The sequence below is a fragment of the Tachypleus tridentatus genome, chromosome 3 (assembly GCF_004210375.1).
Source record: "Tachypleus tridentatus isolate NWPU-2018 chromosome 3, ASM421037v1, whole genome shotgun sequence".
NCBI classification, from domain to species: Eukaryota; Metazoa; Arthropoda; class Merostomata; order Xiphosura; family Limulidae; genus Tachypleus; species Tachypleus tridentatus.
The window spans coordinates 71,577,531-71,698,409 of record NC_134827.1 but is presented as its reverse complement, the minus strand read 5'-3'; the positions used below and the strand labels follow the sequence as shown (position 1 = coordinate 71,698,409).

The window sequence follows — 120,879 nt, the reverse complement described above, 5'->3', positions numbered from 1 at the left end:
GACAGTGTTGTAGTTCTGTATGATACACAGTTCATTCACGAAGATAAGTTACATCTTCCTGACAGTGTTGTAGTTCTGTATCATACACAGTTCATTCACGAAGATAAGTTACATCTTCCTGACAGTGTTGTAGTTCTGTATGATACACAGTTCATTCACGAAGATAAGTTACATCTTCCTGACAGTGCTGTAGTTTTTTAATTGCTTTTATAAGTTCGTCATTGGTATGTTCTTATCCTTAAAAGTAAGTTAAGCTTTACCTTCGCCTTAATTGTTTAGTTGATTAGAAACCTCTGTGAAAATGTACTGAGGTGTAGTAATTACACTAACGTTTTGATTGTTTGTTTTACTTTATGAATTTCGCGCAAAGCTACACGAGGGCGATCTGCGCTAGCCATCTCTAATTTAGCAGTGTAAGACTAGAGGGAAGGCAGCTAGTCATAACCACCCACTGCCAACTCTTGGACTACTCTTTTACCAACGAATAGTGGAATTGGCCGTAACATTATAACACCCCCACGGCTGAAAGGGCGAGCATGTTTGATGCGATCAGGATTCGAATCCGCGACCCTCAGATTATGAATCGAACGCCTTAACCCACCTGCCCATGCTGGGGCTATCACTTTGAGTAATGAATTATTTTGATTGTCGTCACCTTTGTTTATTAATACTGCTACCATTCCAAAGTTGACATTAACATAGAAACGTCTGTTTTTAAAGGTGTGTGCATTGTCGAAATTCTGGGAGTTTGTCCATGAGCATATAAATCGCCGGAACCAATACGAATTCGAGAGGTGGTCACCGATTGAAGCAACTTACTTGCTCCTTTAACAGTGACCATCGAATTCACAGTGTTACGTATTATAATTTATCTCGGACGAGCGTCCAATTTATTATGTTTTTAAATAGCATTAAGTGTGTTAAACTTGAGATGAAGTTTACAAGTTAAATATGTGTCAAATTTATGATATTTGTTAACAACATTGATACACACAGTTAAATGGTTTGCAATGTTCGAAATCTTTAAACATTCCTGGTCAAACATCTGTAGTTTCCCGATTAATAAGCGTTACTCACAGTTATATCTTTCGAAGTTTATAGTACATCAATTGTAGCAAACCAAAAATTCCTACGGTCTCTCCGTGTGTTGCTATGGCTACTTTCTGTAATGAGTACAGATACTAGAAATTTCAACTACACAACAATACTAGCAATCACTAGTATTTACATATACACTTAGTGCATTGTTGATTCTTACACTCGAGAATCTTCCACAAATCTAGTGAAGAGTAGGGAATTTCGTGGTGTACATTTAACGGTATACATTACATGCATTTCTAAATATATATTTAAATGAAGCAAACATCAATATTAAAATAAATAAATTATAGTAGATCCGTCACGATAGTTAAAACAGAGACCAGTCCTGATAGTTATACACAACTCTATTCCCTATTCAAAGGGGCACTTTGTTACTGAGTCAAAACTTTGAACATATGTCCACCTCTTCACGGTTAAAATCCACTAACCACTTAGAACTATATTTAAAGCATAGTAACGACTTTGCTTTCTTTCTCTCTCTTTGTTTTGTTTACTTTTTCTGTGACTGGTAATCGCTGTATCTTATAGATCTATTTATATTATACATATAAACTCGTCTTTTTAAATTGACAGAAAGTAGAATAGTTTATTGTTCACTATTCTGTCTTTTCGCTTTAGAAATGATTTATTAATCAGGCAATGTTATTAAATTGACCACTTAAATTCTGGAATTGAATTGGGTATTGACACGGCTGGAACCGTCGAACAAGATTCTGTCATAACAGATAGCATAGCAGTAGTTGTAATAAGAGTAAACCATATATATTCTTTTATTCCATATTTTGTAGTAAATGGCATTTTAGTTTGGAGTTATTGTGCATATGCAGAAATAGGTGCGGATACTTTAATCCTTGCTTTTACAATTTCATTTCTCTAATATTCTCTTCTATCACTTCTATCTTTTTTATACTTCTTTGATTTCATTGTTACAACTTCCTTACTGATATCCTTTTGTACTTTTATTTTATTGTTGTAGCCACTGGATGTCTTCAATAACTTCAGTAATCTTGTACTGAATCATACATAATTTCATTTTTAATTCTTCTTTGAATAAAATATCTTCCTTTTAATTTTTTCTTAAGTTTCAGTCTCTTAGCTCTTGGTCTTCTTTTAATATTTTATAATGTTTTTTTGTTTTTATTTTAATGATCTGTTTCTTTCTTATGGCCTTAAATAATTTAAGTGTTTCAATATTTCTAGTGATCAGATTGTCATCATTTTGAAGTTGAAACTAGTCAAAGTTTTATTTTATTTTATCAAAATTATCTGGCTTCTTTCATTGAGTGTGTTTGTTTTTTAATTATTTGGAGAAAATAATGTCAAGTCCAGTCCACATAACGATAACAAAATTACTTTAAATGTTTTCTGAAGACAACTGGCACGGGTATTAAAAACATTAATTAGAATAAAATACAAAAGAACGTTTCATGATGAACAAATTAGTTTGTTTCCTTTATATCTTTGACCTGGTTATGATCTCCTTTGATGCAAGTTATAAACCTAAGTTTACAAAGATTTTTTTTCAACTAAAATACTTCACTAATGTTACTACGACTAATGTTCAAATAAACTTGTAAAATTCCACGGTCTAATTTATATAACTAACATTAATCTTGTTACATATAGTAAATTATCTCGAACGAGCCCTCTGTTTATTATGTAACATATTGTAATTTATCTTGGAAGAGTCTCAGATTTCAAGTAACAAGAAATTTGAATTTGAATTTAGAAGTTAATTGAATGTCCATATGTATCAAATTTATAATATTTGCCAAAAAGATTGATATACACAATATTCTTTCTTACCAAAAATATATTTTGCTATACAAATAATAATACAATTGATAATAAAGGCTATTACAAATAGTTTTTTTTTAATAATGATTAATATACAAGAGGTTTATAAACTTGCAAACGATTCTGAGTCTTCTATCTGGTCTGGAAGCGAATCTTTTATCGACTCTTTACAGAGAACAAGCCCCTCAGTGGCACAGTGGTATGTCTGCGGACTTACACACTAAAAACCGGGTTTCAATACCCGTGGTGGACAAAGCACAGATAACCCATTGTATAGCTTTGTGCTTAATTCAAAATAAACAAGCAAACAGAGAACGAATTACTCCTATGTTGATACATATGTACAATTCACTTGACAGCGAAACTAGCGAGCTACTTCATAGGCGCAAGTAAGTTTTAGACCCCCGAAGTTATAAAATATCTTCATAGAAATACTAACGTCCAAAGTTAATTCTCTGAAGTTGAACAATTCGTAATATTCGAAATCTATAAATATTCCTGTTCAAATATCTGTACTTTGCCGATTCACAAGCGTTTATCACTATAATAGCTTCCAAGGTTTATAGTACACTGATTGTAGCGACCCAACAATTTTAAACTGTTTCTTGACGCGTCGTTTTATAAGTTTTTAGGGTGAAGTTCTCGAAAGTTCAGTTAGCCCAACAATATTCGAAGATATACTAGTGCTTTCGTAAAAAATATATTATTCATTCATACTGTCAATAATCTTCCACAAATTTAGAGAACAGGTGGAACTTGCACAATACACATTTAACAATACAAGTTATATACATTTATAAATATATGTTAAACTTGTTACGCTTTATAATTTATCCCGAACGAGTTTCTGATTTATAATGTTACGTATGTTACGTATCACGATTTCAAATAACTGGATATATGAATTAGAATTTAAAAGTTAATTGAATTCAATGTGTATCAAATTTATGATATTTGACAACAAGATTGATACACACAATTTTTTTTATTAACACAGATATATTTTAATATACAATTTACAATAACGATTATTACAAATAGTTAACACAACTAATTATTTATATACAAAAATGTTACAAACTCATAAACAATATTGAGTCTTGTTTCTGGTCTTGAACTTAATATTTTATCGACTGTCCAGGTCTATGAGGCGCAAAGTACTTTTATCTTGATATACAGATACACTTCTCTCGACGGGAGTGCTAGATAGCTCTACTTTTGTTTGGCCTAACGCGATTCAAAAGCTAACTTTTCACAGAGGAAGATAGATATCTAATGTCCTCGTAAAAGCACTAACGTCCGAAGTTAATTTATTGAAGCTAAACTGTTTCTAATGTTCGAAATCTATAAACATTCCGGGTCAAATTCGGTAGTTTTCCGATTAATAAGTATTAATCATAATTATAGCTTCCGAGGCTTATAGAATACTGACTATAGCTCGCCAATAACATTATACAATCTCTTGGTGCGTCGGTTTATAAACATATTAGGAGAGATTCTCGAATGTTCAACAATATTCGAAGACACACTTGTATTTTCGGAAAAGTATATTGTTGATTCTTACTCTCGAGAATCTTCTACAAATTTGGAGAAAAGGAGTAACTTACACAATACACATCCAACAATATACGTCACACGCATTAAATAAATATATAGAACTAAATCTGTTACAAACTTTAAAAAAAATCATAGATATTAAAATAAATGTATAATAGTAAATCATTTACAATCTGAATACTTCATTAATGTCTCTGTCAGAGTTTTATGTGTATGAGGGCTGAGGAGTTTACTAAAATATGTATCTGATGACTTGTTTGGAATAAATTTGAAGAATAAATGGACAACACCCAAACTAATTGTTTTAAAATAATATATTCAAAACAAGTCAAACATATGTACAAATATTCTTTACACTATAGAACGTCACAGTTGTATCTAAAACTAAAGAATTCTCTTTTCTTGTCAAAAGTCTAATCAGGCTGATTCAGCTACTATAGAATCGAAATGGAAATATGTTTTGTGTGTGTTCCTTTTATCAGTCCCCCGCTGGTACAGCGGTAAATCTACGGATTTACAACGCTAAAATTAGGGGGTCCAATTCCCTTCGGTAGATTTAGCAGATAACCTGATGTGGCTTCTATAAAAAAAACAACACACACACTCACATACTTTTGTCAATGATTAATTTACTTATGTTGCCTAATTAGTTATCACATTCGTAGTTCTAGCTGTACATTAGTGCCTTCTTTTTGTCAAAATCCACATAGATAGGTTAATTTATTTTTTAACACCTTTTAACAAGACAAATTATTTACCTTATCTCTCTCTCTCTCTCTCGGGAGTTTAGTAATCATATGTACCCTGGAGGGACAGGTGCGCTTTGACCTCTTCTCCTCTGTGAAACTCATTTTAAAAGGTTGCCCGTTACAGCTAATCACTCACATGCATGTTAACTTCACGTTTTATAACAATTTTTCACCACTTTGCTTTACTAGACTTAATGCTGGCTTGGTCGGCTACAGGGGCGTAGATTCTGGGGGGATTGGTTGGATACATCCCCCCTTCATTTTAGGTGGGGGTATGGTGCATACAATCATTCCCCCCTACAGTTTGGTCTGTTGAATTGTTTTATTGCATCACAGGTCTACAAATTATGTGTTTGTTCTTGTGATTCTCGTGTTCTTACCAATCGAATTACATAATTAGGCCTAGATGTAGGCTTTTTCAGTAGCCGAAATGTATATCTTTAATATAGGCGTGCTTCTAAGCTTTTCGATCTAAGTGGCCCGGCATGGCCTAGCGCGTAAGGCGTGCGACTCGTAATCCGAGGGTCGCGGGTTCGTGCCCGCGTCGCGCTAAACATGCTCGCCCTCCCAGCCGTGGGGGTGTATAATGTGACGGTCAATCCCACTATTCGTTGGTAAAGAGTAGCCCAAGAGTTGGCGGTGGGTGGTGATGACTAGCTGCCTTCCCTCTAGTCTTACACTGCTAAATTAGGGACGGCTAGCACAGATAGCCCTCGAGTAGCTTTGTGCGAAATTTCCAAACAAACAAACTAAGCGATAGTTCGTATCAGTCAGTAGGCCTAAGTATACATGCAAGGCTTGCAAGCACTATCACGAAATCTACCTACGTCTTGTACGTAGTGTAAGATTAAATAAAATTTTCATCACAACAGATTGAACAGAGCATGAAATTCGAAAATAACTCCTGTTATCTAGATCTGTCAGGCCATTTGTAACTTGTAGCTGCATCAATCTTATGTGTATATTGTGCGGTTTTCCTACGCCATTTGCTCTTATGCATGTCTAGCCTGTTTTATCGTCGAACGCCTTACTCTCCTTAGCTGCCGTACACTACCATAGGGTACGTTTAGTGTACAGTTAACAACAGGTTCGGGCTGCTGGGATCCAGACGCGCCCTACATCACCCCCTTTCGCTCCCTTTAGTTTGAGCCTCGATTTTATAACAGGGCTCATTAGACCTGTGTTTGTGGCCCTCATTAATACATGAAATTTCAGATTATCACCGCCCTCTAATAAAGTGCTGGTGCTTTATGGTAAAAGAACAATATATTCTCTTATCATAGATAGTAAAAATATTGTATTTTCTTGTATAATTAGAATACAAAAGGAGCGATTTCAACGGTCTGAAGCCTCTACTCGAATTGTATTACTAGTTTTTGTTTAGGTATTTTTATTTAATAGGCGTGCTTATAGGCATTATATCACAACATGTTTGCCTTTTGATGAGCTTTGACAGGAATATAATATATTTGTGATTGTTTAAGTATTTTTCGAGAAACTTACAATTACTTGGGTTGTAACTAATACACATTATTGTCCCAGCGATGTCCAGGCGGTGAGTCGGCTCGGTAGTCACTGTGAGGTTCGCGCGTTCGACTTAAATACATTGTACAGTTCAGTCCTACTTCCATTCTGTTCTATCTTCGTTCGTTGTAAGTTGGAGTTTTTCAATAAAGACTGTATTTTAGCCTGTTGAGTCATCTGAGAAACAAATTCCAATTATTACAAGCAAGCGTCTGAAACTTTCCGATATTAGACAGTTCTGCAAGCCAGTTACTAGTACTACAAGTGACAATGCAGATGCAGATAATCCAACAACCTCAAGCAAAGGAATAGAAACTTGCCATACAGAGGAAATACCATGTTCATCAGAGGACGAGTCTGAAAATGCTTGTGCAACTATTGCACATCATGAACCACCAGATAGTTGTGAAACAAGTTTGTGCAGCAATGAAAAATCTGACACTCCACAGATACAGTGTGGAAAGCCATATCATCCAGACGCTAATACCACGACAGAAAGCAAAATCTCAAAATATCAACTTCCAGGACAAGTGGTTTGATGAGTTCCCATGGCTGCACTTCGACAATCAGACTCAAAAAGTCATATGCTTTCATTGTGCCAAGGCGGAAAATAGAGGCCTTTTAACAGGGAAATTGGAGAGGCCAGTAGAGTCATATTCACCGGCTTTTGCAACTGGAAAGAGGCAAAACAGAAATTCAACAAACACCAATCCTCCTCTCAGCACAGATTCGCTATATCTCCAAAAGATTCACTTGATGTAACTCCAGTGACTGTCCAGCTACATGATAGAAAAAAGAAGCAGCAGGAAGAATGCAAAAGAAGTCTAGCCAAAATATTTAGAAGTTTACATTTCTTACTGCGTCAAGGTTTAGCATTACGTGGACATACTGATACGGAGGGGAATTTCCTGCAGTTAATGAAGCTCCTGGAAGAGGAAGATCCTGAGTTGACGGCCTACTTGTCAAAGAAAATCACATTCACATCCTCCCAGGCTCAGAATAAAATAATAGAGATGATCAGCCATCAAACAATGAGGAACATGGCACACGAAGTGCAGCAAAGTAAAATCTTTGCATTAATGGTTGATGGCACTCAAGATGTCACAGGTGCCGAACAGGAAGCAATATGTGTACGATACGTAGATGAGAACCTTGACGTCCATGAGACATTTCTTGGTTTGTACAGTGTTTCCAATACAACTGGTGAAACAATATCCTCGACTGTACTTGATGTACTGACCAGACTCAATTTATCACCGTCAGGTTTAAGAGCACAAACTTATGAACGGGGCCGCTAACATGAATGGTGCGTACAGTGGATGCCAGGCAAAAATAAAAGAGAAGCAACCGTCAGCTTTATTTTTTCACTGCGGAGCACACAAGGCTAATTTAATAATGCAACATGCAGTCGAAGCTTGTAAATGTGTTCGAGATTCTATTCAGTGGGTACATGAACTTAGTGTCTTCCTTCAGAGGTCAGGCAAATACAAGATAATCTTTGAAAATATTGTATCGTCAGACAGCCACAATGGTCCAGTTAAATACATCCGCCCACTGTGTCCAACACGCTTATTGTACCCCCTATCTGCAATTACATGATCAATACAGTGACATTGTTGATTCTTTGTCTGAATTAGCAAATGAAAAATCAGATGTAGCAGTGAAAGCACGAGGTCTGCTGGACAGATTTGACAAAGGAAAGACAGTTTTAGGATTGTTGATGATTCAGCATCCATTAGCTGCATTAGAGGAACTAAACCGTGCATTCCAAGCAAAATCAGCAACCGTATCTGGCATGATTGAAACATCTGCAATGACAGTTGAGCAATTGCGGGTATTGCGAACAGGGGAAAATTACAAGAAAATATTTGATGAAACTGAGAGAAAGGTAACTTCCCTAGATTTGGTTCCTATTGAACTGCCACGCATTCGCAAACCCCCCAGAAGGATCACAGGTGATGGCTCAGCACACCATTCTGCAACAGCTAGAGATTACTACAGAAGCTAATATTCTGAATTTGTGGACACAGTCATAGAACATCTGACCTCTAGATTCAATGCAGACAACAATGACTTGAGGTAATATCTGTCACTTGAAAACATGATCACATCTGGCAAGATTGACAACTCGGTTATAAACTTCTATCCAGAAATCTCTGCACAACGGCTCGAGTTCCAGTTGCCCATGTTCATAGGAACAACAAAAGTAGTACCTCTGGAAGGTGCAAAGGATGCTTACTGTAAAATGCATGAAACAAGCCAGCAGATGTTTAGTAAAGTGTTTCTTCTCATGAAAATTTTGCTTGTATGTCCAGTATCCAGCTGCGAATGTGAACGCAGCTTTTCTGCATTAAGACGGTTGAAGACGTGGTTAAGGTCAACTATATCTCAGTGCCGCCTCAACCATGTGGCAGTTTGTCACACTCACAAAGATGAGGTCGACAAGATAAATATAGAAGAGCTTATGAAAGAATTCATAAACAGATCACAAAGGAGGTCTACGTTTGGGAACATATAGACTAGAGGACTAAATGAATCTTACTTCAATGAAAAGTGTGAATAATTATGTGCTACATTGTATTGATGTGTAATTTTTAAGAGTTCACAAAAACATTTTAATTATTTTTATCAAACAACATGAACAGTTTTTCAGTAGATATAAACTTATCAAGGGTAATTACTAATTTTATTAATATTTGAAAACGTAATTCATGCAATGAAGTTATTAGTAACCTTGTCAAGTATAATGGCCATCTTTTATACTGTGCAGTGTGCAGGAATAAATTCATGTGGCAGTTAATTTGTGATACATTTGTCTTTGTTCTATTAACATTTTGAAAACTGTTCACTACACTTCACTTATACAAACCTACATGGAAACCTTGAAGTAACGTGGCAACAAGATTACTCTGTGACTGCATGTTTACAGCTTTCAGGTTCATGTAATCAGAGATTACCAATTTGCAAATTGAACAGTCCACATAAGTTGTTGCAAAAATCATCCCCCCCCCATCGGGTGTAAAAAATCTACGCCCCTGGTCGGCTACATTTATATTTTTTCACCGAGGTCTCGAATTCTTTTCTAAGTTATGTGAGTTGCACTGTAAGGTAACAATATTCACTTAAGGTAACGAGAAGAATACCTAAGATTCGAGTAATGTGACACCAGCAATTTTAGTAAAGCTTAGACAAAAGTGTAGTTGAAAACATAGCGTATGATTGGTACAGAGTTCCAAAACGAAATTTGTCGTAACTAACAATTTAAAACAATCCATCTTCAACACTCCTGTCGTTGAAAGTAAACAATCACTAGATATTAAATCACAAATAAAGGAGATAATAACTAGGCCCGGCATGGCCAAGCGTGTTAAGGCGTGCGACTTGTAATCTGAGGGTCGCGGGTTCGCATCCCGTTCGCGCCAAACATGCTCGCCCTCCCAGCCGTGGGGACGTTATAATGTGATGGTCAATCCCACTTTTCGTTGGTAAAAGAGTAGCCCAAGAGTTGGCGGTGGGTGGTGATGACTAGCTGCCTTCCCTCTAGTCTTACACTGCTAGATTAGGGACGGCTAGCACAGATAGCCCTCGAGTAGCTTTGTGCGAAATTCCAAAACAAACAAACAAAAAGATAATAACTATTAGATTAAAATATTTGTATCACCAGCATTTTCATTAAATACTTCTTTAACTAACTCGTCTTTATAACTAATTTACCAATGTCTAGATTTCAGTCTAAATTTATCGACCACGTGTTGCACCTTGTACTAACAACTACATTAAACAATGAAAATATTGCCAACATCAATAGGTATATAAAGTGTATGTTCTCCCTCTTGAAAAATATTATAACATAAATTCCAGAGCATTCAATGTTATTGTCGTTATGTACCCATATATCAGAAGTATGAAATGATTATGTGTTACATTTTCTTACATTTAATAATATGTGTAAGTTAAATGTTTAGTTCTTTAAAATGGTTGCTAAGTAAACAATAGCTTGATAAACAAGTAAATAATTGTTAGTTTTGAAGTTTGGAAACGAGGGCTTTCTGCACTAGCCGTCCATAAATTAGTATTGTAAGTCTAGAGGGATTGTTTGTTTTGGAATTTCGCACAAAGCTACTTGAGGGCTATCTGTGCTAGCCGTCCATAATTTAGCAGTGTAAGACTAGAGGGAAGGCAGCTAGTCATCACCACCCACCGCCAACTCTTGGGCTACTCTTTTACCAACGAAAAGTGGGATTGACCATCACATTATAACGTCCCCACGGCTGGGAGGGCGAGCATGTTTGGCGCGACGCGGGCGCGCACCCGCGACCCTCGGATTACGAGTCGCACGTCTTACGCGCTTGGCCATGTCGGGCCAGTCTAGAAGGAAGGCAACTAGATAGTCGTCACCATTCACCGCCAACTCTTCAGCTACTATTTTACCAATGAATAATTGGATTGACCATACATTATAGCCTCCCCACAGCTGAAAGGGCAAGCATGTTTGGTGCGACCGGGATTCTAACCTGTGATCCTCAGATTACATGTCGAATGACTTAACCCACCTGGCCACGTAAATAATTGTTAAAACGGGGGTCATTTCTATGAAAGACGGGTAACAGGCTTATTTTTTCTATTAAAACTTGAGCTAAATAAACTAAAGCCGTGTTTGTGAATTAAAGTGAAATACAATATTTTTCATTTATCATTTTGAAAATTCATACAAACCACACAAAGACTATTCACTCTAATCGTCTTTAAATATGAGCTGAATGACTAGAGAAGAGGCATCTAAACAACCATCGCCAATTTAACTGTTACTCTTTACAATATACACGTTTCCAAAGCGGTGAGCGGAATTTTGCGGCAAATGGATGCTAATAATGAATTATTGAATCCACATCGTGGCACATTAACCACTAGAAAACAGCTCAATATAAAATTAAGTAAGCGAATATGAATATAAACTTGTAATTACAGCAAAGTACCCGCTTAAAGCAACACTAAAAAACAAAGTTATAATATGTATAACTAATAAAAATATACTTTTCTCACGTTATTACTTTTAAAATTTTAATGCATTATTTCAGATTTAAATGGATTAGGGAACTTGTAGCATATTGATAGCCCCTTACGAAAATGTGATGGTGAAATACTAAGCTACTAAATTTACTTCTTGGAGATATAAGTCGTGATTTTATTTATGCACCATTGCAGTTAGTGGTATTTTCGGTTGTGATTATAATTTTTAGGACATTGTTGGCGCTTTGTTATAAAATTAACATTATAAATGTCCAGTTTAAAAATATTTTATTTCGTAATTTTATATATACCAATATACTTTATATTTGTTTTTCTCATGCTTCCTCTCTTACAGAAATATAATCTTAATGTCGAAATCAAGTCGGTTTTGTTTGTTTTTTTACTTCCGTTTTAGTTCTTGGTATTCCTCACAGAGGTAGGCACTAGTACTATTACAGAGGTGAAGTGTTGTAGGAAGATTTTCAGTAAGATCTGTTTGGCAGTATTGGAAGAAAGTAAGTGAAAAATTCTTAAATCAGCTGACGAGTGCTCAGTTAATATACAATATGCGTTACTTTCGAAGAACAATAATTGTATCTTATCACTTTTTAATCAAGTTTTGAAACGTTTTAAGCTATCACGTTTTTTGTGTGTTTGTGTTACGCTTCTGTACTTTTACTCAGGTCTTAAGGCTATAAAGTAAAGTATAAACTACTTATTATTGTTACGTTAATATGAACAGTTTTTGGTATCTTCGTATATAATTCATAACATTTTATGTCAAGTGCTTAAAAATTAACGGTTAAATATTGAAAAAATAAATTATAAAAGACTGAAATGTAGACTGGAACTTGGCTGTATGTTTCTCCTTTCTAGACTGTGAACTAAATTCAACAAGTACAATGTACATATTAATTTTAGTGTAAAGTTAGTTAATTTCAGAAACCTTTTCATTTTTGTTTGTTATGCACAAATGGATATCTGTGATCTGCCTACCACTGCTATCAAAACCCAGTTTCTAGCAGTGTAAGTCATGCAGACACGTTACTGGGGGTATTTCAGAAACCATTGTTTTCATGTGTTTGTATACCAACATCTTTGTTTAACTCTGTTCTAATTTATATGCCTACATGAAAGTTTGAATTTATTCACTGAAAAATTCACCTCATTTCCTTGATTTTATAACCTGCCCTAAAAATGTTTTCAATGGAAGTTTTGACCATAATTTTTTTTTCAATATTTTTCAATATTCAATCTAATGTAGTATAAAATATTTTAATGTAAACCTTATTTTGAGGTAGAAAGTATTTGGTTGTAAGTTTAACTAAACAACCCAACCGTACATAAATGATAATTACCTAGATGGAGAGGTATTTTATTTCTCCTATGTAGCTTTATATGGAAATACTTGTTATTGCATTAATAAAACAAAATAAATAAAAAAAATTTGCATTATGTTTTTGAATGTATAGCTTCTCTTGTGTGATTTGAAGTTGATTTTGATTATAAATGATACTTTTTAGAAGTTGTAGCTCACATTTTGTTCTGTTTTTTTACATTTATTGTGTATGATATTGTTGCAAGATGAGTACTATGCATGATATAACTATACATGTAAAGCTTCTTGTAGTGTACTAATAACACTAGTATAATTAAAATTGATGTGTTCGATGTATGTAGTTTCTGGTGCTTTTTCATTTATATATAATCAGCATACTTCTCTCCTTTGTGGGTATATTATTATCCCTTGTAACTATTGGAATATATATACATAATGTGTGAGGGAGAAACTACATTAGAATAGTTAAATTACACTAAATGTCAATTCTTCAAACTTATTTCTAAACTATTCTGGTACAGGCCATACTTGTACCTATGTGTAACTCAACAAGACCTTGTATCTGTGGTATTAACAACTATATAATCTGACAAACTTGCTGCTTTTTGTTCTCTTTACTTTGAATTTTAATGACCTCTAGAAGAGAATAAAAATCCAATAAGGTCCACCTTTTGAAAATACTCAGGTTATATGTTTTTTACTCATTCTTATCAAGACTTCTTGAACCTACATTTTTTTTCTAACATCATGAATGACCTTTAGAAGTGGATGAATGATGTCAGTGTATCTTACTTTAACTTCTTTATAATAATGATATATTAATATTAACTTATGATAAGAACAAACTATTACAACTTAAGATCAAACCTAGACTTCATGGTACAAGGTGTGAAAAGAGTGAAAATAACAAGAGGTGAAGAGTAGTGCAAACTATGAAATTGGTTCTTTAAAGATCAAGTAATTTTAGATAGCTGAAACGGTTAAAAGAAATAATAAGACAAGTTATTATATGAAATATACCTGTTTTGACATTTCATTAATGTCTTCAAAGCAAATGACATATTTTTCATCCCTGTTGATGCCAGAGTGAAGACTAAAGGTATTTCAAGTGATTTCTTATTTGCTTATTTGGTAAGAGAAAATAGTTTTGTCTTTCTTTTTCCTAAATTGAACATAAAGCTTTTTAATTTACATAAGTTTACATTTTTGAAAATGGGACTAATTCTTTTTCATATGACTCTTCAATGAAAATTTTGTTAGCATTATTAAAACATTAATTTTTTAGTATAAATATATAATCTAATGTACTTCAGTGTTAGGTATCACTTTTTGATTATGCCACACTGTGTGTAATTTATTATTAAAGTATTCAATAGGCAGGTTTCTTTTCCAAATATCCATTGTATATGTATATAGTGAAACTAAATTAAGTTTGGCCTTTAGTATTTGTTTGAAGGTGAGTAGCATGCCTTTGTTTATTTTATCAATGTGTATGTCAGTGTAATTCATGTACATCTCTATCATGCTGCCTGTCTTCAGACTTCTACATTTAATTATAGGTGAGTTTAATTACTGTACATGAGAATTTGAAATTGTTGAATCTATCTTTTGACATGTTGTTAAACATTTACATCTTCGCTTTGATTTATTGTAAATAATTAACATATAGTGAATTTTAATAAATGAAAAAGGGAAATAACTTGGTACATTTTTCACCTTGCTATAGCAGTTGTTTTCTATAACACAGTATGTACAAAAAATTAAAAAATAAACTCACCTTTAAACACACCTTTTATTTTTTAGGAAATCATCATTAGTTCTCCTTTTGTGCCACCATCATCTCATTCCATAAGTTAACTACCCTATTAGGGAAGGTAAACGGTCTTCACTGTAGCTTAGCTTGTCTTTTCGAGATATTAAAGTTGTTTCTTCTCTTTGAACAAAGGTCACATTCTGTGGTCATCAGGATAGACCACAATGAAATATTGGGTCTTTATGATGTCAGTCTCCTGTAATACCTGAACTTCAGTAAGATTACCTCTCTTAATTATTTATCAGTTTTATTTGTTTTCCAGAATCATCCTATTAGTCCTCCTCTTAAATCCTCTCAAGTAAGTCAGTATTCTTTTTTAAGTAGAGACAATCTATAGTATTTCAAGTATGGCATCACCAGCAATTTGTATATAAATTTGTTGCTTTGTCGTATAGTCATTATTACATAGCATAATGTTTAGAGACAACAAGGGATCTATTGGTCCATCTAGATTGTTTCATCCTCTTAAACTAAGCTTATACTATCATAAGATAAATAAGTAAAAAAACTCGAAATCCAGCCCTTATCGTTCATGTTGCTACCAAGCTTTCTTTTTAACTGAGTTAAATTTACTCCTTCCACAATATCTGAAGGTAACCTGTTTCAAAGGTCAACCACCCTTCTACCCTGCCAAAATTTATATTTGTCTCCTAGTCCTACTGTTCTCCCCATTTAGGATAAAAAAAGAAAGAGACACTGCATCCTCACCATTAATTTCCTTAACATTTATTTATTTTAACACCTCAGTCATATCCCCTTTAACATATCTTTTTCAAGAGAAAATTTCAGAGATCTTGACCCCTCCTTGTATAACAACCCCTCTATCCCAAGCATCATTTTGGTAGTTCTCTGAACTTTCTCAAACAATTCAGTGTTCCTCCTAAGGTAAAAAGCTCAAGACTGAACACAATATTTCAAATGTAATGTAACCAGTGACCTATACAATGAAATTATAACCTATTTAGAATTGTATTCAGTATGTGTAGAAACAGTTTAAACTCCTATTTGCCCTACCACTAGCAACAGCATACTGCTTTGATGACTTATGAGACTGATTAACTTCTACACTAGGATCCATTTCTTTCATAACGCTGTTAAGATTACTTAATAGTAAAACAAAAAACAAACATGATAATAGGAATCATTCATTAATTTTTTTCGGAATCATCAAAATTCCATTGTCAATAATCTAGAGGCTCGTAACAAAAAAGATTTTTAACTACAACAGAAATATGATACACGTAAGAAATAAACAGTTTGAACGTACAACTTCTAAGAAGAGAAAAAGAAAGAATGTACCTCAAAATAAGTAGTGAAAATGTTTAACTCAGGTGAAGAATGTGTATTATTTAAGGACAGAAGAAGAGTTTTTGTGTAATAATGTGTCTTATATTAGGTGTTCAGTATCATGCTTCATCATTGAGAGAATTTTAAAGTTGGAGAGGGAAATCAGATGTCCTGTTTCAGGATTGTGCTGATAGTGGAGTGTGGAGGGTTTGTAACCTTTTTCCTAGTTTTTATAAACATGTTCTTACTTTAAGGTGGCATTTGGTTTCATCAGTATAGAGGATCTTAGAGTCATTGTATATGTAGGTGAGATGTGAACAGTGGGTAGTCAGCTTTGTCTCCCAAGGTGTGTAAGGGAAGTTTGAATTTGATGAGTATCTTAAGTGGTTTGACAAACAAATTGGTGAAGAATGAGAAAGTCACAGGTTAAAGGCCATATCATCATGTTTGTTGACTTGAAATCAAAGTTTTATTGAACTATTTTAAGTTTGGAATCAAATTGTAGATTATAATTCAAACTTTAATATTATATATGATTCAATTTCTTAATTTAATACTAAATGAACATACCAAAATATAGAATTTAGTGAGTCATGTGGTGTGTTGAATGCAGCACTGCTTAAAATTAGATGTTTATAATGTCAAGGTACAAAGTCTGTTGTTTCATTTAAACAAGGAACTCAAATTACCAATATTAATAAGTTGTAATATAAAATAAGAACCTCATATCTTTTTATTTTCCTCAGTTTTCGCTTATGTACAAAACCAAACACAGTAGCCCATTTCACCTCTTTCTGTTTTTGGAAATGGTCCCTTATATACACTTAATTCAATGTATGGCATATGAATAAATAATTCACAGCTTAAAATGTCCCCCTAGTGGTTTTCTCAGCCATTTTAATCTGATCTGTGAAAAGACTACCACATTCTTTTGAACCAAGTTTTCAAGAAGGTAGGTTGCATCTTTAATCATCTTGAAGTTTCAATTTTTTAAACATAAATACATCTTAGTGACTAAGCTTAATAAATTAATGTAATTCTATGGTATCACTATAGTTACTTATGATTTTTGGGTTATATAACTAAACACACACACACACAAAACCTTAAAACAAATTTTGTTTGATATCCTCCACTTGTGAAGTTTTAAAAGGCTTAGCAACCTGTGTCCAGGAACAACCAAGTTCAAAGGTCATAACTGGAAGAGATAATTGTTTGCTTTACTTCTTTATTTATTGTTCTGTATTTTAAAAAAAAATAAGTTTAACTTATTTCTAAATATTAATAAGCTATATACGTATATAATAATTGAAATGTGGCTATATATTACAAAATACTAGTCCAATAAACCCAGCCAAGACAAGAAGACTAAAGGCCAGTTATATAAGATATGTAATAAGAGTGCACATGCACTGCATCAGTGAAAGTTATGTAATGTTAGCTAGGCATGACAGGAAGATCAATGTAATAAATAATATATAAATATATAGCATCATGAGACTTGTGCTATGTAGACTAAACATTTGTTTTTTCATGTTTTTAGTATGTTGTCATTCTGGCACAGAAAAGGATAATTTATATTTATTTCGTTTTTTTATGATGAAACGAAGTTCATCAGTTTACAGACCTCACATAATTAGAATATAGAAAATAACAAAATATAATGTCTTACTGAAAACAAACATTTGAAATGTATTTAAGAGGTTTTAGAGATTATACAAATAATATTTGAGGTTTTAGGGATAAAGAATAGTATGTTAATCCTGACATGAAATCACCTTGCACTCAGATAAGTAACTAAACAGATTCAATAAAATACAAACAAATGTGTAGACCAACTTGTGTATATTATACTGAGCTCATTGCGAAAGGGTTAATCCAGTTTGACTGAACTCTGTTTATAACAGTCCTCTTCTTTGTTCTGTCAAATTAGATTACTTATCTTGCATGCCTATAGCAATAATTTACAAACTTTATATGTGGCCCACTTGTTAAATGCTATCTAAAAATCTACATGCATGAAATCTGCATTCTTCTCCCATTTAAACAAGTAGTAATGTTTTCAAAAAATGTAAAAATATTCCTAAGGCATAAATTTCTCATAGTGAAACCGTGTTGACAATCCAATAACATTCTAAACTTTGTTAATTTACTTTACAAAACATCTTTTATTAGACTTTCCAAAATTTATTTCTAACCTGGTCATTCCATTAATGATGTTACTTTTATCAGCATTGAAACAGGACTCAAAACTAAATAAAGCTGATAGAGAGATAAAAGAAACTTGTTGGATCACAATTTTAAATGCAGTACAAGCTTGGTAAATCAGTGATCTCCAGTCATTTGTTTTCTCCGTCAGGAAAATATTTTTTTTCTTGTTTTTTCATGCAGTGTGACTCCTAATTTGCTAAAAATTACAATTTATATAAGGTAACTTTCTATATCCATTTGTAGCTATTAATTAGTTTAACATTTCTTTTTCAGTCTCCAGGCATCATCTTTTATTTTACTTAAATACTTAAGTATAGTTTTAGATACACATTTAACCAGTTCTAAAGTAGCATACCTCACACTTCTTTAGTTAATGCTCTTGCCAGCTACATTGTACCAAAAATGAGACATAACAGTACATGAAAGATGCATTAAATATTTTTTTGGAAAACTTGATGTCACTAAACTCCCTTTATGTATCATTCATTCAATTACTCCACCATTGCTTGTTTGCCCCTGAAGATGAAAGGTCCACCTTTTAGAAAGTGCTCAAGTTATAAGGTTTTTATTTTGTATAAACACTTCTTCAACCAATGTTTTTCTGACATCATGAATGTATCTAAGTGTACATTCAAAATAACATATGTTTAATATATAGTACTTATTTGTCTGTGTACTGGTGGTTAGATAGCAAATCAGTTCACCTTTTTGTCTTCATTGAGGTTGATGAATATAAATTATAAACCACAGAAATATATAGTCTAATAATGACATCATCAATGTTAACTCTTGGTCAAAGCAAGTTTCCAACAAAATCAGAACAAAAAACCAAACCAGTGATATACATAGCTAGCTGAATATTCTAATATTATGTTATTACTTATGTAGCTCAATTTAAAGCGATCAATAATGCTAATATCAATGAAAAAAAGTTCATTGTGCTTAGTTGTCTGTACATGTTTTACATTATGATCAAATAGATATTTTTGATAGAGCTCAATGCTAAGAATAATTTTGTCCTAAGAAGTTTTTAGAAAGAATAACCATAAGAAAAGTCTAGCAACAAATGTTTAAGTACATATCTTTTTCTAATCTTCATGAAGGTAACAAGTTTTGCCCACCATGACTCCAGGAATAAGTAACTATGAAACCACACAAGAAGGGCCTGGATTTGTTGGCATTCAGTTTTGTCAGGAATGGTATGTCAGAAAATAAATTCTATGAGAATTACTATTGTGTCAGGAATGCTGAATGGGAAAAAACAATTTTTTTTTAAATTTCCATATACTTCATCCATCACAGAGTATGTGACTTTTTTAGAGAAATTAAACAAATGATGACAGAGGATATCTTTTAAGACAAAATACACTGAGGATGATTTTTGTAGAAGAAATAGTAAATAATAGGTTATTCTGTAAGATATTTTCTGATAAGAATCTGTCAGTTGTGTTTATTGTGTGATGGCTGATTTGTGGGAATGGTTTTTAACACTCTTGTTTCACATTAATCTTTGATTGCTTAAGTTTATCTGTTAGCTGACTTGATCATGTACGAAATTTATTGGCTAGTTCACTTGTTCATGTACAACATTTGTAGTGTTTCAGTTAGGTTTATTGGCTAGTTCACTTTCTATAAACCATATTTATTTCTTAATTTTTATATTTATATACCACATTTATAGTATTTTACAATTTGGTTTATTATCAGTCAGTCTGGTCCATAGCAAAAGGATATCATTTATTTATATACCTTCATTGTCTTGTATCTTATATTGAGAATCCTAGTTTAAATAGCATGAAACATAAAACTTAAGTACTTTATAGTTTTGCTTTAAACATTCATATAGATTAAGTGTTTTTAATTTTTATGTTGTGAGATTTCAATATTTTGAGACACTGTTTTGAAAAAGTATTCATTTCATTTTAAAATTTAAGTTTTTAAATGTTAATAAGTGTATAATGTAAGTTTGCTGTATTTTGTTTTGAAGTAGCTCATTGTCCCCTTTATACAGCTTTGTATATTACTTAGAGTAACTCATTCTTCATTACATGAAGTTTTTTATCGCAATGATTCATTGTTTCTGTGTAAAGTTTGTATTGTGTATTTTTACTGTGCTGTTCACTCTACAAATTTTGTATTATAATTTTTCTTAAAGTAGCTTTTTAAAATTATTTAATCTAATTATATAAGGGCAGGAAAAATTTGTGATCTATGCTTGTCTTCCTAGATTTCCTCTATCTGCAATATAGGTGTCATGGAGTATGTAACCAGAAGCTTTAAAATACCATTGTAGAATAATTTTATTTTGCCATTTTACACTTCAATAGATATGACTTAATTTATGAAAAGTTTATCAGGATTATATAAGCCATGCCATTAACTTCTCTTCAGTAAAAAAGGGAATGACCAGTCTATGTCAACGTGTTCAGTATTATCTCATAGTTTTTATAGTTTATACATTTTTTTTCTCATCCACTTTTTTCAGTTCTGTTTATGAGTTCACTGACTCATGAAAGGTGTTTCACTGTTAGACTGCTCAAATTTTTTTGATGTGTTTGTTGTATGTTTAAAGTACATTTACTACAGTTTCTGCATGAACTAAACTTTTTCTCTGAGGTATAAACAAGTTAATAAATTGGAAAACAAATATTACAAACTTTTTACTTTGAAGTTATCTTTTATGAACATCTTGTCAGTATTTTGTATTTGTGTTTTGTACACCTCTTCTCACTTAATGTTTGATTTTATATACATTTTATTCATTATAACCTTTTAGTTAAAATATATGGTTACTACAAAAAAGCTTCACTGTTACTTTATGAATTTTTCTTTCCTTACAAACAAATTAGTCCAAGCTAGATACATAAATACCTGGCTCTTGAAGCACTGATGCTACAGTACATAATGTTTTAATGGTTATGTTTTCCCATGTAGTAACAACATGTTGTATCCAAAGGAAGATAAAGAAAACAAAGTTCTCCTTTATGCAGTAAGTTTTGCTTTGTAATTTTTAGACTGTTTTAAACAGAAAAAAACAAAATTCTTACTTTGCATACCTGCATCCATTTTCAAAAACTAATTTCAATTGATCAAACCAAAATGTTCCGAGAAATATTTAATTTTGGTTACTGTGTTAATTATTTGTGAAATGTAAAAGAGTTGTCTTGGAAATATGTAATAAAAAATTTCTCTTAATGTGTAGTGAGATCTGCTTTTTTATAGAACAAAATTTTGCAATACTAAAAAATCCACAAATTTTGTTAATTGAACATTTTATTGATTTTGAGTTCTTTTGTTGTAAAGTTATATTGTAGTATGCTATCACATGTATTGAATAATCATTATTTTGTCTTTGAATAAAAACATTAACTATAATTATAATTTTGTGTAATTTTAGTGTCGGAACTGTGACTACCAGCAAGTGGCTGATAATAACTGCATATACGTGAATAAAATTACTCATGAAGTTGAGTGAGTAAAATATAATCATTTTTATTTGTGATTTAATGAGCTAATACTGTGAAAAGGCAGTTCACATTTTCATGTATATCTATAGAAATGTATTTTAGTGAAGTTTGTATAAGAATCCCATTTCTCTTCCATCCTAATATTTATGGAGTCAAGTAGTCATACTAGGTCTTATCCATCTTAGTTGAATATGAAATATGTTATATCTATAAAATCTTCTGAGGTTGATTGTATCATCAAAAGTATTTAAAAAATCATGTTCCTTGCATGAAAACTGAAACAGATAATAGAGTATAATCTTGCTTTTTGAATTAATTTTATTTTAAAATTAATCTTTTAATGGATGTTCAAAGAAAGCTTCTAGTTCTAATAGTTTGATTTCTAGTAATTTTTTAAGCTAGTTATTGAAAACATAACAGAATAATTCATAGCAACATTTGATGGTTTTATTTAGTGAACTGACCCAGATTGTATCTGATGTAATTCATGATCCCACCTTGCCAAGAACAGAAGACCATCCTTGTCCTCGTTGTGGTCATAGAGAAGGTGTGTTCTTTCAGGCTCAGTCACGACGAGCAGAGGTAAGTAGATTGCTGTGTCAGATTTCATAGATTAATACTTCTTATGTTATAAATGTACAAAAATATGTTCTTTGAGGTTTAGACCTAGATAAGCTGGATTGAGTATGACTTGTTGATAAGGATGTGAAACTGGACCTAAGTATTCATGATTTGGTCATGGGAGAATTATAAGAGCGACAGCCAAATTTCACTACTGTTGAAATATTGTAAAACTTCGCATTGGTGCAATTTAATTTAACACGAGAAACTGAGTTTCAATACCTGTAGTGGACAGAGCACAGATAGCCATCCCATTGTGTCGTTTTGCTTATATCCAAACAAACAAAGCTGTTTAATTGCTGTTTTTTAACCTAGATTTTCATTTGAAAATTAGAGAATGGCTGTCACAAATATTTTTTTCTGTACATTTATGTGAATATACATGAACAAAATAAAAACAAATGATGATAAATTTATTACTTTCATTGTTTTAGCAATCTCATCTCACCAATTGGTAAATAATCTTTCTATCCCTTGATGGTGGATTGTTGCACATTCTAGCAGTATTCTGTCTTCTACTCCTTTGATGATGACTCCTGGTACACATCCCAAAACTCTTTTATGTGGTGAGGGGACCTTCCAAAAAAGATTTATTTTAGTTTACCTCCTCTGGGATCTAAACATCCACCCACATGTTTGCTGTGTGAGGCAACCTGTGAAGGGGAGAAGAGGATTCTGGAGGTTGAAGGGTCCAACCTGAACACATCACTTTAGCCTTGAAATCCTGTAAATGGGCAGCCTTTGGATGGCCCCTTCAGGGTCAGTCGACTGGTCCACTTGTACCAGTATTGGTGTTCTCGACAGGTGCATCTGATGCTGGTGTTTGGGTATAGTGCTCACGAAACCCTGACATTGCTGCAGTGTCCTTATTTGGCATTGTAGTATGTCCCCTTTTGGTGAGTGATGTTAGTGTGCACTAAAGCATTCTTTCTTTATTTTGGATCCCCCAAATAAAAACTTCAATAAAATAATGAAAAAACAGACCATAGGTAAATGACCACATCTTGAAGGTTCTGAGCAGCAATCTTCAACATCCGCAACACCTGTATCTCATTTTTTTATATTACATTATCTTTTAGACAATCCTTTAGGAAATATGTCTCCCTTTTTTATTCAGGAGGGACTAGAAGGACTTGCTGGCTATCCAAAGCCAGTGGAAAAAGCTTTGCTTTGGTGACATATTCGTGGAAGCATCTGCATCTAAACATAGTGAACTTCTCTTACATTCAAAAGTGATTGGGGATATTCCCATGCACCCTCGATGTGGATTCCTGTATGTGGTGAGGGGACCACCCACAGAAGGTTATGTTCTTACAGTTTACCTCCTCTGGGATCTAAACATCCACCTGTGTGTTTGCTGTACATGGTAACCCATGAAGGGGAAGAGAGAATCCTAGTGGTTGAGAGATCCAACACACCACTTTGGCCTTGAATTCCTGTAAATGGGTGGTCTTGGGATGGCCTCCCAGGATCAATCAGCTAGTCCATTTGGGCCAGGGTCAACTGAGTACCAACCAGCATAGGATGTCTACAACGGGTGTTGTGGACATTCTGTCTGGCATTGGTCTGACATGTGGTCTGCTCACAAAACCCTGGCATGACTGCAGTGCCCTTAAGGCACTGTAGTGCATCCCCTTGTAGGGCTTCATGGTGGGTGGGGTCAGTGGGCACCGAAAAATTTTCTTTTATCATGGACACTCTTAAAACAAAAAATAACACAACTTGAAACCATCGAGAAAAACCCGACTACTGGAAAACGACCACGCATTAATGAATTTGTACAGCCTAACTCACCACTTGAATCTGTCTCGCAATTCTTTATTTTGCATTCCTTAAGTGACAAACCTCTAGGGCAGATGTCTTCCATTTTTTATTCAGAAGGGCTTGCTGGCTCCCCCAAATCAGTAAAAAAGCTACATTTGGGAGACATCTTAGTGGAAACATCTTCATAACAACATTCCAAACTCCTTCTGACATCAAAGGCCTTGGGGGACATACCCATTAAGGTTACTCCTCATTCCACTTTGAATACTTCCAGAGGAATCATTGTTGAAAGAGATTTAAGGACTGTCCCAGAATCAGAGATCCTTGCAGGTCTCACCAGCCAAGGTGTCACCTTCAGTACTCTGAATCTTCACTCAAAAAGATGGAATTTTGGAACAAACAAATGTTCTAATACTAACATTTACAGTACCATGTCCTTCCACCACAATAAAAGCAGGATATAAGCGACCTTATATTCCAAATCCTATACGATGTTTCCATTATCAATGATTTGGTCATTCAAAACAATCTTGCCATTGTTCCTTGACCTGTGCCTGTTGTGGTGGTAAAGACCATCATGCCACTGAATGTCAACTCGAACACATTGTATAAACTGTAATGGTACGCATCCTTCTTATTTTACTTCTTGCCCTAAATGGGTAGAAGAAAAAGAAGTACAAAGTCTCAAGACAGTTAACAATCTCACTTACACAGTGGCTCGAAAATTATTATTACCTATTCCATCTAGAACTTATGCTGCTGTAACCCATTCTACTGCTACAGAAGGAGTCCAAACAGACCTTACCCTATCCCATACACAATCTTCACCAGCAAATCTTAATGAAACACTTTCCAAAATCAACACAGTTCACAAATCAATGTCTCCTTTCACCTTTGTCTTGACCACACCTTCCAGTCATTGCCAAACTTCGCCTTTCTCAAGTCAAGATGTTTCCATGGGATCTACCTCTCTTGATACCCCAAAAATTAAACAAACCACTCGTCCATGCCCTCAATCATTAGTACGTGTACCAATAAATTCAGACCCGACCATTTGAGCTAGAGCAGGATCCATAGAGGGCAATAGACCCACATCCAATAAATAAAAAAAACGCAGTCATAAGCAGAAGGACTCTTTACCGTCTTCTCCTCTGAAATAATTGCACATGGCCACACTAATCCAGTGGAGCTGTCGAGGTTTCCAATCAAATGTTATAAACAGAAGTACTCTCTACCGTCTTCTCCTCTGAAATAATAACACATGGCCACACTAATCCAATGGAACTGTCGAGGTTTCCATTCAAATGTGACTAACATCAAAAATCTGATTGACTTTTATCATCCCATATGTCTTTCTTTGCAGGAAATATTTCTACAGCCTACAAGTTCAGTTACTATCTGACACTATTCATTATACCAAAATGACAGGCTATGTGTAGGACTGGGACATGGGGGAGTTGCATTGTTGGTTGATCAGCATGTGTCCACACGATCCCTGGCATTGACCACACTTTTGGAGGCTGTAGCCATCCGTGTCTCCTTAGGTTGTACCATCACTATTTGCTCTCCATACCTTACACCTGAAACACATTATAATCAATCAGACCTCGATACCCTTATTGAGCAACTGCCAACCCCTTTTATAATCTTGGGAGATTTCAGTGGGCATAATCCCCTATGGGGTGGCTCTTGTATTGATATGAGAGGGGGTGCCATAGAGCATATGCTCCTGAACTATAACCTGGCTCTATTCAATACTAACACATATTTTCATGCACCCAGTCAGTCATTTACAGCTATAGATCTTTCTGTCTGTTCCCCTTTGCTACCCCCTCGATGTGGATTCCTGTACGTGGTGAGGAGACCTCCCAGGGAAGGTTCTGTTCTTTCTGGTTATCTCCTCTGGGTTCTAAACATCCACCCACATGTTTGTTGTGCGGAGTGACCCATAAAGGGGAGGAGAGGATCCTGGTGTTTGAGGGGTCCAACCCTAACACATCACTTTGGCCTTGAATTCCTGTAGACAGGTAGCCTTTGGATCAATCGGCTGGTCCACTTCGGCTAGAGTCAACCAAGTACCAGTGTTGGAAGTTCTTGCATGACATTGTAGTGCATCCCCTCGTAGGGCTCCATGGTGGGTGAGGTCAGTGGGTACTGAAATTTTCCTTTTTTCTTATGGATCCTCCTACAAAAAATTTAAATAAAATAGTGAAAAAACAGTCATCAGGTAAACGACCACGTCTTGAAGACTGATCAGCAATCTTCAACATCTGTAACACATGTATCTCATTTTCTTATATTACATTCTCTTTCAGAAAAACCTTTATGGCAAATGTCTGCCTTTTTTTATTCAGAAGGGACTAGAGGGACTTGCTGGCTCTTCAAAGTCAGTAAAGAAGCTTCAATCTGGAGATACATTGGTTGAAACATCCACACCATAACACAGTGAACTCCTCTTGAATTCAAAGGCACTTGGGGATTTACCCATTGAGGTTACCCCTCATGCTACCTTGAATTCATCACGAGGAGTTATTGTTGAGAGGGATTTGAAGAACATCCCCGAGTCAGAGATTCTCACTGGTTTCTCCATTCAAGGAGTTTCTGCAGTAAAGCGCATCTACACTCGCAAAGATGGAGTTACACTGCCGATATATATCCTCGTTTTGACATTTACATCACTACATGCATCTGCCACCATCAAGGCAAGTTATCTAAATTGCAGGGTACGGCCGTACATTCCAAACCCACTCCGATGTTTCCAATGTCAGAGGTTCAGCCACTCAAAGACATCATGTCGTGGTTCCTTGACATACGCTCATTGTGGTGGCAAGGACTACGATGCCTATGAGTGTGACACGGACCCACATTGTGTCAACTGCAATGGTTCTCACCCTTCTTACTTTTGTTCTTGCCCAAAATGGTTGGAGGAAAAAGAGATGCAGCATTTGAAAATGACTCATAACATTAGCTATCCTGAGGCTCGGACATATGCTGCTGCACTTCGTTTCACAACTACAGTGGGAGTGCAGACTGATCTCTGTGCCTCCAAGAGAATCGTTCTCAAAACAAATGAAAAGTCTTTTGACTTCCATGGTTAAAAAGGTTGATGAATCAACTTCTACACCCATTTCTGTTCCTCCCATACATTCCAACAAACCCCAAGATCCACATCCTTTGGTTTCAAATACAGGCATTTCTTCAGATTCATTTTTTTCTCCCAACCCAAGATGCAAAACAATCATTCATTTGCATCCTCAGTCACTGGAATCCCCTTCCAACAACAAAGACGTGCCCAGTCGACCCAGGGCAGGATCCATGGAGGTCGTTTGACCTCCTTCGAATAAGGACAGTAAGGAAAAAAAACGTGGCCATACACAGAAGGGTTCTCTAGCCACTTTGCCTACGCATGATTAAAAATGGCCACCTTGATACAATGGAACTGCCAAGGTTTATGTTCTAATCTGGATGACATCAAAACACTGATTGCTTCCTACCATCCTGTATGGTATCTTAATCTGAAGATGACCTAGGAAGGTTAAAATGTTTTACTTTTCTTATCAATAAAAGTGTTAATACTCATACCAGCCATTCTGAGATACATATTTTTATAATCTTTAGCTGTACCTGTGCTCTAGTAGTTTCACTTTTAGTTATATTTAACCTAGTACATTCTTCTTCCATACAGGATGAGATGAGGCTCTACTATGTTTGTACCAGTCCAAACTGTACGCATCGCTGGACAGAATAGGTTTCTATTTACTAAACTCTGTTTCTGTATAGTATTTAGTTTTTACTTTATTTTAGGAATGTGTTTACTTATGAAGTTTTCTCCATCTATTTTAACAATATTTGTATATCGGTTTCTTTAAAAAAAAAGTTTCATAAATAATTTTTTTGTGATTTTGTTTTTGTTCACCAAATTGTAACTTAATTATTATGACTATCACATATATACAATATCACAGATGAAAATGAGGGGGACAGTTGCCTCTCATCTGGTAATTCTGCTTATGGTCTATTAGACAGATTCCGATTTCAGAATGCTATTGGTGAAACAGTTTGTTCCTCTTGTATTTACTAGTTAGAATTTTCTTATGTTCTGGGGATTATGTGTAAGCCTAATCAGAAAATAAAGTAGTTCTGCCATATTTCACTGTGTTGTATTTAATAGTTAAAATCCATAGGAAGCTTCTCAGGTGGAAATTGTGAGATTTGATATAGTGAGGAAGTAATTGTCCAATGGGCAGCAAGAGGTCTGAAGCATCTTATTTGTGAAGTGTGATTCTATTAATGTCATGTGGATGTAGATGATAATTCATAAAAATTGAATATTTTATTACTCAACTGGTGTTGTGTCAAGTCCTTTGCTAAGATGTCCACACCTGTAATATTGTTCTTCAGTTTTCAGGTTTCTTGTTTTGTGTGGTTATTAATGATTGTCTCATAATTTTATTTTGAGAGAAAATGTTGTTAATTTTAAGATAGTAAATGAAATATTGTGAAAAACAAGAAATAATTTTAAACACTTTGCTTTTAACATATTGATCTCCAACACCAGAAATAACAGCTATTGAATATGTAATCAACAACAGACCATTAGGAACAAGTTATTTTATCAGTTTCTAGTTCAGAGGAATTATGATAAGTAAATAACCTTAACAACTCCCCTCAATAACTTGGTGCAGAAGAAGTATGATGATCACTGTCAAATGATGCTTATTTCATATTACATGCTTGAAAAGATGAAATTAAGATAAAAATCAAACACGTCTAAAATAAAAAATTACAAAATGATAAAGCATAATAAGAATAGCCTAAAAAGAAAAAATTAACAAAAATGCATCTTGTATGACCTTGGTGCTATAGAAATAATGTGCCTTGCAAGATTATGACCCTTCATGATGCATCAGTACTTGAGAAATAGTGGTTATGTACATTATAAGGTTACATTCATTTGTGTTATGTATCAGTAACATAAAGATAATAAGGTACATTATAATGATATAACTATTATGATTGTCAGTACCACAGAGATAACTGATGTATATGGCTCTAAACAGGGATTAAATTGGGGTGGAATAGTTTGTAATGGTTCCACCTCCTGAAGATTCAAGTCATTAGCATTCCTAGTCTTCTCATGTAATTATTCATAGTGAATTGGAAAAGGGAGTTCCACTTCTTTCAAAATTCCAATTTATTCCCTGGTTTTAATCTCTGAATGACACATCAGTACCACAGAGATGGTAATGATGTACATTGTAGTTATACATAGTGTTACCAGAAGTCCAAGTAAAACTGGAATCATCATAACTTTAAGTTGTTGTTTTTTTTCTCTGTACCTCAGTGTGAGGTTTATATGTACATTTTTTTATGATACATGGCTTTTTTACATTTTACTTTGAGTAAAATCATCATCAATTTGTCATCAAGCAAACTCATGTAATTCTAGATAAGTTTCAAGAACACCTTGCCTTTCAGAAAGTCTGTTTCTGTGGTTAATTAATTTCAACCAAGTGTTGGAGTAGAATAAAAAGCTGATAGAAGTAGATGTAGCAGTAAGACAAAATCAAAATTCACATATCTAAACTGATGTCAGCTATTAACTTCAGATGCAGGTACTTCTAGATTTTACAATAGTATTCATGGTTTTCTATGATATAAGAGGATTTCTCAGGCTTAGTTTCCTTGGATGATCCACCAGTGTTGCAGGTAAGGCCCTAGAGCATAAGAGGTGGCCTGCATGTATGCAATAGATACAGGAGGGTTACACATATCTGTTTAAAATTAATAAAGCCTGAATTGGGACTCTGGTCACTAACTTAGATTGGTGAAATATCATGCACCCATATGTGTATATATACATAGTGGCTATTTCAATTAATGATGGACATAGGATATGATGTTTGAAGAAATGACAAATCATTTATCAATAGTGAAATGGGTGAGAGATGTAACTTGTGATTAGAAAAAATCTAAGTCATATAATAGGTGTGAAGATATATGCATTACACTTTGTATAATAAATTACTCCCTCCCCCCTTTCATTGAATCACAGACCCTTGGTGTATTCTGCAAAGAATCTATTAAATCATTGGCTTTCACAATAAAATTTGTACAAGATATTTTATGTTTGTTTGTACTAGTGCTGATGGCCCTTGTGTAGCTTTGCATGAAATTCAGAGCTATACAAGGGCTATCAGCACTAGCCATCCATAATTTAATAGTGCAAAACTAGAGGGAAAGCAGCTAGTCACCACCACCCACTTCCAACTCTTAGGTTACTCTTTCACCAACAAAGAGCAAGATTGCCTGGTACATTATAGTGCCTCCACAGCTGAAAGGGCAAGCATGTTTGTTGTGACTGGGATTCGAACCTGTGACCCTCAGTTTGAGTCAAGTTCCATGACAGGCCATTTTGTGTTACTCATGTAATTACAGTAGTTAACTGTAATTGGAAGAGCTACAGCAGAAGGTCAGCTGAAAGTATACTACTAAATATGTGACAGCTATGGTCAAAGGGTTAGACTTTAATAAGGTCAACAAATGAAAGAAGTAAAGATAAAGCTTTTTAATCCTTGCTTTCTAAGTAATATTTAAGATTTGTGGCAGATGTTGATCTGAGAACGTTTCTGAAAGGTTTATCATGCTTGTATGTATAAATTTGTGTTACATAAACATGTAAAATTACACCTTCAGGCATCATAGGCTCGTACCAGTCTTCCTAGTATGTGTAACAATGGCAGGCCGAGTAGTAGTTCAATTTAACTGTCGAAACTTTGACTGATGCTATCTGTTACACTGCTATTTAAGTGAGGATGCAGTGGGTTAATGGAGCACACAGGCACTAACTCGAGGCTTTACAGTTAAAGCAAAGAAGTCTGAGACCGAGAATGTAAGAATACTTCTCAGTTACTTACAATATTAATTTTATAGTACAGGGTGTTCGGAAAGTCACTGTGCTGTTTTGTAATCATATTTTATTCAGTCTATTTCGAGCCAGCAACTGATAGTGGTGTTTAGAAACAAAATAAGAAGGATCCAGGCCTGTATTGATGCCTACGGGGGTCACTTTCAACATTGTTTATAATTGTCATTCATATTTACCTATTGAAACATGTCTGTTAATAAATATATGAGTGCACAATGACTTTTCGAACACCCTGTACTTAGATATACTAACTGATGTTTAGGAATAATGGCAATAAAATACTTATAAAGAGTTAAGACAAGAAACAATTGTTTGGCTCATAATTGTGGTGATCATGTTGAAGTTGTGGGCTTAGCTGATACTAAAAGCTACTTTTCTGCAGGAGAGAGCTGACTTTTTCTCATTACTTAAGGTTTTATTCAATTTTTCCTTAGTAAAATCCTTAGTATCCTCATGATCTGCCAAATAGTATGCACAACTACCTGCAAGTAGTTCTGATACTTAATTAGTCAATTCTCTTATGATCTTGTGCAGCATCTAACAACAACAAAAATTGTCCATTGGTTGCAGACAGAGACAGTGAATAACCAGCCTCTTCTTTTGTATCTGTATTCACATTCTTGTTACCAATACTTCATCAAAGTGCTGTCTAGTTTTTTTTAGGAAGTTTTAAGCTTGATAATTATCAATAAACTGCAGTTTTAGCCCATACTGCAGCGTCTTCAAGCTGTCAAAGATTCTTGCTGGTTCCGCTTATTAATGCAACGTCCATAGCTTGCACACCTCAATAAAGACTGATCTGGATAGTGTCAGCTTGTTAAAGTATAAATATACAGCAGAAAGTTTCTCAACATGTTTTTCCTCTTGAATCATTATCGTTATAATCATTTTTTAATACTTCTGTGCCTATAGTTCACTATCACACTTCTCATTATTACATATAATTAACTGAGGCATTTAACATATCCAACGATGCCTCATATGTAATGGAACTTTTTTGTCAGTGTAAACAATTCTGCCTTCAAATAACTCTCTGTGCTTTTATCTAGTTTGATCATACACATTTGCCATCTGCTGACTGCACTTTTACTGTATCATAAGTACAGTATCATAGTTGGAATGGGGCAGGTACAAAATACATGCACTACAAACTATTGACTGATATACAACTTTACAAACCAAATAATAAATCTTCAAAAGTATTTGAGAGACAACCTTAGGTGATAACTAAACCACGTACGGAGTTATAATTTATAACTACTAAAAGTCAGGAGAGCAATTTAAAAAAAAATCACAAAGCAACAAATTTCTCGGTTTTACTAACTGGCTGACAATGTTGAATGCTTCTAACTGTGTAACAAACACAATACTTATAAGTGAACCAAATGAAACATTAGCAGAGGGTTTACGAACTAGTCCTAACATTTTTTATAAAACATGAAATGAATTAACTAATTTATGAACTATTGTGTATGCACACAACCACAACTTACACTACATCACTATATAATGTCTCCCAGCAGATGTACAGCACATATCCATGCTCACAATATGTACACACAACAAATGTGATGAGAATATACATCACATACACGCTGTTTTTTCTGCATACCATAATATTGTAGTGCACCCCACACTGTTGATATACATACAGTATATTAACATAAATGAATGAATAGTACATTGTGCCATGTCACATTGTATGAAAAATCCACGAATGAATGGAAAAAATATATTAAAAAATTGAAAGCAGAGGAATGGGTGCACATGAAGTGAAGATACAAGGTAGGAATAGTCATGGCGTAATAAAACTCTGTAGAACATCATAAGTGTGTGTTTTCAACATTCGATCAGTGCCTACTTCGTTTTTTTGTGCTTAGGATATTATACAAGTTATGGGTATATGCAAAAGTGAGTATACGATTCCTTTACTTCTTTTGTATAGACAGTAACGAATCTATGAGGTTGATATACAGGAATATCTTAGGAGATTTTATCTTTGTATTTTAATCTATCTCTATAGTTAATGTGCAAAATACTGTTGCCTTCTCATGCAAATACGAAAGGAGAGACAAGTTACAAAGAAAAACAAAAAACATTAAAGTTATGGGTCCATACGAGTATCTAATTATTCTAGTATCGTATAAACAAACTTTACAGTCTTTGTATTGCCTCTGATCATTGTATGATAAGCATAACTCGGTTTGATAAGTTTAGTCCACCTGGTTTATTGTATACAGGATAAAAATAATAAATAAAATAGGCATGGACAGAAAGAATGCTTGATACGCTCCTTTGTAAGAATGTATCTCAAGATGGCTGGTATGGGTTTTAAAACTTTCATTAAAATAAAGTAGAGAACCATGTATCGACCTTCTTAAGTCATCTTCAGATTAATAGAGTTAGTTTGCAAATGACCGTTGCCGGGCAAGTTGTTCTCTACTTAATCTCTACAAGCATCGGTACTTGTTTCATGTGTGATGTATTTTTTATTGGGTTTTTCTAGTATAGTAAGATGATTACAAGTCAACTAAATACACGTGATTACAGTTTGGGACAGATAAAAAGCTCTTGTCACCTACTTTGTCTTTTTTTTAATTTCGCGCGAAGCTACACGAGGGCTATCTGTGCTAGCCATCCCTAATTTTGCAGTGTAAGGCTAGAGGGAAGGCAGCTAGTCATCACCACCTACCGCCAACTCTTCGGCTACTCTTTTACTAACGAATAGTGGGACTGATCGTAACGTTATAACGCCCCCACGGCTGAAAGGGCAAGCATGTTTGGTGTGACGGGGATTCGAACCCGCGACCCTCGGATTACGAGTCGAGTGCCTTAACCACTTGGCCATGCCAGGCCTCTTACAAGAGAGAAAGCTATTAAAGAAGATATTTGCTTAATAATTTCAACTTTATTACAGAATTTTCTAAAAAAAATGGCAGTAAACAAAAGGTAAATATTTTGGTTACAAATATTCAACTAAAGAGTGTCTCTAACTTCTAAGCGTAATGGTGGACACGTTGGTTATACAGCTTCTTCTAGAGACTCACTAGCAGTAGCTTTTAAAACATTCAGTGAACGCGTTGATCAATAGTTTAGAGGAACAGCTTTCTGCTTTTCCTTACATTCTTTCCAAAGTAACTTTTGTAATGTGCCCTGCATGGCCATGTGGTTAAGGCATTCCACTCGTAATCTGAGGACCAAACATGCTCACCCTTCCAGTTGTGGAGACATTATAATGTGAAGGTCATTCTCACTATTCATTGGTTAAAGAGTAACCTAAGAGTTGGGGGGGGGTGATAACTAGCTGCCTTCCTTCTAGTCTTATACTGCTAAATTAGAGACGGCTAGCACAGATAGCCCTCTTGTACTCTTGCTCGAAATTCGAAAACAAAAAACAAAGGGCCTTTTGGTACGTGTAGGCTATCTTATCCACTAAATTGAAATAGGCTCTAAGAAAAACAATTTCAAATCCAGCTCGCTCTTATCATTGAAATATTTATCGAGCTTTAAATTATATTATATTCACTGCATTAACCACATCTCACCGTCACACCAAACATGCTCGCCATTTCAGTTGTGTGAGCGTTATAATGTGACGCTCAATCTCACTATTCATTAAGATTTACCCAAGAGTTTGCGGTGGGTGGTGTTACACTGCAAGATTAGAGACGGCTAGCGCAGATAGCCCTTGTGTAGCTTTGCGCGAAATTCAAAACAAACAAACAAACTTCACCACATCCAAAGGCAATCTGTTCTTGAAGATAAACACCGTGTTATAAAAATAAGCTGTCTTAGTTGAAAATGACTTCCTCCTTGCAAAAATTAATATTTGTGTACCCTAGTCTTACCATTAAATATCTTTCAAAAATGATTCATCAACACTTTAACTTCTCTAAACAACTTTAAGCAACTCAATCAAATCTCTTCTAACTAAACCAAATTTATAAATCTTAATCTATTTTTGTACGATAATAAATCCATCCCAAATACCATCTTAGTAGCCCTCCTAGATAAGATAACTGAGCGAGTTTTTCATTTTTTTTTCAGAAAATTACTTCTCTGATGCTATACTTTGCTTTATAAATTTCTTTTTGGTGTAGGTGTAGTACTGTTTCATAAGGTAAGATGCATAGCTACTAATGTTGTGTTGATGATAAAGTTGTCTCTTAGAAATATCTTATTGTTATTAACGCTGATTCATTTGTTCTTTTTAATTGGGTAAAAAATTGATCAGTTAGCTGATCATTATTTCGTCTATTTACTTTGTAAATTATTTCATGTTGCACCAAAATTATTCTTATAGTACTTTTCGATCATAATTTATTGGCTTCTTGATTTGATTATGTTGTTGAACTTCTCTGCTAAATTTTACAACTTGATAAGATAGTTGGAAAATTATAAGGAAGTCATGCATTAATAGATGGCATAACATCATTGATAACACTATGTAACAAAATTTTTAATTTTTCTTGTTCCTGGACAGAAAATGTTATTTCCCAATTGCTTATGCCTGAAGTAAACGAAAAAGACCTATTTTTCTCTTCAAACTTTGCTTTTGTGACGTGGGTAGTGAAATTTTCAAATTTACCTATTTTCCAGAACATTCCAGGTTGATTCACTACCGAGTAACTGATAGAGAATTTTCTAGAACTTACGAGAATTTTCTAGAACTTTCCATAGTAATATATATACAGAAACTCACCACACACCACTTCAGTTTAGTTCCAGCTGCCTAAGTGAACACACAGACCTATCTGATTTTATCAGAGATGGTATCAAGAAGTTGCAAGCATTCTCCAGATGCATTCTTTATGTATGTGGCCAAATTATTAAAATACGAGGATACAAGTACTCTGTGACAGCATCTGCTAAAATGTGTGAAGATTACAAGGCATACTTCGGCATGTCTGTCAGGGATTAAGACGTCTACCCTGGGCATCTCGTTTTACTTGCGAGCACTGCAAAAAACTCTAAAAGGTAAGACGGAGTATTATACAAATTTTAGATCTTTTAAAATTTAAATATCTTTTAATTTATTTATTTGTTTAAATTTCCAATAGTATAGAAAAAATATCATATATATTTTGAATGAACCTCTTACACATTAGTTGTGGATGAAATAAATTTATTCTTCATAATAACAATTTTATCTTGCTCTTTTGCAGGATGGTACAGAGGGGAAAAGAGAGCCATGAAGTTCGCTATTCCAAGAATTTGGCGTGAACCCACTGACCACTCAAGCAATTGCTACTTCTGCATGGTGGACCTTTCCAAACGCCGGGCTGTCAAGAATGCATCTGCTATCATGTATCCGGACCTTCCATCATCCATCGCCTCAATGCCACACTGCCCTGAGCTCCCTGAATCCAATCCGCCAGAGAGAAAGCAGCCATCCTCAGAAGAGGTGGTAGACGTTGAAGTTATGAAAAAGTTTAAATAACAAAAGAGCTAAAAAGATGAAGAGTTGGTTTCTTGTCAATTGAATGAATCATTGAATGCATTTATTTTTGGACATCTGTTTAGGTATATCAAATATTGAGTTACTTTGCTCAAACAAGTTGATTTTTACGTTAGTGTTGTGCAGTCAGAGTTATTTATAAACATAACTTAAAAGTTACCACAATGCTTAAGTATATAAAATAGTGAAAGGAGAAATAAACTATTTTATTATCGTCAAGCAAATTAGCCTTAACCTTGTTTTCAACAAATTATCTAATAGACCCTATCTAATGAAAAAATGTCATTACAACAATAGGATAAAGTGCCTGTAAGCTATTTTTGCTGTATTTTGAACATAATAGAACAAGAGGACATGTATTTACGATTTTAAAAAGACAGGCCAGAGCTAGGAACCAGTTAAGATAGGTTTATTTTTCTAATGATTGTATTATGGAATGAGTTGCGTTGTTCAGTTATGGGATTCGACACTTTAGATAAAAAGGGGAATTGTTAATTTAAGAAAAAATAAAAATAAAGTGTGGATGAGCCAAATGGCCTGTTTTTGTCCGTATGTTATGTTAATAACTGGATATAATTAAATTATCTCATAAAACGAAATCTGTATTCTTTAAAAAGTTTTTATGAGATACAACTATTAAAGCACAGTTAAAGACCGTCATATTTTTTGACGAATATTAATTTTTTGCCTTCCTGTAATCGATATTGCTACACGATAAACAAACAATATCTAGTTCAAAAGTGTCTTTTATTATTATTATTTTGCCCACAAAACTCCTTGTTTGTATATTGCTATATACAGTATTTATGTGAATATCTTAATACACGAGGTGGCAAAATTTCACAAACGGCGGCGATTGTCCTTTTTTTGTGTTGTTGCGGTATAAGAGTCACTGTCATTTGGTCTATGGAAGTTGGTAAGCTATTTTACGCAATAAATTCACGTTTGATATTATACTTTAATAGATAATGATATGAATATTTTAAGAAATAACTAATGAAATAAGAAATACGTTAACTCTACATGTAGAAAGAGAACTACCTACTTCTTTTTATAGTTTCATGTATCTTCGTGCTTGAGCTCGAAGTTAAGCCTAAAGTAACGAGTAATTTTATTTAGCCAACGTGATTGTTAAGATACGCTTATTTTTCAGTTGTTGGAGTTACAGTCTGCACAAGTTACATTTATGTATTACGTAGCACACTGAAAATTTTCCATTATGTAATATTTGCTGCTCACATGTTATGTAAATTTCATAGTCAAGCTTAACAAATAATAAAACGTTTTGGAACAACATAGGACCAATTAGTCAATATCGAATGACACACACTCAAAATAAATTGAGTTAGAAAGTACAAAAGTGGCTTAAAGTTAACCCTTATCATTCATATATTTCTAATGCTTCTTTTCACTAATTTAAATTTACTGTCTCTGCAACATCCAAAGCCAACCCATACCAAAAAACAACTATCCTGTTAGAAAAATAATACTGTTAGCTGAAGATGATTTGGACCCTCAGAATTTACGTATGTGTCCCATAATCCTACTGTTCTCACTGTTAAAAAGAAAAAAGAGATGATGTATCAACACCAACAAAGTGCTTTACAGTCTTAAACACCTCAATTAAATCCACTCCAACTTTTTTTTTTCCAAGATTAAACATTTTCATTATTTCTGTAGGTACAATTTGAAATTTCCGGATAGCTTTAGAAACTGATTAGCTCTTACACCAAGATTTATTTCTAACATTAAGGTTTTTTCCCATCCAAATTATAATTGAAATTATGATAACCCACATGCATTATCTTGTACTTAATAAAATTAAAACCTGTCTGCAATTTATTTGCCCAACTTAATAAATGATCTAAATCCTTTTATGAATTAGCAGCATTCTCTTCATAGCTAGCAACTTCTAAGACCTTAATATCATCTGCAAGTTTAAGTAATTTATTGCCTGTTCCTTCAGTTATTTCATCAATGTAAATCAAAAAAGAGCAAACATCCTGAAACTGAGTCCAGAGGTACTGCACTTGTGACATTAATAAGTTTGACTGAACTGCAATTGTAACAACCCTCTGCTTTCTCCCATCTACCCATTATTCTATCCAATGTGCAAACATATCCCCAATACCTATAAAGACTTTTTTTCTTCTTTTTTTTTTTTTTATACAGTGGCATGTTGTCAGTTGCTTTCTGAAAATCCAGATTACCTTAAGCAGTAACCTTTTGAAAAATATGTAAGGAGACTTTTCTTTGGTGAAACCATGTTGACTATCTGATAAAATTCTAAACTTTATTAAATGACTTTGAAAAGCATCTTTTCATAACAGATAATTAATTTCACATCCCTTCCAAATTTGTTTTTTGAAATTTGTGACTAAACTGTTTTTCCCTAATATAGCAATGATGACATGCACCCAGATGTTCCCCAGTTTTCACCCTCTTGATCATTTTTATATTTGAAGTTAACAATAAATCTAAAATAGCATTATTTCTGACATGTTCCTTGATTAATTGGTGAAGAAAATCCATCCTTAACAGTATCTAAAAATCTTTCATCTTTATGGTTTGATTATAGCATTTCTTGAACTGTATGCCTGAAATTAAACTCACTCATAATTATGACTTAATTAACAGATGAAATTGTAATTTCACTATAAAGTTTCTCATTAATTTCATCAGTATTGTTTGGTGGTTTCCAAAAAAATTCTCACTAAAGAAAAAAAGCTGTCTACTTATTTAAGTAAGTCAAGATACCTTAATGAGTTTTGAATTTATTATATTAATGGAAAATAAAAAAGTATTCAAGAGTATGGAAGAAAGAAAATTGCAATAAATAGCAAAAAAAACTGCTCAAGATAGGGAAAGAATAGTTGGAAGAACACAGGTGATACCTGATAATGTTACAAGACAAACTCAAGATATGGAAGTGGTAGCTAGAAAGAAAACACCAGAAATAGCTTATAATGTTGCAAGAGAAGCTTAAGATAGGGAAAAGATAGCTGGAAGAAAAGAACAAAAAACAGTTGGTGAAACTTTTATCACATAAGAATAATAAAAGAATCAGTTGCAGAAATTGCTGCTAGAATAAAGATCTAGAATTTTTAAAACAGATTATGATCTTAATCATCATTTAAAATCAGAGTCTGCATATAATGTTGGAAAAAGAATATGATTTTTGCAGGCCAAAAGAGTATTCCATTCAAAAGTCAGAACTGTTGTAATAAGGATGAAGTTAAATTGCAGCCTTTGAGAAAATCACTACCACCTGATAATGTATTCCTTCAAGGAAATACTGAATAATACAAAAGAAATCTTGACCTATAGATAGATATTGGTATCTATGTATGCTTAAATTATAAGAATATTCATGTTTGTCTGTTTTTCTGTCAATTTTCTAACTATTATTGCTAAACTAACCTCAACCAAACTTTTGGAGAGGATAGTTTGAAATGAAGGAAATGTCATTGTGAGCTTAGGGTTTTTGTGTTATTTATCATAACATATATCCTACATCTGTTTCAGTTCATAACTCAGAGGACAGATACTGCAGCTTTTGTATTCAAAATTAACTAAATTTTTAATGTAACTGTGGTGTGCACTTGGACCTACCCAAATTATTGTTTTGAAACCAAAGATCTGAATAAAGGTGTAAACTTTCAAGTCAAAACATGGTCTATGATCTTGTCAAATATTCACTAAAAGTGGTAATATTTGATGCAAATTTTAAACTGTAAAATAAATCCATGGTGGCTTCTAAACAGTTAAAGTAATTTTAATCTCATCTGTTCATCATTGAGATTTAGTAGCTGTTTAACTCCAGTTCATGCTATAATAACATCAAATGCTAAATTGTTTTTAGAAATGACAGTTTTCTGACTGGACTTGAGACCTACATCCAGATTGCATTGCTCATGGAACTTAATATAACTTGAAGAACTGTCAGAATTTATAAAAATCCAGAAAGAAAATAAGTTTTATTGGCTAATTTATCAAATATAGTTAATGTCAGAACATCAGTCTTATGTGAAAAAAAATGTATGAAGTTGTGCACATCCTCCCAGGTATTGTATATGTTTAAGATGACCATACATTCTCATTTTGTTAGATTGTGTCCCATTGTTCTGAAAAAATTTCTCATGATGTACAAAGTGTCCTAGTTTTATGATAAAGACATCAAACTGTCAGTCATTAAATCATTAATGTATAGGTGCCTACTTTACATGTTCTTTGTAGTAACTGTTTTACTACTGCTGACATTAAGTGTTAGCTGTGTCTGGAAAAGTTCCCATGTCTGTGCAGATGTGAATGTTGTGATGTGTAGTTGGCATCATAAAAATTCACTTTGCACAATCATGCACTACATTTTATGACTACTTAATGAAACATTTAACTTGTATGTTTTATTCATTCTTCACAAAATGTTTAGAAAGTTTCTAAGCAATGCTAAAACCTAAAATAAGTATATTTGAAAATATTATGGATTCTTAAATAAATCCAGATATGAAATGGCCTGTTCTAAGATGACATGCATAAAGTGAATAATTAAAAGTTTCTCGGATGTATAATTTGACTGTTTTTTGCTCTTTTATGTTGTGTCTGACTTAGTACCTGAAATTATTTCTGAAGCAATACTAATATTAATATATTTGGAAATATTGTGGAAAAGTTCAATAAATTTTATGTAAATTAAGGTTAAATTATATCAAATTTGTAATGATCATATTGAAATCATGGGTAAAGGTTGGGCTTTTCCAGTTTGTGACTTGAAAATCTTGTCACTCTATCTGTCTTGTTTCAGGAAATGGTTTGTACACTCATTTGTTACTTTCTGCAACACTGTTGCACATATAAAGTAATCCTAACTGATCTGTTGCCTCTTTATAACATCTGTATACTGTGATTTAACTTATCTCCAGTTCTACTGATTGTGTGGGTTAAACATAATTTCATCATATTGTTTGCTTTTAAGAGATGCTGTGTCCTGAATGATGCATGAAGTAGTGATGAGCGACTAGAAACAAGAAGATAAATTTGTACCTGCAACTTTGAGAGTAAAAAAATTGAATTAAGTAATATATGGGTTAATTGTTTGGAGAAAGGTAAACTACCATAATTTTCATTTTGGTGTGAGATAGCCACATAGGGTTCCTTGTTCCTCAAACATTAAGGTGGATTTTATTTTTGCATTTTATGTTAGTTAAAAAGAAGCTAGCAATGGGAGAAAGATTTAGAGAAAAATTAGTCTCAATAAATAAACTTCTTTGATTTTGATAGTTTTGTTTATAAATTATAGATTGACTAATATAGGATTATGTTTTCTACTCCAGGTTCTCAAGTTAGTGACTCAGAGCAAATGGCACCAGTAAGTATAGTATTTTTCCAATTACAAGTTGCTATTAAATTTCATCTTAAGTGTACAAGAGACTAAATTGGTGACTAACATTTTCTGTATGGAATAATTTTGTGTTGCTGGAGTTTTTTCTATTTGTTTTCACATTAGCATTTCTTGTTTTGTAAGAGGAGAACTAGCAAATACTTTTATAGGCAAATATATTCAAGTGTGTAAAGCAGGTTATTACCAAGTAATGGTCAAGGCAAAGGATATTCCAAAATGTCTTATTGTATTTGATATACAGATATTTTGTTTTAAACATTTACCATTTGTCCAGTTTTCTGTTTTAGAAGAAGCATAATGTTTTCCATTCATCATCATGCTAATAGCTAAAACAGTGATGAAATTAATATAGTGGAGAGTAGAAATTTGCAAATCATTTTCATGCACTTTTCAACCTTGTCGTAACTATCACTATGCTACATTATATCAGTGCCATACAAAACAGGAAAGAGACAATAACAAACATTCTTGGTATACAAACCAAGATTCATACCAGAATCTCCTATTGTGAACTAAATAACAGTGTCTAAAATAGCATTAAACACAATTTTGAGGTATAACCAACCAATCAGTCAGGCTCAACATTACCAGGGTCAAGCCAGACTCTCATAATAGAGTAAAATTGCTTTTCCCTCCAGGTGCCAATGGGAAGTTTTTAGGAATAGGGAGTTATATATCAAACATATCCACAAGTTGAAAACGATGTTTAATAAATGAAATGTGGTTTATTTAAAATTATTTTCATTACATAGTTAAAATAATTAGGAAACTAATTAAAATAAGTTGATTATTTTCATGAATCATGACTTATTATGCTGAACAAAATTAAATTGATTAAAATCATACTGACAATATATCAAATACGTGCATAGTTGGAATAACCAAAAACTGTAATTATGAAATGCACTGATTTTGATTAGCTATTATTTTATGTTACATTAATCAATGAATCAACTGTCACAAGTAAATAAGTTAATTATCAAGCTTTAGTAATAATTTGGCAGTAGTTGAGGCTGGCACCTTATAAGAAAATAGAGTTGGTAATTTAGGCCGGCACCTTACAAAAGTTTAACAGGGCAGTAGCTTAGGCTGGGATCTTAGTAAAGGTTAACACAACAATAGTCAAGTCAGATACCTTAGAAGAATTTCAAATAGGGCAGTAGTTGAGTCAAACATCTCAAGAATTTAAGAGGACAGCAGTAAAGTCAGAAACTGTGTAAAAGTTAACAGGGGGATGTTCTTGCATGTAGAGGGAAACTATTTTGTAGCTGTGGGGTACATTCGCATTTTGTATTCAGTTGGTATAAGTGCTTATTTGGATATTTCTGAACTATGAAGCAAAAGGGTTAATGACAACTCAAGTGAGCCATACTATCAATAGTGAAGTGAAAATTATTTCTTACTGTTTGATATCTAGTAATCACTTCACTATTATTCTTAAATCTCTAGAGTTTTTGGGATGTAGAATGATGACTAGTTATAGTTATTTTGTGCAGAGAATGTTTATTAAATGACAGCAACTTGCAACTTTTGAGGCTCTCTGTTCTACAGACTAACTGGTTAACAGTACAACTATAGCCTTCTCCTTGAGGATATGGAGTGATATACTTCTTGTTTCTTTGTGTATCTAGTTTTGTACATTTTAACATTTCTGTCAGAAACTTTTGCCTACCTTCAGAGGACAATAATGCCATAAAATGTTTGAAAAGTAATAACATAAACTAAATGTGATCAACAAATGATAATCTTTGAAATGAGAACACTGTCTTTTCATGATAGCCTGTGCAAAATATACTACCGTAAACAACATGAAGTGTATACATTAATATGTTTGTCACATAGTTTCTGAAAACCTATAGTTTTATAGAACTATACACAGATGCCTACTGTGCAAAAAAGACCACAGTAAACATGAAATTTATACGTGGATATTAGTATGTTGATTTTTGTAATTATGGTTTGATATAATTATCCAGACTGTTTTACATTTGCATTATGGTTCTTTGTATTTATATATAATAAACTGTTTTACTGATAGTTTTGGATTTGTGAAGTACTAAATACTGTAAAAGGACTTACCAAATGTTAATGGATCATCCACATAAAAAGGGTATCTAAGTTTCATAAATGGATATTTAATTACAATTTTGCTATTATGCATTTTAAACAAATTTTTCTACATAGAATGTTAAAAGCATTATTAAAATCTTTTTCAGAGAACAAAAATTTTTGTTGGTCGTTTACCTGATGACTGCAACTCAACTGAACTCCAAGGATTATTTGAAAAATATGGGACTGTCACAGAATGTGATGTCATCAGGAAATATGGATTTGTGGTATGTTGAAGCAAGTACTCCATTGTTGAGCAACAATTACTATGTTTTTGTATAGCTTGATGTTTAGGTTAGAAAAGAAAATCTTGTTAACTGATCTACGTTACTCGACCAAATTTGCTTAACTTTTTACTCTGTTTTGACCAGTATGTACTTTTCAACTGTTGAATGCTCATCTGTATATCAAATGTTGAAGTTGTAAGTTGAAATATGATTCCAACTCCTTCAGTAGGTTTTACTTGTTTACCAGAAACTATATTATTATGTGATATTTAGTGTATTTTATAAAGAACAATAAAAGAAAAAAGAAGCAACTTCAGTTTTCGGTGAAGCTTCGAGGAGTCTTGTAAACAATGTATTTACTGATATTTGTAGAACTTGTATGCTGCCTTAAAGTGTAATTTGACAGGCAACTATAATCCTTTAGAAATATAATGAATGATGTCTTATTTTTTCATACAAAATATCTGTTTCATTGGTTTTGTTGCTACAGTATGGGGTCTGAACAATTTCTGAGGAAGCCTAGCTCTAAAAATGGTGAGAACAGTTTAGTAGAAGAAATATTAACTACCTGCAGCTCCTATAAGGATGGATGATGGGGTATTTATGCACATAGGAACAAATATTGCATTAGGAATCTTTTATACTCTAATTTTATGTTCCTTGTGTTCCTGAAGATATTTGTTTTACATTACTTATAAGAATATTCTTATAAAATTAAACATTAGGCAGATTGCAAGTTTATGGAGAGTGTAAGCCAAGGCAAACTATTTGGATGGCATAAATATTCTTCAATAGAGTATATTGAGTTCATCATAATTTAACAACAGAGAAAACTAAGATAACTTGCAATTTATTGAAAACAAATTATATTTATTAGATAAAAATTTGTCTCAATCAATAATATTTTTGTAAGAATATATCATCTTTGCCAGAATATAATGAGCACCCAATTTTGAAAGGTTACATTCAAGAAAATGTCTCTTTACACATCAATTGTACAAAATGTATCGATCAGTTTGTAAATGTGGTAAACATCTGTCAATGTATTAGACATTTTCAGAAATCTTTAATTGAAATTTTTTTCATGTATCAATTTTACAAAATTTATTGAAAAGTTATGAACTAGAAATTCAGACACTTGCCATGCCCGTTTGTCACAAATTGATAGCTGTTTTCTCCAATGCTTTATTCTATATCATTTATAACTAATAAAGTTTAATCAGTCAATTTGCATCTAATGTTATGTTATTTTCAGTAGAGTATTATCAGTTTCTTCAGTTTGAAAGTTTATTACATGGTGTTCAGACTGAGTAGCTACAGGAACTAATTTAAGCTGTCTTAGATAGAAAGCCAGTTAAAGTATAATAGTTATTATTTGATTTATGCTTGTTATTATTCTGTGTTTTTAAATGCATTACTTAAGATATAAATTTAGTGTACTATCACCATTATTTAAAAAAAAAAAAAAAAGTAGGCTTACATTTCACCTGCAACCAATAATAAAAAACAAAAAGTCAAACCTAAGTGCTATATTTATTGTTTTTCATGTATCTTTTTTATTTATTGTTACAAAAGTAAAATATAAAAGTTAACTTTTACTAGGTCAGATAAAGTAAGATAATGAAAATAATTATTTATTAGGTATTCTCATGAACAGCTTTTGCATTGTCATTCAGTACAATAATATGAGTTATGCATTTGCTGAGTGATTTGCATCTTATATGATGGGATTATTAATTCAGTTGCTAGTTCAATGTGCAAGAAAACAAGAGAAATAGAAACAGATCTGTACTATTATGAGCCTTAAGCTGTTTAGAATAAACAGCTATAGTTATTTTATTACAATTTACAGTCATTACAGAAAGGGGGTAATTCAGATTTGTTCATGAACAAATTATTATTTAGAGTAAGTAATTAATAAAACTGATTTTTTGTATACAAAAGACATAAATTTTAATAAAAGCGTGACAGATTTCATAATGCTAAAGTACTTGCTTATTTGTAGTATTTATATCTTTATGTTTTCATGGTGATTGCAAGGTTATGTAATGTGCATGCACTTGAGCCTATGCTTCAACTAAAATTCCATCAGAAATGTATATTAATGAATGTTAAAGAAGTTGAAATTAACTGGACATCAAAGTAAACTTCCTGACCAGTAATAAGAACTTTACAAGCAAAGATGAAATATTTTTGTGATTTAGAATTGTGTCTTCTAAAACATTTTGGAAATTTTGCATCTGAAAAAATGATTGGAATGTTAAATCAGACTTATGGATTTTTTTAACCAGAATTTAGATTCATTTCAGGAAGTTCACTAAGTTTTATGGAATTTAATTATTTCCACTGTTAGAATGGAAAGAATCATGATGTCTGTGATCTACAAACAATTAAATTTCTGTATGGCACGTAGAATAAATACTTAATCGTCTGTTAGTGATTAACTTTTTTTTTTATACTAAATTAAATTGTACTTTTATAAAGTTTTCATGTACTGGCTTTAGCTACTGCTTGATATGCAAGTTTTAAATGTTTAATTCTGTAAGGCAATATGAAAAAAAAATGAATTTCCCCAAATGTGACACACATTTTCTCTTAGCATATCATCTTCTCTATTTTATTCCACACCCCTCAAAAATGTACAAAATTAAATATAAATTACACTATAAAATGCATTGCTGAGACAGACCATATTTTTATAGTCTTTAAATTTATTTGGTTACAGAGCTGTGATTATGAAACTAAGATCGCTCCTGTCACATCTTCTCTTACAGAATTCATTAACAGTTCTCTCTATATTAAATTATACAGTACCTTGTCCAATAAAAAGTCAAAGTTTTCATTTATCAAATTATGTATTGTATAACGTTATGTTATGAACAATTAAATGTCAGTTTCACTCAGAGTTCCAATATTGTTTCCATGAGAAAGTTAATGACTAGCTTGGATGAATTTGAAACAACTTTTGTCTCATAGTTAGAAATCCACAGAACTTAAAAATGTATTTGTTCACTTTTTGCATGTCATTAGTCTATATTGTTTGGTGCATTATTTTAATTAAATAAAAATTAAGTGCATTATCATTAGTGTAAAAAATTAGGGTTAACTTTTCAAGAATAGAGAGGAAAAAGAAAGAAGATTGAGTTAGTATTATATTTGCTGTTTATTCTTTATATATATAATTATAAAAGTGAGTAAAATATAAAAATAGGGATTCTTAAACAGTTTTATGGCTGTGTTTATTTGGTTACTTAGTATGTTGAGTTTTTGTTTTGTTTCATGTGCTGAGTCCCAAGGAATGTATAGTCTAGTATGGGTGATTTTTCGGTGGATTTCTGTTTTGAATTGTGTATCGGTTCTTGTAATTTTGAGGTTAAGAAATATTTGATTGCTTTCTTCCTGTTCACATAAAACTATGCTCACCAGATAAAATTAACGATGAATTAGACAAAATAAAACAATACTTCATCAACATCAATAAGTTTCCTCCACAAACCGTAGAAAACATTATACACACACACCTAGACAAAAAGCAAAATCAACCAACTAAAGTAAATACAGCTCACGAATCAAAAAACCATGAAACCATATACTGCTGTATACCATATATTCCTGACATCAGCAAACAAATAACCAACATTTTGCAAAAAATTAGTAACAAAATATGACATTCCAGTTAATACCAAATTTATTCAAAAACCAGGCACAAAACTAAGGTCTATACTATGCAAAAACTACACTAACAAACACCACACCAACATTATTTATAAAATACAATGTGATAACTGCCACGACTTCTATATTGGAGAAACAAGTAGAAAAATGGAAACCAGATTCAAAGAACATAAGTCACCTTCACACGTTTTCGAACACTGCAAGTCAAATAAACACAACATAACCATAGAAAACACTCAAATACTAAATAAAGAAACAAACATAAACAAACGCAAAATTAAAGAAGCCTTACTTATACAACAACTTAAACCCAAAATAAACCAATATAAAGGAACGCCTTTATACCTTTATTAATATAATAAAATAAATAAAATTATATATTCAAACATCTAATACTGCCCTCTACATTTCGACACATAGTTACACAACCCCTTTCAAACATGTGGTCAGCTTCCGGTCAGTTACCTCTTTCTTTGTGAACCTGACGATGACCGAAGAAGGTCGAAACGTTGTTCGCTCTTCTATGTAAAATATTTTCTCAACCCAAACGAGCCGTTTTTGCATATAAAAGAAATTGAACTATAAACAGATGAATAATGTTACAAACTTAGAGCTACATAGGATAAATGAATGTAATTTCACATTAAAATTTGAAGTAATTCTAGCTTTAATAAAGGGGTAAATTAGGTTTATCTAAATTTTGGAGGGGGGTACAAATTCTGTCATTTTAACAAATTTCATTTTGAAATAGGATAGAGAAAATAACAGATAAAATGTAAAGGTTCACTGAAAAAACCATTAGAAATGCACTTGGGAGATTTAGATTCTAGGTATTATAAAAAAAGAAAATTTGAGACTGTTGAAATGAGGAAAAGTACCTTTACATTTTAATATGAATATTACTTTGCACATAAGTTATTCAAAACATATGCTCAATATTTTTTTAACCAAATCTTTATTTTATTAAAAATTACTTCATTACAAAATTGACCAAGCCAAGTGTGCTGTCCCTTCTGGATGGGATTTAATATTTCTAATTCCTCTACCAGGAAGGTGCTTTACTGTCTGAATATGGTTTTATACTTTTTTTCACTGGTTCTGTTAAAACATAAATTATGTTTACTTCATTTCTGTTACCTAAAGTTTTTTCATTCAAATATGAAGTTTGTTTTGTTTTTTCCTTTAGAGCTTGGTAATATGCTATTGTTATTTAAATAGAATTAAAATTATCCTAAATAAGAAGTTAAAAGATTGAATAATGTTTTTAAGATTGGGTTCAGTTTTGGGTTGTTTTAAATGCATTTGTGTAATTGAACCACTTTAATTATAAATTATTCCAAAGGAAGTAGCAAAACAAAACTGATTACATGAAGGTGTTATTGCCAAATGTCTAGCATCTTTGCCTCCTTAAAATAATTGTTACATACCTCAGTTGAAAAAGAGCTAAAATTTTAAGTTGTCTGTTTCTGTGCATCATAACACAGTAATGATGCTCTCTTTCTACATTTAGTTCATATTCTTAAACTTTTTTAAACATTGAAATTATTGTTACGCAAATATGATGTAAAATATGACCATACAAGTGGTGATTGGTAAAAGAACAAATCATGGTTGACTTTTTCGTAGATGTACAAGTTAGTAATCAACTAATCTGTTGAAGTATCAAATAATATAAAAAATTACTTTCTTTCAATATAGAATTTTTTTTTTAATGATTAGAAATTTCATTTTGTACATCCAGTCACTCCTAAAATAAATTAATGAAACTGTATGCTGTAGTATGTTTTTATAGAATGGAGATAATGAATAAAACTGTATTATGGTATGTTTCATTGAATGATAATTATGTGTGAAGCTGCATGCTCTGCTGCACAGTGTGGAAATTGTGAAAAAAACTATACTAAAGTGCATTTTCACAGATTGATAATTATGAATAAATCTATGCTGTGTTTTCACAGAGATGTAATTACGTGTACCTGTACTTTTGTTAATATGAAAATTTGTTTTATCTGTTTAAATAGAAGATCATTATGATATATGGCTGAACATGAAACTTAGCTATAAAAAAGTGGTTTGTGTATTTTCTAGCATATGAGCTCACCAGAAGAGGCAGATACAGCTATTAAAGAATTGAACAATTACAACTTAAGAGGGTCAACAATAAGTGTAGAGGTAACTTTTCAAAATATTTTGCAATTTTTAGTTTTGATTTCTTTACATATAATTTGTTTTAATAAAATTATTTGATTGTTTCTCTAGAGTTTTTTGTTTGGATAAAGACCTATGGTAAATAACTGGAAATACTGTTAAGTTTGTGATTTACTAGAACAGTGGTTCCAACCTTTTTTATGCCCTGCACCCCTAAAAAATTTTACTATGTTCTCGCACCCCTCAAAGTAATTTTTGAATGTATAGGAGAGTACCCTTAATATAAACAACAACAAAAAAAAACTGAAATGTTATCTCGCACCCCCTGGAACACTATCTTGCATCCCTGGTTGGGAACCACTGTACTAGAAGTATGGTCTTTCTCTGTGTATACTTGGTTATTATTATGAATATTGACAATATCACATTAGTTTTTGACTGAAAATACAAAAATATATTTCTTTTCTCAAGTTGAAGATCATTATCTTACGGGCTTGTTGTTTGTAACGTACAATTACTTTACATAGCTTGTGTCAAAATAGAAGATTTGCTAACATAACGCATTTTGAGAACTTGGCATTGAACAGTAAGTGTTACAGATACAAGGAATATGGTATACATTTTTGGATTCAAAGCTAATTAACAATAGCAATTTCATTAATTAATTATGAATATGTTTTTATACTCTTTTTAAGAGAGTAGTAGAAGATATACATCATGCACCCAGCAGTTTTTTTTATTAATCACTAGTTGATGTATCCAGTCAACTTAAAAGAAAGGCATGGGAGCCCTAGGAATAACAGGGTGTCAGAATAATGTCACCGGCCTAGGGGCTTTTAACTGTACATGGAAAGTGTGACATAAATTGGTCTAATGATTCTCCAGTAATAAACAGATACAACACACAGGGAAAATACAATGGCCTCAGGATTAATATAGGCTAGTCAGATTTAAAAAAAAAAACAGTCAGTCTGTTGATTTTAGTTTGATGACAATTAGTTAAGCAGCTTGCAAGTTTTAAGCAGACACACACAAACTTTTGCCAAATAATGTTTTAGGTAATAATTCCACCTGAGAATGTTATAAAACTCGTAAGATTTGTAGTTTTTATATGAGAGTTTTCGAATAAAAGAGTTTAAATCTGAAAATTTTTTTGTTTTCTTAGCTCTCACCAGAGAGAAATTCATTAAATAAGATATTTACATAATAATTTCAACTTTATTACAGAATTATCTTTACAAAATTGCAATAAACAAAAGGTATATATTTTGGTTACAAATCTTCAACTAAAGAGTACCTCTAATTTCTAAAGATAGCAGTGGACACATTGGTTATACAGCTTCTCCTATAGAGACTCACTAGCAATAGCTTCTAAAACAATTGGTGAACATCTAGTCAGCAGTTTAGAAGGACAGCTTTCTGCTTTTCCTTACATTCTTTCCAAAGTAACTTTTGTAATGGGCCTGGTATGGTTATGTGGTTAAAGCACTCAACTAGTAATCTAAGGGTCACGGGTTTAAATCCCTGTCACACCAAACATGCTCGCCATTTCAGTTGTGGAGGTATTATAATGTGGTGGTCAATCCCACTATTCACTGGTAAAGAAGTAGCCCAAGAGTTTGTGGTAGGTGATGATGACCTCTAGTCTTACATTGCCAAATTAGGGATGGCTAGTGCAGATAGCCCTCATATAGCTTTGCACAAAATTCAAAAACAAACTTTTGTAATGATATTCTCAGCAGCCAAACATAGTGCTTATTATAAAACATTGCTGTTCCAGGTCTGTGTACAGAATCCAAATGAAATTTGATATGTTATGTTTGGAAGCACTTCAAGAATGTGGACATATATTAAATAAGCCTCTCCCTCTATGCGTAAATTATTTTCACAAGCAGGTCATTTATTTGGTTGATTTGGTAGTTCTTTCTATTCCTATGGAGGTATTTTTCAAAGACCCATAATATACTCTTCAAAACAAGAAACGCAAAAGGGATATTTTTGTTATTTTAAAGAGAAATATATGTAATAATGTTACAAGCTCAAAGTATGCGATGTTACATGTGTTAAGGCACTGATTGTCAGACCAAAATGACAATAAAGTTGTGCACTATGAAAACGGAGGAAAACATCGGATTTTTTGCCAAAACGCATGCGTGTCCAATAAATTTCTTTGAGAGATCTGCATGTTCTGCAAGTGCAACATGTGCAAAATCCCTATAAAAGTGACAGGTTCTTGGTTTCCATAGCTCAGTGTTAAGTCACTGACACGCAATACAGTTACGCCAAGACTGACTGAAGCACAACGCAACAACGTCATTGGTCGCTTGGAAGCAGGCGAATCTCGATCACATGTTGCCAGAGATGTGAATGTCCACCCAAGCACCATCACAAGGCTATGGAATCATCACCAACAACATGGATCAACTCGTGACCGTCCACGATCTGGCAGACCTAGTGTGACCACGCCCGCACAAGATTGCAACATCCGGTTACGTCACCTTCGGGATAGGACCACCACTGCGACATCTACTGCCTCCACCATACCAGGGCTGAGTAGGATTTCCGATCAGACCATACGCAACCGTCTATAAGATGCAGGAATCCGACCTCGACGTCCAATCAGAGGCGTCATCCTCACCCAGCAACATCGTCAAGCACGACTGCAGTGGACTCGAGCACATCGGGTATGGCCTCATCGACGATGAAGGCATGTTTGGTTCAGCGATGAATCACGTTTTATGCTTCGTAGGCAGGTTGGAAGGACCCGTGTTTACCGTCGCCGAGGTGAACATTTTGCAGCAAACTGTGTGCATGATGTTGACAGATTTGGTGGTGGCAGCGTCATGATGTGGGCTGCCTACAATGCCAGAACAGACCTTTTGCACATTCGAGGGAATCTTATGGCTCAACGATACGTCGACAAGATTCTTGGGCCCCACGTGCAAACCATCGTGATGAACGTCAACGACGTTTTTCAACATGACAACGCCCGTCTTCACACAGCCTGACTCACCACTGTCTTCTTGAGACACCACAACATCAACGTTCTTCCCTGGCCCTCCAGATCACCAGATTTAAACCCCATCAAACATCTTTGGGACGAGTTGGACTGACATCTGCGACGGCAACAACCTCAACCACAGACTCTACCTCAGCTTGTAGTAGCTTTGCAGGCTGAGTGGACAGCCATTCCACAGGATGTGATTCGTCATCTCATTGCTTCCATGGGCAGGAGATGCCAAGCAGTTATTGATGCTCACGGGGGGCATACTCGTTATTGACGTTGAGTGAGGTTAAACTTCAACTAGTGAGCGTGGACTTCGCCTTTGCAGACTTTGGATGTTCAGCAGTGAATGTGCAAAGTTTCACACATGTCATACAGAACTACCCGGAATAAACTTGTTAACAATTTGTCTCATATTTTGCATTTCTTTTTTTGAAGAGTATATTATTGGTAAACATTTTAGTACCATAGCTCTCATTCAAGAGCATCTTTAGCGAAAGTTTTAAAAATTATAGTGAACATATTAGTCCCCATAACTATTACAAATATGTTGCACACATAAGCACATACAATTAGTGATGAACATATTAATAACATGCACTCATCAAGAGCAATGAAAACACACACAAAAAGTTTCTACCTTGGTTGTCTTTTTTTTTTGCTGTTTACTCATGAAATTTAACTCTACTTTTCTAAAGTAACGATACAACTTACTAAAATCATGTTAAATTAAATTAAATAATGTACAGAAGAACACAGAATAATAACACAAAAAGCAGACAATGTTCTATAGCTACCATTTTTTTCTGGCTTTCCAAATATGCCACAATAGCTGTTAAAAATTCAGTTAAGGTTGTAATTGTTCTTGTGTATGAATAAAGTTTGAGCTGGAAGCAAAATAGTTCTCTATTCAGAAGGCAATGGAATATAATACACCATTTAATAGATTAAAACTTCAGCTTTCTTGTGGTTATAAATAATAGTTTTAAAAGTGAGAGAGAACTGTTGGGAATTTATAAAAAAAAACAAAAAACAATGTGGCAGGTAGGTATTGCAAGAGGGGCTTGATTTTTTAGTTTATGACTAACCAAATAAGGTGAAGTCTACAGAAATTGTGCTTGCTAGTGAGTAATTTACATAAAAATGTTATACTTCTTGATAAATAAACTAGAAAAGAACTAATGAGAAAAATTTCACAGTTCTCATACTAGGGGAAATTAAGGATTTTTTTTTATTAAGATTTCCTTATAAAATTAAAATCTTATGTTAAAGTTCAGTTACTAGCTGCATTTTGATTCCAATTTATTATTATTCAGGCAAGGTTTAATTTTTACAACCTTCAGAACCATAAACTTAAAATTTAGACCCCTTTTGCCATGCTCACCTCTCTCATCTTGTCTTTCACAAATTGCCAATATTTTTCTCTTACCTATAATAATATATTGTTTATAACCAATAGGAAGTTAAAATTGTAATCTGTCAAGAATATATTTGTTTGTCTTCTGTACAGAGAACTGTTTATTTTGCTTCCAGTTCAGGCATAATTCCTATGGAAAACACATTGATGATCTTAGCTGAATTTTTTACAGCTTTTAACACACAGAAAGCCAGAAAATTTGTGATTGTTACAGGGCATTTTGTATCTTATTATCCTATATTCTTAGGTGCATTATTTAATTGGATAAAAAAATATTTATTGCAGTAGTATCATTAGTATAAAAAAAGAAAACCCTAGTAAGCACCATATGTATTTTTTATTTTTTGTGTGTATACTTTGTTATTTTAAAAGTAATTAAAATGTTAAAATACAAACTTTTTAGGTAAGATTTAGGTAAGTTAATGTTCGTGAGTAGCCTGTATATTAAGTAATTCAATAAGAGTAATATGAGCTATGTACTTCCCAAGTGATTTACAAGATGTGTAACTGTATTATTAGTTATAAGCAGGTGTATATTGTTATTAGTTTTAAGCTATTTAGGATAAACAAAGGTAGTTCCATGTTACAAATTGAAATTATTCTAAAAAGACTGTATAAGACAGTATAAGTTTATGAGGTCAGTCAAGTTAATAAATGTTATCCCCCTTTCCTTTTTGTAAGGCATATATTACACTGAATGTTGAACTTAAGGATGTTAGGATTTGATGCAGCCTAAATGCAAATAAAAATATTTCTTTAGTCATTATTTCTTTTCTGACCTGCAACTGTTGATTTCTTTAACCCAGCTGTCCTTTACTGAGCATGTCACAAGATTTTAGACTTAAATTTAAATTAAACTGCTGTTTGTTTGTTATACCAATTATTATAGGATAATATCATAACTAATGATTCATATTTTAATAGTATATAACAATTATATTACCCATAAGTTTCTAAAACCAACACATGCATGCCTTGAGACACGTTTTTATAATGTTGCTACTATTATTTATTTTAACTAATCTTATATTAAATAACCTAAAAATATCCCTATTTTTACATTTTTTTATAATAATAAATGAAAAAATCAACATGAAAAGCAAGCAGTAAAGTACTTAGCTGGGTCTTATTTGTTTTGTTGTTGACTAACAATGACACTTAACTTATTCATGATAGCAAGAAACCCACTTGAAGTAAAAATGTATTCTAAATATGGCTGGAATGGATATTAGAACTTTAATTGAAATAAAGTACAGAACAACATACCAGGAGGTCTTAGAGATCACACAAACGACATTTTATATGATGAAAAGTATTGTAAATCATAATGTGAATATCACTTTTCATGCAGACAAGTGAGAAATACTCTATTTATGGACAGGTTTGTTTGTTTTTTTTGTTTTAGTTTATTAAAAATACTTCACTGAAAAATGTTTTTCTGTGTGAATGATTTAGTGTTTAGTGTCCTCCACTAGTACAGCAGTAAGTCGACAGATTTACAACACTAAAATCAGGGGTTTGATTTCTCTTAGTAGACACAGCAGATAGCCCAGTGTGGCTTTGCTATAAGAAAAGCACATACGTTGTTTACTGAAAGTACAAAGAGGTCGTGGTCTGTCAAATTGTGTTGAGAGAGTTAATGGAACGTAGTTTCTTGCACAAAATACTTGGTAGATCCTATGAAAATATTGTTGTGTTTATAGTTTGTCCTGTGTATTACCTGCTATAAAGAAAATAAAACATTAGAGATTCATCTGTGATGGTTATATTTTAACTACAATTGTTTTAAAGTATAGTTACTAATTTTTCTGTGCTTTTACATCATGGTATTTTAACTGTCATTAACAGTTTTGTATAAATACAGAATTTTATGTATATCTTTGTTGTTCCTTAATAAAATATTAAATTTGCATGCATTTAATGTTAGACTTTTATATTTTATCTGTAGCCCTCCACAAGCAAGCTACACCCAGAGCCTGGTGCCCCAGGAAGAGCCAGAACTGAAGGTGGTGGACCTCTGAGGTTAGTGCTATTATACTTACAACTGTGTTATCTACTAATTTTTTCTTTATGGATTTACTTTTGCTATTGACTTGGTGTTTGAGATGATGCCACTATTCAAATGTGAAGAGTATTTGCTTGGAGTTCATATGTCTGTCCTTTAAGATGGTTTCAGTGGTTTCCTGTAGAAACTTAAAGGTGCAGTTTTGTCAATTATTGTTTTTATACTCTTCACTGATATGTTTCTGGGAGAGGATATACCAATGGTTGTGTATGTCAGGCTGTAGACTTTCTTCACATTAAGTAGAGTTCTGAAAAGCAGATTTTAATCAGTCTTCTCAAGTCACTTCCCTTGAGGCAATTTATTTGAAGATATAAGTCAAAGTTCAAGGTTACCATTACAAAAAATAGAAAATTGGTGTGTGTGTGTGCAACAGAAAACTTAACTGAAAAATACACATGTACAAATTTACATATTTCTTCAATGCACTAAACCAAAATAAACATGAAGCTAATTGTTAAAGAGAACATTCATTCTTCTAATGGCCATATTTTAACATCTTATTATCTGTGGCTTAGTAATAATAATATTACTGTTATAGTAATAACAGAATTATATCAGAATTTCTATATTTACTTGAAAAACTTTAAAATATTTGCAATTTAATGCTTAAGTTTTTTTTAAATGTTTTTGAAAATAGTGACTTCTGGTAAAAGTAGACATATTAGGAACAATGGACAATCTCTTGTATAAAAATAATCTTTCATCATACAGCTTAAGTATAGATAAGCATTGTAGTCTGAGAGATTTTGATGTCAGATATTATGTTTATTACATTATAATGCTGTTAGTTTTTGATGTTTAAACTGTAATTCTGAAGTCCTATAGCTCACATTGAAATAGCATTTTGACTGATTTTTGTTTTTCTTTCTCTCTCACTCTTTGATAGTTGAGCCTTGCTAATGGATTCTAATATTGAATGAAATGCTTCCTGATTATTGACTTGTGGATGAAAAATAAAGATTGAGATAAAATGCAATTTTTAAAAACATCTGATTTGAAATCTATAAATAAAGAATGTGTTTGAAACTGCCTAAGTGATTTTTGCTGTAAATACAAGGTCTGTTGAGCTCCTTTGCTTACCTTCTTTACACAGAACTTTTTATAACTTGACAGTCAAAAAAATTAAATGTGATATTCGAAATATGGCCCTCAGCAATGTTGACGTAGTACCTCAAGACTTGTGTGGAGGTTGGAATAGTTGATGCTGTATAATATAAATAAGAGAATGTGTACAAGTTAGAACCATAATTCAATGATACTAGTTTTATTTGTACCAGGAGATTGCTATCTAACATTTGCATCTGAAACAACTGCAAGAATTAAGGTTTCAGCTTAGTTTCTTATTGTTCTTTTAAGTGCATGTGGTGAAACTTTTTTTACAAACTGCATATAATTATGGTCACTCAGAAGATCCAAACTTATTTTTTTTATTTGTTTTCACTACCAATTACAGTCTCTAGAGAAAGGATATGCATTTGGAATCTTGAATCACATTAAAAAAATATTCCCCAAATTGACCAGTTTAAAGCTAGAAATCAGTGATGAAATATTCAGATTTGTTTCTGCTTTCATTGTGTACCAAAACATAAACCTTGCAGTAAGAGGTTGGAAGTAAAGGAGTTAATATATTGTTATTGATGTACACCAGACAATATCACAAAAACATGTATATATTTGCAACTTGATTTTCAAGTAACATCAGCCTGTGAAGCTGTGTTCTTCAACTGATCTAACATTTTTTAATATTTCGTTCTAATTACGTTTTTATAAAATTCAAACATTTACTGTAAATTCTTATACAGGCGTGGAGGGCCAAGAAATGGCTATGGGCTAAGAGATTATTACATGGACAGATACTACGATTACAGATACTATGATGATTATGGGCGAGATCTTTACTACAGGCCCAGACCCTATCCATACGTATATGACAGACGTCCTCCGTCACCACCTACCATGTCCTACAGAGATGAAGCCTACCGGCGGACCATGACTTCACCTCGAGATAGTCCATACAGGAGAGCTCTGCCGCCACCACCGCCGCCACCACCACCACCTAGGGATGACCCATATCACAGAAGGCTACCTCCACCACCACCACCTCCTCCTCTTGATGAAGATGACATGTATGACAGACATATGAGAGACAGATCATCGGACTATCTGTATTCAAGACGTTCTCCGACAACAATGTCGTCGTCTTCTTATAGGTAAGTTTGGGAACTTGTACTAAAGATAGATTAATGTTGTGTGTTCTGAAATTACAGTGTTTACTGTTTGTGTTCATGTTTTGTTGTTTCAGAAAATCCTGTTTGCCAGGTTCATTGTTGAAACATTTGCAGTTTAAAAACAAGAATGCTTTCCAAACATTGATAACTTATCATGTTATTGTGTTGAAACTCATTGATTCTATTTCAAAGTTAATGACTAGTAAATCAAAGAATGAGAAAAATACATTATTTTACTTTTTTACTCTATTATCTATAATTAATGTGGTTTTGTTTTACAAACATTTAAAGTATGAAATATAAAGTCTTTAAGATAAGAAAGTTGAAGTGTCTTGGAATCTTAGAAATTGAACATTTATATCTTAATAAGGGTTTCTCACCTGTATGTAAAACAAAGCTATAATATATTAAAACACAAGGAGTATGTGGTAGTAAATTAACAGTTATTCCAGTGAACATCTACATACAGTATGTTGTTCAGACTTTAACTACTGATCCTTTAAATTAGAAATTACCAGTTCTTGGTTTACTTCAAAATATCAAAGGAATTAAAATAACCATAGCTTCAGTTCAGAAAAGTAGGAAAATGATACTTTTATTAGAAGGAAAGCTTATGAATTTTAGAGATAAATGAGCTTTATAAGTTATATACATGCACAGGTATCTGTCTTTTTTATATTAAGTTGAAATAATCTAAAGGATCAATTATATGTATATTCATAATCTTAAAAGTCAAAAGTGATTGTAGGTCTCAGTTTTTCAAAACTTGTTTTTTATTTTATTCTTAATCCTAATGTATTAGTATTGAATGTATACTTAATTCCCTGGTTGTTTGGGTCTTATTTGTGAATTGAGGTAGCTTATCATTGTTTATAAGTTTTATTAGAACAAAATTGTTTAGGTTTTTTTTCTGTAGTTTGTTTAAAGTTCATACCAACACTTTAAATATAAAAATAAATGATTATGTGTAGATTTATTTATAAAACATTCATTTAGTCTCACTTTTGTGCTCACTGTATGATGTTTTAATGTGATACTGTTCTTATGCTTACTGTATATTGTTTTAATGTGATACTGTTCTTATGCTTACTGTATATTGTTTTAATGTGATATTGAACTTGTGCTAAATATACTGTTTTAACCCTTTCTTAAAATTTTATTTGGTATACCAATTAGTATAGCATATTCTGTTACTGTATGTTTTAAGTTCTTAATTTTATAAGAAAATATTTTAAAAAATTTTGAATTTCCTCTAGTGTGAGAAGTATGACAAATTTACACAAGGCATCCTCTCTTCTCTATTTTATTCAACACCCTTCCAATAAGTATCAAATTTAATGTAAATTCCTCACTATAAAAATATCATTAAGACAAACCAAAATATTTATAGTCTTTAATTTTGTTTGGTTACTGAGCTGTGAAATAAAAAATCAGACCCCTCATGCCACACCCATCTATCACATCCTCTCTTCCAGGATTTGTTTACAGTTCTCTTTAATACTTAATACTATAGTATGTGTAGCCAATAGGAAGCCAAGATTGTCATCTATCAAAGGACTTATATTGTTTTCTAAACAGTGTGAATTTCTCATTCAATTTAAACTTTATTCCTATGGAAAGGATAATGATTAGCTTGGATGAACTTTGTGATGGTTAAAGTAAATTGCATTTCTTAGGTGTTATTGTTCTGTGTTCTTTGATGCATTATTTAATTAAATAAAAATCATTTAGTGTATTAGTATAAGAAAAGTAGTTTGAATGTCGTTGATAGTCAACAACAAAATAATATCCGACTACATATTCTTGTTTTTCATATTTTTTTCTTTATTTATCGTTATAAAAAGTTATTAAAATGTAAAAATATGGATCTCTTTAGGCTTGTTAATATTAGATTAGGTAAAATAAATAATAATAACAATATAACAATCTTTCTTAAGGTACACACACATGTACAGTTCACTGTAGCTCATAGGTAATGTAATTTGATAGAATAATGATGCTCTACATTCCCTAAATGATTTACAACTTATAACTACATGAATTTTAGTAATTATTGGTTTAAAGGGCAATCACAGAACAATAAAATAATAAAATTTAAATATAAATATACTGCTACAACTTTAAAGCTATTTAGGATAAACAAATGTAGTTTCATGTTACAATTGGAAGTCACTCAAGAAGGAGGGAAAAGTCTAATTTAGATTTAATATTATTTTTTTTTTTTATTGGTGATTACAAGGCCATTCAAATTGACAAACCTTGTTTGATGTTAGAGTAGAGAAAATAACAAATAAAATATAAAGTTTTATTTTACTGAAAACAATCATTTGAAGTGTATTTAAGGGTGTTTAGAATTACACAAATGATATTGGAAATTTTTGGCACATTTTTTTTTTTAATTATGTGAAAATCATTTCTCATCTGAACTATTAATAAAACAAACATGATATATTGACAAACAAATCTTCAGTAAAATGCTTTATTAAAAATTAGATATTTCTGTGTAAAAGACTTGCAATGTTTATTAAACACCTGCCAAATATTTTGAAGATTCACATAGTGCATTATATTATACTACGAGTGCTTAGCATTTGCAAATGTGTATACAGTAGCTATTTTATACTGAGCCCATTACAGTTGGGTTAATGTGATGTTGAATTTATTGTACTTACTGCATGTTATTTTACATGATGTTTAACTTATTGTTTTGCTCACTTTATGAAGATTTGTTATGTTCAAGCTATTGTGCTCACTGTAAAATATTTTAATGTGATGCTGAGCTTGTTCTCGCTGCATGCTGTTTTATTCTCAACATGGGCTTGGTCAATTTGACCAACCACGTGACCTCTTTGTATTTATATTGAGTCTTCATAGTTTTGATACCACTAATGTTTAAGCCTTTCAGAACTGCCTGTTTAAGTATTAAATATGTTTTGTCATAAAATCTGATTTTCATAGGCAAAAGCCTTGTAATGTTTACTAATGTCTACCAAATTTTGTGATTTTCACTTAATATATTAGAAATTAGTAATATGTAAACCATAATGAGTATAAATGGTTACATTTGGCATATGGACCTATGCAGTGTTCAAAGGGTTACCACTGTATATATATCTTCACAAAACATGGCAGTCTTTCAGTAAACATTGTCTTTCACATACAAAAAGTCATTTTTAGTGAAGTATTTTAATTATTCATCTTTGAACACATCAAATATTTGTTTTTAATAGTCCATGTGCAAAGTGGTTTTCATGTTAATGTTAAAAATACTTTTCTTCATCTCAAAAATCTCAGTTTTGATTTATATAATATCTACATCATCCTAAACACATTTCAAATGTTTGTTTTTGGTAAAACTTTATATTTAAACTGTTATATTCTCTGACCTAACTCTATATAAGGTTGGCCAACATGACTGACCTCATAACCACCAGAACAAAAAAAAGACCTAAATAAATCTGAATTACCTATTTGTTCTTTCTAAAATGATCTCTCATTGTAACATGAAACTACATTTGCTTGTCGTAAGTAACTTTAAACTTGTAACAATATACATCTATTTATACTTAAATTTTATTGTTGTAAATGACATTGGAAATGTGAAGTTCATGTTAAGCTATTGAATTACATTACCCATGAGCTGCTTCCATGTGTACCTCATAAAGATTTTCATTGTTCTTATACATTTTAGTTACTTTTATAACACAAAATAAAGAACTTACCCAAGTTTTCTTTTTTCTTGCTGTTAGTTGTTGATGACACAACCCTACTTTTTATACTAATGGAGTAGTTCATTAAGTAATTTTTATTTAATCACATAATGCCCCAGAGAATAAAGCATAATAACATGCAAAAAACAGACAGTTTTTCTTAACTATTAGAAAATTTTCAGGTTTTCTAACTTTGCAACAAAAATCATTCAAGCTAGTTGTTATCCTTTCCATGAGAATAAGACTTGTACTAACAGTGAAATAGACAATTCTCTGATCAGAAAACAACATTATATAATACATCATTTGATAGATGAAAACCTTGGCTTTCTATTTGTTATAGATAATATAGAAGTAAACATAAGAGAAAACTATTAACAAGTCCTAAAAGAGAGGATTTGACAGGTGGATGTGGTATGAGGGGTCTTAATGAAATTTGTAGAATGGATGGCAACTGCCTGTTGTGTAGACACAAGTGTAGAGAACAACATTTCGAAAGTCTTCTGCGTTTTGTCTTTTTTCTTTGGTTACAGTGCAATCAAACAGAAAATAATATTCCTCTTTGATAGATTGTTTAAGCAGAGTATTCATAATGAAACTTTGTAGAATGGGCATCAACTGCCTGTTGTGGAGACACAAGGGTAGATGACAAGTTTCAAAAGTCTTCTGCCTTTCGTCTTCAGGTCAGTGTGTGTGTAGGTGTTGTTGGTATTTTATAATGTCTTGGTGGATTTTGGAGTGTGTGTTATGATTGGTTGGATTATCACTGTTTCTGATTAGAGGAAAGATTTTCTGTAGATTCAACCAATGGTAGCCACAGGTTACTCGTCTCTAATCCGGAATCTGTTTAGTGAAGGTTTGAGAGTGTTAATAATTCTTTGGTTTTTCTTGTCTTCCATAATTTGCCTGTGGCAATGATTCTTGTTTTCTCCCAGTTTATTCTGTATCCAGTTGACGTGGTGTGTTCTGCAATGGCTGAATTTTGTGTTTTCTATCAGAGAATGGTCTTATTTTCTCTTTGATTGCACTGTAACCAAAGAAAATTGAAGGCTATAAGAATTATGGTTTATTTAAGCAATGATGATTTTATAGTTTATACCAATAAAGATTATGCTACATACTTAATATTAAAGCAGTTACAGAAAGACACATTAACAAATGTTAATTTATTTAGTAATACAATTAGTCAGTTTGTTGCCAGATTTTTTTATGAGATCCAAATTGGCAGTATATTTACTCAGTTTTTTTTATCAGGTTTCCTTACAAGACCCATTTTAGCAATATAGTTACTCAACTTGTTGCCATGTTTTTTTAAAAAAGACCCAACTTGCAGTTACTCGGCATGTTGCCTGTTTTTTAATAAGGCTTAGCTTAGTAGCATATCAGTCAGATGCATGATGCATACATGTGTGTATTGACATGTTCATTTTGTATTATTTGTTTAGCTGAGTTTTCATACAGTCTTTTGGTGTGTCAAGCAAGTTTCTTTAGTAACAGGTTACCTAAAATATTTCTACCTTACTTATAAAGAACAAAGGATTATGAATTTTAGATAGACTTTCAATTAGCTTGAACTCACTATTCACCACTGTCCTCCTACTCAAATCCCAGTAGCTGCCATGTTATGCATTGCTTAATGGAATACATAAAGGTACAGTTTACACGCAACTACAGAATTATGCAACTAAGTGGCACACAACATGATTTAGCATATTTGTTGCTGTGTCATGGTAATGAGTTTTGAATTACATAAGGTCACAATGCCATTCTATTGTGATGTTGAATTTGTATCATTCATTATGTGATGTTTAATATATAGAAGGTACTTTTATTTATGTGTAAACAAGCAAATGATCTTTAATAGCTTGAAATAAAGCTGAAAATTCCTTCTTGAAGTTGAAATTGTTATAAATCCATATACAAAAATTGATGATAAAATGTGGTTGTTACCAGCATAATGTTCTCTATGACATAGATACTTTTTATAATTCATAGTGAGAAATTTTGAAAGAAGATTTGTGTAAAGTTAACAAAAGTATCATAAAATTGTCTGAATTCTATTTAAACTGTGTTAGCCATATTTAAAAGCTATATATCTAATCACAAGAGATGGAAGATAAAATGAAAACAGTTTCCTGCCTATGAGTAAAGATGTTTTCTTTTTTATTGGAAAAAAAAACATTTTAGCTTTGTGTGTAAATTAGTACATAATGTAATAGTTGTAAGTATCATAATATTGTTCTGTGTACTTTATTATTGCTTCAGTTAAAACTGAGCTTATACATTTAGTATTTTTTAAAAGTCTAAACTGTATAAAAGTGTGTTATTTTATTATTTATTAACACTATGTAACAGAAGTTTTACTTTTTCTTGTTCCTTGGCAGAAAGTGTTATTTCCCAATTGCTTATGCCTAAAGTAAATGGAAAAGACCTATTTTTCTCTTCAAACTTTGCTTTTGTGACCTGGGTAATGAAATTTTCAAATTTACCCATTTTCCAGAATATTCCAGGTAGATTCAGTGCTGAGTAGCTAATAGAGAATTTTCAAGAACTTTCTAGAATGTTGTAAAACTTGCAAGAATTCTCAAGGACCTTTTATAATTTTCGAGAACTTTCCATAGTAATATATATATACAGGGGCTCACCACTTCAGTTTAGTTTTAGCTACCTAAGTGAACACATAGACCTATCTGATTTTATCAGAGATGGCATCAAGAAGCTGCAAGCATTCTCCAGATGCATTCTGCTATGTACGTGACCAATTTATCAAGACAAGAGCCAAAAAGTACTCTGTGATGGCATCTGCTAAAATATGCAAAACCTGCAAGGCGTATTTCAGCATAGTTGTTGGGGATCAACACAAACCCTGGGCACCTCATTTTACCTGTGAGCACTGCAAAAACCTCTAGAAGGTAAGATGGACAATTTTTATTTGCTTGAATAGTAAGATTTTATATTATACAAATTTTAGACCTTTTAAAATTTAAATATCTTTCGGTGCACCTCAGAGAGGAATACAACAGCATCCAGACCTTGCTAGAAGCCTTCAAGTATGACGAGTATAGCTGGTAGGTTATTGGAGACTTCAAAATGGTGGCATTTCTGATGGGTCTCCAAGGAGGCTTTACCAAGTTTTCCTGTTATCTTTAACTTTGGGACAGCAGGGACACTGCAGTGCACTACAACAGGAAGCACTGACTGCAACGGATCGAGTTCTCTGTGGGAAGGCACATTGTCAAGTGTGAGGCACTAGTGGTCCTCCAGAAGGTGTTGTTCTAACCATTGCACATAAAATTGGGTCTTATGAAACAATTTGTCACAGCTCTTCAAGTACCTTCGAGACTTCTTCCCTAAGCTGTCTGAGGCAAAGATCAAACCTGGTGTCTTTGTTGGACCACAAATAAAGAAGATCCTGGAGTGCACAGAATTCCCCAAGAAACTCAGTAGGAAGGAAAAAAAAACTTGGGGCAGCTTTGTCTCAGTGATTCTGGGCTTCTTGGGCAAACACAAGGCTGAAAATTATGTGGAACTGGTTGAGGGTCTGGTGAAGAACTATGGCAAAATGAGCTGCTGGATGTCCCTGAAAGTCAATATCCTTGATGCTCATCTTGATAAATTCAAGGAGAACATGGGGGCATACTCAGAGGAGCAAGGCGAGCACTTCCACCAAGATAGACTGGACTTTGAATGCTGCTACCAAGGAGTGTATAACAAAAACATGATGGGAGACTATATTTGTGGGCTGATACGTGAAAGTTATTTACATTACAGTCGCAAATCTCCAAAAATTACTCACTTCTAAACATTTTTGTATAACTTTAGTATAAATACATGTAAATCTTGATTCATATATTGTTTTATTCAGTCTTTATGTAAATGAAAATGTGCAGATTTGCTCATTTTTACATAGAAAATAAGTTAATTTCTAAATTTCATTATCCAGGTCACAGAAGCAAAGATTGAAGGGAATAATGGCCATTTTCTGTACTTTTACAACATAAGCAATTAAGAAATAACTCATACTATCCAGGAACAAAATTTGTGTTACATAGTGTAATCTTTTACACTAATATCCAGTTTTGCCTGTTCTGAAAATGCATGCACTTCATTTCAACAGACATAAAGAAAAGATAGATGTAAACTTAGGAGACATTTTGTATAACATTAAAAGCATATCAAAGAGTCTAAAAAGATCTGATGTTAGATCATACACTGACATTAGAAGATTATTTACAAATAATGTTGAGTAAGAATGTTTAGTCATACATGTTACTGAAGCGAAAAATGTGCACCAGTTACAATATTAATTTATATCTATCGAATATTGGCTGTTTTAAATAGACGCTTAAATAATGTTATGCTTAAGACATGAAGACTTATTAATTTTGATGTTTCTGATTATAATTCCTTTATGTTATCCTAGAAATCCTGCATTTAAACAAGTAATATAACAATAATAATACTAATTTCATTGTAAATGTTTGAACATCTCTTGAAGTTTTAAATATTTTAAGCTGAAGAGATAGAAAAAGTAATTTGTCATAGGAACTTAGTCCAGTGTTACATAATTACTGTTTTAACAGATATAGTGATTCTTTTTTGTTGAATAGGTTTCTAATATGCACTGCAGATTTTAGTGCCATTGTCATGATCACTTGAAAATCTAGTGTGCTAATAACTGTTTGTAAGTATGTTAAGTATAGAAATATAGAAATTAGTTTACAAATCTTGTGTTCTTGTTAGTTCTCATGAAATTAAAAAGAAACTTTAAAGTGACATCACAAAGTCAGTACCAAACTTGTTTTATTAAGATTATTAAAATGAAATGGCAAGTTAACTTTTTGTTTTTTAAGTTATCCATTTCTAAATATATATTTTTCAGAGATAGAAATATACTTAATTAAACCTGTCATAATAAATAAGTATTAAGCCTCTTATATTGTTAATATTTCATTCTCTATTCAGTCCTTTAAGGTTTATTCAAGAGTTAAAAAGAGCCTTTAACCATATTGTGTTAGCTATATCCATGGTTGACAATATACTTTGCTCAATATATGAGCCACTGTTATAATTATGATTGTTATGTGTTATTGCCTTTTCGTGCTTTGCCAGTTAATAAAAGGCATTTACATTAGAAAATTATACTATTCAGTATTCTGAATGATTTAACTTAGTTTCATTCACTCAAGCTTCAATTAATGTTTTCCCACACTTCTTACAATATCAAAGTAAGGAGATTGATAAATAAAACCATGTATGCACCAGTTGTAATTGAAAGCATTGCATGTGAAACAGACTTTTCTGAAAGTATGATGCTATATCTATTTTGTTTGCATTATGTAATGTATGTTATTATTGCAGCAAAGTCATAGAATTTATTGCATGCTATATTATTGGAATAAAATCTTATGGTTTGTTCTTTTTTAAATAAAGGTTATTATCAGAAAGTACCAAGACACTATTATTAAAAAAACAACTTAATTACAGGTGCTCCCATACAAATATACACACAAACACACACACACACATTCCTTTTGGTTTTACACTATTTCACCAGCCTTGGGAGTGTAGACATAAGATTAAGACACACAAATTTACTAATGGGTTTTGCATATTATTGCAAAAAAGTGTTATTGTTGCTGCTTTAAAAAAGTTAGGTAACTGATGTTGGAAAGTTAGAGCTGGTAGTGAATAGTGATATTCAAAGTTTATCTTCAGTTTGTTTATTTTTTTTTTCTTTTTAGAAAGTTAAACCTAGTAGGTAGTATTCAAAGCAAGCTCTTTAGTTTGTTGAAAGATGTCTTCTCACCTCCCCCTTCTGTTCGGATGGAAAATTAATGTGAGTTTCAAAGATTGTGTTTGGTGTAAGGCTGACTTTCAGGTGTAACTTGAAATCCTGCAAATGCTCTTTCAAAGTTTATGGTGCCAGAAACAGAATTATGAGTGAGCAGACTTGTTACACAAAATGATGAGAGAACTTTTAGAGACAGCTTATACTTCTGAAGAAGATCACTAAAATGCACATTCATGTTTGGTTATTTTTAATTTAAATATCTTTTGAAGTTTTTGCACAAGTCATATTTTTAAGTTGACAAAGTACAATAATGAGGATGCAAACCACTAGTATTTGGTACCATGAAGGTTAGTGATTCAGTTTTTAGGTTATTTGGGAAGTTATTTTGTATGGATATTCATTTTCTTAAATTGATAAACATGTTTGTCATGAGACATTGTTTATAACTTTGATTTCATTGATTTTAAATAAAGAGCAGTTGTGCTAGAATGTGTGCATGATTGTAAAAGCTATTTTACATTGTTCCTTGTTCTTTATGTTTTTGCATGTAGTTTATTATTTTAAGATTCATGTTTTGTTATTTTAATTATGCTTTCAGTTGTGATTTGGAATTTTTTAATGTTTAGGTCATCATGGTATTCTTCTGAGCGGTAAGTTATATTTTGACTATTCTGTTGGAATAATTTCAGAGCATGTAAGTTTTTTGTATTTAGTTTGTGATGAAATAGATTTGAGCTCAGATATTGTTTGATGGATGTTCAATTTTGTTGAATGTTTATTGTAACCAGAAAGATGGGTTATCTTGTAAAATTTAGGAAAATGGTTTATAAAATCAGTCAAAACATAATTTCTTAGGAAAAATTTAAACGCATTAATTGAGTAAGCTAACAAAGTGATTATGTTACATTTTTAATAATTCTAACTGAGAAGCTCTGTGAATAGATAAAAATGTTACCGTTAGTGTAGCCAAAGAAAATTTCTATAGGATATTTACAATGAACCAGCAATAAGACTCCTTCTCCTGAAAAATAAGTAGAATTTTATAATTTTGGAAAACCTTTATCTCTGATTTGTTCAGTACACACTGCTTGAGTGAAGTGTAAGGAGTGCATAAAATATTCTGTTTAGTTCTGCTTTAATTTTGTCATGAAACTTGAAACTGAAAATCATTAATATTATTTTTACAAAATAGGATATTTCATGTTTATGTTGATTTGAAAAGTCCAGGAAATTTTCAACTTTTGCATGAATTGTCTTAGAAATGGTTAAATGGCTGAATTGGTTTTAAATTTTCATATAAAAAATTAGGTATAAAACAATTTCCTTTTCCTGTTTTTTTATGTTTGTTAACCTCTAAATGGCTGAGTAGTAATTATTTTGCATTAGTATATAGTGTTTTATAAAAACACAATTGCTAAAATGAAGTCAAGATTTTTGGAAGCAAAATGAAATGCCTTAGTATGCATGGCTGAAACTTCTTATTTATTTTACAATATATTATTTGAACTGCAATCTAATTTTTTTTTTATTTTTGACAAATGACTAACCCATTCCTTTTTCTGACTGAGTCCAAGAAATCCACTTTGAGCTTCTGTTAGCTAAGAACTAATATATTAAGAGTCAGTTTGTTAATTTTCAACATAAAATATCAGTTAGTAAATTTCTTGTGAAGTACTCTTTAGCTTTAATAGTGTTAACTACTAGAATGATCATTCTTAAATTAAGTACAACAGCATAAAATGATAAAACATCTCAATCAGCACGTAATCATGAGGTCAAAACAGTTAATTGCATCAATTTCCATATTTATACTGCTTATTGGAAATATAATACCATTTTATTCAAAGTATGTAGCTGTTAATTCTGGGATACATTTCATGTTTATAGTGTATGCTGGAATTATAATACCATTTTACTGAGAGTAAACAACCACTAACTCTGGGAAAATTTTCATGTTTATGGTGCATGCTGGAATTATAACACCATTTTATTGAGAGTAAACAACCACTAACTCCAAGAAACTTTTCATGTTTGTAATGTATGCTAAGGCTTTACTACTATTTTATTCAAAGTGTAAATTCACTCTACTCCAAGAAAGCTTTCATAGTTTTAATGAATGTGGAGTTTTAATAGCATTTTAATGATAGTAATCACCCACTAACTCCAGGAAACTTTTTATTTATGTAATGCATGTTAGAATTTAACATTATTTCAAAGAATTGTTTGTTTGTTTTTATTAAGTACAAAGGGCTATCTGTGCTCTGCCCACCACCAATATCAAAACCCAGTTTCTTATGGTATAAGTCTACTACTCTGCCATTCAGGAGTATATTTCAAAGAAATTAAACAACAAATAACTGAGGAAACTTCATATTTGTAATTAACACAGATGTTTTAATACCATTATATTGAAAGTAAATTATCAGTTTCTCCTAGCACAAATTCCAATATCTTGCATCATGATAGCCATCAGCTTTTTGTTACAAAACAGTGATTTATTCTTTGAGAACTGCATAGGACTAAGTACAGTGGCAAGCATGAACCAGAAATGTCTGAAAGAGAACTAGATGATAGAATTATCCTTTACAGCATCAGATACCCAACATTCGTCACTGACAAAAATCTTAAGATTTCAAAGAAAGGAAAATAAAAGTAGCTTATAAACCAAAGTATCACAAAAACTCTACCCAATTCAAGAAAGGTACTCTGAATACACTTATTATAAGTGATGCCATAACAGAACCAATTAATGAATGAAGATTAGTATTATGAATTACACTAAAACTGGGAATAGCTTTACAATCCATATTGACCTCTTCTACTTACATGAAGACAACATTTCAAAACAAAACTCTCGGGAACCCGTACCTTTTGAGAGGCTCTCACATGACTTTAATAAAATACAAAGTTATGTGTAGAAAATGTAATGAACATGCTTTATCTTTATTTTCCTCTACAAATTCAGGTTATGTATATACTGTGACTTTCTTGAAAAGAAAATGTGAAGTAGTTCTCTAAATCCAGAAATACAAACTTCATCTTAACTAGCATATATCTATAGACAATGCTATCATTGTTATTTAAATTACTGACATATAGTGCAACTTCAGGAAGTCAGTGTTTTTAGAATTTAGTAGAGATAACAAAGGTCTTCTTTCAAACAAATACTATTTTACTCTATTCTTGTTCTGTGTACTGTAGTTAATTTTGTGTTTTTTCTTCAATAAATTGATTTAAGAGATTAAGGTTTACAAGTAAATTATTATAGACTGCATAAATATTGAAGTATCCTTATTAAAATGTAAATGAAATACTGAATACTTTAAAAAGTTTAACATAATTTTGTGGAATGAGTTGTTTAACTTGTTAAATAAGATGCTGTCTGGCCTTGTTTGCTATTAAAAATTCAAAATTAGAACTCTAAAGAGATGAGATTCTTTTTTCTTAATATAATTTATTTTGGCATTAGTTGTATCATTTAAAACTTCCCATTGATATTTATAGGGTATGTAACATATCTAAGAGTCATTCTATGTACAAGGTCAGCTGCTCTCACACTATAATCATGTTAAATCCAAGTATAATGGACATTATTGAAAAAATGTTAGTTTTACCCACACACAAAAAAATCCTCACCATCTACTAAATGTGGTAAAAATACCTGTATGTCTTTTTTTGTGAGAAAGATATGCAAGTCATTAAGTAGTATAAAATTGATATAAAGCTACAACATTGTTTTTTGGTGAACAGTATGCCATTATTGTTTTTTGGTGAACAGTATGCCATTATTGTTTTTTGGTGAACAGTATGCCATTATTGTATTTAAAGAATCCGTTACATTATTTTGTGTTCTTTAGTAGGTCTCCAAACATGTGGTGAAAGAGCAACCTGTATGCTGAGACAGGTAATACACTACTCTATTTCTCTGTTCAAACCTATACAAATCTAAATTGATCATACAGACTTGGACCAAACAGAAGAATTATACGCTTGTCCCATTTTATGCATGTGATTGATTTGTAGACATGCATTAAATACTCAATGTTTTTTCGATTAGTAAAATTATAAAATACCAGTTACTTTGTATAGGGTTTTCCATTATATATTTGAAGTGTTGGATTTTTAATACTTCATGATGAGATATTTGCAGGAGTGATGGTCTCAAAAAAGATTTGAAACATTCTCAAAAACTTTACATGCAGAAAACTGAGCAAGTTTCTAACCATTTAAATTCAACATGAATACGGCTTTTTAGCTATTGTTATTGTATACTCTTACATATTTCTTTATATACAAAAGTTAATCTTGGACCTACTAAATCGCTGTCAATACTGTTAATTTGTATTTCATTTCAAGCTTGATAATTCGCTCAGCCAAAAAAATAAACACCAATAATATCGGTTCTATTCCCGCAGCGACATCCGTGTTTTGCCGTCTCGACTTCCGTTATGAAGACTTTTTATTTCTGAACGTGTGCCGACTGTGCCGTCTTGTCATACCGTGGATCGAAAATGACTATGGAAACATCCCCGTCTCTTTCAACAACTAAATAGCAGGATTAATTATCGCTATTTGAACGATTTAATGAATTAAAAACCCTTATTTTTTGTTTGAACAACAAGTTAATAGCAGAATTAAACAACTGCGTCTACGTGAAAACCGCGCCTGTCTTTAAACAACTTATACGTGTTTCGATTAACCTGGTATTTACTTGAACAACTTAAAAAACGCTGTCTCTATTTTTACTCGAACAAGTTAAACTAGGATTAAACAGCTCCCGTCTCTTTGTGATCAACTTATAATAGAATTTGAATGAAACCATTATCTTCCATGTAACGTACATTGAATTAATATTCGATTGTCATTTTTTTTCGTCATCTATTATAAAGTAATTTTTACCTAGGTTAACTGCGTGTAAACAAAAGTGAAATGAGAAAGAAGCATGTTTTAGAACATTCGTGTAGTAATGTGTATCATAACCACTAACATATATTTAGTTTGTCAAGTTTACAAGCTATAAAGAAAAATGTCTGACAGTAGAATTACTCTAAAGACGTCATCATTTTCATTAAGGTTAGGGCTATTTCTAAATAGACTTTCTTTAGTTATGTTCTTTTTGTTTCTAGCTGGGGAATATTCATGTTGTTTTTTTTAATGTTGTATGAAAAAATCATTATAATGATTTTGTCACAATAAAATATACTCTGCTACTTTGCAGTTGTTTGTATTTAGTTAGCTGTACTATTTAAATAAATGTTAGTCACACCTCTTTGTTAATGTAAAAAGTAAAGACATATGCCTTCAGTTCACATAAAAAATATCAATATTTGCAAGTTTGTAACCATTCTATTTGGAGAGTTAAAGTAGAAAAAAAAAACTCCTGTGAGATGAAATTCTATTTCTTCTATGAATGAAGTCCAATTTGGTATTAAAAAATAATTTGTGATCATATTAGTATGAAAACTACATTTTAAACATTATAAAATACATTTGAACTTATAAAAGCATGTTACATTTGAAACATTCACTTTGAGAATAATTAAGCTTTAACAATAACAGTTTATATATTTTAATATGCATTTAGTTCCTGCTGTGTTTTAAATCTTGCCAATCAGCACCAAGAATAAACCTTGGTCCATAATTGTATAAGCAGTGATCAAATAAAATCCATTTTAGTTATGTTGGTTAAGTTATAAATAAATTTTATATACAAACTTGATAACTTTATGAGTTAAGTGCATGTAGAATGAATAACTGCACTGTTGTTTAATTATAATTGAGCCCACTCAAACTTGAATTTCATAAGAATTTATTAGAAAAGCTGTTTTTTCTAGTAATGATAATTTTTTGTTCTGATTTCACCCTGAAACAGTTCTAAGTTTGTTTATGTACAAAAACTCATCTGGTAGTTCTTTATTTACAAGCCATGCACATCATTTGGACACACATAAGTATTATTGACTAAGTATTTAATTACTCCTTACCCATAGTTATATTGGCCTTCGTTTGACCTCTAAGCATTAGTAAATCTTATGAACAGTGCACTGGTTTTTCTAAACATCTATATTTTTTTTGTATTGTTGCAGCCAGTGCAAGATCAAGACAGTCGTAGGACCTAGGCACTTTCTGTTTGTAGGTCATACCAGAGGTATGAGTTAAACCAAAGATTATATTTTAAGGAAAATTTTCTTGGACCCATAGTTTTCATAGGCCTTAGGCACTGTACCTATTGTGTCTGAATAATCTGGCCCTAACTGCAGCAATATGTGTTGATCATACGACCACCCTCCACCAGTCTCATTATATTTTCTTTGCTAGCACAGGTTGCTTCCTCTACCATTTCAGCACAATCCTTATTTTATTGATTGGTATTACACTGTCTGTTCAAACGTGTTTTTAGTTTATTTTCAAGCACATTTTGCTGTTTTTCTTATTAATCTTCACTTTTAGCTGGAATTAACTGTTCATTACTAGTTTCTTTACTTTTTTGTTTTTTTCCAAAAATCCAGATGGACTTAGGAGTTCAAATTTCCATGTGGTGGATGAAGAAGTTCCTGCCAATATTGACAAAACTCGTGGCGAGTTGCCAGAGTCACCCAAGGGTATTCAGGCATTAATTTGGGAGTTGTTGGATGCTTTTGATGCTTCTTCTCCTTGTTCTCCCTTCCTACAGGACCATGTTTCTGCAGGAGAAATTTTTTCATTAGGGAAGACAATTTTGACTTTGTGTTTCCTGTACTTGTTTTTTTTTTTCAGTCAGTTAAATAACACTGATAGTTAAGAGAATCTGTCAATCATGTCTTTCTAACACTTTATTGATCAGGTTTGTCAAATTTTATGTCTCCTCTTTAGCTCTTGATTCTTCTACTTCCTTCCTACAGGCAGAGAGCCTTGTTATGATTATCATTACTTTTGTCAAAGTACAGTCAAGAGTTGGTATGCCTCTTCCCCTTTGGATCAGCCTTCCACCAGTCTCCTGATCAGTTTTCAATCAATTTTCAGACCCTTTCATAGCCTACAATGTCCCACTTGTGGACTTCAACCTTATCCCTCATCATTTAAATTTTGTGTTGTTGGGAGTTGCTCAGGACAGATTCATTACTTGTGGTGCATCTTTCCTTTTCATCATTACATGAACCTTTTCAGGACGTTTTTCTGCATGAAAGTTTTTGGGGGTCTTTTTGAGTCTTAAAAGTCCAGAGCTAATGCGCTTCCTGTTTGTCTCAACCAAGTGATTTTGCTCATTCTCAACTTTTGCCTGTTTGAGTGTCCTGTGTTCTGCCCTTTTTCCTATTCCCAACATTTCTTTCCTGTTCCTCTTGGCCTCACCATTATCAGTAATGAGATATCTTTTCATGAGCAAGTGAGGGATAGATTACAACTCTTTTTCTGCCATCTGGAAACTGTTCCTGACAGATCAATGGGAGCTACAAGTTCTGTCAGAAGGTTTATGCATTTGATCCCAGTTGGTTCTCAGTCTTCTTCACAAGAGTGCTGTAGAATGTGTGGTACCTGTTCGTCTGTCTGTTTGTTGTTCCCAAAAATATAGGAGATTTGTAACCTATTATCCGTCTATCCTGCCTGATATTTCTTTTTGGATGCACACTAATTTATCGTACCTCCCTCTCATCAGTGGATTTTTTTTTCAGATGTTTGGAAGACCATTGATGTGACAGATGATTTCACATTTCCATTGCTTAGGAGTCACATTGTTATATTTGGTTCATGCATGTTTTGGTTCCAATCACTAACATTTGGTCTTGCCTTGGCATCTTATGTGTTCTGTTAGGGTTGTCTCTCCTTTGCATGTCATCTTCATTGCTTTCTAGTTTGGGAATCTAATTGGATAGGGTATTTCATTAAGGTGTAAATTCCTTTCTCACTCCCACTCATTCATTTGGGATCCTTCAATTCCCATCTTGGTCAGAGCCAGCTTTCTCCGCTTCAGCTCCTCAGGCTTTGTTTTTATCTTTTCTTCCTGCTCAAAAGGTTCTCTCTCTTTAGGGACATGAGCCTGTCTGGAAGCCCTTATTTCCTGGGGTTGAGCACATGTTCCCTTCAGTGAATGATTTTCAACCAGTGCAAATTCTCATAAGATCCTTTGGATCATCCTATTTTCCTTTCTCCAGGGATCAACACCAACCTTTTTTGGTGGCTCAATGGGACTCCTATCTTGGTGGGATTCATTTTCCTCTGCCTAGTCCTGTTCCACATCTGTTTACACATGCTTCTTTGCTGGTAGTGGACTTCCCTCAACTCAGGAGATTTCAGGTAAGTGGTCCATATTAACTACTTGGAGCTATTGGTGGTGTGTCAGGCTCAGTAATTTCATCTTACTCATATGACAGTAGGTGCTTATAGTTCATTCTAAAAAATTCAACTGTTGTCAGTTATATCTCCAAACAAAAGGGTACTATGTCCAGGACACTGTGTTTTCTCACACTTGATGTATTATACTGGGTTCACAGCTACAACATCACACTATTAACATGTTAGGTTTTGGGTGTTATGAATCTGGATGCAGCACATCTATCCTGTCTCACCCAGGTTCTTATGGAGTAGTCATTTCACCCTGTGTTTTTTCAGTGTGTGTGTTCTCATCTGTTTGTCTCATATAAATGTGTTTGTAACTTATTGGAATGCCACACTTCTTTTTGGTCTCCTGTCCTGCACTTCTCAACCCTGGGGATAGATGTATCCAGTTAGGATTGAAGGGGCCTTTATGCTTACCCTCCAGTCAGGCTCCTTGTGAGGGTTCTTTCTCTTATACAGACTATTGCTTGCTTTGTGTTGTTAGTTAATTCATATCTGCCTGATCATTCATGGTTTCCTCTGCTTTGGCCCTTACTGGAGCAGCAACTCCTCACATTACTCTACTCCAGTAACCTCAATCTGACGTGTTTCTTCCAGATGTTGCAAAACTTGATCTTCATGCTCTGCTTTTGTCTGGCTCATTGCCTTCTCTCAGAGAGTTGCTGTCCATGTAGCTTTTTTGCATACCCAATCCATTTGTACTTCTTCATTGTCCATGTATCATAATCGTTGGCTACCTTTTACCAGTAATCCATTTGCTGGGGATTTCATTTTTTAGTTTTCCTCTTGTATAGATTCTTTACCTGGTGGTATGTTTAAGGTTTGTTTGTGTATATTGTTTCTAATTATTGTGCTGCTCTGTCCACACTTTTTCCATTTTCATAAATACTTCATATGTTATTTGTGCTCTTTTCCGTTCCTTTTGTATTGTTCATTCTCCTATTCCATTTAGGCTTCTATACTAGGATCTCAGTGTTATTCTTCATGCCACTGCTTGTTCTCCTTTTGAACTTGTTGCTACATGTTCTTTGTACCACCTTTCCTTAAGACCCATCTCTTTTTTTCTTACTAGTGGTGGTCATCATTCTGATTTTTCTGCTATTCATCTTTCCAAAACATCCTTTACCATGCTTCTTATGTTCTCCTTTATCCAAACATACTTTCCTTCTCAAGATATCTGCTGCTCACAAGGGTAGTTTTGCCTTCTTTTCTCTTTCCCTCCTTTCTATTTCCCATTTATACTCCTTTTCCAATCCTAGTTGTCTTCTTTGCCCTGTCCGTTTCTTTCATTGTTTTATGTTTTGAACTGAATCCTTTCAGAGTTCTCATTCTTGCCTTTTTTGTGCATTAGAATCACTTGTTTCCTGTGATCATTCTCCTGTTATCCTTACTGGCTGGGGTCAGCAACTCATCCATATAGCTTATTCTGGTTTATCAGTGGGTGATTTTCAGCTGTTTAATGTGTTATCACACCAGATGTGCCATGTTATTTTGTGTTTGAATGCACAAGCAAGAATGTGGACAACTGTATCATCCTCTGTTTGTTATCATCTTCCACCTGTAATGGTTCTCAACACATCTATTTACCTTTAGCTGGGGTAAGTTGACATTTTGGTTTCACCTAAACATCTTTTTGTTTTTTTCTTTTGCATTTCTGAATCCCACTTAGCAGCAGGTGTTGCCTGGTCAGGTATGCTGAATTGTTTTATACTAGCACTTAAAACTCTACTTCATTTTCACATGGGATGCTTTTTTGGTGGTGTATCTATGTATATTTTGTTTATCTCCTAAAGTCATATCACTCATGGATTACAAGAGCAAAGCAGATTTTTATCCACGCCTACTGATTCGTGATTCTTACAATCTTGGTCTTTCTGCTTTTCAAAGTAGGGAAATGTAAACAACCATTTCACTGGCTCCAGTGGGATACTTTTTCAAATACCTGAATTGCTCCCCACCCCCTCTTGTTTTTTTCAAGTGGAGCATGGGGGAGGTCCATGCCACCCGGTTTCCAGTCACTGGAGTGGTAGACTGTGGTGATATCCATACAAATGGGTTCTTTACAATAACATTATCTCACAGCTACGTGCACTCACTTGATAAGAAATAGGCCATCGTCGCTGTTTTCTAATATACCCATTATGGTACTGTCTATTATGCACTGTCTTTCCATTGGTGTTTTTGCCTAGGTGGACAGTACTTGACATAATACAGTGTATAGTAAGTGGCTTCCCCCAAATCTTTTTGCCTCAGTGGAACTCACTTAGCTTTCTTTTTCTAAATCCAAAGTTCTTCTTCTGAATATTTTTGCCTTGGCAGACCACACTTCTGGATTATACAGACTTAGGCAAAACAGTTCCATGTTGTAGTTGCTTTTGGACTGCACTTGGCATGATACATTGTATCCCAAGATGCTTCTTCTGGATGCATCTGCCCAAGTAGACTGCACTTGACGTGTTTATATATGGTCCTCTAGTCCTAACCATGTATTCTCTTCATTTTTGCCCCACGTGTCTTTTCATTTTACTGGGTAAAGAGCATACCTGTTCCAGAAGTAATGCTGTACCCTACATAAGTGCCTTTATTTTAATAGTAGCATACATGTTTTTTTGTAATGGTCACTTACCACTTGATCATTAGTTTTTGCATCTCCATCAGCCCCTTTACCTTTCCACTATAAGATACTAGCTATAGGGAAGCAGAGGAAGTGCTTTTTCAGGTGTTAAAAATTTTTAATATTGATTTGCTAGCATTTTTAGGTTTGTATATGTCAATTGTCAAAAGTTGGGATTGTCTTGCAATGGGAGAGAGGACTAATACAAAGAGTGCAATGGAATTGGTGAAGGGTGGTTATATGATCAGCACACGTTACTGCATTGACACAAAAATATAGGGATATAGAAGACTGGTGTGCTATTCTTAAGATTTATCAATGCCTAGAGGGCAAATAAAGGTTGAGATAGCTATGGCTTTGTATATGTCAATTCTGAAAAGTGAGGATTGTGCTGCAATGGGAGAGGGAGCTACTTGCACTGGTATAGAGGATGCAGTTGGATTAGTGGAGGTGTTTATATGATCAGTTCATATTACTGCAATGATACAAAAGTATAGGGATATAGAAGATTAGTGTGTACTGGTCATAAGGTTTACCAATACTTAGAGGACAAATGAAGGTTGAGATAGCTATGGTTGAGAGTTGGGGTAAGTAACTATTGGAATACATTTTCAATGTTAGAAAATATTAACTTTTAGTTTAAATTGGTTTTTCTAGTTTATCATTTCTATCAATTATATTATTTTAGAGGTATGTTTCATAACCATTCATTTCAAAAAGTTTCTTAATTTGTATTTCTAATAAGTTTATGGATTTACTTGGTAAATGCAACACTCCACTTGCTACTGCTTACTGGTTTTTTAAAAAGATTGACAGAAAACTAACATTTTCAAAGTTATGATTCTAAAATTTGAATCTATAGTGCTAACTTTGAGATTATTTATATATAGCTATAGGGAAGCAGAGGAAGTGCTTTTTCAGGTGTTAAAAATTTTTAATATTGATTTGCTAGCATTTTTAGGTTTGTATATGTCAATTGTCAAAAGTTGGGATTGTCTTGCAATGGGAGAGAGGACTAATACAAAGGGTGCAATGGAATTGGTGAAGGGTGGTTATATGATCAGCACACGTTACTGCATTGACACAAAAATATAGGGATATAGAAGACTGGTGTGCTATTCTTAAGATTTATCAATGCCTAGAGGGCAAATAAAGGTTGAGATAGCTATGGCTTTGTATATGTCAATTCTGACATAGTACTTAGTTTTACTTGTAGATTTTACTGCTACATAAAATAATTTCAAAAATTGTGATCACTTTTGAATAGTTTACTAATCTGGAGTAAAAAAGGGGCAAAGGTTAATTTTTAAACATATTTATCTCAGGAGTATTTATTATGTAGAGTCAAGGGAATGTAGCTTGCAAAACTACATAATCTGCAAATCATAACAAAAACTATTGTGTTTATGTACATTTTTATTTAATTTACAATTACAAATAATATTTTGTTTTGTTTAATGAGGAAGTAATGAACAATTTGAGTATCTAAAATGAAAATTAGTCTTAGGTTTTGGTGTCTATTGTTAAGTATTTTGGTTTTTTTTTAAATATGATGCAATAGGTGAAATTAGTACTGTATAATTTGCATATTGTATCAAACTAACCTAAGGAATTGGTGATAGAATATAGTTGTAATTTTCATTTGGCATGAAGGTTATGTTGGGAATCAGTGATAACAGTTTAACTTTTATATGGTGTGAAGGTTATATTAGAAATCAGTGACAAAAGTTAATTTTCATATAGTGTAAAACTTATTTCGGGAATTAATTCGATGACAAAATGGGGAGTTTAATATGCATCTGATGTGAAGCTCATCTAAGGAATCAAAAACAAAACACAAGTTTAATGTGCATACAGTGTGAATTTTCTGTATTGAATCACTTACAGAACACTATGTGTTCATACAATGTCTAACCAATTACAGAACATAATTGTTTTCTTACATTTTGAAACTGTTATAAGGATTGACAGAATGTGGGTGTTTTCATTTGGTTTTTGCTAATCTTAGGAATGAGTGGCAGAACACAAGTGCAACTTTGATATGATGCTATGTTTAAGATATCAGTGACAAAACATGAGCCAATTCTGTATGGTATCAAGCTTTTCTGAGGAATTTGTTGCATAACATAGAAGCAGTTTGGTACGATTTCCATCTTATTGTTGTAGGCTGTCTTTATTATTATGAGAAAGTTGTAATGATTGTGTGTGTGATCTTAAATTATCTTGAGAGTTTAGGAAAGAATTTTAATTATATAAAGTGCATGTTAGGGGAGAATAAGTTGGAGAAATTGTTAATATAGTCGGTTGTTATTTTTTGAGTGTGTATATCAGAAAAAGTAGTTATTTTCAGTGAAAATTAGTAACTTGACTTTTTATGAGTTATCTGTGAAGTAGGCCTATCATTAAATATTAAATAAGTATAAGTTCTAGAAGTATAAAATAAAGGAATAAAAATTAGCTATCATTTCGTGGTCTTGAATAATACAATGATAGGAGCCGTTACAATAAAATGTTGGATTTGGGATTAATTTAATAAAAATAAAATAAATTCAGGTTGAAGTTTAAATAAACAACATACTTGAAATAAGATAATTGGAATGTAAAGCAGTTGAAACAAAGAAAAATGGAAAATTAAAAGAAAATAAAGAAAGGACAGAAATTAGAGTGAACCAAAAAGTAGATTCTGAAGAAAGAAAAAATAAAGTTCAAGAGCAAAAGAAACTAAATGTCAAGATCATAAAGCAACTTGCTAAAAATAAAAAAATGAATAAAGAAGTAGAAATTTAAGATAGAAATATTATGAGGATGACAGATAAAATTTATAGAAGAATTAGAAAGAAAAACAATTTGAGTCAAGACAAGATTGAGGAAGCAATAAAAAATTATACTATAGAACATCATTGTAGTGGAAAAAAAAGTTTATAATAAAGTTGAAGTACAAAAGAACATCAAAGTAGTAGAGAAGGGTTATAACAAATGAAGAAGCCAAAGGAAACGTATGGAAGGGCATTAGTGCCAAGATAAAAATATTTAACAGTGGATAAATCCAAAGAAAATTCAGCCACACCTTTTTCTGCATCCACTCAAGAATTAATATCTTTGTGTCATGGAACATGAGAACCCATCTGACCAACACTTGTTATTGCTACTGATGTATTAGCTATAAGTGCAGAAATTTCAAGCTACACCATTACTTCATTGAAATGTACAGAAGTTAGCCAGAATTGAAGCACCATTTAAGATGTCAATATTAATTCTAATTATTTCATCAGTATCGTAAAATATTTTAAATTGATATTTTGTCATTTTCTAATACTTGTTTAGTGTAATTTGTAAATAAAATGGAAAAAAAATATGCAACTTGGTTTCTGCACACTTTTCAGTTGTAAACAACAGTTTTGTTTTGTTTTTTCAAAATGGTTCTGTGATTAATATTTTTTAAGAAATAATCTTTAAAGATCTTTAATAATCTTTAATTTAAGAATTATTAAAGCAACATCTAACTGAGAAGAATAGCAGAAATTGGTGGGAAGCTTAGAAAACTTTGGAATAAACCAAAATTTAAGCACTTTTTTATATTTTCTTTTCATTAATATGTGTGTTTCAAAGTTAAACTATATTTGTTTCAAATCTGCAGAAATTTTGTGACAAGACAGCAAGTTAGTTTATTCAGTTGGAGACTAGGCTAAACCATGACAAAGTATTTGATGACTGAACTTTTTATTGAATAGTATTGGTAGGTTTATAATATTCAAAGAGCGATGTAGGTAAGTAAAATAACTTACAATTTATTTAAAAGAAACTGTTTATTAGATATAAATTGATCTTAGGAAAGAATGTTGTTGGCAGAAATATTATGTTCTGACCTACTACCATTATGGCATGCCACTTTGTAAACCTTTGTCAGTTCATGCAATTTTGTTATTTGTTTTTACAATTGACAGCCAAAAGTGTTTACTACTGCAGTTACCAAAATAAAGTATAAAATAAATTTAAGTAAATAATTTGAAATTAATTTGATGTGTGCAAGATGAAATTTTCTGATCAACAATAAAACAATTTTTAAGAGAAAAGGAAATACTATTATTTTATGATTTTTAATACCAAGGCTAGATATTATTTAGTAGGTTTAATACTGAGGTTCGTACTGTTTTATCACATATTTAAATTTAAAAAAGGGAAGAAATCAAGGGATATGACACTAACCAGTATGAAAAGAGTTAAGCAAGTTTACAACATAGGACCATATTAACTACCATACAGAAGTGGTCTCCTTATCAAAAAGATTTAACAGTAATATAAGAAGGAAATTTTTAAGCACAGTGAACAAAGGAGGAGAAGGTAAAATTGGATCTTGGACAAACATGCTGTATGTGAAGTAATGGTTTAGTTTTCAGATGATTTCTTGAATGATGTTAAACAAGTTAGTTTAAAGTGAAGTATGTGCACATCTTTAAAGAATGTTGTCTGGTTGGTGATAGAATTTGCTTCAATTACAGTCATAAAAAAAAAATTAGTAATTATGAGATCATCACAAGTACAGTGAAAGCTTCAAAACTCTAGAAGAAATTCAATGGTAAATTAGACAACTTTACTCAGAATAGTAGAAGTAAACCACAACACACTAGTTTATTCAGCTGTAACTTAGGACATATCACCAGGTGTTACGGAAACAGCTTCCAAAGGATGTTCAGAAAATGAAACTACTATGAGTCTGGAAAGTTTGGACATTACTTGCAAGACAGGTGAATCAGTCATTTGTAATGGACCAGGAGATGATATTCTATTAGTGAATAAACCTCTCTGTGTCATTTGAGGTAAGGAGAACATTACTTATAGAAACCAAAATATGAATCAGTGGATATGCTGATGGGAATAATGTTGATCAATATTAGTTTTACAGCTACCATTGTTTCACATGATCCAGCAATAAAAGTCGAGAAATTTATTGAAAAAATGGAGAAGCTGGATTGATATTTAAAAAAAAAAGGGGGGGTTAATCCTATCTTTTGGCAACTAATATTCTAACCATTGGATAGCACACTACTTTCATCAAGAAGTCCCAGGATTGAATCCCAGCAGCTACCAACCACACAGAAAATTGTTTTTCTCAGAACATTTCTAAAGAAGGCAACAGATTAGAAGTCAAAATGCAGGATAATACATCTAGTTGGTAATTAGAATGAAATAAAACATCTAAATAATTAAATTAGTTAACAGTTAACTAAAGTGATTGCATAAGCTACTAACCATGGCAACAGTGTGAGTTTAGACTTGTACAAATAGCTAAATGTTGAAAAATCGAGGAACCCTTATCATTATTTGAAAATTGCACCCTGGTTTCAGTTTTCCAGTGACAATAAGGATAGAAGTACAACTAATCAATATCATACATGTAATGTGAAACAGAGCAGTATCCAGAAATATTGGTGGTCTGAACCAAAGATCATTCATTGTGATCATCTTTGGAAGTACATGGTGTGAAGAATGCCCTTTTAGCTACAGTGAAAACTTTACCAGAAGTAAATTAACCTCCTGAAGAAACTGAGGCCCTTGTTGAGACCACATCCAGAGTTTATCAGGGATGCAGTTATAAGAGGATTTCCTAGACCAGGGATTCTCAAAAAGTTTTTGTTGGGCCTTTTGTGAAAATACTTCAGACTTGGATGACTTACTTTCCCTCTCTTTCTCCCTCTCAATTTCCCACACACACAAAGTGATAGAAATTACTGTACATACACTGAAATATCCATTATTGCAATATCTTATGACCACACATCTTTCCTACAACAACCTTGAGACCCCAGTTTGAGAATTTCTGCCTTGAACATTTACCTGAAGTGCACTTACCCAGTTACAACATAAAAACTATTCAAAAGGGTAAGAGGTCATACCATAAATCACAAAAGAAAAAGTACCAAAAATCTTTGGTGACAGGACAATTTATAAATTGTACGTAAAAACAATAAAATCCGTTTTCTTAACAGAAAGATTTATTATATTTTTTAATAGATTTAATTCATGGTGTAAAAATTGTGATGATAGTTTAACATAGTTACTTATTGCTTGCTACGGAAGTTAAGGTTTAATCCACCTATTTTCTCTGTATGAAAGTATTGTTTGAAGGATATCACAATTGTGTTAATTGTAAGGTTAATTTATTGATTGTTATAAAAGTTTAAATTTTTTATGCGTGAAAATATCCTTAAAGAAACATCACAGTGTTCTTAAATATAAAGAATTACTGTATTGCTTTCTTAAAAAGACAGTTTTACTGTTTTGTTTGTGTGAAAGGATTGATTGTTCAGTGAGCAGCATAGTGTTCTCACTAGTAAAGAATTAGTTTATTTTTATTATTGAAGTGTAAATAGTTTATTTCTTGCTAACAAAGACCAAGTTTAATGTACAAATGTTTTCATTGTGTGAAATACTATTCAAAAGAAGCTTCAATGTTATTATTTGTAAGAGTTACTTTAATGCTTCATATTGATATTAGTTTTCTGTTTTCTTTATATGAAAGGTTCCTTAAAGGGAAGTCAGCATTTTCACTTGTAAGGAGTTATTTTATTGCTTGCTTTGGTAGTTTAATTTACCTCTATTTTGTTTATGTGAAAGGATTGTTCATGAGAGATCATAACATTTATTCATAATAAAACATTACCTTTCTGCTTGGTTAGAAAGTTAGTTTAATGTATCTCTGTTTTCCTTATATGAAGCTGTTGTTACTAACATGTAATCTTTATCATTGTAAATAATTGCTTTATTGCTTGCTATGAAAGATTAAAGATTGACAAGACACATGATATCTAGTACACAGAGAAAGTTATATTTTAGTTGCAATAATATATGTATATGATGTAAATAATATACATATATTATTGCAACTAAAATATAACTTTGTCTACTAGATATCATGTGTCTTGTCAATCTTTAATGATGTAAATGATACGGTTACACATGATTACAGTATTGTTTGGAATCAAAAATAAATTATACATCTCATACCTGTATAGTCTTTATCTTTCAAGTTTTTGATCTTCAGAATAACCACATACATTGCTTTTTATATTGTATACATGTATAGTATTGTGACTAAGATGTAACTTTCTCTGTATACTAGATATCGTGCTGTTTTGTGTGAAAGGAATGTTCATGGTTTGAAAAGTAAAGTTTAATGAAATCTTGTTTTCATTTTATGGAACGGTTATTGCATATACACAACATTGTATTTAACTATCAAGAGATATTGTAATCCTTACTTAGGAATTTAAAGTCTATAGTCTTTGTTAGAATGATGAAAATATTGCTGTTAATAACAAAAAGTTACTTTACTGATTCCTTTGGAAGTTTAAGTTTTATAGATCCCAGTTTTCTTCATCTGAAAAAAAAAACTATTCAAGGGACATCACAACGTGTTTGATTTTATATAAATTTTTTTTCTTTTCCTGCTATTGAAATTGTTATTTATTGTACCTCTGTTTTTTGCTTAGGAAGTTTTATTTTAATATATACCTGTTTTTCTTGTGTGAAAGATTTAGTCAAGGAACGTCTCACCATTATTAATTGTAATGAATTATTTAATTTTAGCTATGAAAGTTAGTTTGTATTTTGTTTTTTGTGATGGGAATTTTTGAGAGATATTACAAAGTTGTTTATTATAAAGAACTGTTTTGTTAATTGATATGGAAGTTTATATTTTATACATTCTTATTTTCTTTGACTGAAAGGCCTGTTTAAGCAACATCACAACCCCAAACTGAAAGAGAGTTATTGCTTTCTGTGGAAAGTAAACTTTATTGTATCCCTGTTTTCCTTTTGTGAATGGATAATTCAAGATACATTATGCTGTATTTAAGTCTAAATAGTTTCTTTATGGTTCTTTGTGGAAGTGAAAGTTTGTTTTCTTTGAAGAATTGTTGAAGAGACATCACAACTTTGTTAATTGTATAAGTTACTTAAGTGCTTTGAAAGTAATTTAAAGTTTACTGTTTTCTTTGAATAAGAGGACTTTTCAAGGTCTTAGGCAATGCTGTTAATCATGAGCCATCATGATAGTGGTTCATAATAGGGATCACCCATTTGATTTTCTTTATCATTATTTGACACTGTTCCACTAGCCTCCAGCAAAAATTGCTGGAAGTGTTGTAATAAATCCTGGGAACTGTTACTAAACACATCATTGTGCATTGTGTAGGGTAGTTTTAAGCTTATTTGACTACTTAACAAATAACAGTTTAATGGAGTCTGTGATTTTTCCAGAGCCTTATAAAGTACTACATGCATAGCTGCATGCAGGCTATGAATGTAATTTAATGTTTATATGAGAAGCTTGACACATGTATCACAGTTATTATTAACTTATCGTTAATACTATATTAATGGTGCATATTATTTGGTTAAGTATAGGGTTCCTGCTCTTTAAGACACAATTCTGCATGATCTCAGCCATATTACACAAAAGTATAAAACATCATACAGACATCTTGGCTGTCTCCCACAATGAAGTCTTTAAGCTTTACTTTAGAAGGTAGCACCAAGCACAGTTTCTAGTTTCAGATTGGTAGGCATGATAATGGCTGATGGTAATTATCAAATTACAACTAGTTCTGCATTATTGTGAATTTTATATAGATACTGCAGAGAGAGTAACCATCCTTAAACCTGATTATAAGAGGGGGTCAGAATCAGGAAAGCATGAGATGGCAAAAATGAGGCAGAAGTTTTATAGCTGTATATTTTAATAGAAAAACATTTAGTTTCAGGTAAAGTATGTAGCAGCAACAGCCTTACCAGATTATATGGTCATCACGGTGGAAGGAGCTCATTGAAGTGTTGTAACCTAAACTTCATCAGAAATGGAAGGGGGAGATATATTAATATAATAATTGAAGGATTGTTAATTAACACATTTTTAACCTTATAGTGTATGCAAAGTATCACTAAGAGGAAACTTGGCCAGCAGAGAGGAGAATGAGGAAGGGAGAAACACAATAACTATAATAAATGTTAAATGCTTTATTAGTATTCATACAGTATTATATTATAACACATTGTCTTTATATTTGCATTGAATCCTTTATTTCAAAGGATTGTTTGAGGAACATCACAATTTTTAATTGTTAGTTATTGTTTGCTGTTAAAGTTTAATGTACACTTGTAAATGCTTTATTAGTATTCATACAGTATTATATTATAACACATTGTCTTTATATTTGCATTGAATCCTTTATTTCAAAGGATTGTTTGAGGAACATCACAATTTTTAATTGTTAGTTATTGTTTGCTGTTAAAGTTTAATGTACACTTGTGTTTTTTTATGTGAAAGCATTGTTTAAGAGATATCACAACATTATAAATTGTAAAACATTATTTTTTCCTTGCTTTAAAATTTATAGTTTAATGTTCTCTCATTTTCTTTGTGTGAAAGGATTGCTCATTGGACATCATTTTATTGCAATTTGTAATAATGTGCTATGTTGCTTCCTAGTGAAGTTGAAGTATTATATACCACTTTTTCTCTGTCATAAAGAACTGTTAAAGAGACATCACAAAGTATCTTCTTTGTAAGTAAGTTTAATGTACTTTTGTTTTCTATGTGTGAAAGGATAGTTGAAGTGAATTTATAATGGTGATAATTATGACAGTTTATTTTATTGTTTGCTGTGGAAGTTAAGGTTTATTGTCATTTGTTTTGTTTTTTTGTGTGAGAGGTTTGTTGAAGGGACATATTGGTGGTGTTAATTGTAAAGATTCTTTATCTTATTATGGAAGGTAAACTGTAATGTTTTCTTTGTGTGAAAGGATTGTTGAAGTGAAATAAACATTTTTTATTGTATGGTGTTGCTGAATTGCTTGCTATAGCAGTTCAACTTTAATGTTCTCATGTTTTCTTTGTGAATAGGGGATGTTTTAATTATTTTAATAGTTGCTTTTTTACCAACCATTGAAGTTAAGATTTATACACCCTTTTTATTTGTCTGAAAGAACTTTTCAAGAGGCACCACAAACTTGTTAATTGTAAAGGGTTATTTTACTTCTTCCTTTAGAAGTTGAGTTTATCTCAATTTTGAGGTACAATTATTTATTAAAATGGGAAGTAAGCTGACTTGAGAAAATTTATTCTGCCCTATATTCTTTAAACTTGTCACCAAATTAGGATATTTTAAGTATCCTGTCATGGATTAGTAAACTGGACACCACATGAACCTTGCATGTTATTTTTCCCAGATTCATTAAGATGAACACCATATGAAATTCTCGTACATATACTGTCCTAAATTCATGGTTCATACAAGCTAATGGCAACAAAATCCAGGAGTTTTGAGGATTATTTCTGGCATTTAATTTACTGATTTAAAAAGAACATGAACTTCACCAGAATTAAATAACTGATGTATGACTATACATGCTATTGAAAAAACAACTAATTTAAATAAACTAATGAAATGAAAAATAAAAATGCTGTTAAAAGGAATATGGCCACATATTACTAACAAAATGCTGATAAAATTCATTAAGTACACTTCAACCTTTCCCATCTTAGTTTAATAAGTTATAAGATCTTGCAAATACTGTGCCTTAAAAATGTATATATTTGTCTTTCCTTTGCAAGGCACAAAAACAATTTCACAATTCATGTTACAATGTGAATCTAAACAAAATTCACACATTATTATTGTTGTCTGTTTTTCCATACAGTTTCATTATGTTGTTTTTAAACATTGTCCCTAGTTTACTTCTTTTTTTAATTCTTAACAAATTTCCTAAGAAATAAAAAAATCAAAAAACCTTTATATTAGAATTTGGTGCTCAGCCTGTTCATTTTTTGTATTTAAATAAATTTTATAACAGTAATTGTTTCGAATAATTACTTGTTCTCATGTAGATCAGACATCACACAATATGATGATTAAATTAAAATCATGAACCTCTTTCTTTAAAAATTCTATTCATTTAAGATTTAAAATAAAATAGGAAGGCAAGAAAACAATGCCAACATATTGAGTAATGGAGTGTAAAATACCATTTAAAATATCCAAGTCATAACTGATTACTGTAAAAATCAGTTGATCTAATAAGTTATATGTTAATATGTTGGTTAATATTACTGTTTCATGTATAGTAGTTAGGTTCATGACACCTTTCTATGATATTGTTCCCAGTTGTTTTCCATTTTTATCTCTTAACTAATTTTAAGCAATAACTAGTGAAGGACTTGGGATAGAGATGCTATTTTTGAAGCATTTGTGATGAAGATACATCTAAAATTTTTGTTAAATGAATCTTATGCTGATAATGTCCTTCCACAATATTCAGGTGAAACATGTTTATAGATGGAGTTACATAGTTTAGTCTGTTATTGATTAGTTTTGGTGGTGAAATTTTCATTGAATTACATTTTCATGAGATTATTTTTCACAAAACTGAAATAAACAAAATGGTACAGCTTATTGTTACTGAAGTTAGACTTGCAATAACTATTGGAAATCCTATTAAAAACTATTTATTCTTTATTAGTAGAATTTTTTTAAAACTAAATTTCACTACCTTCTAGGATTTACACAACTGCAAATCCTGAAACAAAATATGAGAATTACACCTATGCCCTGTCTGTGATTCCTTGGATAATCTAGATGTCGTATGAAACTTATCCCTGTATTCTTTCAGTAATTGCTTAGATAAGCTTGAAACCATGTGAAAATTAATTTTATTTTGCTGATTTTTAAGTTAAGTTAGGTACTGTGTGAAAATTACACCAGTGTTCTATCTAATATTCCTTAGAATAGTTAGACATCATATGAGAAATTTTAACAACATATCTTGACTATTTTACATATGGAACAATTTTGAAAAACTCAACTTTATTGTTGCACATTTAAATTGCATCAGGAGGAACTAGAACTGAGTGATTAGGAGATTTACTAATTTAATTAATCATCTAACTGAATTATATTCAACAAATTGTTTATTCTCTCATGAGAGTAATCCTTCTGTTTACAGTTTGTTTTTAAGACCTTTTCAAATTACCCTTTTGATATGGTTAACATCTATATATAACCTTAAAAACTTTAATGGACTGCTACTCCTTCAAGAAAAGTGCATTTCAGATCTGTGCTTAGAACTTCAGAATGAAACCTTGGTACAGAAGCCAAAGCATCATCTTATCTTTCATTAAGCAGTTGCAATCTATTAAAGTTTACAAACCTGCTATGTCTACATTGCCTAAAATTCCATGTAAAAACATGTTCAGGTACTAAAATTTAGGATTAAGTTACATTTTAAATCCTAAACTGTTGTATCATATTTACAATGCATTGTGTAACATGTAACAATCTTAAAATATGATGAATAGTATTCCTTGGACTTTTCCATACAAAATTTTCATAAAACTATTGTACTAAAACTAAATTAAGTAATTCTTTATTAAAAATAATTGCCCTTAAATTCATGTGATAATACTAGTAAAGACTGTTTTTTTTCAGTGCTGATAAATAATGTAATACAGTGAAAAATTTTGTTCCAGAAAAATGGTATATGACATTTACTGTTTGGCAAGAAAACTTGATATTATGTACTCTCTTTGCAGAGAATAAATTGAGTCATAAAGTGTAAATCAAACTTATAGGTAACCTTAAAATCCTGGTCAGATAAAATCATCTTTAATTACAGAAATTTTGGAATATACTTTTCTTATTCCATCAATAACGGGAAAAACTTGGAAAATAAATAATCTTGTTTATAAGTAAAAAAAATTGTTTTAAGCGAATAGTTAAAATACATTTGCATTTCACAGTACAGGCTGAAAGAAACTACAAACATATTAGGCAATGTTTAAATGGCACATGAGAACAACCAATTTTTTTTTTTTTTTTCAAAGCTTCCCAACTAGCTAGTCAGTCCTCTTTGTGTAAATAGGTTAATAAACTAGTAGTTTTACATATTGTTAGACTGATATTAGTTCATGCTTAGTCATTTCCTTCATAAATGGTTAAATGATCAAATTATTCATCCATGAACTTTTGTTTGAGCAAAAAATTAATATTAACTTTAACTTTTTTATTAGATGAGTGGTTAACACCTAAGTAACAATGGTAATATTTATAAATTGTAATAAGTAAGTAATATATTAAGGCTACACTATAAACATAGTACCCATGTTTTGTGACAGTATTTTGGTTATTTGGATTGTTTAGATAATTAGAAACATTAATTGCAATTGGTGTATTCTTTTCTCAGTAGTGGTTGTAATATCAACAGATTATTTTGTGTAATAAATTAGTATAACTACATTGAATAATTAAGTCAATTGCCAAACTATTTGGAGGGGGGAGACTAAATAGGTTATCATATTGGTTGTTTTACGAATATTGCAAACTTGATATCAAGTGCCAGCTTTAAACTTGTGATTCTGGAGTTCTGGCAACCATACATTTTAGACCCATTAACTAATTATTTAATTGACAGCTTTTAACCTTTCTAAAATGCATGCATTACTAAGATAAAGACTATTGCCTCACATTAGACTTAAATAAAAATTTTTGATTAGCAATTTACTATCACCTCTTTATAATTCAGCTATTTCATGATGCTATACAGAAGAAGTTCAGTGTACATACTGGATTTTGCTGTATTTTTAGGCTCATAACATCATATAGTTTAACTATAGCTTTACATTTATGAACACCACCTATATTACTTGCCTAATTATGCTTTGCAGTTGAACTGTATTTTTATGTTATTGCACATTATCTGATTAAATTGTATTTTTAGGTTCTAGATGCTACCCAACTGTTTAAAGTTTTGCTTCTCTAGCAATTATACATATCTGACATGTTGTAAAAGTATGATAAATTCGTAACAAACTTCTGTTTATTGTTCATAATATTTATGAGTAACAGTATCTGCAAGAAATGTGTGCTCAGGGAAATTGCTAAAAAGGCAGTTTATAAATTCTATCACACTTATGATGTCTTGTTTATTTTACCAATGTGTATGATAAGTAGAAGTTTTTACAAACTCAGTCATCTCTGAAAATACGTTCTTAGATCACGCCATAATAAATATGACTTAGAAATAAAATGTAAACCATACTTTAACAGTAAACCCTTAATAGAATATATTACATTAAATAGGATCTGCAGTAACTGTATGTTATCACAGGTATCAAGCAAATGATATTTTAAACATCTCAATAGGTCGTCCAGAACTGTACAATACTATTACAGTGTTACCATTTATAACAATATTTATGTCACAACTGAGTCACAAATTTTGGGAGTTTCTGTAAATATCATAACAAAATGTTTGAATTCCTTTTTTTTTCATTGTATGATAACTCAAAACCAAAAAAAAAATGGTGTCAGCCAATTTCACATAGGGTGATATAATTTCAAACAGTGTCCATTTTTATAGCTAGTAATAATAATAATAACAAAAAAAGCAACACAATTCTAGTCTAAACAGTGTTATCATTACACCTTAGCTTTCTTAGAGAAACCAGGTATTCCTTTAAAAAGCTTAACTACAGGGTGAAACAAGAATTACCAGCCAATAATAGATAAGTAATTATTACCTTTGGAATCTCATTGTATTTAAAATTTAGTTATAATATTCCTATGTCTAATGAAGCACTGCATTAAAAAAAAAGTAAAGAAAATGTTTGAGAAAAAGAAGTAAAGGTGGCTAATATTAATTCTTCAAAAATGATGCAAACAAGATAGTAGGGATGCCATTCAATAATACCTACATAATAACAGAGGCAGAGATAAACATATGATACTTATAATTATCTAGTCGCTGTCTGTTAATATTCCACTACACTGTACTTATGCTATTATGTATTAATGATGCAAACATCATTTAAAAAAAAAATACCTGGTAAAGGAGTTATATTAACTAAGTAAGTCGTTTTTCAACATAATTATGGAATAGGAGTTTATAAGCAGAAACAAAATCTTTTCTTTAAAGTAAGTCTGCTTAAAAACAAAAATGAGTCATGATCATATGATTTGCTGTACTTATTACAAACTGATGCTTATATTGTTAATTTATTTAGGAGTTTATGATGAAATATCCTGCACCTTTGCCAGCTTAAGCATGTTTTAGTGTTGTCAAGGAAATGTGGATAAACAAGTGCTCATTCATCTGTGGAGAAAGAAAAGGTAAGCTGAAAACAGATTTAAGTGACTAGTTATTCCAATGGGTAGATGGGATCAAGTTTTGCAAAATCTTATACAAGTATGGGTAAAGTTTGGCCTGTTAATCAAGAGTTTCAGTGACAGAATATGTACCTGTATACTGTCAAAATCTTTGAGAGAACTTTGACATTTTTATGAAGAATCTAATTGTTATTCCAGTGACCAAAGATAGGCTAAAGTTTCATGTATTGTTAAACACAAGTATGGGGAAAGGTTGACATGCTAAATACTGATTCTGCTGTTCAAGTATGTGAAAATGGGCAAAATTTAGGTACTATTACATACACATGCTTAATATTAACAAGGAAACTCAATGGTGCAAGTTCATTAACAAACTTAATGTTGATCAGGAAAGTCTGCTATGCAACTAAAAGGTTATCTTTGTAAGCTGAAGCAGTGCTTCCCAAACTTCAGTCAATTGTGTATAACCTTCATGATTTTTGCCATATCTGCATATACCACCTGTACTATTATTTAATGATGCTTAATATTGTTCTTTAAATCAACTCACTTTTTTCAGAATATTTGTCTAACACTAACTGATGAATGTGGTTCTTGGTATGTCATTCCACATCATCTCTGATAGCATGTAGCTGATGAATGCACCAGATAATGTGCATACCTTCTGAATAATAACCAGTGTTTAATTGTTGGCAGATAATGTGATAATAATGTTAAAAAAAAATTTCAATTTTTTCTAATACACATTAAAATTTATATATATATATAACTATTAAATTAAAAAAGTCATCTACTTACCACCTAAAATCATATTGTGTACCACCAGAGGTGTGTGTGCCACACTTTGAGAAGCACTGATCTATAGAAGTGGCAGTTTGTATGCATGTAGACTTGGAGTGACTCCGACACCATCAGACACCTGAAATCTTTACAGCTTATGCCTGGCTATGTATCTCTAAGATTTTTCACTCCATAGCTATTCAAGTGTAATGAAATTTTGGCAGCTAGTATGATAGCACCTATCAAGCCATCTGTAGAATCACATTCTTAATGAGATGTTTGGAAGTTTATAATATAAAATAAACAACATTTTATCCTTTTTTTCTTTTTTTGATATGAAAGTGTATCTAAAGGTGAAATAATTTCATATTTGAATATTGTTAGTGCTATAGTGGTTATCATTTCAAATGGGTGGCTACATTTAGTGGTAAACATTTTAAAGATCTAGTGAGTCAATATGAACCTCTGTGATATCATTGACATTTGCACATAATACAGGAAACTGTTGTATTCAGGTACTTGAAACTGTTTGTATTAAACACATACATAACCAAGCAACACATCAAGTACTATTTCATATTAGATTGAATATTTTTCTGAAGTTTATAAAATATACATATAGTTCACAAAATACACAGATCAAACTTGGATAAACAAGTTATTCAGTGAAGAAAATGATATGCAGAACTAACTAAACAGTAGAACATTTAACATAAAATGCTGATAATTTACAAATATTTACAAATACCTGAACTTCAAAACTTTACTATTCCATTTCTTATTTAAATAGCTTTCATGCTTGAAAAAAATGGATACTTTCAGGGCATGGTGAAGCCTGACATTTATTAGGGAATGGCTAGTTGAACAACATTTTTAAACCAGTGAATATGAAATACCGTTGGTGGTGATGGGTCACTGTTTATATAACAAGAAAGACTACTGTAAAGTTATATTCCATGTGTCCACTGCTAGTACTTATTTCTCTGAATTTTGATAATTTTTTCTTAATGAATTGCTGAGAAAGTAAAGTGCTTAAGAATATTTAGAAAATGTAACAAATATTGTGAAGAATCAAAATAATGCTCAGTACTTAGGATTAAAAAAGTTTTTTTAATTGATAATGTGTTTATTAAGTATGTGAACTGAGTAAAATAATAAATGTCACTTGCTTTGCTAGTTATTGTTCACAAATACAGTAAGTGTTATAAAGATACTTTTTAACTAGTTTTAAAAGGGTGAAAGTAGTAGCTATTTGAACTATGACAGTCTCACCAGTCCTTGTATCAAAGACAGAAAGTCAAACTAAAGTTAAGCATTATGAACCAGAGCATAAATGTAATTATGGGTGCTAGATAATACAGTAAGTTCTCTCAATCTGCTTCTTGAGCCTCTCTACTGTTATCTTCAATCCAAATTAGTTTTTCCATTCTGCAACTCTTTTCTCTTTATACAGTTGTTGGTAATGTTCTGTTGCTATGGTTCTTGTTTGATCTTTTCTGGTCTTGCAGCATCTTCTTCCACCAGTAAGTTTCCATGTAAAATCTGTAATCCATCTTACTCTTTGTTTCTCTTCTTCTTCCTGTTGTCTCTTCAGCATAAACAATGAAACCATTTTTGAACAATTCCTACTGTTTATTGAAATTTCCAGGACTCTGAAGAGCATGAAGTCTGTTCATAAGGGAGAAAAGGAAATTATCTGATGTATTAGCTTGTAACTGGATAACATAATACTTCAATCAATATGACCCAAGGTTGAATTACAGCAACTACTAACCATACAGGAAATAGTGCTTCTCAGGAATTCCCTAAAAAGGCAGCAGATTAATAGTCAAAATGTGGGATAATAAATCTAGTTAGTAATTAGGATGAAATTATACACAAATAATTAAATATAGTAGGTAGTAATTATCCTGACAACAATGTGAGTTTACACTTACCACAAATAGTTAGACCTTGTAGAATCAAGAAACCCTTATTGTTATATGAAAATTAACACAAACAGTGATAACAAGGATAGGGAGTATAAAATAATTGAGACCTCTTTCTTTTTCTTCTATGATTACTTCCATTGGTGTATGGGCTTTGATATTGATAACATATGAACGATGTATGTGAAACCTGTTATGATTTGTTCAGTCACTGGTTTGCCACCTGTGCTTGATATGCACCTTTCTGGTGTCAAATGCATATCAAATTTCAAAATTAAGAACAATTTTACTGTGTTTCAACATTTTCAATATTTTAGAGTTGGTATTGTCATTTTGTTACATTTTATAGTGCAATACACAAAATAAAAAATATGTTCAAACTCCCATCTCTATACAATTCCGAAGTCTTGCTTATAAACATCAAACTTTTTTTTTCTGTTTCTCCTAAAAAAAGGTTTATGGTTGTTAAGAAGCTACCATCTCCTCAGAATATAATTATCCATGTTTTGTTTCTTATGTATTTTCCATTCTCTTTTACCTATTTTGTCAGTACAGTCTTTTTTTGTCCACCATTTTATAGTCTCTCAGTGTGTGTGATCTGAGCAATTACTAATGAAGTTCAGTTTCAAAAGAACTGTGGGCAAAGTTTAAATACCAATGGATAAAATAAATTATAAAATATTTATAGCAAAGTTGAGTAAGTAAAGTAATATGAGAAAGTTTTTTTTTTGTAAAATTAACAAGACAACTTTTAGACAATGAAGAACAATATAATCTAATGGAAAGATAATGTTTGGCAACAAATCACCAATTTGAGTTATTTCATAGCATCTTTAGAGTTTCTTTTCATTCCTGACAGTATTTTTCAGTTAAAGTATACTTGTTTGAAAGTTGCATAAATTTTCTGTTATGATCAGATAATATTAGTTAGGTTTAGTAATTATGGTAAAGGACAGCATTAATGATCAGATGATTCAAATTTCCAGTTAATGAATATTATTAATTTTATTATATTCAAACAATGCATGTAAATAAAATAACCTAATTACCTAACTTGATGTCATTTTTAAATTTCAGATCATAGGTCACTGATAATCTTTGTCAGTTCATGCAGTATTTTTTTTATGATTTTTGGCTAGAAATGATTACTGCAATCAGCAAAATAAAATATTAAAATATATTAATAGATATCAAGCTCCCATTTCTGGGTATATGAAATGGAGTATTCTGATCAGTAAAAAGATTGAAATTCTAAAATGAAATATTTTTAATATGTTCTCTTTTTTTCAAATGGCTCACAACAATATTTTGGAAATTTAATGACAGAAATGATGAAAAGATTTTTTTAAAAGCTGAAATACAGTATTGTTAAGTAAGTTTGATATAAGTATGTTACAAGTGATTATTTCCACTGTGAGGATGAAAAAATCCAGAAATATCATTGATGCCAGTTCAGAAAGGTTAAACAGATATTTTATATTTTTTCATTCTAACTATGTAGCAGGTAACTTATCATTGGTTGTGCAATATCCAGGATGGTGTATATAAGACTAGTAAAGTATAAACAGATGGTGTTCTTCAACTGCTGTGTATTGTTGCCTGTGTAGCTATGATTATCGTGGTGTTGACGTATTGGAGAGGTTGAGTTGTCTGTCAAAGGCTACCCCCACATATTTCAATCTCTTTAAGAGCAATAGTAGTACATGTAAAAAATGGTTATTGTTTGTCCTTTTTAGCATGTATATTATTGGATATGTAGAACATAGCTATGGCAGCAGCAGGATTCATTTCTTTTCCTGTATCATTCTACATATTGCTTATTGTGTTAAGGATGGTTATTTCTTTTTTTCAACTTTGCTAGACCTGCTGCTGCATACCAGAATTTTATCAGTGAAGGTTTATCACATGGCATCCAGATTGACATTTAAGGTTGAAGTGTAACAGTTGCATTACATAGTCCAAATAGTAACACATATTGCTACAATATGTTTCCTTCTGTAATTGCTGTTTTCTCTCTACTTGCTTAATCAACATGCTTCTGCCAATATTTACTCTTAAGAGCCAATATTGAATAACATTTTAATTTATATAGAACATCCAAAGTAGAATTAATCTTTACCATTCACCCTTCAGTAGTCCATATAGAATCTTGTGGCATCATACTTTATCTTCATAAGTACAGTAGGTGATATCATGGACTAATATTTGATTATTTCACTCCTTGTTCCGTATTGGCTTATATCTATTTGACATATACTGTTTTGCCAGTGAAAATTGTCTAGCTAACTAATCTATTAGGACTAAACATATCTGTTTAGCCTAAGTCCTGAAGTCCACTGGAGAATGGTGTCTTGACAGTCTGTGTTCAAATTATGTAATCTAGTATTGATTAATTGTAATACTTTCAAAATCCCAGTCATAGAGCTATTGTAAAGGAGATGGGAAGCTGTCTTTATGGAAGAATATATCTGCCTTCTGACATCTTTCTTCAAAAGTGACTATTTATGATATTCTTTGATGTGGAAGTACTACCTGTAGAACCTCACAGATGCAATGTCCTGCACAGATTTTACTTGCACTTTGTGTTCATAGCTCTATTGATGGCATTTATTTTTCAGTTCCATATGAGGTCTACAATCCATTAATCCACGAGGACATACTGTAGTATTTAGTTTCTTTATGGTCTAGTCACAAGAAAAAAATGATTTTAACAGAACTTACTATGAGTATTTCCCTTTTTGGGATTATAATGACTGCTCTCTTTATTGTCACATGAAGTTCAGTTTTCCATGTAGTGCACAAGGATTTCACAATCAGAAACTGTGACGCTTCCTCACGTCACATTTGTGTCTTTGCATGAAGTCAGTTCTCAGTTTGCACTTTTCCTCAATGCTAATTATTCACACATCATGAACACAGAAAAGTTTATTTCAGTAAATCAGCTGTATTTAATTTGACAGCAAGAAAAATATCTTGTTCACTGTTTTACCTATTTACTCTGGAAATTGACTTGAACTGAGGTATGACTTGCATGATACCTTCCTTATATTCTGTTGTTAAATTCTGAAACTTGATTTATTAGTATATTGGCTAGAGTAGTCCATTTCTGCAGTCACAAATGGCATAGCAGTAGTTGTAGTAGGTGAAGGCCAGATAAGTGTGAGGTTGTAACTTCTGAACAGATGAAGAAAGAGGTATGGTTGGTTTAATCTTTACATTTGATAAATTCATCTTCCAGATGTTTTATTTTGTCTCTCTTGTTGTGTTCTATGTTAATATCATACCTTATTTTTTTTGTGTTTTGTGCTTCAATTTTGTCATTACAGCCTTTTTTTACTTTGTTGATGTCTTTTTATACTTTTAATTTCATCAATATGTTCTTTTATACCATGAAATGTCTCTATACTCACTGTGATTAAAGGAATGCTACATTAAAAATAAAGTGTAAATTTTAAGAGAAGTGTCACTAAACTGTAATTGCAAATAGAATGCTACACTTACCATAAATTGAAACAGAACTTGAATATGATTTAAAGAATATTACATTTACCATGATGTGTTGGTGAACTGTATTGTGATTAATAGACTGTTATGTTAACAATAAACATTCATTAAACTGTCATGGGTAAAGGAATGATACATTTACCATGAATTATTACTAAACTATAATGAAATATAAAGAATACTACTTGTACTATGATCTCTCAACTAACTTTTTTAATTAATAGAATGGTGAATTGACAATAAACCAACTAAACTATAACATTATTAAAAATGCTACATTTATCATTAACTGTCAGTAAACTGTAAGTGTGATTAAAATAATGCTGTGTTTATCATGTACTCTCTCTTATTAACAACATTATAATTTAGAGAGTTTGTGGCCAAATTACCATAAACTGTCAGTAAAAACTAATTTACTTAAAACAATGCTATGTTTGCCAGGAATCTGCACTAAACTGTAATCATTAATCAATTGTTAATACCATAAACCATCAATAAATACCCAGTCAAATAATCATCCTCGTAATCATGTTCTAGATGGGGAGAAGGAATATTGACCAAATGGATGGAAGGATGCTCACATGCATGAAGGAACCCATAACACATTGAACAATGGATGTTACAACTTCCACTGACACACTAGCTACCAGTTACCACAGTAGACATGGGTCCCTTATTAGGAAAATCATCATTATCATGGGATGAAGCAGGAGTTACCATCCTTTGAGAATTCATAATAGGCAAGCAGGAAATTTTTTTTTTAATAATAAAAGAAACCAGTGAAATTTAAGTTTCATAAGCCATTATAAATCCTACTCAATTAATTAAACATCTCAAAAATACGTCCATTCTAGATAATACCAAGGAAAAGAATGGTTATTTTGAGCACAAGTGTTTAGGGGGAGTTACTGCACAACGAAATTGTGTCATTATGCATTAACACAATTCATGTGATATTAAGTGAGAGCTCAAGACTAATGACATGCAAGTCTCATAGACATGCATGCAAGGGATCAAATTGTTAGGGTGTGAATGTAAGGTATCATCTCAGATGTATTTTGTCACCTGTTTAATAGTAAGGTTAGTGTACTGGAATAGAAGGAAAATTCTCTCATGGCTTTTGTAGGTTTAACTAGTTAGGCTACGCTTTCAATATTGTGTTCAGTGTTAGGCTGTTTACTTTAGTAGGGGCTTTTAATTGTAGGAAAGGGTTCAGAAAAGGTTTAATAGAATAGAGAGGTTATCATATGAGGAAAGATTAGGATCTCTGAGATTGTTTTCTCAAAAACAAAGAAGTTATATGGTATCCAGTTGAGGTATTTCAGATTGTAAAGGGAATTTACAGTGTTGATGCATCATCTTTTACCATGCTTAACAGTGAGAATAGTAGAATTAGGAGACACAAATATATATTTTTGCAAGGTAGGAGTCATCTTCAGTTAAGACAGTTTTACTTTTTTAACAAGGTGGTTGGCATCTGGAATAGGTTGCCTTTGTATGTTGCAGATACAATAAATTTAAGTGAGTTTAAGAGAAAGCTAAATGAGTATATAAATGGTAAGGACTGGCTTTAAGATTTTTATTTTTTAAATTTATTTATTTTGTAGTTTAGATGATTGAATAGCTGAGATAGACTATTTGGTCCCTAAACATTATGTTATACCATTGCAGACTGATATTTTTATCATATTTCGATTGTTTTACGCAATAGCATTACAGTCCTATGGTTGGATAACCTATAATGTATGTGCACAGCTGTAAAAAAAACAGTAATTCATTATTGTTTATAAAAATTTAGCAAAGCACATTGATTTTTAGATTGAAAAAAATATTTTTAATTCAGAATAAACAAAATTAATAAAAAAGGCTTGTCTTTGAGAGCAACTTGCATACAGAGTTTTATATTTTATTATGATAAATATGTCTGTTATACAACTGTCAACATTTATTCATCATCAATATTGTTATAATAGTGTTTGTTTCTTGTTTTTTTTTGTGTGTGCAAGCTGTACAATAGGCTGTTTGCATTCTCCACCATGGGGAATAAAACCTCAGGTTTTAGTGTTTATAAGTCAGAAAAGTTACTGCTGGCCTATCAAGGGAACTAGAATAATGCAGTGTTAAATGATGTGAAGTATTTGACACTGGCTGGAAACAATTACAACTTCATTCAATTCAACTCTACAATTTAACTGTGTTCTGTTAGTAACATAACACATTTCATAATACTGCATACTTCAATTGTATTTGTTATTTTTATATTCAGTTCAACTCTATACTTGAGCTTTATTTTATTTTAGTTTTAAGGTAAAACTACATTGTATTATACTGTGTTCTAATGCTAGGATAAAATTACATTCCATTCTGCTGCATAACTTAATTATATTCTATTTTTCAATAAAACTACTGAAGAGATAAGGTAAATTACTAAGTTACAATAAATTGTAGTTAGATTTAATGTTATTTACATTGTAGAAAATAGTAAACTCTAGTTACTGTTCAAAAGAAATCAAGAATTGAAGTTTCTGTAAGTGTTGTGTTCTTTGGCACAATAACAGATGTAAAAAATACTAGAAAAATATAAAACATTTTTTCTTTGTGTATACTTTGTTTTATTTTTTGGATGTGAAAACACGAGTCTTTAGAACCCATACATTACATTTAAGCAATTACTTCAGGAAGTAATCATTAATTTGTTAAATTAATTATTTTATTGTGATTTTTATATACACAAATTCACCATTTGAACAGTTTTCAATTTGGTTATAAGAAGACGTGATGTAGGTAGTTTTGCACTCAATGTTTCAAAGATCATGTGAAGGATATTAAAATATCTCAACAAAGAATTAATAAAACTTTTTGAGTTAATAGATGTATTATGTGATTAACTAGTTAAATCCAACAGGTTACTACTATTCATAAAGTATGTTGGAATTTTTATGCTGTAAACATAAACCAGTTTAAAAATGTATAGATTTTGATATTGACAACCTATAATAAATTCCTATAAGAACCTGTATTAATATTAGTGTTAATGATGCTTTAAAAATCAGGATGGACATTTATTTGTGTTGTGATGCTTATCATTTCTGTCCTTGACCAATAAGTTTTCTGGCTTTGGCCACATTCTCTTCAGTCAAGAATAGTTTATCTGGAATACCAATTCTCATTCACATAGTAAAAATCAGCAGCATTGGGACAGGGCAGAGCCTCTTCTGGATAAGTGCAAGTAAGAGTCAATTGATTAAAAATAGTCTGATTCCCACAGAAGAAGCTATACAGATATATTTTTTTCTTGCCATCTGCCAGAGTGTGTGGATAGCATATATGGAATATTTTGCATTTATTGTCAAAATTGGCATAATATCCATAGTTGGGCTCAGCACAGGAAAATGACATTTTCACACCATCAGTAATCACTCCTACCCCATCTGGAAGGTCATAGGCAGCACGTTTTTTTCTAAATTACTACAAGCAGAAACTTTCAGAAACATTACAAACATTAATTTGTAGTAAAATATTCATGTTAGAAATTTTCCATTCTCTAATGTAAATATTACAAATTATTAATGCTGTAATGTTTACTTTCACATACCTATTTACAGAAGTGATTCTGTATTTCACTACTTCTCAGTAGTTCCGACTGTCTAATTAAAACAAAGCATTGCGATGGCTGTCGGACGGTGCTGACGCAATGTGATTTCTGCCCAGTGCTCTGAATGTCAAAGTGAAGAAATTCAACCAAGCGCAGGTAAACAGCGGGAGTAACTACGACTCTCTTAAGGTAGCCAAATGCCTCGTCATCTAATTAGTGACGCGCATGAATGGATTAACGAGATTCCCACTGCCCCTATCTACTATCTAGCGAAACCACAGCCAAGGGAACGGGCTTGGAGAAATCAGCGGGGAATCAGAGCTCGTAGCTTGATTTTATTATTATTGAAATGAAGTTTCTATTTTTGCTTTGAACATCTAGGTATATTCTATTCTGTGGGAGATTTGGCATTACTTGTTACCACAGTCAACAACATACAAAACACCTTGATCTTATTCAATTCTGTGGTATCCACAACAGTGCTTTTTACTGTAGTCAACAATGTACAAAATACTATGACTTCTCTCAAAACTATCATTGTGAAAAATTAGAAAAAAGTAATAAGTAAACAATGATAAGTTTTAGAACTTGAAAGAATAGACAGTTTTTAGACTTCTGGTTACTGTTTATATTAACTAGCTATTTTTAATTTAAGTTAATTACAATTTTTAGAACACTGCTTAAAATTCATTGAATCTTTTAGCTCCATAGTTGTTTGTGCTCAGTATTATAGTCATAGTAAAAAATGTGTTTCACATTGCAAGTTGCAAAACATGAGAGGTTAGTATTCAACCTCATATTGACCAACCTTCCATAAACTGTCTACAATACATGAACATCAGCTTATAAGATTAAATGTACAAAGAATGTAAGTGCACAGTCATGTCAGTTCATAGGTATGTTGGAGAAAGAAATAGCATGAACACTGATTTCATTTTCTGTGATGAACTTGACACTTTAATGTACTCGGATCTTTTTTCTCAAATAATTGGAATCAGTACATTCTACTGTCAATAGTTGGAGTTCACTTTCACTTTACTGTGTATTTTACTTTTTTTCATTTGTATGAAAATATTGAAGCAACCATTAAGCTTCATAGAAAAACTACGTTATCTGTACTATGTTGGAAAGTTCATATTACCTCATTGTTGGTAACAGATTGTCACTTTCTTGTCTCATTCATTCAAATACACCCAACCTTGCTGATTATTACAAACTTCTGTCAATTACACATTAGTATTGGTACAAATTGTTCTTTTGTTGTCACAGCCATTCAAGTGCACTCAGATTCCATACTGTGTTACAACAAACTTCGACCTCTCAATTAAATATTACTTTTCAAACAGTTTTTATACAGTTTTGTTATCAAGGTGTCTTGGAGGCAGCTTACAGTTTTTGTTTAATTTCAAGGGAAAAAAATGTTAATAATCATTATTTATGTGTGGTTGTAAAGAATTTTACTTGATACCCAACCTATGAACTGGCTAATTATAGAGATGTTCTGAGAGGAAGAAAACTGCTGGTTTGAATACTGATCCAAAGAAAGTGATTGTATACTTTGTGTATGCAGTTACACAGTTTTTGTTGTAAGTAAGGATTTTTCACTCAATCAAGTGTGTTCAGTTTATTTATTTCACTTAAAAGTCTGTCAACTTTTAAACTGAGAATACTCCTAACTCTTGCTATTATTAAATAGACCAGTCTCTGTTTAGCAAAGAAATTAAATCATTAGAAATTTCCTCAAGAAGATAGAAAGGAAAGGTTTTGGTGCTGTGACCACAGGATTTATTGTGGGATTTTTTACTAACTTGGGTACTGTCCCAAGTTGAGTTAACTGAGTTTAATGGTATATTTTTCTGGGAAGAATTGCTTATTCTATCATTAGAAGTAATCATGACCAAGAGAGACAGTTCATTGCTAGAGAGAGATGTTGAGTCAAGGAATTCCTCTTCTGAACATTGGATTTTGCATGTGCTGCAAAGGTCCACTGCATTGATCATCTTACAACCACAGAGTCAGTGCTTGGAACACCCATACCAGTGGATTTAAACTTTTCTCTGAACACAAATCTTGGTGCAAGGAAAACATATTTAACTGAGGTTTGTGGATATAGATTGACACTTGTCTAGTTGAAGACCATCTGCGAAGGTCTATACAGGACTACCAGGTTGACATAAGCCAAAGAACCACAACTCAAGCACTGGTCTAAGTCACTGAAACTTGCTTAGAAAGACTGAGTGTACCATTGGTGGATTACCTCTACCAGACAAAGGTTGTTTTTAAGCTGAGAGGTGTCCTACGAGATTGGCTATAGCTCTTGATGATACCTGTAGTAATGGCGAGCTGTACAATGAGTTTCCATGAATGACTCATCACTTTTCTGCCCTGGACCAGAGAATTATCACTTTATCAGAGTATTTGGATCTCTGAGTATAATTATCACCCTGTACCTTTAGAATTTGTAATGTATCTACCAGACATAGGCTGAAAATGCATGATGTTTCTGTAAGTAAGGCTAAAAAGATTTTATTCCCAGTTTTTAAGGAAATGGCAAAAAAGAGAATCTCAGCCATTTCTTAAAGTCATGCGTGCCATTTTTCTGCTGAAACGCAGATTTCAAACAGTCAACGATCACCCACGAGATTCGTGTAAATTTGAGGAGAAAATATGAGCGATTTGGGGGCTGGGTAGGTGGTTTTGAGGAGAAATCATATTTTTTCAATGTTTATTGCAGAAAAAAAAAATCTGACCGCCATCTTGGAGGCAGTCTCGTTTCGTCTCGTGGTCTGGCATCATGTGCATACCAGACGATAAAATATTCTCTACGCTCCAAAGAAACAACAGCGATTGAAATGTTTAAAAGGAAAGATGTTCATTTTGATCCTGTAGACAAGAGAATGCGTAAGGACATTAGATCAGCAGCTTCAAAGTATACCTCAAAGCTGAGGGAGAATCAGAAAAAAAGGGCAGAAAGGCTTGAGGCCTATGGTTCTGTGAAATCTGGCCCAGCCACCTTGGCTAAAGAAAAAGTCCAGAAAGCCGCAGAGGCACAGAGAGCTGCCCATTCAGAGAAGGAGAGAAAAAAAGCTCGGAAGAGAGGACTGGAAACCCTTGTTTCGAAAAAGAGGAAAGTAGCCAAGATTGATTGAAGGAAATTAAGTGATTTGAAATTTGACTGTAATTTATGCAGCAGAGCAGAAGTTGATATCAGTGACTGAGAAACATTTTATTATTATCTGCAGCATACAGTGCCAGTGGTTTATTTTAAAACATATCATTAATGTTATTTTGAAGCAATGTCAAAGCTTTCCTTGATTTGCTGTTTCAGTTTGTATTGTGAAAGAATGAAAAATATACTGATATTGAGGTATCAGTAATTTACTGACAAGATTGTATAGATGAACAAGTTTTACTGTAGGTAGTCATGTAGAGTAATTTTAAGTAATTTAAAATTTTAATGGAATACATGCAGCAGAGCAGTAGTTGTTGATGTCAGTGACTGTACAAAATTTAATTTCTGAGGCATATCACTGATATCAGTAGTTTAATATTGAACCATATCAGTAGTTGAATTTTTAAGCAATGTCATAGCTTTCCTTCATATGCTGTTTTAGTTTGTATTGTCAATTTGTGAAAGAATGGAAAATTAACTGACATTAAGGTACCAGTAGTATAATGACAAGATTGCATAGATGAACAATTTGAACTGTAGGTAGTCATGATTAGTCAAAAGAGTAATTTTATGTGATTTGAAAATTGTATGGAATATATGCAGCAGAGAAGTAGTTATTGGCAATGACTGTAAAACATTTAATTGGCAGCATACCAGTAGTTGATGATGATGATGTTATTGATGACAAAAAGGATAATAATGAAATGATTTGTATTTGAAATATTTACTGAGTTATTTTGGCTTTATTAACTCATATTACTAATATATTTTGATTTAGAAAAAAATTAAACTGAATAAATAGCAAATAAACAATCTTAAATTTCATTTATTTACTTTTTATTTTATTTGTTAATTTTAGATATTTTGATATATCTTCTAAAAAATGAATGCAAATTAAAAGAATAAATCAATCTGCTAAAAACTGTAAATGAAAGTTATAGCCTGGTGCCAGGCTATATACCTTTCCTCTTTTTTTCATAAATGTCATTGGCATGCCTGTAAAGTGTTTCAGGTACATAGCTGCCTTAAATAGATGGACTCGGGAAGTCCATCCTTAACATTTCTGCTTTAGACAGCATAGAATATCTGAAAGAGGAGTAATTGCAAAATGGTAGCTGGTGGAGCTCTGATAAAGAAAATTCTTCTTGTGTGTAAATATCTTAGTTTCAGCCAGTACCTCAGCAGATGCCAGCCAACCCATAAAGCCTGTACTTTTGCTGAGCAGCAAAGTAGGTAAGGTTATTAGTATTGGCTGTCAAACAGACAAGTTCAGGATAATCTGTAGTAACTGCTTGGGAAAACTGGTAGACCCTAGGTCAAGCATTGTTACTGGATTTTGGTAACATGCTGAGCTACGTGTACCAAGACTTTAGTGATTGTCCCAGCCCTCTCAAAGTTGGGTTTAGCTTATTATTTACCCAAAAGGACCCAAGGACATACAGACTGTTCCTGTTTCCACCAGGAACAGTAAGAATCCCACTGGATCTCAAAATATTTCAAGTTTTCCAAGTAAGACCACCATTCTAGCAAGTAAATGATGGTAGATAAGACATTTGAGAAGTATGACCATGCTTTGTTAAAGTGAACAGTGCACTTTTTAAAACTGGAGGGAATGATAATACATTGATCACAATGACTGTTGTAGTTCATTATCTGGCTATACAATAAAGAAATTTTGATGGGTTATCTTACAACATGATGAGACCTTGTCTATTCATGAATTTGGAATCATAAGCATTTACACCACATGAAAACAACTCATAAGTTAGGAGATTCCTTGTAATTAGTTGCCAAGATAAACATTTCAGAAGCTGTGTGGAAAGAACAACTGAAGGGACCCCCAACTAGTGTGGATACATGCTGCTATACAGCAAGGTGGAGCCCGACTTACACTAATAGAGGAGTGTAGCATGGATGCATATAGCTTGCAGTATACTTATGGTTAGTTACAAGTATGGGTAAGTGTTTTGTATCATTACTGTTAACGAAAAATATCTAGTTATACAATTTTGCTACAACTAGTGGCCCCAAGAGCTCTACAGAAAAAACTTTATGAACCCTTCACAACACGAAGACTGTAATATATCAAGGTACAACTCAAACTTGTGCTGGCATTTGAAGTGGGACTTCTGGCTACATTTGATTCAATATATTTTACCATGTTATAAATCATATATGGTATGTACCCTCCAGAGGAAGAACCCGCCGACACAAAACAAATTACAACAAAAGATGGTCATGAATATCGCTGGTCCATTCTCTAAAACTACAAGAGATCATTAATACATACTCATTGTTATCGATTATTTTATGAAATGGGCTTAAAGTTATCCATTGGTTAATACATTAGTACTCTCTATTGCTTGCTGATGTGTTGAAGAAGGATTTGATAGTAGAATTTGAAACACAAGAAGAGAGCTACAAATCAGGAGGCTAATTTTAACAGCTACTTATTTACCAACTTGTGTTCGGTGTGGTGAATCTTCGTACTTAACATTCACTCCCAGCTTAATTGTTAAGCATAATATGCTCATTAGTTTGAATTACCCATACTTGCAAAGTTTGTTGGCCTGGCATGGCTAGGTGGTTAAGGCACTCGACTCGTAATCTGAGGGTCGCGGGTTTGAATCCCCGTCACACCAAACATGCTTGCCCTTTCAGCCGTGGGAGCATTATAATGTGACAGTCAATTTCACTATTCATTAGTAAAAGAGTAGCCCAAGAGTTGGTTGTGATGACTAACTACCTTCCCTCTGGTCTTACACTGCTAAATTAGGGACGACTAGCGCAGATAGCCCTCGTGTAGCTTTGCGCGAAATTTGAAACAAACCAAACCAAAGTTTGTTAATCCCGATAAAACTAACTGGAATGAACACTTGTCATACATGATGATGACATAGAGGGTCATGCAACAGGGATCTAAGGGCTTTTTGCAAACGTTTCTCATGCTTAAAGGGAAAGTAATCCTTATTAATGGTTGAATGTCTTTTCATGATCCTTCACCATAAAAATACATTCCACAATTTCCACAGAAGTACATGAAGTGGTTAAGATCAGTGGTGATTAATGCACATAAGGCTTCTTGACAAGAACAACATGGAAAGGCTTTTTTGATGTAAAAAAAGTGTTATGATGAGATGGTAAATGAGCAAGTGTTATACTTTGGAGATTGGATCTGATTATTTTACATGCCAGTAACATGTAAGCAATTTATGTCTGTTTGGGTTGATCTCTGCCTTATACTTCATTATATTGGTTCATTAAGTATAGTTACAGTTGATGTGAAGTGTGCAAAACTGCATAAAACATATCAATGATCTTTTTCCATACCTTAAGAGGAGCCTTTAGCACTAACCACTCGTTTGGTAAGGGACTTGAGAATGACTTTAGTGTATCAAAATAGGATGATGATGCTGTTTTGAACCATGCCAAGTCATGTGAGCAGGGAAAAAACCCTGAAGATCTATAGCTGGTAGTCTATTACTAGGTGGGTCACCAGAACTAAAGATGACAAATAGCTGTGACTGTTGTGACCATCAGAAAGGACACTGATGTTGACTTTTCAATTAATACAATGGTATTGATAAACAACAGTTAGGGCAGTTGTGTGGTCATGAGTCAACAAATAAAAAGGCTTTCTGAGCTTTTATATGGTGCTTCAGATGAACTGTGATAATAAACCTTGAAACTGTTATTGGAAAATACAGTGTACAGTATATAATAACAATGTTTTGATTTTGTCATTAAAATGTTTAACAGCGAATTTTCATGTAAGAGATAAAAGTAACAGAGGCTTGCAGTATCACTAAGGGAGAAAAACAATTTTACTTGATTTTTCTTTTAAAGAGTAACAAAAAAAATATTTCTATTGGATCAAGTTGACATATTAAATTAGATGAAATTGCCATTAGAAAATGAAATTCACAAACAGTAGCTTAGATACTATAACAAATATAAAGTTCTTATAGTCAGCAATTTTATTTAGCTGTTAGAGGAATATTTTCTTAACATTGTCTAATGATAAGATACAGTATTTAAGCATTATGATTATAATTTGCATCAAAAACTAATACATAATTTGTAAATGTAAGAAAATCTCTAAACAAATGTAATGGAAGTATTAGATGAATGTACACCATGAGTTATTCTTGGGTTTATGATCGAAAATGCCATTAATAACAATGGAAGCTAACTAATGATTTAGTAGTCAAATCATTATATGTTTTTGGAGTGGTTATTCAAAAATTATAGTTAGATTAGAATTGTTTTCAGTAAATTAAAAGTTACTTTTTTATACAAAGAGTTTATATAACAAATACAAATGCAAGTTGCAAACTTAAGATTTTTTTTTTCAAGTTTAACCCTATATGTATGGCTTGATCAGAATACACACAAAGTTTAATTAGTTTGCTGTGTTGCCAAAGTATGTCAAACAGTATTAAACCACAAGTTATAATTCCAATTTAATATTACAGAACTTTTATTTGCAAAAGGAAATACTGCAATAACTTTTCAATCTTCATTTCTATGTATTATATGATCCTTCGTTGCTTCGAATTGCCCGTTTTAGTGAAAAACCTTAAATCTTCAGTTTTGTGGTTGTTTTAATATACTATCTATCATATTTTCATAAATGCCCGTAATTATTGAAAACCTGGCGCATTCGATACATATTTATAAATATACAGCTTTTTCAATCCCCACGATTCCACAAAATATTGTAATGAGCCTCTGGAAGATTACCATTTGTTTTTCTAAGTATTTGAATTAAAAAATATTATCTTTGGATTGCAGATATAATTAATTTACAAATATTGTTACGTAAATAATTATTTAAAGTTAATATATAAATAATGTTATGGGAAGAATGAGTTCTTAATCAATCTGCAGGTATTGTTACAGAAAGATTAGTTTTCCATGGAAGTTCTTTCAAAGAAGCGAGTTTGAGAATCACTTAACCAGAGAGGATGATGAGTTTTCGAATGATACTGTTATGCAATCAATTTGTGTAATATTTTTTCTTTTCAGATATTCATTCACACAAAACAACATAAAACTGCGCTAGCCCTCTAATCATAAATTGTTAGACTAGAAAAACCAACCAACCAACCGATAACGCACATCGACGATTGAATAGGGAGGTTTAACTGTCACACCCATGATGTAGACTGTTTGCAGTAAAAGAATGCTGATATGAACACGCACTTCCCTAGTCAGGTTATTAACAGTTTGGCTGACAAAAACTAGAAAATTGGATTCATTTTTTTATGCTATTTTCAAAATTGTAATAAATTTGGAAACAATGTTACCTATCTACATTTTTTCTACTACAGAAAATCGAACCATGAGTTTTAATTTTGTAAACCTTTAGACTTGCCACTCAGATATTAAGGTTTGGGTAAACTACTTTTATTTTAACAGTTCTCACTTGTTGCAAGTGTGAGTGAGTGAATGTTTGGAATTAAGCACAAAGCTACACAATGGGCTATCTGTGCTCTGTCAACCACGGGTGTCGAAACTCGCTTTCTAGTGGTGTGAGTCCGCAGACTTACCGCTGTACCCCTAGGGAGCGACTTAGCAAATGTTCAAGTTCAGTAACTTTATTTGTCTTTGAATACTATTTTCTCATTCACCCAATCAGTTGAATATGTAAGTGAACTATTCGACTAGAATACCATTTGGAGCCTACTGATTAGTCTTCAGGAAAAGATACAATAATTTCAAACAGCGGTGGCCAAGCGTGTTAAGGCATGCGACTCGTAATCTGAGGGTCGCGGGTTCGCATCCCCGTCGCGCCTAACATGCTCGCCCTTTCAGCCGTGGGGGCGTTATAATGTTACGGTCAATCCCACTATTCGTTGGTAAAAGAGTAGCCCAAGAGTTGGCGGTGGGTGGTGATGGTTAGCTGCCTTCCCTCTAGTCTTACACTACTAAATTAGGGACGGTTAGCACACATAGCCCTCAAGTAGCTTTGTGCGAAATTCAAAAAACAAACAAACAGCGGTAAAATATTAAAAATAAAACAATTAAATTTTGATTTATTTATCAAAAGGAAAGAACCTAAAATGTAAATGATATCACGTCTTTTTACATCAGCCAACAAAGACGGCAACGGAGTGAAGTGCTCTCTGATAAGATGATCTTGTTTTATGATCTGAATACAATACGGGTGATTTTTTCTGTCGTCGCATTTGTTATTGTTGTCAAACGAATACTGTATGTTTTTTTTTTTTTGTCATAGATTATTTATTTCGTATAATATCTCTACGTATATCATTCATTTAATGGAAAACTCGTAGTAAATTGTAGCACTTATTGTATTTGTCACTTCCTAAAAACCATCATGTTTATTTTATCTTTTATATGTATCATATTGACACTTTTTTAGACCCAGTAAATTTAAGGTCTAGGACCGTCTGCGTGTGAAAGACGGCAATCCAGTATAAATGAACTTATCAAAAACCAGTACTTTTAAGAATTGAAGTGCTTAATAAAGATAATTGCTGTTACAAGAACCGAATTTAAAGACCTGATTCTTTAAGTTTATCCGAAATTATAAAGAACGATATAAGTGTATCAGTAGTGTTATTTGGAGTGATTTAAAGAAAACAGAACACTTAGCAAGTCACCACTCATCATGAAAATGTTAGCTAATATAAGAGGTTTGTTTGTTTTTTGAATTTCGTGTAGAAATTCAAAAGCTACACGAGGGCTATCTGCGCTAGCCGTCTCTAATTGAGCAATGTAAGACTAGAAGGAAGGCAGCTAGTCGTCAAAACCCACCGCCTATTCTTGGGCTATTGTTTTACCAACAAATAGTTGACTGTAACATTATAACGCCTCCATGGATGAAAGAGCGAGCATGTTTGGTGTGACAGGGATTCAAACTCGCGACCCTCAGTTTGCAAGTCGAGCATCCTAACCACCTGGCAAATAGAGAACCCTAAAGAATACACTTCTCTTCATTAGAATAATATTATAAAGGATTAAGACAATGACTTGGAACAGGGAAAAGTGATGATCCTCATGTTGAACCATCAGTTTAATTACAGAAGTGTTATTTCACAATAAACACATTAAAAATACTTTTTACAGTCTTAACAGAAAGGGCTTTATCTTGATTCGGTGTAACATGGAACATCAATTATAAAGTTGTGTGTATAAACTTTCACGAGTAACAGTTGATAAAAAAAAAAAAAAAAAGATCGTGAAAGTATCAAAACTTCTGTATTATATTATTACTCTCAAGAAAACGTGTGTCCTGGGCGCAACAGGTAGGATTATATTCAAGACTTCTAAGTAGGAAGAAAGAGTACTCTTCCTGGACACAGTATACAGGGTTATATATGATACTTCTTAATTAGAAGAAACCGTATGTTTTCTGGACACTACAGATAGGGTTAGGTGTAATAAATCTAAGTACGAAGAAGTAATACGTTTCCCGGACACAGCAAACAGGGTTTCACATAATAGTATAAGTAAACATTGTGCTTCCTGAAAATAAGAAACAGCGTAGTACACAATATTTTTTAAGTATGAAGAAACATGTCTCGGGACACATCAGACAGGGTTGAACGTAATATTTCTTAATATTAGAAAATAAAAGCAAAATTCCTTTTATTTTTATTTTTCATATTTCTAAATATGAATAAACAGGATGTTTCCTGGGCATAGTAGATAGTATCATACATAATACTTGTAAGTATGAAGAACAACATATCTTCTGGATATCACACATAGAGTTATATGTGCCTCCGAAAGTGGACGAAAGTTACATTTTTACCCTTATGTGTTTGTCAGCAAGAGTTCTCAAAAATGGGTGAATGAATTTTGACGAAAGTTGTTTTACATTTGGATCATAACCCAATTTAGATGTGATTAGTTTTTGGAAGGTCATGGTTGCAGCAAAGTTACGAAAATATAAAACATTTCTATCCTGGGAACCGAGCTTCCACACTTTTTTGCTCTATAACTCAATTTAAAATGATAGGATTTTGACAAAACTTGGTATATTATTCTTCGTTGTACTGTCAAAAATAGTGTTCATATTGATAACTACGGACATACCAACGCATTTTTTCATGTTTTAAGAACCGAATATGGTCAACCTTGTGTGGTGTAGGTATACTGTCTGTCGTAATGTTTCTAAGTGTGAAGAAAACGTTTTCTGGTCAAAACAGACAACGTTTACATAATACTTTGAAGTTTAATTTAACGAAAGATAGATTACAAAGTTTTACCAGTAAATATTGACATCGTTTGTGTTTGTTTGTTTTTTGTTGTTGTTGTTGTTGGCAAAAAAATAATAATAAATAAAGCGAAAAAATAATTTGTAAGTTATGACAGATATTAGACACCTCAGTAAACGAATGTTATGTTTCATACAAATTATTTCTTTGGCAAATCAATAAATATTTTGTAACATGCTACTAATGTTTTTAATAGACAAAAATTAATTAGATGCATATCTTGTACAGCTTAAAAATGGTTTCTTATAAAATTAGGCTCGCAGATTTACATAGGGATAGGTTTTAAGGTATAATTAAACAATAAATTTCCTAATATTGATAGTGTTGAACTGAGCAACATACAAAAAGGTCTAGGACTCCGCAATATGTGAGACATTCTCACATATTTTTACCAGTGGCTCTTAAAGATGAAACTAGAAAGCTCACACACCACACGTTTACCAATTAATCCTACCAACAGGGGCGCAGATCCTGGGGAGATGGGGGTATACATCCCCCTTCATTTTAGGTGGTGGGTATGGTGCATACAATCATCCCTCCTACAGTTTGGTCTGTTGAATTGTTTTATTGCATCACAGGCCTACAAACTGTGTGTTTGTTCTTGTGATTCTCGTGTTCTTACCAATCAAATTATATAATTAGGCCTAGATGTAGGCTTTTTCAATAGCCGAAATGTACATCTTTAATATAGGCGTGCTTCTAAGCTTTTCGATCTAAGCGATAGTTCGTAAGTATCAGTCAGTAGGCCTAAGTATACATGCAAGTATCGTGGCAACAAGATTACTCTGTGACTGCATGTTTACAGCTTTCAGGTTCACGTAATCAGAGATTACCAATTTGCAAATTTAACAGTCCACATAAGTGGTTACAAAAATCATCCTCCCCATCGGGTGTAAGAAATCTACGCCCCTGCCCACCAATGTCTATTTAGGAATACTATTAGGGATCCCGCATTTTGCTTAACGTCCTTCATTTTGAATATTGCCTAGAACCATGACTTTTTTACATTACCTACGACCCTGCACAATATCTTGCATTATGTTCTCTTCTTTTTATTTTGCTTGAAATTCTGTACTTTGTATTTTGCTTATAACCCCTTCACTTTTCTATCCTGCTTAAAATGTTGCCTTTTGTATCTCGTTTAGGACTCTATATTTTCTATCTTATCTAAAACCTCACTCTTTACATATTTTCTAAAGTACTGCACTTTGTATGTTGTCTATGGCCTAGCACTGTATTATGCATTGAATCCCGAACCATAAGTATCTTTGCTTAGGATTCACCCGTTTTATCGTGCTTACGGCTCTGCTCTTTACATCTTAGCTTAGAAACTGCACTTATTATTTAGTACAGCATACTGCAACAGGTAGCTTACCTAAAGATTGATTTTGTATCTTGTAGAGGACCCTGTACTTTCTTTATTGCCTAAGGCTCCACATTTTGTATCTTGTCCTTTGTATTTTGCCTAGGTCCATGCAATTTGTATTCGTGCCTAGGGTGCACAACTGTATTTTGCCTAAGATCCTCCACCTTATTTTTGCCAAGAATTCCACACTTTGTATTTTGCCTGTAACCTTGCATTTTTCTTGTCGATGTTAATATAAGCATAATAGAATTAGAAGTAAATGTAAAAAAGACAAAAAAACAATTTATTATATCTACAGCTTCCAAGAGGTAAGGAATGTTATTATCGGAATAACAAAACTGAAAAAGTCTACTTGTCTGCATAAGTTGGACCTTCTTATAAGAAGAAAACGATATTAAATCATAAGAAAATTACTTACCTGCTGGTAGGAGAAAACAGTAGGCAAGCAGATTAAGACTGCTGAAATATAGAGAGAACAAGAAATGTCATAAACAAAGTAGTTATTTTATACTTTAGTAGTTGTTCACTAGAGTAATTTTACGTAAGACATCCATGACTGTTTCTTTATAAAAATAAAATAATTCTATTTATAGTTGTCCAAAATTTTAAGTTATCAATCAATACATGTATATTCTTTACAACGTTAGTTAGATGCTATAAACATCCATACCTTGACCTATACTCTTTATTATAAAATAATAAATACTGATAATTTTCATATGCATACTGCTAAACTTCTTTGGTTTCCTTTAGGCTGAAAGAATTGTCCCTGTAAAGCAGGAAAGTACGATTCTGAATATATCTTTATTTAAGAGGCTAGTTAAAGAAATTGATCAATGATAATAAAGAAAACTTAACATTTAATAAAGGTGTTTTGTTACCATCGATTTCTTCGGTTATGAAAATCAAGTTTTCAAATCAGTGAGAGAAAGTAGTGTTGCTTGTGTTTATTTATATTTCTGAAATTCCAACATTAAAGTTAACTTGTTTCGGAATCTTTCGCAACCTGTGGAATACCTTTGTCCCTTAAACGCATAACGTTGTAACTAAATACTAACAAATTTTTGCACCTCCGCAGTTTGAATGGTCCACCACTAGGAAAACAAATATTTCGTCCCTTTTATACACTCAAGGCTTAAGACTGGTATTACTACATCGTCTTGGCTGCTAAAGACAAACAGCATGACGGCAACATTTAGCTAGCACTTTGTGTAAGGCGATTAAAAGGGAACAAATTACAACTTAGTTACATAGATTCCATTAATATATGCAAAAGCTTATATCATTGGCTTCTATGTTGCGACAAATAAAGCTGGAGTGCCAGATGAAGTTTTCGTGTTGAGCTTTGTCCCTCTTCTTTGACCTCAGTATCCCTAAAAGAAAGTTCACAGAATATTTTTTGTTAAAGTATGTGGTAACACAAGAAGGAAATTGTTTTATGTTTATCTGAATTATTTCATTTTTATTCAGTTAATAAGTTGGTTTTCGAATTACAGACTGGTAAGTAAAACGTTAATAATGTGCTTTGTTTTTTACAGGCAAAATTATGTTTTTATACTATTTCCAACCTTATTATAAAAGCCTGTTAAATACTTTATTTATGACCAATACAGTTGGTCGATTTTCATGAAGATTAAAGAGAAATTAATGCAGTGAAAACGTAGAGAGAGAAAGAGAGCAATAAAATATTTTCTACGGACAGGAATAATTGTAAAACAGACATCCCTGAAGCAGTGCGTGTGGGAAAAGAACAACAAGACGGTTGACGAAAGTTTACCTTCTTCAGACAGTGGGGAGACAACCATTGGTCTCTTTATATATATTGAAGAAATACTTCTTTGGACTTTAATTTAATAAAAAATTTTCAGTTATCATACTTTCTTTAAGATTGCTTTATACGATCTACTTAATTCAGTCTTAAATCTATTCTCAAGACAGCTGGTATAAAAACTTTAATTAAAATAAAGTACAGAACAACATTTCGACCTTCTTAGATCATGTTAACATTAAGATGACCTAAGACACAAAGAACTCGTACTACACTTTTAAATTTCACAAAACTTGTTCATTTTACAATTAAACCAATGATACAATAATATTGAACAGTTTTGATAACTGTAGTGGAATGTCTTATAGACTGGATTGTTTAACTGATCAGTTATTGTCTTGTTTTTATGACTTTAATGACATGTCAACATTGTATTCATACTGGGACAGCTATACGTCTTTTGCTGTTTACACCTGTTCCGAATGTTTGTTTGTTTTAATGATAAAAGCATATACTACGTTAATTTCTATAAAACGGACAGACAAACCAGAAGTTATATTTATGTATCTTTCGATCTTCTTGGGACAAAACACAAGAAAAATTCGTATTTTTTTTATTTCACATCTTATAAATCTATTACGTTTACAAATCCAAACAAGCTGTTCAGTTAGTGTACAATTATTACAAACAGTGCTAAACGTACAATAAATGGCCAGGCTGTGTCAGTCGGCTTAGAATAGTTTTAGAATAAAAGATCGGTTCAGTTTAATTTATAATATTTACTTAGATTATATAAACATGTAACATATATGAGATTTAATTATACATTATGTAGTAACAGGGTTAGTTGTTTCCAAGTAGTGTCGATAACTTCGTTTACAAATTATAAAATTTGTAATAGATTAATACACCATCTTTAGTACGTTAAGTAAAATTTTGGACTTAACTTATCACACATATTGAAACATTTATGAAGAAAACTTCCAAGATATGCTAATATGCTATTTAAGAAAACTTCCTAGTTTATAAAATAGTGGTATATATCTAGAACATAAGGGCAAGTAATCAAAGTTTATTTTAAAAACTACAAAACACTGAAAAATAAACTGCCACTCGTGCTAACCTTCACATACTATTCCCCTCAGTTTACAACTGCAGTGTTATATTCAATATATGTAAGTAAAGACTTGTAAAAGTATCAGACATACATTAGTCTGCTGTCTATCATTACAAAATAAACTTTGCAACTGAAACAAACTGCATGTCTGTCATACATTAACTCTAACAATGTTTTTTTATTAAAACAAATGTATATATTATTACAGTTTATAGATCATTACAGAAAGAAAAATGTATATTCACAATATCTTATGATTCAATAGTAAATTATTTTCTTCTTCTAGGTTAGTACTTTCTGTTTTTTGATTTGGAACTCAATTATTTGGCGTTTAAATATAACACACATATAAATATAAATTATATAGATAGTCTAACTTACTGAAGGTGTAATTATTTAGGCACGTAAATACATACCGGTATCGTCCATCTTGCAGTATGTTCAATGCTTGTCTAGCGGACAAATTCCTCTTGTAGTGTAACAGCTTTAAATATTTACAAATAACACAGTATGATCCACAAATTAGCTTTCATACAAGTTAGTTTTATGATTTTGTCATTTAATGTATTTAGTAAAGTTTATTGTAGTAACAGAAGGTTTGTTTGTTTTGAATTTCGCGCAAAGCTACACGAGGGCTATCTGCGCTTGCCGTACCTAATTTAGCAACTTAAGACTAGAGGGAAGGCGGCTAATCATCACCGCCAACTCTTGGGCTACTCTTTTACCAACGAATAGTGGGATTGACCGTCACATTATAACGCCCCCACGGCTGAAAGGGCGAGCATGTTTGGTGTGACAGGGATTCGAACCCGCGACCCTCAGATTATGAGTCGAGTGCCTTAACCACCTGGCCATGCTGGGCCACTGTAGTAACAGGAATAAGTCGTATCACACAGTTCTTCTTACGTTACAGG

General features: G+C 32.3%; 2 protein-coding genes across 11 annotated transcripts; both read left to right on the top strand.

Moving 5' to 3' along the window:
* Positions 1–12,136: 12,136 nt before the first annotated feature.
* Positions 12,137–28,388, top strand: Polr2I (RNA polymerase II subunit RpII15). 3 transcript variants are annotated; one of them, XM_076494740.1, is made up of 7 exons: positions 12,188–12,253; positions 15,023–15,105; positions 19,492–19,587; positions 21,323–21,377; positions 21,786–21,859; positions 22,311–22,437; positions 27,926–28,388. In XM_076494740.1, the coding sequence occupies exons 3-7, from the start codon at positions 19,511–19,513 to the stop codon at positions 27,986–27,988; spliced, it is 396 nt and encodes a 131-aa protein (XP_076350855.1). In that variant the 5' UTR covers positions 12,188–12,253; positions 15,023–15,105; positions 19,492–19,510; the 3' UTR covers positions 27,989–28,388. The 3 variants fall into 3 exon arrangements, with proteins under 3 accessions (XP_076350854.1, XP_076350855.1, XP_076350856.1); XM_076494739.1 differs by lacking the exon at positions 15,023–15,105 and having other exon boundaries at positions 12,137–12,253; XM_076494741.1 differs by lacking the exons at positions 12,188–12,253; positions 15,023–15,105 and adding an exon at positions 14,186–14,208.
* A 9,034-nt stretch (positions 28,389–37,422) lies between these two features.
* Positions 37,423–103,301, top strand: LOC143247138 (uncharacterized). Of its 8 annotated transcripts, none has more exons than XR_013026391.1 (10): positions 37,423–37,542; positions 41,957–41,991; positions 44,241–44,360; positions 50,124–50,207; positions 56,553–56,626; positions 58,472–58,879; positions 69,028–69,051; positions 72,262–72,305; positions 94,384–94,489; positions 101,236–103,301. XR_013026391.1 is itself a non-coding variant. In XM_076494736.1 (9 exons), exons 1-8 carry the CDS (start codon positions 37,533–37,535, stop codon positions 72,278–72,280), a joined length of 774 nt encoding a protein of 257 aa, XP_076350851.1. In that variant the 5' UTR covers positions 37,423–37,532; the 3' UTR covers positions 72,281–72,305; positions 72,817–73,611. The 8 variants fall into 8 exon arrangements, 4 of the variants coding, with proteins under 4 accessions (XP_076350851.1, XP_076350850.1, XP_076350852.1 ...); XR_013026390.1 differs by having other exon boundaries at positions 72,259–72,305; XR_013026393.1 differs by lacking the exon at positions 69,028–69,051 and having other exon boundaries at positions 72,259–72,305.
* The last annotated feature ends 17,578 nt before the right edge of the window (positions 103,302–120,879 follow it).

Excerpts from the sequence above, each read along its gene's own strand:
- Polr2I (XM_076494739.1), top strand. The coding sequence starts at position 19,511 with ATGACTCCAGGAATAAGTAACTATGAAACCACACAAGAAGGGCCTGGA. Across the intron at positions 21,860-22,310 it reads AAAATTACTCATGAAGTTGA|TGAACTGACCCAGATTGTAT; the intron begins GTGAGTAAAATA and ends GGTTTTATTTAG. Across the intron at positions 22,438-27,925 it reads CTCAGTCACGACGAGCAGAG|GATGAGATGAGGCTCTACTA; the intron begins GTAAGTAGATTG and ends TCTTCCATACAG.
- LOC143247138 (XM_076494734.1), top strand. Across the intron at positions 56,627-58,471 it reads GAAGGTGGTGGACCTCTGAG|GCGTGGAGGGCCAAGAAATG; the intron begins GTTAGTGCTATT and ends ATTCTTATACAG. Across the intron at positions 58,880-68,351 it reads ATGTCGTCGTCTTCTTATAG|AAAGTTAAACCTAGTAGGTA; the intron begins GTAAGTTTGGGA and ends TTTTCTTTTTAG.